At 37.6% G+C, this 144,179-nt stretch overlaps 1 protein-coding gene and 1 long non-coding RNA gene across 3 annotated transcripts; both read left to right on the forward strand.

Moving 5' to 3' along the window:
- Positions 1-7,982: 7,982 nt before the first annotated feature.
- On the forward strand, positions 7,983-31,782 carry LOC139039883 (uncharacterized). 2 transcript variants are annotated; one of them, XR_011493132.1, is made up of 4 exons: positions 7,983-8,058; positions 8,945-9,011; positions 9,528-9,625; positions 31,647-31,779. It is a non-coding gene; the product is annotated as an uncharacterized lncRNA (long non-coding RNA). The 2 variants fall into 2 exon arrangements; XR_011493133.1 differs by lacking the exon at positions 9,528-9,625 and having other exon boundaries at positions 31,647-31,782.
- Positions 31,783-36,774: 4,992 nt separating this feature from the next.
- Positions 36,775-102,575, forward strand: UBE2W (ubiquitin conjugating enzyme E2 W). The gene is made up of 6 exons (XM_070481031.1): positions 36,775-36,869; positions 71,611-71,702; positions 76,776-76,878; positions 86,799-86,954; positions 90,457-90,532; positions 99,030-102,575. The coding sequence occupies exons 1-6, from the start codon at positions 36,855-36,857 to the stop codon at positions 99,041-99,043; spliced, it is 456 nt and encodes a 151-aa protein (XP_070337132.1). The 5' UTR covers positions 36,775-36,854; the 3' UTR covers positions 99,044-102,575.
- The last annotated feature ends 41,604 nt before the right edge of the window (positions 102,576-144,179 follow it).

Here is a 144,179-nt window from a genome sequence, read left to right on the forward strand (position 1 = left end):
CCACTTGCATGGAAGAATACTGAATGGGGATGCAGGAAAGCTGGGGTCTAGATCTTTCTTTGGTTGCTGACCTAGATTCTTGGTGTTCTCCCCTGAAAAATAATAGTAGTCTGTGAATAAACATTTCTCCCAAGAAGATAAACAAATGACCAACAATACCTGATAATCTCAACTCAAGCCATTAGGGAACTGCTAATCAAAACCATAAGATACTTCACACCCATTAAGATAGCAGTAATCAAAAAGATAGACAATAACAAATATTGGACAGGATGTGTAAAAATTGCAACACATAGATTGCTAGTGGGAATATAAAAGGGTGCAGCTGCTGTAGAAAACTGTTTGGCAGTTCTTCAAAAAAGTTAAACAGTTACCATATGGCCCAACATTTACACTCCTGGGTATTTACGCAAAAGTACCCATTGAAAATTTTAAACATCAAAATAACTAACCAAAGGGAAACAAAAGTTATGATTACAGATTACTCTTTAAAAAAAGGAGATAACAGGGGCGGGCCCCGCTGCAGGCAGCCCAGTGTTTCATTGATTTGAATCCTGGGTGCGGACATGGCACTGCTCATCAGGCCACACTGAGGCAGCATCCCCCATGCCACAACTAAAAGGCCCCACAGCAAAGAGTGTACAGCTATGTACTGGGGAGCTTTAGAGAGAAAAAGGAAAAAAATAAAATCTTTAAAAAATTTTTTAAAAAAGATAACATTTTATGAGGTGCAGCTATCCATCTTAAGCAAATTCATAGCCTTTATTATACGTGAAAGAAAGGAAACAAGCTAAGCATTAAATTCAATAAGTTTGAAGAAAATGCCAAGGAAAGTAGGATGAAAGAACAAAAATAGCAGAAACAATTAGAAAATAATTAGTGAATTGGACATTTATAAATATAAGAGCTAGTTCAGAATAATAAACTTGTGGGACGTAGCAATAGAAAATGAGAAAACAAAAACGCACAGATAAAATGAAACAACAAAACAATGCCCAAAGTTTGTTATGAGAAAGGTTATAGCCCAAAAGAGAGACGTTTTTAAATTATAAGAAATTATTTACATCATACCAATAAGTTTTTCAATTGTGATTGAGTGATTTTCTAGGAAAATATAAATTATGAAAATATAAAATTATGAAAATTAAGCCAAAGACAAAATCTGAGTAGACCAATAACTACGGAAGAAAGTGAAGTAGTTGTTGAGATATATCCCAAATATTTCCCAAAGAGGCATAAGGCTAGATTATTTTTATGGTTAAGTGTTTTATTTTTTTCAATCGTCAAGGAACCTGATTTCCACAGTAAAGTATAGGTCTATTCCACAGGCAGAGAGAAGCAACAATCCTAATTAAAATACTGGCAAATCAAATCTAGTAGTTGAAGAATACTATTCTATAATTGAGATTTATTCTAAGAAAGCAAGGATAGTTTAAGGTAAGAAAATTTATTGATATAAATTTACCAAAGGAAAAAGGTAGGATCATCTAAATAGATGTTTACAAATCATTTGGTAAAGTATCATTTTAACTCCTGATTTTAAACTAATACACTAGGAATAGAATATTTCATACATTATTTTAAAACAATATCAAGCCAACCGTTATCACATTTAACAGAAAAACATTTATCCAAGGCATTCTCATTAAAAATGAGGACCAAATGACAAGTGTTGGTAAGGATGTGGAGAAAAGGGAACCCTTGTGCACTGTTGGTAGGAATGTAAATTGGTGCAGCCACTATGGAAAACATTAATCCTCAAAAAATTAATCCAGCAATCCCACTTCAGGGTAGTTATCTGAAGAAAATGAAAACATTAACTAGAAAAGATACATGCACCCCCATGTTTATTGCAGCGTTATTTACAATAGCCAAGATATGGAAATGACCTGTGTCTATCAATGGATGAATGGATAAAAAAATCATGGTATATATATACATATACAATGGAATATTATTCAACGATAAAAAGTAATGAAATCTTACCATTTGTGACAACATGGATGGACCTTGAGGGCGTTATGCTAAGTGGAATAAGTCAGAAGAGAAAGACAAATACCATATGATTTCACTTATATGTAGAATCTAAAAAAAGAAAAACCAAACTCATAGATACAGAGAGCAGATTGGTGATTGCCGGAGGTGAGGGGTGGGGGGTAGGTGAAATAGGTGAAAGTGGTCAAAAGGCATAAACTTCCAGTTAAAGATTAAATAAGCAAGTCAAGGGGACCTTAAATAAGCAAGGTGCAGCGTGATGACTATGTTAATAACACAGTATTGCATGCTTAAAAGTTGCCAAGAGAGTTGATCTTAAAGTTCTCGTCACAAGAAAAAATTTTTTTCTAACTATGTATGGTGATGGATGTTAACTAGACTTATTGTGGTGATCATTTTGCAATATATACAAATATCAAATCATGATGTTGTACACCTGAAACTAATAGAATGTTATATGTCAATATACCTCAATAAAAAAAATGAGGACCAACGGAAGAATCCTTGCTATCAATTAACTATTTGGCATTTCTTGGGAATTTCCAGACAATGTTGTAATTTTTTTAATTCAGGTATAAATATTGAAAAAGAACAGACAAAAATATCTTCAGGCAATGTGGTATCTCACAGAAAAACCCCCAAAAGTATCAACTGAAAAATTCTGAAATCTAGAAGATAGAAGTAGAAAATGTAATGAACATTTGTGGGGAGTTTTTTTCTTTTGTTTCAGCTGCACAGCATAGAGATCCCCATCGTGGATTCGGGGAATACTAATTATCTAAATCTCGGTGAAGGTGGGGCCCCAACATCCTGCTACAGAAGCCAAAAAATAGCTTTCTTCCCTTCCTTCTGACTACTGGGGCATGGGAACATGACCAAGGAGCCCTCTGCATCCTTTTAATAAATGCCTTTTCTTTTCTACATATGCTTTCACTTAAGAACTATGACTCTTACAGAAACTGATATTGAGGATAAGTTGCAGGCAACAAACCGTCAGGGAAATGAGGGAATCTGATTTTGGTTACTTTGTGTAGCTAGGGCCAAAAGTGGTGGCAACTTCATAGTGTTCATAAGTGGGAATCTGAAAGCCAAGAGCTCAGGAGGGTTAAACAGCCATTCAAGTTATTTCTTGCCCATTGAGGGCGGGGTTTTGGATGCTTGCAATGCACCTATCAAAGAACAGGGTGGAGAACATGAAGAATTAACAGTGTGAACTTATAGCCTGAGAAGCGGAACAGTTGCTTTTAATGGTATTGAATAGCTTAAAGAAAGAGGACAACCTCCAATTCCCATTTCATTTTGAGGCACAAAATCCTAGAAAATTTCTAGTATTCTGTTCTTCAACTACAGACAGCTTTCTGATCATTGTAAAATCAAACTTGAAGATTGATCCAATAAATTGCTGAATTAAGACATCAGTTGAGTTGGCAGCTGGTGGTTATATGTCTACCATGTAAAATTTGGAATATTGATTGAGAAGAGTGGGAACCCAAAACATTTAACAGGGATCATTTTAAATGCCTTATGACCCCACTTGACAGCTAAATCAATCTGCTACCATCTTTGGGGTATAAAGAAGCAGGAACTCCCTTATACCTGGAGATACCCTCCCAGGAGAGCTCTTTCTCACCTCACCTGTCGTTGTTTCAGACTAGGAATATAAACAGATCCCTAGGAATTCCCTGGATCCAGCTTCAAAGTTAATGGAAAATTATTGTAACTCCATGAAGACAAGATCACCAGGAAGTCAGATCCCTCAGGAATAAAAGTTTAGGTCACCTCACTGGGTAAAGAACTCCAGCCAGAAGTTTTACTGGCTCAAGACAAAGGAAACATGGTAGTGGAAGAGGGAAATCATAAAAACCTGCTTTGGCCTTATGCCCAGTTGCAGAACGGAAAGCTACAACTTCCCTCTACCTTCATGTTCTTCTCAGCTATGTCCTGTGTGTATCTACATGTGTTACTACAGTCTCCGCCCATCCCCACCCCTACTTTTTCACCATCTCCTTTTTCCCCTACTATTTTACTCAGGCCCTGTGGAGGTTTAACTTTATAATTAGTCCTTGAAGGGCTCACAGGAGAAGAGACCTAGAGAAGAAATGGACATCATGTAGAGATCGTGGATTTGTTTTTTAATTCAATAATTGATGAGACATTGAGTTGTTCCTCTTCAGGGAAGGAATAGCGCTTTTTTCCCTCAGTTTTATTGAGATGTAATTGACATACAGCACTGTGGAAGTTTATTTACCCATTCTACTGTTGACGGACATTTAGGTTATTTCCCGTTTTGAGCTGTTATGAATACTACTGCTATGAACATTTTTGTACATGGTTTTTGGTGCTCATATATATGCATTTTGTGTAAATACCTAGAAGTAGAATTGCAGATTCATAGGAAATACATATGTTTGGCTTTACAAGTTTCTGGTTAATCATTTTCCAAAGTGGTTCTCAATTTACACTTTCACCAGCAGTGTATGAGTGTTCCAGTTACTCTACACCCTTATCAACCAACACTTAGTACTGACATTTTCATTTTAGCCATTCCAGTGGAGGTGCAGTGGTAGTGCGTTTATTTAGATATTCTCTTTTGTGAAATGCCTCTTTCTTCCAGTTTTCTATTGAATTGCCTGTCTCGTATGTATTGACTTATAAGACTTCTTTAGATAGTCTGTGTATGCATCTTTTTTTGCTATATGTATTGAAAATATCTTCTATCAGTCTCTGGTTTGCCTTTCACTCTCTTGATGTTGAGTTTTTGTGAACAAAAGTTCTTAATTTTAATAGAATCCAAATTATTTTTTTACTTTACGGTCAGTGCTCTCTGTGTTAAGAAATCTTCACTTACGCCAAGGTCATGAAGCTGCTGTCTTATGCTTCCTTTCACATTTAGAACTACAATCCATCTAGAATAGATATTTATGTATGATATTAGGTAGAGGACGAGATTTATTTTTTTTCCACATTAATGTCCAATTGAGCGACTATCATTGGCTGAAAAGGCCATTCTTTCCCCCGCTGTACTGCAGAATTGCCTTTGTTGTAAATTAAGCTATTGGGTATGTGTGGGTCTGTTTCTGGACTCTTCCTTCTATTATTATGGACTGGTGAAATGAAACCCCTCCCTGTCATTCCTCCATACTTCTTTCAGAATCATCTTCCTGAAGCAGATGTCATGATGTCACTCCCAATACACACAAAATAAATAGTTTTTGAAGCCAACAACAGTCTGAATCCAACTTATATTTCTAACATGAGATTCCACCAGCAGCTGGCACAAAAACCATCAGCCTCTGGTTCAGTCATGCTGAGTCCCTGGTCCAATTCTGGTTAAATCCTGTATTTTAGAAACCTCATCCCCATTATTGCCTGGCAACTAGAATGAATCTTGCTCCTCTCAGCCTGATGTCTCATGGGTCTGGGATATATTTATGGAGTTACAGCTTGTCTGTTGATATCTGACTCCATGCTGTATTGGTCTGCCACAAGGTCCTGCTTCCAATTCAATTCCCCTACCAATTACGGTGTAGACCTGGACTTCCTGCTCTACTGGGGCCCAAACACCATGCCTGAATATTGCCAAAATGTTCTTCATGACATTAAAAACGTTTCCATGGAAACTCCAATCACTGAGTGAGATCTACTTCAAACACTTATAATAATGATGTGCCTTCATTATTGGCTGCACCTGTGAGCTCTGCCTAGAGATTCCAGTCATGGTGTCTACCTATAAAGCAAACTCCATGGGTATAGATCCCAGTCCCAGGTCATTTGTCCTCTTGGAAGCTATGATGTTGACAGCAGATCACTAGTGTGGGGGCTAGCCCCAGAGCCAGGCCTTTCCTGTAACCACTGTCCCACACTTCCTCTTTTGTCTCCTTCCCACCCACCTGCAGTCCACCACTCACATTCTGTCCTGCGTCATAATCAAAATGGGATGTATTACAACATCTCTCCCATATTCCTACCTTAACAAGCAGCCGTGCCGTTCTAATCTTCACTTAGAAATATTCCAGCTCCCCATCTCCATGAAAAGATGCCCATGCTTTCCCTGCTTTTCCTCCATCTCTACCTCTCGTTCAAGACCCGTCTGAAATCATCCCCTTCCCAATCTCTGTTTGCTTATTTGCTTTTCTTTGTACGTCTACTTCAGCATGTACCACAACCAGCCTTAGACCATAAGTAATTATAATTACTGTCATGCACCACATAGTGACATTTCAGTCAGCGAAGGACCACACATACGACAGTGGTCTCAGAAGATTAGTACCACTTAGCCTAGGTGTGTAGTAGGCTATACCATCTAGGTTTGTGTAAGTACATTCTATAAAATTCTCACAGCAACAAAATTGCCTAACAAAGTTCTCAGAATGTATCTCCATCATTAAGCAACTCATGACTGTATATATATATATATATATATATATATATATATATATATGTACATAATTGTATAATTACATTTGTCTGTTTCCCTTACAGATTGTGAAATACTGAACAACATTTTTATTCCCCACAAATCTTATTGGGCCTTGTGCATAGCAGAGTTATAAATATTTACTGACATTAACTACGTTGAACATGTAGGGGAGGAAGACAATTCCTCTACTCTCTATATCCTTCTGGCTGATCTAAGAATTAAATCAACATGAGATAGAATAATAGGAGAAAATCAAACAAACCTTTATAACGTGTATACATGGGAGAGACCCAGGAAAACTGAGCAACTTGCCAGAATGGCTGAAGCCACCACCTTAAATACCATCTTTAGCTAAAGACAAAGGAGGATGTTGGGGGTAGTGGTTTGGGGCTTCAAAGGGGTGGAAGGCAATTTACAGTGAGATGGAAAAGCAAGTGGGCCAACTACAGACAATGTGACCTGAGAGACACATTTTACATTACACCACAGTTATCTTATGATATTAGCTCCTTCCTGGAACAGGCTTGTATCTTAAATTCTTTTAGGCAGTTAGAGGGGAAGGTCAAAGTTTCTTTCAGAGTCTTTTTGTCCTTAAAAATAATCAAGGCAAAGAGACACATTTTGGGGTGGCCAATTCTGATGCCCCTACAAATTCTAGAGACTGGCTATCCATGAGGCCGTGTGGTGTAGGAGAAAAGACAAGATTAAATACTGACTCTACCATTTATTGACCTGCTTGTGACCTCAGCCGAGTTGTTTAATTTCTCTGGGCCTGTTTCCTCAACAGCAAAGATGGGACTAAATACTTTGCCAGTTTATTATTAAATGACATAATATGTATAGGGGTACCCAGCCCATAGTAGTCTCACAGTAGATTTTTTAATATAGTTTCCTAACTACAAAAAGGAGACTAGAACTAACGCTAGGTGAAATGACATGCACTTCCTAGAAATAAATGATTGGGAAATTCTTATGCTAGAAATCCCATCCTTTTGTACATTCTGATTTAAAATTATCAAATAGTATCACAGGGGGTATTTGCTTTAAGATATTAACCTCTAGTCTTACTGCTATACATGTCAACAGCAACAGTAAATGTATTTCACATGATTTAGCACCTATATGATAGGAAATAATTATTTGAAGAGACCATAAGTAAATAATTTCTACCCGGATATAATTTGATAGGCAAATTTGTCCTAACCACTGAACGTCCTGTGTACTGCTGTGGAAGCTCATCTATTGGCTCACGAACAAGTGAGGTTACTTTATAGCGCTTACACTACGTTGCACACCCACACTGTCAGGACTTAGTTCTAGCTGAGCTGGCTATGCTCTCCACCTACAGGATTCTTTCTCCCTGAGTCTTCACAAAGCTGACTCTTTCTCAAGTTTCAGGTCCCAACCTGAATATCAAAGCTGCCTGCTCTGGCCACCCTATTCAAATGCGCTACCACACCACGCCTAACTCTCTATTATTATTAATACCAGCCTCTTTGTTTCCTTCCTAGCACTTGGCAATGTGTAATTATGTATCTATTTGTCTAATCAGCCTGTCTCCCTCTCTAGACTTGTCAGAATGGTGAAGGCAGAGACGATGTCCATCTGGGTTACTGTTGGATCTCAGAGCATGTGCACACTAGGTGAGCAATGAATATCTAATGGACTAATTAACTAAGCAACGGAAATGAACTGAATGCTCACTACCGCTCTTTTTACCTCAGCAGCTTCTTCATTCAACTTTTAGTTGGTTGAAGGGCTCTGGGAACTAAACTCCATGAGCTTTTGCTTAGATGGTTCTAAAATTTGGGACCACAGTTTTCCTTCCCTGAGGATTTTTTAGATACTGACCCATTGTTTTCTAGCACTAAAATGGAGAATTCTGACGCCAAACTAACTTGCTCTTCTTGATTTTTTTAAGGCACTATCTATAGGAGTTTTACACCTATAGATGTTTTCTTTATGTTTAAATTCCAGTATTTTTATTAGGCTATGTCTCTGTGCTGAGTTATCTTTCCAAAAAATGTCATTGAAATACACTTTTAATTTTTTTCTCCCAATTTTTTATCATAGAAAATTTCAAACTTAGAGAAAAGTTGAGTACAGTGAACACTTGTATACCCTTCACCTAGATTTATCAGCTGTTAGCATTGCCACATTGACTTTATCTCTCTTTGTATATACTACGGATACATATATCTATATTCTTTTATCCGTCAGGATTCTCTAGAGAAACAAAGCCAAGAGGATATATCTATATCTATCTTTCTATCTATCTGTACCTCTATATAGATTCATAATTCTTTACTCTCTGTTTCTCTCGCTCTCTCAATCTGTGTGCGTCTATATATATAGATATATATACATATATATGTATATATATCTATATATACATACAGAGATTTGTTTTAAGAAATTGGCTCATGCAATGTGGGGGCTGGCATGTCTAAAATCCATGGGGCAGGCTGACATGCTGCAAACTCAGGCAGGAGATGATGCTGCAGTATTGACGCAGAATTTCTTCTTCAGGAAAACCTCAGTTTGTGCCCTTAAAGCCTTCAACTGATTGGATGAGGCCCCACCCAGACTGTCAAAGGTAATGTCCTCTATTTAAAGTCAACTGAGGGGGCAGCCGGCATGGTGGCGCAGCGGTTAAGTGCACACTTTCCGCTTTGGCAGCCCAGGGTTCACCAGTTCGGATCCCCGGTGTGGACATGGCACTGCTTGGCAAGCTGTGCTGTGGTAGGCGTCCCACATATAAAGTAGAGGAAGATGGACATGGATGTTAGCTCAGGGCCAGTCTTCCTGAGCAAAAAAAAAAGAGGAGGATTGGCAGCAGATGTTAGCTCAGGGCTAATCTTCCTCACAAAAAAATAAACAAAAAAATAAAGTCAACTGGATTGTAGATGTTCACCACAGGGACAAAAGACTGTCACAGCAACACATAGAGTACTGTTTGATTTAAAAACTGGGTACCAGAGCTTAGCTGAATTGACATATGAAATCAGCTATCAAAATTATCTACATGTTACTCTATACATCTATAGCTCTCTGTTTATAGAGTATATATACATATATGTGTGTGTGCAAGTAAAATTTGTAATTTTGACAGACCATTTGAAAGTTGCAGAAATCCTGACACTTCACCCATAAACATTTCAACATGTTTCTCCTGAGAACTAGGACACTCTCCTACAGAACCACAAGACCGTGAGTACAACAGGGTAACTTAACTTTGATACAATAACATTAAAATTTCCCCAATTGTCCCAATAGCATTTACTGAATATTACCTATTGCCTTAGTTGTTTTGTCTTTTTACTCTTTACTTCTAGAGCAATCCTACACCTTTTTTTTTCCGTCACATTGATGTTTCTGAAGAGCCCTGGCCATTTGTGTTATAGAATGTCTCACAACCTGCCTTTGACTGATGGTTCCTTCATAATTAGATTCAGGTTAAAACTTGAGTCAAAGAATACTGAATAAATAATGCTGCATACTTACCATCAGATCCCCCCAGGAGGCACATATCAGCTTGTCTCATCACTGGTGATGCTGTTTTATCACTTGATTCATGTAGCATCTGCCAGATGTCTCTATTAATAAAGACATGCTTCCTCCTGTAAAATTCCTAAGTAATCTGAGGGTTGATACTTTGTGACTATCCTGATCCTCAACAACATGTCCTCTAATGGTATCAGTGTCCATTGATAATCTTTGTCTGAATCAGTTATGACATTGACCGTTGCGAAATGGTGATTTTTCTCATTCTCTCACTACTTCTTCATTTATTAGCTGCCATTCTTCTGCAAAAGAGAACTTTCTCCTTTCCCCTTTCTTTTGGAGCATCGCTATGACTCATGAATTTTTTTTCTAAATCAGTGTTTTATAATCCATTACCATCACTATTCTTTTTGATAGCCAAAGCATCCCAGTATGGCCAGTGAGAATCCTTCAAGATGGATCCTGGGCATGCACTTTCCGGCTCAATGATAAGTTTTAGGCTAAACTTGAGCTTTCCCTGCCCCAAAAAACCTGGAATCAGCCATTTTTCTAATTAGTCCTTCCTTTTACTTTACCTTTAAGTGGTATTTAGAAACCAAGTCCTGTGCTCATTTCTACCAGACTATCATTGATTCTATGCCCTTTCAGTGGGGAGAGCTAGGAAATGTATGCATGTGTGCATGTGCTTGTATTCTCCCCGCCTTTTCCATATCCAAAGGACAGGATGCTATATAACCTCTTTCACACCTTCCTTTTTTAATTTAATCATTCACAGAGATCTTCCTCATTCTTTTTAGAGCTGCACAATATTCCACTGTGTAGATGCACCATAATTTATTAACCAGTCTCCTATGGATGGGCTCTTGCATTGTTCCAGTAACTTCGTAGTGCAAATAATGCCACCATGAGTAACCTTGTAGAAATTTTGTTTTGTGTAATTGGAAGGATACACCTTTAGTGTGAATTTAGCAGGAATGATGACACAAAGGGCAAATGCATAGTTACTTTTGTTAGACATTGCAAAACTCCCCTCTGGAGAGGTTGTTACCAATTTGCATTCCCAACAACATGTATGGGAAGGCCTATTTCCCCACAGCCTGGCACAAAGAGAATATCATGCACTGTCTTAATTTCTTCCAATCTGAGAGCTGAGAAATGGTATCTCATTGTAGTTTTACTTTGCATTTCTCATATTACGGGTAAAGGTGAATATTTTCTCATATGTTTAAAGGCCCTTTTTCTTTTTTTCTGTGAACTGTCTGTTCAAGTCTTTTGACCATTTGCCAGCCAGAGATTGTCTTTTTTTTCTCTTGGTTTTTAAGAGTTATTTAGATATTAGGCAGATTATCTCTTTATATGCGATACCTATATTGCTATATTTTCTCCCACTCCATCTTTGTCTTTTGACTTCGCTCATGGTGCTTTTTTCCTACTAATTATACGGTTTCACTTTTTACATTTAGATCTCTGATCCGTTTGGAGATTATTATGATATGTGTTGTGAGATATGGATCCAATTTTATGTTTGTTCAAAAGGTTATCTAGTTGTTTCAGTACCGTTTATTAAAAAGTCTATCTGTTCTCTGGTGGTTTGAGAGGCAAAGTTTTTCATATATTAAATTTCCATACATACTTGGTTCTATTTCTGGATTTTCTGTTCTATTATACTGATCAGTCTGTCTCTTCACACACCAGTACCGCACACTTTTAATCAAAGAGATTTTATAGTATCCGGTAGGGCTAATCCACCCTCATTATCTTTTTTCTCTTTACATAGCTATTCCTGCGTGTGTATTTTCCCATATGTGCACTTTAGAATCAACTTATCTACCTCCAGGGGAAAAGATTGTTATTATTTTTATCCAAATCACATTAAATTTATATACTAACTTGGGGAAAACTGATATTCTTTTAAATTAATAAACTTTATTTTTTAGAGAAGTTTTAGGTTCACAGCAAAATTGAGCAGAAAGTACAAAGAGTTCCCATATACCCACTGTTCCCACATATGCACACCTCCCCAACTATTGACATCCCGCACCACAATGGTATATTTATTACAATCAAAGAACCTACAATGACACATGATTATCACACAAAGTCAATAATTTGTATTAGGGTTCATTCTTGGTGTTGTATATTCTATGGGTTGTGATAAGTGTATAACAATAAATACATATCCGTCATTGTAGTATCATACAGAATAGTTCTGGTGCCTTAAGAAATCTTCTATGCTCTGCCTGTTCATCCCTCTCTCCCCGAACCCCTGGGAACCACTGATCTTTCTACTGTCTCCAAAGTTTTGTCTTTTCCAGGGTGTCATATAGTTGGAATCATGCAGTATGTAGCCTTTGCAGATTGGCTTCCTTCACTTAGTAATGTGCATGTAACGTTCCTCTCTATCTTTTCATAGCTCATTTCTTTTTGACACTGAATAATATTCCATTGTCTGGATGTACCACAGTTTATCCATTCACCCGTTGAAGGACATCTTGGTTGCTTCAAGTTTTGGCAATTATGAATAAAGCTGCCATAAACATCCGTGTGCAGGTTTTGATGTGAATATAAGTTCAACGACTCTGGGTAAATACCAAGGAGAGTGAGTGCTGGACTGTATGGTAAGAGGATGTTTAGTTTTGTAAGAAATCTCCAAACTGTCTTCCAAAGCAGCTCTACCATTTTGCATTCCCACCAGCGGTGAATGAGAGCTCCTGTTGCTCCACATTCTCTCCAGCATTTGGTGTTGTCAGTGTTTCAGATTTTAGCTATCTAGCAGGTATGTATTAGTACGTCGTTGTTGTTTTAATTTGCAATTCCCTAATGACATATGATATCAAACATCTTTTCATATGCTTACTTGCCATCTGTATATCTTCTTTGGCGAGATGTCTGTTCGGGTCTTCTGCCTATTTTTCTGTTTTTGTTTTTGTTTTTTTTGTCTTTTTTTAAATACATATATTTTTCATTGAGTGCATAATGGTTTACATCATTGTAAATTTCCGTTGTACATTATTTCTTGTCTGTCACCACATAAGTGCTCCCCTTCACCCTCTGTGCCCATCCCCAAACCCCTTCCCCTCATAACCAGTCAACTGTTCTCTTTGTCCGTGTGTTTGTTTATCTTCCACATATGGGTGAAATCATATGGTGCTTGTCTTTCTTGGTCTGGCTTATTTCACTTAACATAATACCCTCCAGACCCATCCATGTTGTTGCAAATGGGATTACTTTGACTTTTTTTTATGGCTGAGTAGTAGTTCATTGTATATATATATATACTACATCTTCTTTATCCAATCATCGGTCAATGGGCACTTGGATTGCTTCCATGTCTTGGCTATTGTGAATAGTGCTGCAATTAACATAAGGTTACATAGGTCACTTTAGATTGTTGCTTTCAAGTTGTTTGGGTAGATACCCAGTAGTGGGATAGCTGAGTCATATGGTAATTCTATTTTTAGTTTTTTGTGGAATCTCCATACTGTTCCATAGTGGCTGCACCAGTTTGCATTCCCACCAGCAGTGTATGAGGGTTCCCTTTTCTCCACACTCTCTCCAACATTTGTTAGTTTTAGTCTTAGTGATTATAGCCATTTTAATAGGTGTAAGGTGGTAGCATAGTTTAGTTTTGATTCGCATTTCCCTGATGATTAGTGATGTTGAACATCTTTTCATGTGCTTATTGGCCATCTGAATATCTTCTTTGGAAAAATGTCTGCTCATATCCACTGCCCATTTTTTGATCAGGCTGTTTGTTTTTTTGTTGTTCAGTTGTGTGAGTTCCTTATATATCATGGAGATTAACCGTTTGTCAGATATATGATTTGCAAATATTTTCTCCCAGTTGGTGAGTTGTCTTTTTGTTTTGATCCTAGCTTCTTTTGCCTTGCAGAAGCTCTTTAGTCTGAAGAAGTCTCACTTGTTTTTTATTTTGTTTCCCTTGTCTGAGAAGACACAGTATTCAAAAAGATCCTTTTAAGTTCGATGTCAAAGAGTGTACTATCTGTATTATCTTCCAGCAGTTTTATGGTTTCAGGTCTTATCTTCAAGTCTTTGATCCACGTTGAGTTTATTTTTGTGTATGCCATGAGATAATGGTCTACTTTCATTCTTTTGCAAGTGGTTGTCCAGATTTCCCAACACGATTTATTGGAGAGACTATATTTTCTCCATTGTATGTTTTCAGCACCTTTGTCGAAGATTAGCTGTCCATAGATGTGCGGTTTTATTTCTGGGCTTTCAGTTCTGTTCCATTGATCTGTGTGCCTGTTTTTGTACCAGTACCATGCTGTTTTGATCACTATGGCTTTGTAGTACAGCTTGAAGTCAGGGATTGTGATGCCTCCAGCTTGATTCTTTTTTCTCAGGATTTCTTTAATAATTTGGGGTCTTTGGTTGCCCCATATGAGCTTTAGGTCTCTCTCTTCTATTTCCGTGAAGAATGTCATCGGGATTCTGATTGGGATTGCATTGAATCTGCAGATTGCTTTGGGTAGTATGGACATTTTAACTATGTTTATTCTTCCAATCCATGTGCATGGAATCTCTTTCCATGTCTTTATGTCATCATCTATTTCTTTCAATAATGTCTTATAGTTTTAATTGTATAAGTCCTTCACCTCCTTGGTTAAATTTATTCCTAGATATTTTATTCTTTTTATTGTGATTGTAAATGAGGTTGTATTCTTGAGTTCTCTTTCTGTAAGTTCATTATTAGAGTATAGAAATGCAACAGATTTTTGTAAGTTGATTTTGTGCCTTACAACTTTACTGTAGTTGTTGATTATTTCTAACAGTTTCCTAATGGAGTCTTTAGGGTTTTCTAGATATAAGATCATGTTGCCTGCAAACAGCAAGAGTTTCACGTCTTCATTTCCTACTTGGATTCTTTTTATTCCTTTCTCTTGCCTAATTGCTCTGACCAAAACCTCCCATACTATGTTGAATAAGAGTGATTATAGTGGGTACCCTTGTCTTGTTCCTGTTCTCAGCGGATGGCTTTCAGTTTTTCCCCATTGAGTATGATGTTGGCTGTGGGTTGGTCATATATGTATGGTCTTTATTATGTTGAGGTAATTTCCTTCTATCCCCATTTTGTTGAGTTTTTATCATAAATCACTGTTGGATCTTGTTAAATGCTTCTTCTGCATCTATTAGGATGATCATATGGTATTTATTCTTCATTTTGTTAATGTAGTGTATCACATTGATTGATTTGTGGATGTTGAATCACCCTTGTGTCCCTGGTATAAATCCCACTTGATCATGATGATGATCTTTTTGATGTATTGCTGTATTTGGGTTGCCAATATCTTGTTGAAGATTTTTGCATCTATGTTCATCAGTGCTATTGGCCCGTAGTTTTCTTTTTCTGTGTTGTCCTTGTCAGGCTTTCTTATAAGAGTGATGTTGGCCTCGTATAATGTGCTAAGAAGTGTTCTATCGTCCCTAATTTTTTGGAATAGCTTGAGAAGGATAGGTATTAAATCCTCTTTGAAAGTTTGGTAGAATTCTCCAGGGAAGCCATCTGGTCCTGGATTTTTATTTTGGGGGATGGTTTTGATTACTGTTTCAATCTCTTTACTTGTGTTTGGTCTACTCATATTACACATTTCTTCTTGATTCAGCTTTGGGAGGCTGTAAGAGTCTAAGAATTTATCCATTTCTTCTTGATTGTCTATTTTGTTGGCATATAGCTTTTCATAGTATTCTCTTATAATCCTTTGTATTTCTGTGATATCCATTGAAATTTCTCTTCTTTCATTTCTAATTTTATTTATCTGAGCTTTTGCACTTTTTTTCTTTGTAAGTTTGGCTAGAGGTTTGTTGATTTTGTTTATCTTCTCAAAGAAACAGGCCTTTGTTTCGTTGATCCTTTCTATTGCCTTTTTTGTTTCAGTTGCATTTATTTCGGCTCTGATTTTTATATTTCTCTACTTCTGCTGACTTTGGGCTTTGTTTGTTCTTTTTCTAATTCAGTTAGGTGTGGTTTGAGACTGCTTATTTGGGTTTTTTCTTGTTTCTTAAGGTGAGCCTGTACTGCAATGAATTTCCCTCTTAGTACCACTTTTCCTGCATCCCATATGAGTTGGTATGGTATGTTTTCATTTTCATTTGTCTCCAGACATTTTTTTATTTCTCCCGTAATTTCTTCAATGATCCATTGGTTGTTCAACAGCATGTTGCTTAGTCTCCACATCTTTGTCTCTTTCTCAGCTTTTTCTTCTAATTAATTTCTAGCTTCATATCAGTATGATTGGAAAAGATGCTTGTTATTATTTCAATCTTCCTAAATCTATTAAGGCTTTCCTTGTGTCCCAACATATGGTCTATTCTTGAGAACGGTCCATGCATACTTGAGAAGAATGTGTATTCTGCTGTTTTGGATGGAGTGTTCTATACATATCTATTAAGTCCAACTTGTCTAGCTTTCCATTTAATTTCACTGTTTCCTTGTTAACTTTCTGTCTGGATGATCTATCCATTGATGTGAGTGGAGTGTTGAGGTCCCCTACTATTATTGTGTTATTGTTAATATCTCCTTTTAGCTTTTTTAATAGTTGCTTTATGTACTTTGGTGCTCTTGTGTTGGGTGCATAGATATTTATAAATGTTATGTCTTCTTGGTAGAGTGTCCCTTTGATCATTATATATTGCCCCTCTTTGTCCCTCTTTACCTGTCGTATCTTGAAGTCTACTTTGTCTGCTATAAGTATTGCAACACCTGCTTTCTTTTGTTTGCCATTAGCTTGGAGTATCATCTTCCATCCCTTCACTCTGAGCCTGTGTTTGTCCTTGGTCTGAGATGTGTTTCCTTGAGTCAGCATATTGTTGGGTCTTCTTCTTTAACCTATAGCACCCCTCTGTGTCTTTTTATCGGAGCATTCAGTACATTTACATTTAGGGTGATTATTGATATATGAGGACTTAATGCTGCCATTTTATCACTTATTTCCTGATTCTCCTGCATTTCCTTTGTTTCTTGTCTCATGTCTTTCTGCCTACCAATGGGTTATGTATTTTTTTATGCTGAGTTTATTAGTTTTCTCCTTATTCATTATTTCTGTCTCTGTTCTGCTTTTTTGTTTAGTGGTTACCATGAGGTTTGTATGCAAAATCTTGTAGATAAGATAGTCCATTTTCTGATGGCCTCTTATTTCTTTAAACCAAACCAATTCAGGCCCCTTCCTCTTCCTCACCTATGTGGTTTTTGTCATATCTTATTCCATCTTGTGTTGTGAGTTTGTGATTAAAATGACAAGATTATCTTTGTTTTTGATGTTTTCCTTCCCTTTATCTTTAATGTTACACTTGAGTATTTGGTAACCTCTTCTGATGTATTGCTACTATTTTCTGATTTTGCCTGCCTATTTATCTCCATACTCTGGGCTTTGTAATCCCTTTCTTCCATTTTTTTTTTTTTTCAGGTATGAGAGCCTTCTTGGGGATTTCTTGTTGGGGGCGTCTTGTGGCTACAAAGTCCCTTAGCTTTTATTTATCTGGGACAGTTTTTATTTCTCCATCAAATCTGAAGAATATTTTCACTGGATTGGGTATTCTTGGCTGAAAGTTTTTGCCCTTAAAAGATTTGAATATATCATTCCATTCTCTCCTAGCTGTAAGGTGTCTGTTGAGAAATCCACTGAAAGACTGATAGGGGTTCCTTTATAAGTCTTTTTTCTGCCTTGCTGTCCTTAGGATTTTCTCTTTGCCATTGACTTTTGCCAGTTTCACTACTCTATGCCTTGCAGTAGGTCTTTTTACATTGACACATTTAGGAGATCTGATAGCCTCTTTCACTTGTATTTCCATCTCCTTTCCCAGGTTTGGGAAGTTCTCCACTATTATTTCTTTGAGCAAGCTTTCTGCTCCATTCTCCTTCTCTTCTCCCTTTGGAATACCTGTAATTCTTATCTTGTATTTCCTAATTAAGTCAGATATTTCTTGGAGACTTTCTTCTTTTCTTTTTAGTCTTAGTTCTCTCTCCTTCTCTATCTGGAGCACTTCAATATGTCTGTCCTTGATTATGCTGATTTGTTCCTTTATGATGTCTGCTCTAGCATTCAGGGAATCCATATTTTGTTTTATCTTATCCATTGTGTCTTTCATCTCCAATATTTCTGATTGGTTCTTCTTTCTTTTTCTTTCTCCCCAAAGCCCCCCAGTACATAGTTGTATGTTCTAGTTATAGGTCCTTCTAGTTGTGCTATGTGGGATGCTGCCTCAGCATGGCTGGATGAATGGTGCTAGGTCCATGCCCATAATTCAAATTGGCGAAACCCTGGGGATCTGAAGCAGAGCTCACCTCAGCCACAGGACCAGCCCCTGGTTCTTCTTTATAGTTTCAGTATCTTTTGTGAAGTAGCTCCTAAACTTGTTGAATTGTTTCTCTACATTCTCTTTTAATTTGGTGCTATTTTGTAGCTATTTTGAATTCTGTGTCATTTAGATTACATATTTCTGTGTTTTGAGGATTGATTTCTGGGTACTTGTCATTTTCCTTCTGGTCTGGAGATTTAATATAATTTTTAATACTGCTATAGGGCGTGGCTTTGTTCTTCCATGTTGTGATATTATTGATTGCCATTACCACCTATTGCCACTGGGTAGGGGTCAAGCAGTGCATATTTTGAACCCTCTGCCTTCCACCAGAATCCCAGGTGCTAGAGCTGGGTGCTGGGTGGGTGGGGGGAGGAGTGCTTTCTTCTCCTGTGTTCTCTCGGGGACTTCTCAATCTGCCCCTGCTATTTGCTCTCCTGGGGTATTGGTTTGATGAAGTCACCCCTACGATAGCTAGTCACTAGTCACCTCAGAAGAGGGCTTTCCCCTAGGTTGTGAGGGACCTCAGGGATCTATGATTTTCCTGCAAAGGGGCACCCCCGTCTTCCTTCCCTCTTGGAGGCTGCATGCAATCCCTGAATCACAGTCTTTTTGGGAGGGAGTGAAGCTTTCTCTTACCTGGCTCCACCTCCTCTGAGGGGCGTTCCAGCACCTCCACTTTCCAACGTATGGCTGCATGGGTCTCTCAGACGTCATTTGTGTTGTGTGGATGTCCTCTGTTGGAATAGGAATGTCCTTTTCATTGTTTTGTGGAGGGGAGAGTATACTGGGAGAGCTCACTCTGCCATGATCCTGACATCAGTCCAAACTCTTTTCTGCCTATTTTTTAAATGAATATTCATTTTCTCACTGTTGAGTTCTTTGTATATTTTGGATAACAATCTTTATCAGATGTGTCTTTTGAAAACATTTTCTCCAGGTTATGGCTTGTCTTATCACTCTCTTGACATTGTCTTTTGCAGACAGGAGTTTTAAATGTTGATCAAGTCCAGTTTATCAATTATTTCTTTCATGGATCATGCCATTAGTATTGCATCTAACAAGTTATTGCGTAATCAAGGCATCCTAGATTTGTCCTATATTATTTTCTAGGAGCTTTATAGTTTTTGTGTTTTACATTTAGGTTTATGACACATTTTGAGTTAATTTTTGTGAAGGATGTAAGGTCTGTGTCTAGAGTCTTTTTTCCATGTAGATGTCCAGTTCCAGAACCATTTGTTGAAAAGAGTATCTTTGCTCCACTGTATTGCCTTTGCTCCTTTCTCAAAGATTTGTTACCTATATTTATGTGAGTCTACTTCTGGGCTTTCTATTCCATTCCATTGATCTATTTGTCTATTATTTTGCCACTACCTCACTCTCTTTATTACTGTAGCTTTATAGAAGGTTTTTTTTTTGTTTTTTGTTTTTTGTTTTTTGAGTAAGATTAGCCCTGAACCAACATCTGCTGCCAATCCTCCTCTTTTTGCTCAGGAAGATTGGACCTGATCTGACATCTACACCCATCTTCCTCCATTTTTTCTTTTTTTTAATATATGGTATGCCTGCCACAGCATGGTTCGATAAGCAGTGTATAGGACCACCTCCGGGATCTGAACTGGGGAACTCCAGGCCACCAAATTGGAGCACACGAACTTAACAACTGCTCCACTGGGCTAACCCCTAAAAAAAGTCAAGTAGTATCAGTTCACTGATTTTGTTCTCCTTCACTAGTGAATTGGCAATTCTGGGTCTTTTGCCTCTCCATATAAACTTTAGAATCAGTTTGTTGATAACCACAAAATAACTTTCTGGGATTTTGACTGAGATTTCACTGAATCTATAGATCAAGTTGGGAAGAACTGACATCTTGTCAATATTGAGACTTCCTGTTCATAAACATGGACTATCTCTCCATTTGTTTAATATTTCATTGATGTCTTTCATCAGAGTTTTGTAGTTTTCCTCACATAGGTCTTATACATATTTTGTTAGATTTATACCTAAGTATTTCTTTTGGAGGAGGAGATGTTAATGTAAATGGTAATGTTTTTAATTTCAAATTCCACCTGTTTGCTGCTAGTATATAGGTAACTGATTGATTTCTTTATAATAAGCTTGTATCCTGCAACCTTGCTATAGTCACTTATTAGTTCCAGGAGTGTTTTTGTCAATTCTTTTGGATTTTATGACAATCATGCCATCTGTGAACAAAGACAATTTTGTTTATTCCTTCCCAGTCTATATAGCTTTTATTCTTTTTCTTGTCTTATCACATTAGGTAGGACTTCCAGTGTGAGGTTGAAAAGCAATGGCAAGAGCAGATATTCTTTCCTTATTCCTTGTCTTAATGGGAAAGCTTCTAGTTTCTCACCATAAGTATGATGTTAGCTGTAGGTTTTTTATGGATAATTTTTATAAAGTTGAGAAGTTCCCTTCTATTCCTAGTTTGCTGAGAGTTTTTATCATGAATGGGTGCTAGATTTTGTTAAATGCTTTTTCTGTATCTATTGATGTGATCATGTGATTTTTCTTTCTAGTCTGTTGATATGATGGATTACATTAATTAATTTTGATTGTTGAACAGCCTTGCATACCTTGGAAAATTCCCACTTGATCGTGATGTATAACTCTTTTTATACCTTTTTGGACTAATATGTATCTGCTAATATTTTGTTAAGGATTTTTGCATCTATGTTCATGAGAGATATTGGTCTAGAGTTTTCTTGTAATGTCTTTGTCTGGTTTGGATATTAGGGTAATGCTGGCCTCATAGAATGAGTTACGAAGTATTCCCTCTGCTTCTATCTTCTGGAAAAGATTGTAGAGAATGGGTATAATTTCTTCCTTAAATGCTTGGCATAATTCACCAGTAAACCTGTTTGGACCTGGTGCTTTCTGTTTTGGAAGATTATTAATTATTGATTCAATTTCTTTAACAGATGTAGGCCTATTTAGACGTTTATTACTTCTTGTGTGAGTTTTGGCAGATTCTGTCTTTCAAGAAGTTCGTCCACTTCATCTTTGTTACCAAATTTGTGGGCACAGAGTTGTTCATAATATGCCTTTATCATCCTTTTAATATGCAAGGGATTTGCAGTGACATCCCCTATTTTATTTCTGATATTAGTAATTTGTGTCTTCTTTCTTTTCTCCCTAAGTAGCCTGGCTGGAGGCTTATTGATTTAATTGATCTTATTAAAAAACCAGATTTGGTTTTGTTCATTTTGTGTATTGATTTCCTATTTTCAATTTCATTGATTTCTGGGCTAATTTTTATTATTTCTTTTCTTCTATTTACTTCGGATTTAATTTGCTCTTATTTTTCTAGATTCCTAAGGTAGAAGCTTATATCAATTTTAGCAGTTTCTTCTTTTCTAATATGTGCATTCAATGCTATAAGTTTCTCTAAGTACTGCCTTCACTGCATCCCATAAATTTTGGTAAATTGTATTTTCATTTACTTCAAAACATTTGAAAAATTTCTCTTGCAATTTCTTTTTTGGCCCATGCATTATTTAGAACTGCATTGATTAATCTCCAAGTATTTTTGAGATTTTTCAGCTATTTTCTCTTGTTGATTTCTAGTTTAATTCCACTGTGGTCTGAGATCAGACTTTGTATGACTTGTATTCTTTTAAATTTGTTAAGGTGTGTTTTATGGCCCAGAATGTGGTCTCTTTTGGTGAATGTTCCATGTGAACTGAAGAAGAATGTGCAGACTTCTGTCTTTGGATGAGGTAGTCTATAGGTGTTAATTATATCCAGTTGATTGATGGTTCTGTTGAGTTCAACTATGTCCTTACTGATTTTCCATCTGCTGGTTCTGCCATTTCTGATAGAGGAGTATTGAAATCTCCAAATAAAATAGTAGATTCATCCCTTTCTCCTTGCAGTTCTATCACTTTTTGCCTCATGTGTTTTGACACTCTTTTTAGGTGCATACACATTAAGGATTTTTATGTCTTCTTGGAGTACCCCTTCATCATTATGTAATGCCCCTCTTTATCCCTGATAATTTTCCTTGCTCTGAAGTCTGCTCTGTTTGAAACTAATATAGCCACTCTTGCTTTCTTTTAATTAGCATTAACATGATATATCTTTCTCCATCCCTTTCCCTTTAATCCATATATGTCTTTATATTTAAAGTGGGTTTCATATATACAATATGTAGTTCTGTCTTGTTTTTTCATCCACTTTAATAATCTCTGTCTTTTAGTTAGCATAGTTGGACTATTAATATTTAAAGTGACTGTTGATAGAATTGGATTAATGTCTACTATATTTGTTACTGTTTTCTATTTGTTGCTTTTGTTCCTATTTTTGTCTTCCACAACTCTTCTGCCTTTTGTGGTTTTAACTGAGCATTGTATGATTTCATTTTCTCTCCTTTCTTAGCATATCAATTATATATAGTATATATTTTATATTTATATATATATATATACATATATTTTTTTTAGTTTTTTAGTGGTTACCCTAGAGTTTGCAATGTACCTTTATAACTAATTCAAGTCCACTTTCAAACAACACTACACCACTTCATGGGTAGTACAAGTACTTTATAATAATGAAATAATCCTAATTCATCCCTCCTATCTCTTCTACCATTGCTGTCATTCATTTCACTTATACATAAGAATGTTTAAGTATATATTTGCACATACATAATTGAATACATTGTTGCTATTATTTTGAAAAACTATCTTTTAGATCAATTCAGAAAAAGAAAAATGAAAGTTTTAATTTTACCTTCACTTTTTCCTTCTCTGATGCTCTTCCTTTTTTGTGTAGATACAAGTTTCTGATCTATATCATTTTCCTTCTCTCTGAAGAGCTTCTTTTAGTATTTCTTGCCAGGCAGGTCTACTGGCAACACAGTTCCTTAATTTTTGTTTGTCTGAGAAAGTCTTTATTTCTCTTTCTCTTTTGAAGGATAATTTAACAGGGTACAGAATTCTAGGTTGGTGGCTTTTTCCTCTCAGCACTTTAAATATTTTACTCCATGTTCATTTTTCTTGCATGGTTTCTGAGAAGAAGTTATATATAATGCTTTTCTTTGTTCCTCTGTAGGTAAGATGTCCCCCCCCCCACCTTCTTTTAAGATTTTTTTCTTTATCTTTGATTTTCTGCAATTTGAATATGATATGCTTAGGTATAGTTTTCTTTTTAGCACTTATCCTGGTTGGCATTCTCTGAATTTCCTGGATATGTGGTTTGGTGTCTGACATTAATCTGGAGAAATTCTTAGTTATTACTGCTTCGATATGGCTTCTGTTTCTTTCTCTTTGTCTTCTTCTGGTATTCCTATTATATGTTACACTTTTTGTATTTGTTCCATAGTTCTTGGATATTCTGTTCTGTTTTTCTCAGTCTTTTGCTCTGTGCTTTTCAGTTTTGGAAGTAACTTTCTACTGTCATATCCTCAAGCTCAGAGATTCTTTCCTTAGCCAGGTTAAATCTACTAATGAGCCCATCAAAGGGATTCTTCATTTCTGGTGCAGTCTTTTTGATATTTAGCATTTCTTTCTTTCTTTTTTTTTTTTTTTTAAAGACTGGCACCTGAGCTAACAACTATTGCCAAGCTTTTTTTTTTCCTGGTTTTTCTCCCCAAATCCCCCCAGTACATAGCTGTGGATCCTTCTAGTTGTGGCATGTGGGATGCTGCCTCAGCATGGCCTGATGAGCAGTGCCATGTCCATGCCCAGGATCCAAACTGGTGAAACCCTGCACCACCGAAGCAGAGCTCGCAAACTTAACCACTTGGCCACAGGGCTGGCCCCCAGCATTTCTTCTTGATTCTTAAAATTTTTATCTCTCTGCTTACATTATTTATCTGTTCTTGCATGTTGTATACTTTTTCCATTAAAGCTCTTAGCATTTAATCACAGTTTTAAAAAGTTCCTGCTCCAGTAATCCCAACATTCCTGCCATATCTGACTCTGTTTCTGACACCTGTTAAATCTCTTTAAACTATTGCCCTCCCAGCACAGGAATGTGTTCACCAGCCCAGAAATTCTCAGAGCCCTGTCCTCTGGGGGTTTTTATGGAGATATCATCATACAAGCATGATCAATTGTTAACCCAATCTCCAGCCCCTCTCACCTCCATGGAGGTTTTGAGGGTTGGGCTGAAAGTTCCAGGTTTCTAATTAAGGTTTGATTTTTGGTGATCAACTCCCATTTTGAAGCTATCTAGTCACCTGCCAAGATCTGCTATATCATAACAAATGATGCTCCTATCACCTAGGAAACTACAAGGGATCCAGGAGCTCTGTGTCAGGAGCCAGGTACAAAGACCAAATATTAGAACAAAAGACTCTCCTATTACTATCATTCTGGAAATTACAAGGATTTTAGGAGCTCCATTTGGTTTTCTTGAAGTGCAATTTACATAGAAAAAGTAGAAACAGGTTAATCTTTTCCCTGTTTCTCCAATGAGTTGGTGACCTAGCAAACTCCAAACGTGACCAATGAGGGTTTTTTAGTATCACTATGAATTTATGATTATATATGATTGTGTGTATGTGTGTTTCTAGGTAGATAGGTATAGATATATATGTACATATGTGCATGTATGCATATGTATGTGTGTAGGTAGATATATATAGACATCTATTTACATATACACACAGACACATACATATATATTTCCATGTATATAATTATGTGCTTCAGTTTATCGTAGTCCTTACTTGTTTTGTTCCTCAAACATTTATCTTTGTCCAGAAGAGCCGCTTCAAAGTTGGCTTCTCCAATAATTTTAAACTCTTTGTTCTTTTATATTTCATTTGATAAAGTCAATTAAGCAAAAGGTGCCAGCAACAGGATGAAATTTAATATTTACCTCAGTGATTCTCTAAGTTTCGCCTTAAGTAATACTCAGTGTGCACTTGAATCCCAAGAAGGCTGAAAAACATTGTTTTAAATAACTTACCAAACAGTAAAATTCATGATCTAGGAAGATGTACCATGTTTATCCTGTGGTTTCATATACTCTATGTCATATCTTAGGATTTTATTTCCCCAAGTCCTATGATATTATGATTTAAGAAGCTATTAGGAGCCTTCCTCAACATCGAACCAAATATATGTGACCCACACAGCCTTCCCTCTTGAAACTCCTAACATTTTCAAATATCTCCCTACTGACTCCCTTTAGCCTATGAAAACGCTCAAATCTCTGAAAACAAACAAGAAACAAAACTTCTCCCTACTCTTTTCCTTGCATTTATCTCGAGTACAGTCTTATCTCCATCTTTCTTTCCTCAACTAAGTCTCTTGATGTCTTTAATGTCTCTACTTACCAGTTCACTCCACAATTCATTCCAACAAAAGGTAATCTGATGAAGATCACTGAGGTACTCCACATTGCCAGTTCAGTTTGTTTGTTTACAAATCCTCTTGGATGAATTTACATTACTGCTTACTTAATCCCTCCGCAAGACTCTTTTTTTCTTTCCTTTGGTGAGGAAGATTTGCCCTGGGGAACATCTGTTGCCAATCTTCCTCTTTTTGTTTGAGGAAGGTTGTGGCTGAGCCAACATCTGTGCCAATCTTCCTCTATTTTATGTGGGATGCTGCCACAGCGTGGCTTGATGAGCGGTGCTAGGTCTGCACCCAGGATCCAAACCCACAAACCCTGGGCCACTGAAGCAGAGCATGTGAATTTAACCACTATGTCACTGGGCCAGCCTCTTTCCTCAAGACTCTTTTAGCTTCTTTTCCTCAAGACTCTTTTAGGCCACTCTCCTACTCTTACATGCTAGTGTTTCCCTAGCCTCTAACCTCAGTATCATGTCCTTCTCTCTCCTAAATTCTCTCTTGGGGTGATCCCTTTATTTACATGGTTTCAAATGTAAGCATTCTTTTGAATGAGCTGGACTCCATGTGGTGCTGTCTCCCACTGTCTGTTCAAACCTGTTCCATGGGCTTTCCTTGCTCTGGCTGAAACTCAGGAAGATGCCAGAACTTCTCCAGTCTCTCAGTCACAAGAAAAGTCTCTTATCAGTCATTAAAATTTTCAGGCCATCTAAGGTTATATCATAATCCAAAATGTCACTTAAATGAAAGCTTCTGCATACTCTCTCCCATCTTAAGGTCTGTGATGTAAAATTGTCTGCTGAATATAGTCCTTTAGATGTAGTAGTGGACTTTTGTACTTTTTGTCTCTCTGGCATCTCTCATCTTACCTCCCCTCATTCTAGTATAAGAAGCTTCTAAAAGACAAGGATGCACACTGTCACCACTCTTACTTGACATAGTACTGGAGGTTTGGCCAGAGCAATTAGGCAAGAGAAAGGAATAAAAGGAATCCAAATAGGGAGTGAAGAAGTGAAACTCTCACTGTTTGTAGATGACATGATCTTATATATAGAAAACCCTAAAGAATCCATTGGAAAGCTGTTAGAAATAATCAACAGCTACAGTAAAGTTGCAGGGCACAAAATCAACTTACAAAAATCTGTTGCCTTTCTATACTTTAATAACGAACTTACAGAAAGAGAACTCAAGAATACAACTCTATTTACAATCTCAACAAAAAGAATAAAATATCTAGGAATAAATTTAACCAAGGAGGTGAAGGGCTTATACAATTAAAACTATAAGACCTTATTAAAAGAAATAGATGATGACATAAAGACATGGAAAGAGATTCCATGCACATGGATTGGAAGAATAAACATAGTTAAAATGTCCATACTACCCAAAGCAATCTGCAGATTCAATGCAATCCCAATCAGAATCCCGATGACATTCTTCATGGAAATAGAACAAGGAATTCTAAAATTCATATGGGGCAACCAAAGACCCCTAATTATTAAAGAAATCCTGAGAAAAAAGAACCAAGCTGGAGGTATCACAATCCCTGACTTCAAGCTGTACTACAAAGCCATAGTGATCAAAACAGCATGGTACTGGTACAAAAACAGGCACACAGATCAATGGAACAGAACTGAAAGCCCAGAAATAAAACCGCACATCTATGGACAGCTAATCTTTGACAAAGGTGCCAAGAACATGCAATGGAGAAAACATAGTCTCTTCAATAAATAGTGTTGGGAAATCTGGACAACCACTTCCAAAAGAATGAAAGTAGGGGTCTGGCCTGGTGGCGCAGTGGTTAAGTGCGCACATTCTGCTTCGGTGTCCCAGGGTTTGCCGGTTCAGATCCCGGGTGCAGACGTGGCACCGCTTGTCAAGCCATGCTGTGGTAGGCATCCCAGGTATAAAGTAGAGGAAGATGGGCATGGATGTTAGCTCAGGGCCAGTCTTCCTCAGCAAAAAGAGGAGGATTGGCAGCAGATGTTAGTTCAGGGCTAATCTTCCTCAAAAAAAAAAAAAAAAAGAATCAAAGTAGACCATTATCTCACGCCATACACAAAAATAAACTCAAAATGGATCAGATGTGAAGATAAGACCTGAAAGCATAAAACTGCTGGAAGAAAATATAGGTAGTAGTACACTCTTTGACATTGAATTTAAAAGGATCTTTTTGAATACCATGTCTTCTCAGACATGGGAAATGAAAAAATAAACAAGTGGGACTTTATCAGACTAAAGAGCTTCTGAAGACAAAAGAAACTAGGATCAAAACAAAAAGACAACTCACCAACTGGGAGAAAATATTTGCAAATCATATATCTGACAAACGGTTAATCTCCATGATATATAAGGAACTCACACAACTGAACAACCAAAAAACAAATAGCCCGATCAAAAAATGGCCAGAGGATATGAGCAGACATTTTTCCAAAGAAGATATACAGATAGCCAATAAGCACATGAAAAGATGCTCAACATCACTAAGCATCGGGGAAATGCAAATCAAAACTACACTAAGATACCACCTTACACCTATTAAAACGGCTATAATCACTAAGACTGAAAATACCAAATATTGGAGAGGGTGTGGAGACAAGGGAACCCTCACACACTGCTGGTGGGAATGCAAACTGGTGCAGCCACTACGGAAAACAGTATGGAGATTCCTCAGAAAGCTAAAAATAGAATTACCATATGACTCAGCTATCCCACTACTGAGTATCTACCCAAACAATTTGAAATCAACAATCCAAAGTGACATATGCACCCCTATGTTCATTGCAGCACTAACCACAGTAGCCAAGACATGGAAGCAATCCAAGTGCCCACTGACTGATGACTGGATAAAGAAGATGTGGTATATGCATACAATGAAATACTACTCAGCCATAAAAAAGACAAAATAATCCCATTTGCAACAACGTGGATGGACCTGGAGGGTATTATGCTAAGCGAAATAAGCAAGACTGAGCAAGACAAACACTATATGATTTCACTCATGTGGAATATAAACAAACACATGGACAAAGAGAACAGTTGAGTGGTTACCAGTGGAAGGGGGGTAAGAGGTGGGCACTGGGGGTGAAGGGGAGCACTTATGTGGTGACAGACAAGAAATAATGTACAACAGAAATTTCACAATGATGTAAACTATTACGAAGTCAATTAAAAAAAAAAAGTCAAGTGATTTGGGGAAATCTAAACCCAGCCTAAAAGCACCTACATGTAGGACACGTGCAAAGCAAAAAAAAGTAAAAAGGAAAAGAATGCTGGTGGCCTCTAGAAGTTGGAAAAGGCAGGGAAACGGATTCTTTTAGAGCTCCAGAGGGAGTGCAGCCCTGAGACACCTTGATTTGGGCCCAGAAAACCTGTTGTGGACTCTCACTTCCAGAATTGTAAGAGAATAAATGTGTGTTGTTGTTGTTTTTAAAAAAAGGAACTTCTTTCTTATAGGAGGTCTCATTCATGAGATTTTGGTGGGGCTGACCCCACTCCCACCCATGCCACAAAAGTCAGACAGGCCTGTCCATCAGAGTACCTCACCTCTTTCATCACGGATTGGATGAGAGATGGAGCTGATTGGAGCTGAGCCAATCCCAACCCCTCCCACATCTTTCCTACTATAACTCTTCACTGGGGTTACTGAGCTGGGAGGATGGATGTGAGTCTGGAGACTAGACGCCATCTTGTTCACCACAGAGACTGGCAGAAAAAGAGCCCTGCACATCAGTTGAGCCTCTGCTCCCAGGATTTCCTAGTGAATTCATTTGAGATAGATCTCACAACTTTCACTTGAGAAACGCATGACAGATGTCCTTACAGGAAACTTAAAATCCTCAAACATGTCCAAAATGGAACTATTTTTTCTTCCCCTTCTACTTTCATTCCTTCTATCTCTACCAACTCCTGTATTTTAAAATCAGAAACCTGGCACACAACCCTACATACAACAGTTCTCAGTCCTGTCTGTTCCCTTTCCTAAATATCTCTAGAGTCCTTCCTTTCCTTTCTCTACAAGCCCTAGTCCAAGCCCTCATGTCAGACCCTTACAATAGCCTCCTTTTCTGATTTTTCCTTTTCCGATCTTACCTGATCAAATCTGTTCAGCCACCTGGGCTGTCAGTCCAACACACAAATCCGGCTTCACCATCGCTCACTGGAAAATACCTCAAATTTGCCAAATGGTTTCTAAGATAAAGTCCAACCTCCTTGTCAGTCAACAAAGCCTTCCATGACCAAGTCTTGCCTGCCTCTTGTCTCCCACCTCTTTCCATCAATTTCTACTGCGCAATACCAAGCTTTATCATCTCCTGTAGATCCCAATTACACGGCTCCTGCTCCCTCTGTCTAGCATGCCTCTCTTCTGCCCTTTTTCTTGTCTGCTCAGGCCTTAGCTCTTCCAGGAAGCCATCTTCGGCTCCTAGGCGAGGCCAAGTGCCCCTCACGTATGATCCCATCACAGCCAGTAAGTTGCTTTTTCCATATTCTATCAAAGTCCTTTCTTTCATCTGTTTTCCTGATTGTAAACGATGAGAGTACAGGGACTGTATCTCACTTATTATTATTATTATTTTTTTTTGACGAAGATTAACCCTGAGCTAACTACTGCCAGTCCTCCTCTTTTTGCTGAAGAAGACTGGCCCTGAGCTAACATCCATGCCCATCTTCCTCTACTTTCTATGTGGGACGCCTACCACAGCATGGCGTGCCAAGCGGCACCATGTCCGTACCCAGGATCGGAACCCGCGAACACTGGGCTACTGAGAAGTGGAACGTGACAACTTAACTGCTGCACCACCGGGCCGGCCCCCTCGCTCATTTTTATATCCCCAGTGCCTGGCATTCAATACGTGCTTTCTGGACAAAATTGCCACATATTTTTTTATTTTGTCAAACTGTCCGAAAATTCACCAATTAGACATATTTGGGGGTATCCGACATTCTTGGTAAAATGTAAAATTCACCTTGCCTTTTAAGTTTCATAGTTTAAAATGAATCCATTTGATCAGTTACTTTTATTTTAAAACCTCACTGATATGAGTCATTAAGAGAGTGGATTTGGAAAGACAATACTGTGTACCAGTTAAAGAATTCAATCTATAGAGTCATAGAATTCCCAAGGTAGAATTCTGACTCTGCAATTCATAAGCTGAGTGACTTTTGCGAATAACCCAGCCTCTCTAAGCCTGTTTCCTTACCCATATTGGGAATTGTTTTACCTACCTCATAGTGCTGTTTTAAAGTTTAAATAATACAGGAAATACAAGTGCCTCTCATAGTGTCTACATGGCCCACATAAATATTCAATCCAAGGTAGCTGTTATCATTATTGTCTTTAATTAGGGCAGGTCTGGGAGGATGCCACATGTGGGGAGGGACGCTGGGTGGGGTGGGGAGAGGCAACATCCCAACCTTGAACATTTGTCTTTGGCAAGCTCAGTTCAGAGCAGAGTGTCTGCCCAGATTCTTCTATGTTCACAAGCAGTATGGAATTTGGGGATCTTGGCATGAGTATTTCTCTGTCACTGTCACAGACCCCACGTCTTATCTCTAGTCAACGTCTCACCTGCCCACTGGAGAGAGAACATGGAGTAATGCAGAAGAAAAAGTAGGTATCACCTCTCATCCGTGTGGTGCTGTGCAGGTCATTAGGGCTCCTTCACATTCACGGTCTCATCTAGACTCCACCACAAACCATGTGTTGGCATTTTTATCCCAGTTTTACAGATGAGGAAACTAAGGTTCATCGAAGTTTAAATGACTAACTCCAGGTCACAGAACTAAGAAATAGCTGAATTAGGATTTAAATTAGGCCTTTTGATTCCAAGTCTAGTGCCTTTTCCGACTCATATTTAGTGGAGATCAGACCAAAAGGGCCACTGAAAAAAAAGGAAAAGCTAAGCAGGAGGTAAGGTCATAGGATGAGAAAGAACTATCTGGTAGGGACAAAATCACTAGGGCTGCCATCCATCCTAAGCAGCAGAGAAAGGATAAATATGTGTTTGGGCAATGAAGGCCTTAGGAGCAGGTGCTAGGGGGGCAATGTGAATAATGATGACATAATAATGGAATTTTTTTGACAGGAAAAAGAATTTATCTGGAAAGCTTTGAAGAAATCATTGACTCTTCATTTTACAGACGAAGAAATCCAGACCCAGGGAGACGCCTGACCAGCCTTAGGTCTCATACCATTAATGGGAGAGCCAGGTCCTAGGGCCAGCCAGGACTACTGGTATGGCTGGCTGTGTTAAAATATTGAAATGCTTTTCTCTTTTCTTAACAGCTATATTAGGGTATAATTTACATTCCATAAACCTCACCCATTGTAAGTATACAGTTCAGTAATTTTGAGTAAATTTATACCGATCGGCAACCACCCCCACAATCCAGTGTTAGAACACTCCCATCACTCCCAAAAGAAAACACTTCTATGGTGGTGAGTACATAGCCACTGCCCTCAAATTCCCCAAAGAATTTCCCTTCTTCCTATAGCCTCTGAATCCCCCCAGATCTTCCCCTGATCTAATTACAGATACTTGGCCCACTGAGCAGGGAGCGTCCAGCACCCTGCCCCAGCACTGAGCAGATTCTGTTCCGCATGGTTGGTACCTGTGCCACATCTATCATTAAATAAGTTTAGTGTCATCCCTGGGAAGGATCAAGGCAAGTGCAGCTCAACTCTTCTGGTTCCCAATCCGGATCCCGGGTGTGGACTTACGTACTGCTTGACCAGCCATGCTTTGGCAGTGGTCCCACATAAAACAGAGGAAGATGGACACGGATGTCAGCTCAGGGCCAGTCTTCCTCAGCAAAAAGAGGAGGATTGGTGGCAGATGTTAGCTCAGGGCTAATTTTCCTCAAAAAAAAAAAAAAAGTGAACAAAAAGAAAACAGTGCTATGAAATTATGTCTACATAAAAGATAGACAGGTTTTGAAAGGGCAAGAGGTTGAGCTGGTATCCATTTTCACCTCTTCAGTAAAGGTGTTCCTATCTTGAGGTTTACACACCTCTGCCAATGGTTGAACTTCTGAGGGTCAGGTAGCTCCATGACATACAAAATTCATAAGTATGTACATTTTTCTGTGGAGTGGGTCCATGATATTCATTTGACTTTTAAAGGAGTCTATGGCCAAAAAAATAAAAGGATAACTTTTTAAGAACATGTTTGGTAAGAGATCTGCTGGAGAAGTAGGCAAGGAATGTGGTCAAGGATTACAGACCTGAGTAAAAGAATTCTCACTAGAGAGGGGCAGGGAAAGGGGAGAAAGTGAAGGCAAAGTTCTGATTCACAATTTTATTTACAGACCAGATATGTATGTCATGTCACTATTTTATTTTTTTTTTTTTGAGGAAGGTTAGCCCTGAGCTAACTACTGCCAATCCTCCTCTTTTTGCTGAGGAAGACTGGCCCTGAGCTAACATTCATGCCCATCTTCCTCTACTTTATACATGGGATCCCTCCACAGCATGGCTTTTGCCAAGGGATGCCATGTCCGCACCCGGGATCCGAACCGGCAGACCCCGGGCCACCCAGAAGCAGAACGTGTGAACTTAACCACTGCGCCACCGGGCTGGCCCCTCATGTCACTATTTTTGACATGTAGAATAAGTCACCCAGAATACATCACACATATAAACCATTAGTTATTTTGTTCAATTCCTTTGTTCTTTATTAGGAGATCCACATAAAATGACTAGTTTGGGTTCAAAATTATTTTAAAAAATACACTTTTGCTTTGTAGAGATGCTTTTTTTTAAAAGTATCACTTTAAATTGTGAATTTGGAGTTTTTGCCACTTTGTGAAATCCCATCTATAGTTCAGTTGGATTACATTAGCATTTTTAAATTGCTAACTAAAGCCCCCTAGTATTTCTACATAAATTACAACGAAGCCAAGTCCATTCTTTATCATATTTATAAAAGTGATTTTTTTTATCTTAGACTTTTTAACATGGTATTCTAGACAAACCATTTAAAATTTTGATTCTCTCTAATGTGTGCATGGAATTTGAAATCTGGAAGAAAACTTGAAGATGATGCAGTATGACATGCTCATTTTATTGATAAAGAAATAAACCCAGGGGCCGACCCCGTGGCCGAGTGGTTAAGTTCTCGCACTCCGCTTCGGTGGCCCAGGGTTCGGATCCTGGGTACAGACATGGCATTGCTCATTAGGCCATGCTGAGGCGGCATCCCATATGCCACAACTAGAAGGACCCATGACTAAAATATACAACTATGTAGTGGGGGGATTTGGGGAGAAAAAAAGCAGGGAAAAAAGAAAAAAAGAAAGAAACTCAGAGAGATGAAGAGCCTTGACCAAGCTCGCTAATGACAGAGCCAGGACAAGAGACAAGCCTTGGATTCCTAGCTTCGTGCCTTCTCTAACATCCCGTCAACAAGCTGTTGGTGGCAGAACTGCCTCCATTTCTCTGGTGAGACCAGCCAGTAGGAGACTAAGAACAAACCACTCTGCAGAGACACAGACTCAAGCAAGGACTTGCCAGCTCTGCCTCTTCATCACCAACAAGCATATTCTCATAGGACCGCTCCTGACTCCCCAGTCTAGTGAGACATTAGAACTCAAGCATTCACAAATCACGGCACACTGTCAATGTTGCAGCATCTGCCCAGTGATCCCTTTGCAGGTCCTTCAAGTTACTAGACTATTTGGGTTCCCATATTTCCTCCCCTTTTCTGCTAGAAAGTCCAGCTGCTTTTAGTCCTTTCTGGACAGGTTACCTTTACCTCGGAGGGGAAGACCTCAGGTACATCTATAGCTTGTGTACGTTCTGTTTCTTTCTCTCTTCCAGGAGGTGGAGTTGGGGTAGTTTGTGAGGTAAGGGAGAATCACCTCCTTGAACTTGATGGTCATTTCTAATTGCTGTGGAAATTAAAAAATGAATGTCATTATCAAACCTGAAAAAAATAATAATAATTCCTTTATAGCATCTAATATCCATTTTATGTTTAAATTTCTCCAGTTGTCTCAAAAATCTTTTTTACAGGTGGTTTTTTTCCATCAGGATCCAATGTTAACACACTGCATTTGTTTGATATCTCTCTTAAATATCTTTTATTGCAAATGACGCTCTTAAGAAGATTCTTCAAGGGTATGGGAAACTTTATTATTGCTAAACTGTTTTTGCAAAGTGATTTACCAATTTCTCTCCTATAATTCATGAGGGCTCCACATCCTTTCCCACTTTTGGCATTGTCACTCACTTTATTTTTTGCCTGAGTGTGAACCCCACCCTGTAAAGAAATGAGATGCGAGCCTAGTCATCAAATATTGTGTATAATCAAGTGTTTTAGATATAAAAATTACATGTTCCCTAGAGATAATTATATGCCCCACCCCATCTGAAAGTCATTGTTTTAGCTGTGAGTACATCAGGATCTATCTATTATATTTTAATGAAAGAATGAAGAAGGTAGTGAGGTAATTATGTACTATTTAATATTTCCCAGGAAGGATATGACTGGTACTGACTTTTCCCTCCTACAAAGATCCTTTTCAAGACATACAAAACCCAAGGGACCAGATGTTGACTTTACAGTGAGGCGTGTCAGGATTCCTGTAACCCCCTTTCTTCCTTATTAGTATCTGTCATGGCAGGTTGTCAGCTCTGATGATGTCATAATGCTTTGTTTGTGGGGTCATCTGATGTCACTTATACCTTACGAAGAATCAGCTTTTAAGCAAAGTGAACCTTGGATGGTAAAACCTGATCTCCTGGAGTAATTTTCTGAGATCACAGGGATAAAGGACTCCAGAAGAAAACATATCTAGAAAAGCTTTCCTCTTTCATTGCGATATATGGGTTTTACTCACTGTTGAAATTTTGACAACACAACTGGGCTGGCACCTGGTCATGCTTCTGGATGATTCCTAGTTGCCAAGAGCATCCAAACAGTCCCAAGGATGCAGTCATTTTGCAGAACAAAGGGAAAACCAGCCCATTTCTGGGACTAGGGTGGAAGTCTGACAGGAAACAGTTTTTTTTCCTTTTCAGACACATTTTACATTAGGGAATTTCCCAGAGAACATAATGATCTAAAGAGTGGGAAGGATGATATCCTACCTTGCTCTTATAGTCAAATCTTAATTTATAGAAGTTTTTTAAAACGTCAGGCTAATAAAATGACAGATTTTAAGCTTTCATTCTGGTAAAGTAAAAGCCTTCTTCTCAATGTATCAGCCACTTTAATTTTTTACTAGAACATGAGGTGCAAGCCTTGGCTTCCATTTTCCCCTTATAAACCAATGACATCTTCAGTTCTGGAATAGCTTTGAAAGACGTGGCTTCTGATAAATGTTGGCAGAACTGGTGCATTCCCGGAATAAATCCTGTATGCTCAGCTTTCCCTACTCAAACACATCCCTAGGTCGAATGACCACAAAACTCCCCACCACGAAACGGGCTGAAGGGAAGTCTAGATGCAACAGAAAGTATACGTGTATTTTACAACGTGACGCTGGTACATTAAAAAAAATTTCATTATCTAGGAAGAAATCTCTAATCAAATGTCAATGCCATAACGACCATAACTATCACTGATACACGTTAAGTTTGAAACTGAGAAACTGGGCTAAAGGGGCGGAAATCGCCCACAAACAAAAGAAAAACTTCAAAATTTTCTCTTCCCTTTCAGGCAAGTTGCAGCTCTTCGAATCCACTCCTGCCTGTATAAATATCAAAGTGCTGTTCTGCTCTCAATTCTCACCTCGTTGTATACGGAAATCTGTGTTTCTTTTCCCCAAATTAGGAATATGAGAAATCTTCCAGGTCCGTAAAACCTGAAAGCAGCCCCGCGGGAAGTTTTATCTGATCCCAAGGGTGTAAAAGTGGGCACGGTGGGGTGCAAACGACACCAAAGGAAAAATCTGTACACCATCCACCTGCGGGTGGAAAAACAAAACGAAACAGAGAAGACGCCACGGGTCCAGACATCATCAGGATCTCGGAGCACAGACAGAAAAAAGAACCCACAACCGCGTCCAGGTCAGAACTGGAGCGGTCTTCCCTAAGCGATCGGAGCAGCGGTCGGCCTAGCCGCCGACGCCGTACGGCTGTGACCCGGGTACCGACAGCGCCATTGACCGCGCCCCCGCCCGCCCCTCCCCGGGGGCGCCCGGCACGCCAGCCAATCCCCTCGCGCCATCCCCTTCCCATCGCAGGCCCCGCCCCCGCGCCCGGGCTGCTGGGCCCCCGCGGCGTGACGCGAGCACGGCGGCTCCGCCCCCTGCGTCTCTGGCCTCGCCGGCCTTGGGGGGATGGTTCCATCATGGCGTCAATGCAGGTGAGAGGAGTTTGCAGCATCTGGGCGGGCGAGGGAGCCGTCGAGAGGATGCGAGTGTTTCGTCGGGGGCTGTGCCTGGGACCCTGGGGCACCCGGGCGGGTTCGGGAACGGCCCCGGTGGCCCGTCCTTCCTCAGCCTCAGGGCTTTGGGCAGGGGTGAGAGGCGGCAAGAAGAAGGGGGGGGCGGGTGTCTGTCGCGGTCGGTCGAAGCGGACACCAGCCGGCCGGGAAGTTGGGGGAGAAAGAAGGCTAGGGGGAGGAAAGGGCCGAGCGTGGCGTTGGCTCGGTAGCAGTGGGCTCGGAATCACTTTCCGTTCACACGGACGGCCGCAGCCTAACCGCCCGCCCCAGGGATGCCTTTTCCTCCGCGGTCCCCGGCCGGGCGGAAACAGCTGCTCTCGCCGTTGTCGCCGGGGCAGGGGCGGCCCCGAGAGGGGCTGAGTGTGGGGATCTGGAAAGGCGTTCCCCGAGAAGGTGGCTGGCTGCCCAGGCGCTTCGCGGCCTCCGCTCAGGCCTCCCACGCCCGGCCTCCCTGAACGCTCGGCTCCTCGGCTCTCCTCCCTTTGGCTCTTAATCCTTTGCCCCGTGGGTACCGTTCTGTATCAGCCTCCGCACCCTTAACGAACGTTCGTCCAGCAGCACCCTTTCTCCCTGTCCCTAAAGCCGCCCTTAGTCCATCAACATCATTTGCCGCCTAATAGGCAGTGTCCCCGAGAGCCAAGTCGCCAGTCCCCGTAGACCTCCCGGGATAGCGTGCCCTCAAATTTTTTTCCTACTGTGCCCCACCCTTGCGGTCGCAATAAGGCTACAGCCCTTTGCCCTTCTTCCCCAGATATTTAGTGGAACCTTAATTTGGTAGGAGACCTCTGTTAAGCCGTGTTATATCTACCTGACTTGGCAGTGCATGGTTTTCTGGCTTTGCAACTTGATGTACTCCTTTTTTCCAAATCCAAGGAGTTTGGTTTTTTCAGGCAAAGATGGCAACCACAATTGCAGTTTTGTAGAGGTTGACTCTGCATTGTCTATGGCTTGCATTTAATTTACAGATAAAGATTAGCTCCGTCAAACCATATAGGAAGAGAAGAAAGAACTGTCGTTTGGAGTGTCAACTGAGCGCTTTTTAGAGTTTTAACAACATCTTTAGAAAGAGACCATGTTTTTCTTAGAAGGATTTTGTGCTTTTGTTTCTAGAAGAATAAGCAAATCTCCCTATGCTCCCTCCCGTTTTTTTTTTTTTTCCTTTCCCAGGCGAGAACAGTGTTCTTTGATCTCTTTTTTGCATCTTCTTCCTCTTTTGTGCACGTTTGCTTCACGTTTACTTCTGTGCTTTTGTGTTATCCTCTTTCAATCTGTTTTTCATACAGTGTTCTTTTTAACATTTGCTTCTCCCTCTGGACTTTCCTACAGAATAGAAAAATTGTATTTAACATTCCTAGTTGAAAAGATGTCATGAAACGGTGCAGAGAGAAAAACAATTTCAGGAAACGTTATACTTTACACTAGTCTCCCCAGAGACGTTGGAGGAGTTTCGTCATTTGAGGCCAAAAAAGGAACTGTAGAACACTAGTTGAACAGTAGATGGGCTATATGACCAATTCAAGATTATTCGTGTTAAGATTAAAACTATTTAAGACTAACAATTAAGATTAAAATCCCCTACACTTGTGATGATATCTCACAAAAGAATTGTAGGGATAACAACCTGGTTACATTTAGACTTCAAGTGTCTGGAAAAGGCAGATTTCAATTTTTAAGAGAAAAAACTGAGTTGGTACAGAAGTTAATGTTGATAATCTTGAATTTTACATGGCAACTTAAGCAATGGAAAAAAAATACTTGCTAGTGCAATTCTGCATTTTTCTCACTGTCTTATCACGCTTTATTCCTTTGTCTTAGGATTTGAAGAATAGAAAACTGATGTTTCCTATTTTAATTAAAATAAAACTAAATCTTTCCTTTTAGTTATATTTTTAAAGTAACAGATACAGATTTTCTAGTAGTATCTTGAAAAATATTTGCATATAGATAAATCAAGCTTTTTGAAACACAGCACTGCTTTCTGTGCGGTTATTCTCTGGTGAACAGCATTTTTTCCTCACCATCTTAGTAACGAAGTTTAACTCTTTTCAGAACTAAATTACACATAAAACTGCAACCAGATTATGAAATTTGTTCATTCACTCATCAGTTATTTTGGGGGGCCTCCTATGTATCAGGTACTCATCTAGGTGCTGGGCATACAGCAGTGATCAAGAGCACCAAGATTTCTGCCCTTGTGGATATAATAGTGCAGTTCGGGGAGACAGATAAGAGCAAAATATTTGTTAGTTGTGCGTTATATTAAAAGGTGATAGTGATATGGGGTAAAAGCGTGGAAAGAGGTTAAGAAATGGATATTTTTGGGATTTCAGTTAGAGAGCTTAGGAAGAAGTACGCCATACATCACTGTCACTCAGACCATGTCCTTACCTAGAAAGTTTTCAGATTTCTTTATCTTACCCACACCAGGATATTACTGCTGAAGAGGTTACTTAAACTGTAAGGAGAACTGTATTTTAAAAACATGCATATTATCCAAATGTAACGTAGGATTTGATTACTTAAATTGATAAAATGAAATAAATTAGTCTTCAGGATCAGTAACATCAAGTAAGGGTAGACTGAATGTCTCGTTGCAGAGGATTGTAAAGTTGAGGTGGTAATTTTTTAGTGTACTCTATCAGTGCCTTCCAACCTCTTTTCAAGTTGTGGCACACAGAAAATAGTTTTTGAATTGCACACTAAGGTGGGTAAGGTTGTTGGAGGCTGGAAGCACCTGGCCAGGCAGCTGCAGGTGAAACATTGGGAATGGAGATGAGTGTTCTGGTACTCCTGTAATGCTGGAGAAGATCTGCTCTATAATAGTGCTAGAGTCGTTCTTCAATATACAGTTCAAGATTGTGGTCTTCAGGCTTATGTGAGCCCTCTGAGATGTTCTTTCTCATTTTTTTTCTTCCTACTGTTTCTTCCTAGAACAAAGTCACAAATCACCCAGTAAGATTATGGTTAGATTATGTTTTAAGAAACTGTTCTTAGAGAATGGTGGGCTCATGGCAGTACTTAAAATTGGCAGGAGTTAGAGTAAATAAATAGATCTACATTTAGTTTTGATAATTCTAGAAATCTTTAAATAGTAAATGGAAAGTAGCAAATTTCTAGATTTGGCATTTTAGGGATTTTGTTGATTTGGTACAAACTTCCTATCTCCAAACTACAAAAGCATTATTAAAGTGAATTTTTGTCTGATCCTAAACATTTCTTACAAGTGTAGCAGTATTGGGATATTCTATTTTCAGCTAGACCGTACAGTTGTATTTTCTGAGTCTCATTTCTTTTTTCATTTTGTACTTAATCTTTTTTTTGCCCCTATTGGTTCATTTCTTATTATGAAATAGTTAACTAATTTGGCCTCCTGGGATATATTTTCTGATTTCAGAATTTAGCTATTTCATTCAAACTTCTCTTATGTTGGAAGCTTTTACATATACCCTGTATACTTTTCTAATTTGACCATCGAGACTTATTTATTAATTTTAGATATGCACTCACCTTACATTGTGTGTTAAGATCTTAGAAAGTCAGTGCATAATAGTTGATATTTGTCAACTCTAAAAACAGTAATGAAATGGAGAGAAATGGTCAAGTGAATTCTTACAGATTTTCTGCATTTTGTTCCTCTGTCTTACATAATTGGGTCTTATACTATTGACTGTTGATTTGGCTAGATGGAAGGAGCTTGAGATTTAGTAACAGGAGATGGATTATGAATGTGTGTTTATTGTCAGATGATTTAGAAACAGTAAATTATTTCCGATTATTCACAGCTCTGCATTGCTCTTTGCTCAAGCAATTGGCTGTAGTGATTGAGAGAGATGGAGTATGGGCTCATACAGACATTTCTATTATTGTAGTCACGTTGCCTTGACAGTTAGATTCCATAGGACTGTCGATGTCATCATGAAGGGTTACAGTGTAATCAAAAGTTAGAAAATTGGCCGTCGTTGTCTTGGATCCTGAGATTTACTAAGCAGTGGGAGCTTGGGGAGAATAGCTAGAATTACAGTATCTGGGAAAGTTGGCTGCATACTCTGGTTAGAAATAGGGCGGTGAGGGAGCTGTTGGAGCAGGCAGCATGGGAAAAGGGGACAGCATAGAAGAGTATTGTGGGTGTTCTGTGTGAATGATAAAGCTAAGTAGATAGTAGACGACATGTGAACAAAAGTGTAAAGCTAGGGTAATCCATCTTCTTAACTCCCAAAGCAGTCATTGCGGTACTTTTATTTTTGCTGTTACTCCATTACTGCTTTATGATACGCCTTCTATTTTTGTCCTGACTTTGTTTGGGTCTTTTATTTAACTTTTCAGGTGTCTTCAACTCCCTTGAACCATAGATTTCCATGAGAATAGGAAAAAGTCTTTCTCTCTATCCCTTAAATGTGCACAGAGTGACTACAGTAAGTGTTTGTCCATCACTTGACACTTCAGAATGGCCCTCCTAAATAACAAATTCTGCATTCGGTTAATTCTATTTTACAGAAATCCTTTAAGCAATTTTATAGTAGTAATGTTGAGTACCTATAAAAGGATAATTAAAAGTTCATATTTATATTATATATGCATTTCCCTAAAAGTTGGCTTATTTTCCTTATATGTTTGCCGTAACTGTAATGTTTTTCAAAGTATTTTCAAATCCTTTTCTCTGGATTCTTATTCCAACCTTGTAAAATGGAAAATCAGGTAATCCTATTTCATTCTAATAGTGACAGGGAGAGTGACTTTTGATAAGCAGTCACTCATTTGGAAAGTGACTTAGCCAAAATTACATAGCAGCTGAGTAGGGAAGCTGCAATTAGAAACCACGCTCTGAAATCTCATGCTGTGAAGTTGTAGGTAATGAACATATTAACAAGTTTGGCATTGTAGAGAAGTCATTGGGATAATTATTTAACTTTCCTGCCACAAAGTAAGCATTTACTAAAATATTAGAGCTTCTACAGCTAAGAAAATGAGAGGATAATATTCCTTATACTTTATAATATAAAAATACTTTATGCATCGAATTTTAGAAAGAAATTCTTTATGCACATACTTGAGCACTGAGTAAAATTAGAATCGCAAATCTTTACTGTTCAAAGATAATCTTTATTATCAAGGAAAGTTTTAAAAGTAGGGATGATCTGGCACCTTTCTGAAAATATCTTTCTGCATAATATTTACCTAAGTTGAGCATTTGTTAGATGAATTTTATTGCATCTTTATATCATTGCAGTCTGCTTCATTATTTTTATCTGCAAAATACTTATTTGTGTTTGTCAGGTGTTTTAAAATTTTCCTCATTAGATAGCCTTTATTTGTGAATGCAGTTTTTGGATCACCAACAAATGGAGCATGCCTTTGAGTTATTTTATTCTGAGAAAAACTCTGATCTCGTTTAGTTATTTTTGTAAAACTTCATTAGAAAAACACAGGATCTGGAATCAAAAAATTGTGTTCGGATTCTGTTTCACTACTTAATGGTTATCTTGCACAAAAATTGGTGTGTAGTGGTGAAGACAAGCAGATTAACAGGTAAATGTATCAAACTGCCTTTTGATTTCTCTTCCTCAGACCTGTTCTTTCTGTAGTATTCCCCGTGTTGGTACGTGGCAACTTCATTCTTTAATTTGTTCAACCAGAAACCGTGGTTTCATCCTACTACATAGTCAAACCACCAGCAAATTCTATCCAGCTCTACCTTCAGAATGTCTCCAGGATCCAGCTGTTTGGCTTCTCTCTGAAGTGTTCCCTGATGTAAATCATCCTTATCGCTCATCTGGATTGTATCAGCTGCTTCATAGCTGCTTCCTGTTCCCTTACTGTCTTTTCTCAACCCCTTATTTAGATTCTTTTAGAACAAAAGTCAAATGTCACTTCACTCACATCCCTACTGTGGCTCCCCTGTTTCACTCGGAATATAATCCAAAATCCCTGTTAATGTCCGAGAAGGTCTTCTGTCCTGTATTTCACTTAACACCCTGCCTCAGTACTCACTTCTCTACAGCCTTACTGGCCTCCTTGCTATTTCTGCCTCAGAGTCTTTGCCCTTGTTATTTCCTCTGCTTGGAGTGCTCTTTTCCACGTATCTGGATAGCTCACTTCCTTTTTTTCCTCACATCTTTGTTCAAAGATAGTTTCCTTAGAGAAGCCTTCTTGCTGCCCAATATAAAATAGCTCTCCCACCCTGTAATTCCCCTGCCCTGCTAAATTCTTCATAGCCCTGACATATTAATTAATTTGCTATTTCTCTTGGCCGTAACCCACTGCGTGGCATGTAGGAGGTCCTCACTAAGTGTCAGAGGAATAAATGAACACAGCTTTTGGATTCACATAAACTAGGTTTGAATTCTAGCTTTGCCACTTGATAGCTGTGTAGCTTTTTTCCCCAACATAAAATAGGGATAAATAATTGTATGGGGTGAAATTGCTATTTACTTCATGTTGTGGATCTTTGGAGTTGTTTGTGAGTTATATCTTACAGTGTGACTTTCCTCTTATTTTAAACTACTGCTATCACTTTAAAAAAAATTTGACTCCTGGTCCTGTGTTGGCTATCATTGGGAAAAAGTAGATTTCCTTTATGATCGTCATATGAAGTCTCTCCTTGTATTTCCATAGCACAGGAAGGAGGGAGGAAGTATGGTTTCTAATTAGTGTGTATCTTTGCCAATCCTCTTCAAAATTTTAGAATTAGCCAAGTAGAACTTTGAGACTTCAACATCAGTTTTAAATGGCACATTCAATTTTTTTCTTTTTTTAGTTGAAATATAATCACATACCATAAGACTTCCTCACTGGGTTTTTTTTGTTGGGTTTTTTTTTTTTTTTTTGAGAAAGATTAGCCCTGAGCTAACATCTCTGCCTATCTTCCTGTATTTTGTATGTGGGACACCAGCCACAGCATGCTTGATACATGGTGCATAGGTTTGTGCCTTGGATCCATACTGGTGAACCCTGGGCTGCCGAAGCAGAGCCTGTCAACTTAACCACTACACCAGCAGGCCAGCCCCTCAATAGTTTTTAATGTGACCATCATCACTATCTAATTCCAGAATATTTCATTATCCCCAAAACAAACCCCATTCCCCTACCCTTGGAAATCACTAATCTGTTTTCTGTTTCTATAGATTTGCCTGTTCTAGGTATTTCATGTGAATGGAATCATTCGGTATGTGGCGTTTTGTGACTGGCTTTTTCACTTAGCATAATGTTTTGAGGTTCATCTATGTTGTAGTTTGTATCAGTACTTCATTTTTATGGCTAATAGTCTGTTTTATGATTATATGACAGTTTATCAATTGATTGACATTTGGATTTTTTCCTGTTTTCATTCATCAGTTAATTGACTACTTGTATTGTTTCTGCTTTTTGAAGAATGCTGCTTTGAACATTCATGAACGTGTTTTTGTGTAGACAAGTTTTAGTTTGTCTTAGGTATATACCTAGGAGTGGAACTGCTGGGTTGTTTGGTAACTCTATGTTTAACTTTCTAAGGAACTGCCAGACTTTTCTATGGCAGCTGCATCATTTTGCATTCCCACCAGCAGTGTGCAAAGGTTCCAGTTTCTACACATTCTGGCCAATATTTGTTGTCCACTTTTTTTATTATAGCTACCTTAGAGGGTGTGGAGTGATATCTTGTTGTAGGGGGTTTTTTTTTTGGCGAGGAAGATTGGCCCTGAGCTAACATCTGTTACTAATCTTCCTCTTTTTTGCTTGAGGAAGATGGTCCCTGAGCTAACATCCATCTTTCCCTACTTTGTATAGGGGATGCTGCCACAGCATGGCTGACTGAGCGGTGTATAGGTCCACACTCAGGATCCAAACCTGTGAACCCCAGGCCACTGAAGCAGAGTTTGTGTACTTAACCACTGCACTACCAGGCCGGCCCCCTCATTGTGGTTTTGATTTGCATTTCTCTAATGACTAATGTATTGAGCATCTTTTCTTGTGCTTATTGGTACATTTCTTGGAGGAATGTCTATATGAATGCTTTGCCCATTAAAAAAATTGGTTTTTTTATTGTTGAGCTGTAAGAGTTCTTTATGTATTCTGAATGCAAACCGCTTATCTTGATTTGCAAATATTTTCTCCTATTCCGTGAGTTGTGTTTGCACATTCTTGATGATGTCCTTTGAAACACAAAAATTTTTAATTGTGAAGTCCAATTTATCCATCTTTTTCTTTTGTCATTTGTCTTTTGGTGTCATAGGTAAGAAGTCATTGCCTAATACAAGGTCATAAAGATTTACACTTTATTACACCTATGTTTTCTTCTGAGAGTGTTATAATTTTAGCTCTTTCATTTAGGTCTTTGATTCATTTTGAGTTAATTTTTGTATATGGCGTGAGGCGTATTTTTGAAGTTGTATCTGCCCAATCTGAGGGTCCATCAGGTTTTCCTGCTGGATTCAAGTTATTTCTCTAGGTGAGTGGAGCTGTTAGCTGTTTTTCAGATGAGAATTTAAAATGCAGCCCCACAACTAAAAAATGTGAGTGTAATCCTAATAAACTACCGAGAATATGTATATATTCATGTGTTCGCTTTTATTGTAATTAAAATAGGCATACCAATTTTAAATTTTAGAATTACTGAGGCTTTGAGCCATAGGGCATTTTAGAAGTCATCTAGTCTAACCCTCATACTTTTTCTTTAAAGCATTGCTGCATTTTGTGGTTAGAGGTGGTTGGTAAAATGTAATTTGTTTACTTTTGTACTGCTTGGAAGGAAGATATATTGAGCAAATTGAGTATATAGATTTTTTTTCTAGTATATAGGTTTGGTATGAGGAAAACTGTTACATTCTTAGGAAAACCAATTTAAGGATTCTAGTGGAAGAAAATTACGTAGTCTATGCGTATTGTTGCCATCTTTGCTTTTTATGTTGCCAGTGGAAACCTCATAGAATTCATTTCTTTATAACAATTAGTTTGAGCTACCTTGAGGATATTTCTACAGTCCATCCTCATTATTCATGAATTCTGTATGTGTGAACCCACCTACTTGGTAAAATTTATTTGTAACCCTGAAATCAATACTCCTGATGCTTTTGTGGTGATTTGCGCACATGTGCAGAAAGGCTAAATATTTGAGTTGCTGCATGTGCATGTTCACAGCTGAGGTCAAACAAGGCAACTCTCTGCTTTGTTTCAGCTGTCATACAGTAAACAAGTGTACCTTTTTGGGTCTATTTAGTGCCTTTTTTTTTTTGCATTTTTCTGCTTTTGGTGATTTCACTGTTTAAAATTGTGTCCAAGCAGTAGTACTAAAGTGCTGTCTAGTGTTCCTAATTGTAAGGAGACTGTGATGTGCATTACACAGAAAATATGTGCATTAGATAACCTTTGTTAAGGTGTCAGCAGTTGGCCTTGAATGCAGTGTTAATGAATCAACAGTATATATTAAGGAATCTTTAAACAGAAACACACAAAAACCAAGGTTATTATTGATTGGTTGAATATACCAGAGGATTGCAGGAACCTAACCCTGTATTTCCCCTAGGAACAGTGGTTCAGTATTTGCTAGCTAAGTATTTGCTGTGGCTTTATAGAACATAACTACTGTGGATAACAAGAATTGACTTGGGCCGGCCCTGTGGCCGAGTGGTTAAGTTCTCACGGTCTGCTTCCGCTCCCCAGGGTTTTGTGGGTTTGGATCCTGGGCGTGGACTTAGCGCTGCTCTTCAAGGCCATGCTGAGGTGGCATCCCACATAGCACAACTAGAGGACCTGCAACTAGAATATGCAACTCTGAATTGGGGGGCTTTGGGGAGAAGAAGAAGAAAAAAGAATTGTGTCTTGGTTTAAATTTTGGTCCACTTTTGGTTTGATTTGAGACCAGGTTAAAACTGATAAAATGTAATGTTGTTGCTACATCCTGGTTCCTTGTTTGCCTTTTTCTATTTTCTACTGTAGGTCAAAACTTCACCCTTTTTTTTTTTTTTTTTGAGGAAGATTAGCCCTGAGCTAACTACTGCCAGTCCTCCTCTTTTTTGCTGATGAAGCCTGGCCCTGAGCTAACATCCGTGCCCATCTTCCTCTACTTTTTTATATGTGGGACGCCTACTACAGCATAGCCTGCCAAGCGGTGTCGTGTCTGCACCTGGGATTCGAACCAGTGAACCCCAAGCCCCCAAGAAGCGGAATGTGCAAACTTAACGGATGTGCCACCGGGCTGGCCCCTCCCCGGTTTTTTTCTTGAGTTACCCCACAGTTCACGTTAGTAGTTTTCAACATTGGCATTATATTGAAATCACCTGGTAAGCTTTAAAAAAGAAAACAACTATCCCCAGAGATTGATTTAATTAGCCTGGCATGCATCCTGGGTATTGGAATTTTTCTTAGCTCTTCAGTAATTCTAATATGCAGCCTAAGTAGAGAACTCATCTTCACTGCAGTGGGAGAATTTATGTTTGCATATTATGTAAATTGAGTAAGACACAATACATCTCCTTGGACCATATTTAGAGTTCAAGAAATGGTAGACATTTGAAAGTTAATACCTCTGGAGAGAGCTTTAAGAACCAAATTTGAGACTGTGGAAATGTTTATATATGTTCTTGGTTGTCTACATAATCACAGTTCTATCAGAGAACATCCATTTCCTGTACATATCAAAGCAAGTGCTGAATGCTGACTACCTGATCAGTTTTAGTGAAATCTCTCGTTTGGTGGCTATTTTAGTCAAAGAAACAAAAGTGTCTGCCGTGAGAGTTCTTTGTAGAGGAGGATTATTGAACAAAGTGCTTTAAGATGTGGCTGCTGCATGGTCCCCTAGGCTCAGTTAGGAACTGAGTGAGTCTTCTGTTCCACTTGTGTACCTAGACAAACAAACACGTTTTATGCCATGAATCTTTGTAGGTGAATACAAATGATTACAATCTCAATTTTTTTTATTGCTTTAAATAATCTTAGGAGCCCTGTATTAAAATATGAATAGTCCTTGGAATGTTAGTCTTTTGGCCCTTCATTAGGGCCATTATTGTTTCTGACCTTTGTATCTCCCATTCTAAAGCCTATACTGAACTTTTTACCAGTCCATTAAAATCTCAGAGTCAGGTTTATGATTCTAGGTCCTGCGTCTATCTCCTGTGTTCTTAGGTTGAAGTGGATGCTATTGCAAATTTGTAGATTCTGTCAGTATTCTTTACCTAGGAATACTTAACAACTCTTTTAAATCGCTTTTTATATTGGACTTCCACTTTTAATTTTGGGTAGTTTTGACAGGTCCTCGTGTTTTCATTGTTCCTGGGATTTTTTTTTTTTTAACTTATCTGGCAGGTTATTTAGTTAGCCCTTCGTCTCTTTGTACTGTCTTTCTGAATTCGAATTTTACTCAAAATACACTTTAGTTCTCTACAGCTCTATACCTGACATCATGAATCCACCAAACTTAGCCTCAGTCCTCACAGCTCTGCACACTTTTTCTTATCTTGTGTGCCCTCATAGCGTGTTTTACCTCTTGCGTGGAATTTTTCACTTCTGCCTTGTGCTTACTATAAAGGTACGTGGTCTGTATTAGATTTTTAGCTCACTGAGGGCAGTCTGCTACTGGTGGTAAGCACTCAGATGTTTTCTGAGTGAATAAATAGAACAGAGACTCAAGTAAATACTTTTCTCAAAACAAGTCAGAAGTGGTATGAAAACATTGCTTTCTTTCCCTGTCTCTGATACCTTTGATGTCTTTCGCTTCAGCTTCTGCCGTGGTCCAATTAAAAAAAAATAAAGAATGGAGTTGAATAGGAAAAAGTATGTGTAGTATTTTAAAATGAGTGTAAATTTCCTGTTAATTAGGTGGATGTCTTTCAACTAGACTAATTTGGTTGGTAATTCTTTCACTTTGGAGATAATGCTTCAGTGAAAGTCTGATGTTTTTTCCTGATGGTAGGTATTTTCTTAAGTTTCCAATCCACAGCCTTTACCTTGACAGCAAATAATCCGAGGTCTTGCTTCATTGATACTAAAGAAAGTGATTGCTTTACCCCTAAACCCAAACATGTTGTGTTTCAGGATACTTCTCATTCCTGAAATTGTATTCCTTTCCCAAATGCTTTATTCTTAGGGTGTCTCTGGGTGTGGTTTGAGTGTTGATATGTCTGTGTGTGCTTGTAGGAGGAGGCAGTATGAGGTGGTATGGAGTGGGGGTGTTTTGGTACAGGGAGTTTGTGATTGGTTCTTTCAGATGTTGCAGAGCGTCTGTTGATGTCTATGAAAGGCAGACTGGGCTTCTGATAGGCCTTTTTACCCTAAAACGTAGTGACAGAGCTTTACTGCAGATTCTTCCAACTTAACTATATGGAAGAAATTGGTCAGTTTAGAATACTACCAAAAACAAAAAACCACCACCACACACACACACAAACCCCATAAGCATAAAGAAATCTTTGTAAGCCTGTAGCTTTTTTCAGAAGTTTGTGATGACAATGACAGAAGTACCAAAGAAAGCTAAGACAGTTAGTTAGGTAATGGCTCAGAAAGGATTATCCGTTATCCTAAGCAGCAAAAGTAGTGTGAATAGGTATTGCTTCTCCCTCTGTTTTCAGCACCTCTTCTACAGTTCACTACTTTTTTGTATCTGCTTCTGAATGAAACCAGATTTTTCTATTTAAAATATGTTAGTTTTTTATTATTTTAGATCCTCATAAACTGACGAAAGTTAAGATACTAAATTTTTTTTTTAAAGATTTTATTTTTTTCCTTTTTCCCCCCAAAGCCCCCTGGTACATAGTTGTATATTCTTAGTTGTGGGTCCTTCTAGTTGTGGCATGTGGGACGCCACCTCAGCATGGTTTGATGAGCAGTGCCATGTCCGCGCCCAGGATTCGAACTGACGAAGCACTGGGCCGGCTGCAGCAGACCGTGCGAACTTAACCAGTTGGCCATGGGGCCAGCCTCCAAGATACTAACTTTTTAAAAATTCAGCAGCTCTAGTTTTTGTAATTAAAAAAATTGTGAAAGGTAAATTGATAAATTTCTTAAACAGGCAACATAGGATGCCAGAATTGCTTTTATAGGTTAATCATTTATGCTTTTAACATTTCTTAATTCCTGTTAGAATGAAACTTGGTATAAATACATTTTACATTCTAAGTTGTGGGGTGTTTTTTTTTTTTTTTTTTTTGCTGAGGAAGATTAGCCCTGTGCTAATACCTGTGGCAGTCTTCCTCCACTTTATATGTGGGTTGCCGCCACAGCATGGTGACTAGTGATGTAGGTCCATGCCCAGGATCTGAACCTATGAGCCTGGTCCACTGACGTGGAGCACTCCAAACTTAACCACTACGCCACAGGCCCAGCCCCTAAGTTTATTTTTTAAATAGACTGGGTTTTGTGTTATTTTCTGTAAAAATCAAGTTGTTGGTTTTTTTAAAAAAATTAATGGCCTTGTATATCCAGAAATTTTATATATTAATGTTAAAGATGTTGTTGACTTCTGAGTGCATGGAGTGAAAGAAGCATGCTAAAGGTATTCCTGAGACTCTCAAAATCACACTATGGCTATTCTTTGACAACTGAAGCCCAAATATGTGTAAATTTGTTAGCAAAGTTGTTTTTAAGACAACTTCGAGATTTGAACTTGATCTTTATTAAAATAGTAGTCTTTATACTGTTGTAGCCTTTTATAACACATTGTTTTTTTTTAGAAGACATATGTTGAAACTATCCTGAAGAAAATCTGTTTTTATTTTGGTCAGTTCTTTATATATGAAATACTTGGCTATCCACCTTATGCACCAGGTCATAAGCATTTTGCCATATTCTTTATGTTAAAAAATCTTCCTGTAAGTATTAAATGTGATCCCTTTTTTCTTACTTGCTAAAATTAATGGATTTAACTAGTATTATAAAAATTTATACCTGCTATTGTCAAGAGAAAGTATTGATGGAGTAAATCCTTAAAATCATGGGATAGCATACTGAGGAAGAAAACAAACAGTTATGTACCTTCAGTATAATAACAAAGTTGCCCAAACTGTGTTTTCATTAAATGGTTATTTGGGTTTGACAAAGTAACTAACCTGGAATCTTAAGGTTAGTAGTTCATTTTATGATTTTATTCCTGCTGATGGAAATCTTCTTTGTAAACAGTGCTTAGGAATGCATATGGGTATATTTTGTGTATGTTTTAAGTGAATAAGGGGAGCAAGAGGAGGGAGGAAAGTTGTACTGAGTAGCTTTTCCTCTCAATATTTTTAATTAGAAATAGAAATTTCTTTGCTTTAGATGAGATATAAGATAATGATAAAATGAGTTAGGGACCTAGTTGGTTTCATAATTGTAATTTGTTTGTTTGATTAGCTAAAAAAGTGTGTGCTAAAAAAGTCTGTACTAAAACCAGCTTTATACATGCATACCTTGTTTTATTGCGCTTTGCAGATACCACATTTTTACAAATTGAAGGTTTGCAACTCTGCATCGAGCAGGTCCCTTGGTGCCATTTTTCCAACACCATTTGCTCACTCCTGTCTTTGTGTCACATTTTGTTAATTCTCAAAATATTTCAAAGTTTTTCGTTTGTTATATTTGTTATGGTGATCTGTGATCAGTGGTCTTTGATCTTACTATTGTAGTTGTTTTGGGGGTGTCATGGACCATGCCCATGTAAGATGGCTAACTTAATTGATAAATGTTGTGTGGGTTCTTTTTTGTTTTTTTAAAAATTTTTATTTATTTATTTATTTTTTGAGGAAGATTACCCCTGAGCTAACTGCTGCCTAATCCTCCTCTTTTTGCTGAGGAAGACTGGCCCTGGGCTAAATCTGTGCCCATCTTCCTCTACTTTATATGTGGGACGCCTACCACAGCATGGCATGCCAAGCAGTGCCATGTCGCACCTGGGATCTGAACCGGCGAACCCCGGGCCACTGAAGGGGAGCGTGCACACTTAACCACTGTGCCACCTGGCTGTCCCGTTGTGTGTGTTCTGACTGTTCCACCGAGAGGTTGTTCCCCTGTCTCTCTCCCTCTCCTCGGGCCTCCCTATTCTCTGAAATACAACAATATTGAAATTAGGCCAATTAATAACCCTACAGTGACCTCTAAGTGTTCAGGTGAAAGGAAGAGTTGCACATCTCTCACTTTAAATCAAAAGCTAGAAATGATTAAGCTTAGTGAGGAAGGCATGTGGAAAGCCGAGATAGGCCAAAAGCTAGTCCTCTTGTGCCAAACAGCCAAATTATGAATTCAAAGGAAAAGTTCCTGAAGGAAATTAAAAGCGCTACTCCAGTGAATACATGAATGATAAGAAAGCAAAACAGCCTTAAAGCTGATATGGAGAAAGTTTTAGTGGTCTGGATAGAGGATCAGATCAGCCACAACATTCTCTTAAGTCAAAGCCTAATCCAGAGCAAGGCCCTACCTCTCTTCAATTCTGTGAAGGCTGAGAGAGGTGAGGAAGCTGCAAAAGAAAAGTGTGAATCCAGCAGAGGTTGATTCATGAGTTTTAAGAAGCCGTCTCCACAACATAAAAGTGCAAGGTGAAGCAGTAGGTGCTGATGGAGAAGCTGCAGCTGGTTATGCAGAAGATCTAGCTGAGATTGTTAATGAAGGTGCTACACTAAACAACAGATTTTCAGTGTAGATGGAACAGCCTTCTATTGGAAGAAGATGCAACCTAGGACTTTCATAGCTAGAGAGGAGCAGTCAGTGCCTGGCTTCAAAGCGTCAAAGGGCAGGCTGACTCTCTTGTTAGGGGCTAATGCAGCTGGTGACTTTAAGTTGAAGCCAATGCTCATTTACCATTCTGGAAATCCTAGGGCCCTTAAGAATGATGCTCAATCTATTCTGCCTGTGGTCTATAAATGGAACAGCAAAGTCTGAATGACAGCACAGCTGTTTACAGCATGGTTTACTGAATATTTTAAGCCCACTGTTGAGACCTACTGCTCAGAAAAAAAAAAAATCGTTTCAAAATATGACTGCTCGTTGACCATGCATTGGGTGTCAGTGTGGCCACCCAAGAGCTCTGATGGAGATGCACGATGAGAGTAATGTTTCATGCCTGCTCACTCATCCATTCTGCAGGCCTAGATCAAAGAATGATGTTGACTTTCAGGTCTTATTGTTTAGGAAATAACATTTCCAGAGGCTGTAGCTGCCTTAGATAGTGATTGCTCTGATAGATCTGTGCAAAGTCAATGGAAAACCTGGAAGGATTTACCATTCTAGATGCCATTGAGAACGTTCGTGATTCATGGGAAAAGGTCCAAATATCAACTTTAACAGGAGTTTGGAAGAAGTTGATTCCAGCATTCGTAGATGACTTTGAGGGGTTCAAGACTTCACTGGAGGAAGTAACAGCAGATGTGGTAGAAATAGCAAGAGAACTAGAAGTAGAAGTGGAGCCTGAAGATGTGAATGCAGCCTAAATGGCTGCAGTCTCATGGTAGAACTTTAATGAGTGAGCAAAGAATGGTTTCTTGAGATTGCATCTACTCCTAGTGAAGATGCTGTGAAAGTTGTTGAAATGACAACACAGGATTTAGAATATTACATAAACTTAGTTGATAAAGCAGTGGCAGGTTTGAGAGGCTTGACTCCAATTTTGAAAGAAGTTCTGTGGGTAAAATGCTGTCAGACAGCATCACGTGCTACAGAGAAATCGTTCCTGAAAGGAAGAGTCAATCTATGCAGCAGGCTTCGTTGTTTATTTTAGAAGTTGTCACAACCACCCCAGCCTTCAGCAGCCACCACCTTGATCAGTCAGCAGCCATCAACATCAAGGCAAGACCCTCCACCAGTAAAAAAAATTATGACTCACTGAAGGCTTAGATGATGGTGAGCATTTTTTAGCAATAAAGTATTTTTTAATTTAGGTGTGTATGTTGTTTTATAGGCATAATGCTATTACACACTTAATAGACTACAGTGTAGTGTAAACAGAACTTTTATATACACTGGGAAACTAAAATATTCATGTGACTCGCTTTATTGTGATATTCGCTTTATTGCAGTGGCCTGGAACGGAACCCACAATATCTCAGGTATGCATGTATTTAGTTTTTGGCATATGTTTTAAACCATTACATGTATGTAGGGATATGAATATATATAAATAACACTAGTCACATTGGATGAAGATATTATAATATCATGTAAGATTTATAAGATACACAAGTGCTTAAAACTATAATGAGAATATATATATACATCACTTGTAAAACTACAGAAAAGTAATTATAGGTATATATGATTTAATTAGACTGAACAATATGTGGAGGAAGCTGCGTATGTCTTTAACTTGTGAAAACAAGTACAATAACTTGCGTTCTGAAACTTTTGAACACAAAGGAACTTTAGAGATCATTTGATCTAACCCCCTTTTTTTTCCTAATGAAAAACCTTGGCCCAGAGGTTAGGTAACTCGCCTAAGTTTATGATACTTAAGGTGGGCCTGCAACTCATGAAATGCCCTCCCTAATTTAAGTAATTATAATACTTTCAGATAATTCTACTTGACAGAATAGAAATGTTCTCCAATAAATTATCTATTGTATCAATTTTATCTATCCAAGATGCGTTCCATTCCAAAACTAGATTTTATGTTCTCTGGAAAATGTTGCACTCAGAATAGTAAAAATTGCAGGAAGAATGCAGTACACCTTTAAAATATATGTATTTGTTTAAAGAATGTTCTAACATTAATACTCAGTGAGTTACAAAGCACCCAATGTGTGTTTCCTTGGGACTTAATCTACAAGAAGGAAAGATCTATCCAAGTAAGATCCATCTAGTTTTATGGCTTAAAAAGAATCTTATAAAATCTTCTTAAGTTATAAAACTTAAAAGATAAAAGCCCTGGAAGCTGCCTTTTGGTATAGAGAGTTGAGCATAAGTATTTGTTCTAACCGTATGTCATGATCTAACTAGCCATGTTCCTGTTTCCACTTTTTTACCATTATAAGCTACTTTTTTTTTTTTTTAAGATTTTATATTTCCTTTTTCTTCCCAAAGCCCCCCGGTGCATAGTCGTGTATTTTTAGTTGTGGGTCCTTCTAGTTGTGGCATGTGGGATGCCGCCTCAACATGGCTTGATGAGCGGTGCCATGTCTGCGCCCAGGATCCGAACTGCTGAAACCCTGGGCCTCCGAAGCGGAGTGCCAGAGTTAACCACTCCGCCACGGAGCCGGCCCCTATAAACTACATGTTTACCGCTTCCCTCACCCCCCCAGCTTTACGTTATACTTTAGGATAAGTTTTCAAGAAAGGTGTTACTAACTCATAGAATCAGTATTTTCTAGCCCTCCAAATACTTGATGGCAGTGAATTTAAAGGAGAAGGAGCTCACGAAAAATGGTGGAAAACTGCTTTAGGGGTGCCTACAAAAAGAGGGGCCATCAAGTAAAACATGCGAAGCGTAACAGAAATAGGAAGAGAGGCAAGTTTGGTATAACAGAATCAAAGGGGAAGAGCTCTTTACAGGAAAGATTAAGTGATGTTAGTGAAATAAGACCCCCAGTGGATTAATAAGCAAATGGCGTTGAACCCCGCGAGGCTTGCAGGGATTGAAGCTTAAGTGAATGTGTTAGAGGGAAAGTAGAGGCAGTGGACAGTGAAAGGAAAGAAAGGAAAAGACAGAGATAGAAGATAAACAAGGACTGTTTTGTATGTTTATTTTAAAGCTTGGAGAGACCCAATTGATGACTGAAGGGAAGGGGTTATGGAATGGGAAAGAGTGAAGCTAGTGGAAACCAAATTATTAATTATGAGACTAAGATCCTGGATGAATTGATAAGGCTTGAGGTCCAGAGAGAGATGGGAGGATTTTGAGAAAGGGAGAGAATCTTCTTTGTTTGGGACGTAAGTGAAGGACCAGAGATCAACCATAGGGATGGTGTGATATTGTTTTTTCTTTAAGTTATTGGCTTAATGGGGAAACAAGTTGACGATTTGCACTCTTTGCATATTTAGCATTTTTGCTTAGAAAGGAGCTTCTGATTAATAAATTTTGAAGAACATGGACAAATTTTATATATTTCAGCTGAGAGAAAACCTGAAGTTTGTTAATTAAAAATATTCCCCCAAAGCTCATGAAGCTGATAACATATTTTCATTTGCTTTCTAATAAAGTTGGTTAGAGTAAACTCATAATTTTAAAATAGTCATCTTTTATTTCTTTTTATTTCCTACCTTATTTTTTTCTTTGTTGTCATCTACGAATTTTAATACTACCTTAATGTGTTTATTTGGATCTTTAAACTTTTAAAAATATTCTTCTATCTGCTGGCTCATTTCATTCTGTCCTATTAATAACACTCTGAGGTAGGTATTTAATTGTGCAGAGGTTAAAATACAGATTATTATTTATTCAGACTTGCATATACTATATAATCCTGGGAAGCAGGTATTGAGTTGTCCAACTAAATATATCCCATACAGCACCTAATTTATACTCTAAAGGTTTGTGTTTTGCTTACATTTTGAACAAATAAGTGGCAAATTCTGTTAACCCAAATTCTGATTCCTGTCTTTTTGTGATAGATCTGCAGTTTGATTTGTAGATCAAACCAAACTTTCCACTCTTTGAGGACAGTATTATAAGTCATTTAGCATCTTTATTATTTAGTTATTTATTTTTTAACTTTTTATTGAGATTATGATCGTTTACAACCTTGTGAAATTTCAGTTGTACATTATTGTTTGTCCTGTTGTAGGTGCACCACTTCACCCGTTGTGCCCACCCCCCACCCCCCTTTCCCCTGGTAAGCACTAATCTGTTCTCTTTGTCTACATATTTAGCGTATTTATTTAAGGCTTGCTGTGTGCCAAACCCTGGCTCTAGTCTACCTTTTCCACTACACAGCATATTTTATGCTTGATGACATTTTACTTGCCAGAGTAGCTTTTTGTTAATACTTATCAAAGTCTCTGGATGTAGCCCAGCCTAGCCAAATCTGGAGGGTAAGAAATTTTGAATTGTGCCTTTACAAGAAAAGAAAACACATTTAAATATTCTTGCAAAGTCAAAAAAGTTTAACCTAAATGAGACATCAACTCTGTCAGGCTTAATGCTGATTACTGCTTTTCATCTACAGCATGAAATGTAGTGATCAGGGGGAGAAAGTAGGCTCAGTACTGTATTTTATTTCATTCGGAGTCAAGGTTTCTGGGTAATTTAAATATTTTATTTTGAGTGTTAATTTCCAAAGATCAGACAGATAACTTCTGAAGTAGCTTGAGAAGTTGAGATTTGATTCTAGGGTTGTAATCTCATTGCCTCCTGGAGCCAAGCTGGTTAAAAGCACGCATGATGCAAACATTGGGTTCACAGTTGAGAGCATACCCAGCTGAAGCAGCAGCCAGGCTTCAGCTCTGGTTGATTCTGTTGTTTTCATCTATCAATCTGAATGTTCACAAGAAGCTTGAACTCCACAGGTCCAAAACAGAATTTAATCTCAGCTGCCTGCAACCCCACATAGAGAGACCGTTTTAACTCTACCTGTTCCTCTTCTGAGTTTCTTTTAGATTCATAGCACCACCATCCATCCAAACTAACATCCTGGAGTCAGCCTCATTTTTCTCTTTCTCCCTCCCCACATCCAATTACCACTAAATCCGATCCATTCTGTATCCTAATTAAGTCTTTTGATTCCTCTGGTTGTTGACTAGTAATGTCTCAACTCTTTATCTTTCTAGTAGTTTTCAGTCTAGCTTCTGGCCTTCATTCTGTCTTAATTTCTCCGGTACATCTGCCACACTGTCATCAGAGTTATCTTTTTTATGAAAAAAAGAAATTTTATGCATGTTCATTGTTGAAATGTTAGAAAATTATAGATTAGTAAAAAGAAAAATCACTACCCCAGAAGTTAAATGAATGGTGAGATTAAAGGGTTATTTTAATTTTTAAATATTTTGGTTTGTATCTTTTTTTCCCTCTATATACATAACGTTTACCCTTGAAAAGACAGTTCCCTTGTAAAGTCAGTCCCTAATCCTAAACTCTGGATCCCATCTCCTCACAGGTGTTGTACATGTCAAGTATCACCTTCTTCCTCTTTCCTTGATTCTTCCCATCAGCATTTACATAGTCTTAAATTTCCCGTTAGCAGACACCTCCTTCTGCTGCTTCTGCCCACTGCCACCCTATTGTCTCCCTGCTTTCACAGCCGTTTGAGAAGGTCCTAAAAAAAGATTGTGAAATATATCATACAAAAGAATTTAAACGTCATAGGTGAATATTTTAAAGAATATTAATAAAATAACATTAATAAAATACTCATCTAGCTTCAGAAATAAAAGTTACCATTACTTTTGAAACCTCCTGTATGCCTCTTCCTTGTTCCTTATTACTTCCTTCCCAAAGTAAATTGCTCTCCTGGATTTTATGTACCATCCCTATTTTTCTTCATAGATTTAAACAATGTGTCACCTTTTTTTAAATGTTAAATAAATGGAATCATACTGTAAGTGTTCTTTTCTGACTTCTTTTTTTTAGCATTTTAAGATGAATCTATCCTAATGGATGTAGCAGTACATTTTTAAGGCTAAGTAGTATGCCATGTGACAAAGTTTATCGTAATTTATTTTACTCCTAAATTATTGTGAACAGTGCTGCTTTAAATATTCACATCTTTGCTGGTGCACAAGTGTATGGTTTTCTCTAGGTGTAGATGTAGGAGTGCACTTGCTGCGTGGTACTTCGTCTTTGTTCACTTTTACCAGCTTCTGTTCTTCCTGTGATACAGGAGTTCCAGGGACACCACATGCTCCCTGATGCTTTGTATTGTCTGACTTAATAATTTTTGCGAAAGGTATCTCATTACAGTTCTATTTTATATTTCCTCCATTATTATAAAGAGGTTGAATATCATTTTATTTGTTGATGGGCCATTTGTGTTTCTTTTAGGAAATGCCTCTTGGCTGTTTTTCAATTTGGTTGTCCTTTATTGATTTATAGAAGTTCTTTTGTATGGCTAAATTCTTTTCCCAGTTTAAGATTTGTTTTTTTCACTTTCACGGTGTCTTGAGAATCCCAAAGAGAATTTGTCAGTCTTTTCCTTTTTGGTTTGTAGTTTTTGTGTTTTGCTTAAGAAATCCTTTTCTACTCTGAGCTCATGAAACTTTTCTCTCTAAAATTTTGTTCTAAAATGCTATCTTCTAAGAGTCTTAATAGTTTAGCATTTCACATTTAAGTCTTTAATCCTTATGGGTTGAGGGATCCACTTTCATTTTTTTTTTTAATGCGTAATCCATTTGTCTTAGCCCTGTTTACTAAGACACATTTCCTATTTGGTCATCAGTCAAGTTTCCAAGCAGGTGTCGATCTGCGTCTGATCTCTCTTTTCTGTCTTGTTGGTCTGTGTGTGTCCATACTTTATGAAATCTTGATACCTGCCAGGGCTAGTCCTGCCACCTTGCAAATTTAGATGTCTTTTCTTAAGCCAGACTTTAAAGGAAATTTGCAAAAATGTAAAATAATGCCACTCATCTTATAATTTTGTATTGGAAATATAGTTATTTTCATAAAATATTTGTATGTTAAGCATTAAGTTAATTTTTATTTTTATTTATTTTTATTTTTTTATTAAGTTTATTTTTATTTTGAAATGAATTAACCAATTTTAAAATTTCACAGTTTTAATTTCTAATGTGGTAAAATCAATATATCTTTGTTTGCCCCATATGAGCGATAGCTCTTTTGAGTACTCAAAAATTTATAAATATAAAAGAGTCCTAAGATCAGAAAGTTTTAAGACCCATTGCTATAAACATTTAAAACTATATTTTTTTGTTAAGTACACTTCTAGCTATATTCCCTAAGTTTTGATAGGTAATATTTTTGTGATAATTCATTTCTGAATATGTTCTAGTTTCCACTATGATTTCTTCTTTGATCGAGTTGTTTTAAAATTTTCAAATGTGGGTGTTTTTCATAGTTCTTTTTGCTGTTGTTTTCTGACTTACTGTGTTGTGGTCAGAGAATGTGATTTGTATCACACAGTTCTTTGAAATTTGTTGTGGTAGACTTTTTTGGCTTCACATCAGTCACTTTATATAAATGTTTTAGAAGTGCTTAAAAAATTTTTTTCTCTAATCACTAGTGGCAGTTTTTTAAATGCTCTGTTGATCAATGAACAGGTAGGAAAGTAGTAAGTACTCGAGACATTTTCAAGCCAAGAGAGATGTAATGCGAGTAATTGGTTACAAGGGTGTGGTTAGGATTAGAAGAGCAAGAGAGGAGAGGGTTTGAGAGGAACAGAGGGAGGTTGTTACCCCAAGTTCTGAGAGTTGCTCCTACCTATGGCTGGGACCAGAGAGCCTGCTTGCTGCTGAGCTGCTCGAGGCACTCTGACTTACTGGTACAACCACCCTCCTGCAACTGAGTGGGAACCCAGGAGCTCAACTTGGGCTGATTTTTCTGGAATCTACAGCTACTTGTTCTGGACTACAAAAGGAGACACCTTCAGTTAGAGGCATTATCAGAACCACAGGGAAAAAGGCTGGAGGAAGAATGGCATTTTTCTACTTGTTTTTTTCTGGTACCTCCTATTGCGGAGCCAAGGACAGGGGAGTCTGGCAAAAGTAATTTGCAGGCTGTCTGCTTGATTTGTCCGTTACTTTGAGAGATGTTAATGAAGTTTCCTACTATGAAGGTAGATTTAATTTTCCTTTGCTTATCTATTTTTGAGGCTAAGTTGGTTATATACAAGTTTTATGCTTTTGGTGAATTGAACCTTTTATCACTATGTAGTTTTCCTCTATCTCTGTTAGTATTTTTGGCCTTAAAATTGGTTTTACTTGATATTAGTGTAACTGTGTCAGCTTTCTTTTGGCCTGGTATCTTTTTCTGTCCTTTGAATCTTCCTGTGCCCTTATGTTTGAGTTATGTTTTCAAAAATCTCATATTGCTATCTGTTTTCACCCTCCATTGAACTTTCTTTACTATTTAACTAAAGAACTTAACCTAGGTTTTTTTTATGAGTAACTAATGTAATGAAACTTATTGCCTTTATTTCATGTGATTTTCATTTGTCCTGCTTTTTTTCTGTGTTTTTTCCTTCCCTTATTAGGGATTAATGTCTTCTTCCTTTTTGTCATTCCGTTTTTCCTACCTCTACTTGTTTGAAGTTATACACTCCTGTTCTTTTAAGGGTTACCCTAGCGATTTTTTGCATTTCTTTTACTGTTGTTGTTCTAGTTTTTATTCCAAACTTTTTGTTAATGAATATTTCAAAAATATTCAGAAATATGCAGAAAAGTAGAAAAGATAGTACATCTCTATCCTTTGTATAGATTCAACAAACATTTTCCATGTTTATCTTTCATTTATTTTTTATTGTTTAATAATAAATTGTTTTTGTTAACAGCTTTATTGAGAAATCACATGCCATGATCATTTATTTAAAGCATAAAATCTTTTATGGCTTATAATATAATATAATATAATTAATGGCTTTTAATATATTCACAGAATAGGGCCTGGCCCTGTGGCTGAATGGTTAAGTTCATGAACTCTGCTTCTGCAACCCAGGGTTTAGCAGGTTCAGATCCTGGGCATGGACATGGCACTGCTCGTCAGGCCATGCTGAGACGGCGTCTCACATGCCACAACTAGAAGGACCCACAACTAAAAATATATACAACTATGTACTGGGGGGCTTTGGAAAGAAGAAGGAAAAATAAAATCTTAAAAAAAAAAATATATATATATATATATATATATATACACACGTGTGTATATTCTCAGAATAGAGCAACTGTCACCACAATCAATTTTAGAACAGTTTAACAAATTTTTTGTTTTTTCTCTTTGAGGAAGATTAGCCCTGAGCTAACTACTTCCGATCATCATCTTTTTGCTGAGGAAGACTGGCCCTGAGCTACCATCCATGCCCATCTTCCTCTACTTCATACGCAGGACACCTACCACCGCATGGCTTTTGCCAAGCGGTGCCGTGTCTGCACCTGGGATCTGAACTGGCAAACCCCGGGCCGCTGAGAAGCGGAACGTGCACACTTAAATGCTACGCCACCGGGCCAGCCCCCAATTTTTTAATTGAAGTATAACATATAGAAAAATGCACAAATCTAAATGTGAAGTTCACATATTCACAAAGTGAGTGAATGCACACTTGTAACTACCACACAGAGAAATAGGTAGTTGCACCCCAGGAGCCGCTCTTATGCCCACTCCTAATCGCTACTTCCTCTTCTTCCTCCTCGAAGGTAACCATTGTCTTGACTTCTGATACCATAGATTATTTTTGTCTATTTGTGGGCTTATATAAATGAAATTCTATGGTGTGTATTTTTTTTTTTTTTGGTCTGGCTTCATTTGCTCAGTATTAGTTTATGAGATCCATGTTCTGTGTAGAACTAGTTCATTTTTATTACACTGTATGAATATACCACAAATTATTTACCCATATTACTGTTGGTAGACATTTGAGTTGTTTCTAGTTTGAGCCTATCATGAACAATGCTGCTGTAAACGTTCTTGTACATGTGTTTTGTTGAATATATATATATGTTGGGTACATACCGTGGGATTCAATTGATGGGTCAGGGTATGTTTACATTCAGGCTTAGAAAAAAGCACCAAATGGGTTGCCAATTTACGCTTCATTGGCAGTCATATGAGAGTTCCAGTTCCTGCACATACTTGCCAACTTGGTCTTATCAGTTGTTTTTAATGTTAGTCATTATGGTGGATATATGTTACTATCATAATATGGCTTTAATTTGCATTTCTCTGATGAACATGAGGTTGAGCCCTTTTCCTTATATTTTTTGGTCATTAGGATGCTTTCTGTGAATCATGTGTTCTAGTCTCCTGCCAGTTTTTCTGTTCGGTTGTTTGTCTTTTTCTTATTGACCTGTAGGCATTATGATGACTAATGTAACATGCATAATTATAAAAATCTGAAGCTTATCAGTATGTTTCCATTCTTCTCAAGAAGTATAATGACCGTAGAATGCTTTAAGTCCCATCACCTGCCGCCCACTTTGTGTGTTGTTTGCTGTGTATCTTGGTTCTATTCTGTTTTAATCTTACAGATTAGGCATTTGGGGTTCATATCCTTTATAGCAAATCCAAAATCTAGAAAAAGCTTTGGAAACCGAAACTGTTTTTGTATGTTGACCACAATTTTTCTGGTGGCAAAACCTTACCTGAATGGACATGGGATTGCATGTATATTTTTTAAATCCCGTATACTGTCAGTATTCACTTATTTCGGTGCTAAATACTGATTTGTTTGATGAAGTGCTGCTTTATAACATTATTATTATTTTTATAAGATCTAAAAATTCTTAATTTTGAAACATGTCTGGCCCCAAGAGTTTTGTCATAAGGAATTGTGGGGCCTGTATTGTTTTATACAGTGTTCAGCTTTACTTACATATTTACATATTTTGCTCACCATTCCTTCTTGCATCTTAGACCTGTCATTTGGAATCATTTTCTGGAAGGAAGTCAAAATTTATTGTTTAGTTGGTTACTGTTGGTGATAAACTCTGTTTTATCTGAAAATATCTTCATTTCACACATGTTCCTGACGTTCAGTTTTTGCTAGATAAAAGAGTTAAAATTTTCAGTTTTCACTTGTATCAAAGATATAATTCCACTGTTTTCTAAATTCTAGTGTTATCTGTCTTCCTTTGTTGCTGTTAAAATGATAGCCATCAGTCAGATTTCCATATCTTTGTAGGTACTCTCTCTTTTCTCCTTGGTTTTAGAATTAGTTCTTTTTTGATTGGTGTGCTGAATTTTCACAGTGATGTATTTGAGTTTGGAATTCTTTTTATTTATGCTTTTTGGAATTCATTGGGCTTCTTGGACCTGAGGATTGTTGTCTTCACAATTGTGGGAAATTCTCAGGCATTATGTCTTTAAATGTTGCCTCCCATTCTGTTTTGTGTTCTTTTTATCTCACATTGTTCTCTTTCTCTGTTACATCCTGAATAAATTCTTCAGATCATCTTCCTAGGTACTAATTCTTGCTTCACCTTTGTTTAATCTGCTATTTAATCTATCCATTGAGTTTTTTAAAAAGTTTTATTTAGATATAGTTGGCATTCCATAAAATTTACCCATTTAAAGTGTATAATCAGTGATTTTTAGTATGTTCACCCAGTTGTGCAACCATCCTCCTAATCTGTTATTAGAGTATTTTTGTCATCCCTGAAAGAAGGCTTGTACCCATAAGCACTCACTCTCCATCTCTTCGCTCCCTATCTGCCATCCCCCAGCTGACACCAGTTTACTTTCTGTATCTGTAGATTTGCCTGCCCTGGACATTTCATATAAATAGTATCATCCTATACCTGGACTTCTGTGACTGACTTCTTTTGCTTAATATTTTTGAGGTTCATCTGTGTTGCAAGAGATATCAGTACTTCATTATTTATTTATTTAAAAAAATTTCTTTTTAAAGATTTTATTTTTCCTTTTTCTCCCAAAGCCCCCCAGTACATAGTTATGTATTTTCAGTTGTGGGTCCTTCTAGTTGTGGCATGTAGGATGCTGCCTCAGCATGGCTTGATGAGCAGTGCCATGTCTGCGCCCAGGATTTGAACTGGCAAAACCCTGGGCCACCACAGCAGAGCACACGAACTTAACCACTCGGCCACGGGGCCAGCCCCTCATTATTTTTTATGGCCAAATAATATTCCATTGCAGGGATGCAACATATTTTGTGACCCATTCATCAATTAATGGGACATTTAGGTTGCTTCTACTTTTTGGCTATTGTGTATAAAGCTGCTATGAACATTTGTGTACATGTTTTTATGAGGACATGTTTTTATCATCTGTTGAACCCTTAACTCTATTTTTTAAGTAGACGAGAAATACGCTTGTATGTTCTTGTCATAAAAGTAATAATATAAAAGTATATAGTTCAAGTAAGGATGTCCTCTTTCTCCTTTGTTTGAACTGCTATGAGGGAACTACTGTAAAATAGTTGGGTGTGCTTCCTTCTGGTCTCTTGTATGCATTTATATAAAGTTTGTATAAATAAATCTCTTGCTTTTGTTTTAATGTAAAGGGACTGTATGTATTTTTGAGGCTTGTTTTTTCTTTGTTTCAGTATGTCTTGGGGTTCTTTTGTTAATACCCATGGATTCACAGCATTCTTAATGGTTGCATAGTCTTATTTCTGTATGCCATAATTTGTATAATTTAGCTATTGATAGACATATATTGTTTCTGGATTTTGTTCTTACAAACAATGAAGCAGTCAACATTCTTAGTAATTTTTTTAAAAAAACATTTACTGAGGCAAAAAACGTTATGTTCCAGGCACAATTTTGAATGCTAGGAATACAAAGATAAATAGACCATAATCTCTGCCTTAGAGTTGCTCACAGTTATATAAATGCTACAAGAACATAAAGTAAATTATTTGGGGATCTGGTGCTTTTCCAGCTAGGGAAGATAGATTTTTATTGCACCAGCTATTGCGTACTATTGCCTTCTGAATAATTTCTCATTTGGGCCTTATTAATTTTTGATATATCTATAGATTTCTGAAAAGCAGAATGGTTGCCTCAAAGGATAGAACTTGAATTCCTCCAGGATTTCTTTTCGCTTCTGCAACTTACCTGGGGCATGAGTTCCTGGACCACTTTTGATTAAATTCTTGCCTAAGGTTCTCAGGTAGCAGGAATTCGGACTGCAAACCTGTATGGGTGTCTGCTTGAGGTTATGACATTTCATGGTGTAACTTTTTTCTTCCTCTACCCATTGCAAAGTTCAAAACAACAAATTTCATTGTTATCTTCTTCTGCGCCCTTTATCTTGTTCACCCTTACACTGAGGAGTCGTAATTCTGTGTAGGTCTTCTGTTGTTTTATGTAGGTTTTCTGTCTCACTCTTTGGTCTTTGGATTTGGTAGAAATCCCCAAGGCAAAATCCAACTCTGATCCTTTTATTTCAGAGCTTCTGCATTCACTTTGTTTTCCTTTCTGTAGAATTATTATCTACTCTGCTGTTGGGCTGGAAATGAGATTCTGTTTAGTCTTTGAAACACATTTTTCCTTTGGCTTTCAGTACACCATGGTCCTGGTTTTTCTCCTCTGTGACCACTCTCTCCTTTGGGTACTACTGTGCCCTGAAAGCGTGTAGAAATTATTACGTATTTGTCTCTCTTTTTTAGGCTGTGGGCTTCTTTTTCGGTGAGGGAGATTCGCCCTGAGCTGACATCCACTGCCAATCTTCCTCTTTTTTTTTAACTTTCTACCTTTAGTTGGTTGTAAGGTGAAACTGGAGAAAACATTGTTGGCCATTTTATGTACAGTTGCATTAACAGCCATTCTCATATAGCTCTACATTTTTAATGTTTTTTCCTCTCATTTATATTTCTCCCTACCCTAAAGAAGGATTTCTGTCCTTTAGAATAGTTTCTCAAAGTGTCGAATTGAGATAAAACTTTATAAGATGTGAGGCCTAACTCCCCATCCCTTTAACTTACTCCATTTTCATCACCTTTTAATGTACCATATACTTATTTGTTCTGTTGTTTATTGACCATTTCTTCCCCCATTAGAATTTAAGCTTTACTGGGCCAGGAATCCTGTCAAGTTTGTCCATTCATGTGTTGCCATTATTACTATCTAAGAGGAATGTATTCTGTCCTCGTTTTGATTTACAAACATAAGATTATCATTAAAATTTTTTGTGCCTTGGTTTCAACATATGTTAGTGTAAGATAATACTTACAGAAACACATTAGTTTAGAATCTGAACTGGTTTAGATATGAATGAGCTTTTTAGGGTGCTATTGAGAATACTTAGGTTTTTTTACTAGGAGCATTTCATTTGATGTGGTAGTCTTCAACTTAAGCAGTAATATTCGCTATAAAACAACCAACCATAGTAGTACTTTTTTTGTATCATCATCCCCAGCTGTCTGAAAAAGCAAAAACTCTTGAACTAATATATAAACATGGACCTTGATGAAAATGATGAGGAGCTAAAGAGGCAGAGATTGCATCATTGGGATGAAGCTCCATGATTGAGCACTGTGCTATACTGAGTGGTCTGTGGACCTGTTACTGGGCTGTGCTTTTCATTTTATGAGAACTTGGAGAAATTGTTCCTAATTTCTCCACCTAGTTTCAGTGAGGTGGTATAGTTTAAGAGCACATGAAACAATAAATGTTAGCCAATATTAATGCCAGCACTGAAGATGAGTTGGAATTTGTTACACCAAAATAATGTGGTGTATTCACCAAAACAAATAAGCCCTTTTGCTGGATAATGCCAGGTAGGGTTGGGGAGGAGGAAACAGGAAATAAAGGAGAAACGAAGAGAAAAAGAGGATGTCAGTGGCTAGAGATTAAATGTTATGACAAGTTATTGACAAAAAAGCAGATGACAGTAAAAAACAAATGAAAAATGAGGTCATCAAGCTATCAGAACTGTTTACTTAAGGGTAGGTGGGCTTATAGACCTCACTGTTACCTGAGGCTTTCCCAATCAAGTAATCATTATTAATAGGTTAAATTATGTTTAATACACATAATGGCAGAGATCTGCATTAGAATTTGAAGTTTTACCACATTTATTTTTACGTTTTTGGTCTTTAAAAGTGTTAGTCTTTATCCATTATATTTCATTTCCTGATCATGCCAGGGAGGCATGTGGCATATTCAAACTTGATTTAAACATTATGAGTCTGTTTGGACAGGTACTGATATTTTGAATTGGGAGAAAGGAACAGGACTGATTAGAATTAGTGAATACAGGTTTTAAGTGACTATCTTTTAAACTGCTTTTACTCTTTTGTATATAAACTGTGGCTAGAGCCTTCCAAGAGCTTTACGTCTCATAAGGCTAAGAGTAATAATATATGTCTGTTTTTTACTACGTTGGCCTTTTTGTGTGCCCACACTTCACCTTTGGTGTGAAGCAGCTACTGTAGTGATTCTTGGAGAGACTGTAGTGCAGAGAGGATGTATTAAGCTCCTGAGCACCCTTGTCACATTACTAAATTCTCTCCTGGACTCCTGTAGTAAGCCCCAGTCATAGGGGAGAGAAAATCGCGAAACTAATCCCTTACATGCATTGAGGTAGAAAAACGTTTAGGAACTGAACTGGTGTCACTCTTAAGTTCAGGGTCACAGATCATAGGCTGTTGAGTGATCTAGAGTAGAGATTCTCAACCATGGTATTATGACATATTGGAGTGTCATTTAGTTTTGTATTATGTCCCAATACCTTGTCATAGTTAATTGCAAAATTTGTCAGTGGTTGTCTTACCAAAAAAGAAAGTAATAAATTAGAATGGATTCATATCAGTTTGATTCATTTGTTTTCATGAGGAGGGAGCTGGCTGAACTACACACACAAAGCCAAGCCAGTTCTGAAGGTGTTTAATCCTTTCTTATGGTATTTAGGATCTTTCCTATCAGGATCAGGATTCTGATGAGGATCTTCCTTTCTGAGCAGTGAACCCACTTGGGTCTCTTAAGAAGAGCTCAAATTCCTTTAAGTTTTCCAGACTTGAGCCAACACAAGATGAGGGCTAGGTAGAGTTTTCAGGTTTACTCTAGATTTGAGATGCTTCAAAATATTCAGATTCTGGGCCTGGCCATTTTTGATGGATAAGGGGAGAAAAAGAAATTCCTTTGCTAGTAACCTTTTGGCCTGGGAAAACTGATGTCTGTGTACTGCTTTGCAAATTCTGAGAATAAAGTGCATATTTAAAGTTTGGCTGAGATCATGTGTTTTGGGGTACGTGCTAAATATTGAGATAAGAATCATTTTAGGCATATTGTTTACTCAAATTTAATTTTTATTTTTCAAATAGTTTTGGTACTTAAGACTTAGGAAAATTAAACTTTTATTAATACCATGTTTCATAGGTTTTTTTTTTTCCCTGAGGAAGAATTAGCCCTGAGCTAACATCTGTTCAATTTTCCTCGTATTTTGTATGTGGGATGCTGCCACAGCATGGCTTGATGAGCACTGTATAGGTCCACACCCAGGATCGCTGAAGCAGAGCACACTAAATTTAACAACCACACCATGGGGCCAGCCCCTCATAGATTTTTTTTATTTTTTTGGTGAGAAAGATTGGCCCTGAGCTAACATCTGTTGCCAGTCTTTCTCTTTTTGCTTGAGAAAGATTGTTGCTGAACTAACATCTGTGCCAGTTTTCCTCTATTTTGTACATGGGATGCCACCACAGCATGGCTTGATGAGCAACGTGTAGGTTCGCACCCAGGATCCAAACCCGCAAACCCTGGGCCACTGAAGCAGAGCGCGTTAACTTGCCATTCTGCTTACCACTTACCACTTCTTACCACTGGGCCGGCTTCTCTCATAGATTTTTTTAATGCACATTTTTTTTCATATTTTAACATGTCTGAAATCAGGATATTGTCTTATTGATGTTGTGTCATTGTTTAATTGGAAGCAGTTTTCCCTTCCTAGTGTTACATAAGGTAATGGTGCATTTTATGATTGATGGTGTGTCTTAGATTCAGAGAACTATAGTACATTTGTAAAGTATGTAATTAGTTTTTCCATACCTCACCAATTTAGGGGTGGACAAGGGTGATATTTGTCTGTGAACCATTGGAACTCTAATTTCTTAGCCCCCTTCCCTCCCAGTGGTTGTAGGTAGTTCTTCTGTAGTTATACCAGTTACCTGCTGCAGCTATTTTCCATTTTCAGTTATCTCAGTCTGTACCTGCCATTTTTACCGCTGTCTGGGAAAACAGGCCACTGTTGCCATAATGGCCTTATAAGCTGGTGGTGTTATTGCTTTTGCTGGTGTTCTATTCTAATACTAGTGTTTCTCATATACTTTTGTAACACTTTGTCTCTTACCATGAGGGACTCTGAATTGGGCTGTTCACAATATGGTGAGTCATTCTAGAGAGAATGACCAAGATGTAAACCATAGTCTTTTCCAACCTAATCTTGGAGTTTGGCTACCACAGCTGCCTTCCTTTGTGGACGTGTAAGAAGTAGTATCACGGTGGGGAAAACATTTCTTTTTCCATAGCACCCTTCACCATTATGTTCAGGAGACCTAGGGATAATTATACCAATAAAACTCTTCTTAGTTCTCCTTTATATCTTTTTGTTTCATTTGGTAGCTGTGCACATTGACCCTCCTTTATATCCTTGATTCGGTAACAAGGGCTGTCTTCCCTCTCTTAGAAAAGTTCTCAAGATCTGGAGGATTGCTACAACAGTGTTTCCCTTCCAAGATGCTCTACTCTCAGAGGGTTCTGTTACTTTTGGAAACCTCTTTATGTTACTTTCTTCCCTTGGAGAATCATTGTGCAACTTAGTATATCAGAAGTCTCTGAGAATCCTACGTTGAAGAAATCCATTTTTCCTTGTTGAACCGAGTGTTTTTTAAAGTTTACTTGATCACAGAAGTAGAATAAATTAAAAATTCTCTTCTGGCATAGAAATTTATCACAAATATATTCTTTCTTAATTCAGAATGTCATTTAGACAGCTTTATTTCTATATTTTGGATAGTTAAAATTTTCTCTAATTTTCAATTTGTAATTGTTTTGTATTTTGGAAGGTAGTTGAGGTCAGAAATTGCAAGTAGTTGATACATCTTATTTTCATTGTTACTAACAATTATGATATTGCAAGATCTGCGGAAAGGTTTTCATTCTTGGCAATTTAAAAGAACCATTAAAGTTCTGTTACAGTGATTCTCAGCAAAGAAGGGAGGAGTTTTCTGATCTAGTTTTCTATTCTGTTGGATGATGTTAAGCTTTCTAAAGGTGTCATGAATTGAAAAGATCTAGAAACATTGCTAGATTGATAGTAATATTTCACTCTCCAGAAAAAGCAGACACTAGCCCGTAAGCAGAGAATTTTTGAGTTCTAAATAGACATTCATGCTTCTCTACTTTAATCAAAGAAAAGATGCTCATTAAGAATCTTTATAATGTTGTATGCAATTCTAGTAACATTGGTTATTTGGTTTTTAAAGCCGTAAATTATGGGCTGCTGTGGTTTTTGTTTTGCTTTGTTGTATACTGAAAAAGAATGTCCACTGATGATAACAAGGGAAGAGTTGAACAATAAAAGCTGTGTAAACAAGAATGCAAAATGCATAGCCATTTTGGGGCATTTAGTGTGTGGAAAAATAACTTCACATATCTTGGGCACCAGTATGTTATATTCTGGTGTTGAAAGATTAAATTATGTGCAGATGATCCTATTTAAGAAAACAGAAATATGGACTTTAAATTGTAAACTAAAATTATTTAAAAGTTTTTCACAAGGTTTTTTTGCATGAAAGGTTACTGGTGTAATTCCTCTGGCTAGCTTGTCTGTATGAAATGACATTCTTTAAGGATTTTGGAGAACAATGCTTTTTATAATTGAAAAGCAGTAAAGGAAGCACTGCCAAAACTTTTCAGCACTTATAACCGAGACTGAGACTGTATAACCTCAGTGGAGTAGCTGTGAAGTTTTGTAGGTAGCTGGCTACACTTCATAACCACTTTACAGCATTAGTCTTTACAAATATATTTAGAAATATTTTGATAATAGATTGGAAGTTATAGTACAAGCAATTCAGAATTTGAGAATTAGGCATATAAAATATAGAAATGTAAGGGGATTGTAAAGGAAAAGTTATGAGCATTTAAAGGAAATTTAATCAAGGATTTCAGACTATAAATAGAAGGATATTATGTTTTAAAAAATAGGTATAAATTATTATTGATAATTCTTTTTTAGAAACGACTGCAGAAAGAACTGTTGGCTTTGCAAAATGACCCACCTCCTGGGATGACTTTAAATGAAAAGAGTGTTCAAAATTCAATTACACAGTAAGTATTTAATTTTTAAAGTATTTATTTTTTTTATTATCAGTGTAATATATGAATATATACTTATTTTTAAAAATACGGAATTATTTTCATATTTCATCCCATTCTCTTCCACCAAGAGGTAAATACAGTAAACAGATCTTATTCTATGCATTTATATAGTCAATTATGTTTTAGATAATATCATACATATTGTATATAATGTATAATTTGTAAACCTTTTCTTTTCTTTTTTTCCCTGAGGGAGCTCCACTCTGAGCTAACATCTGTGCCAGTCTTCCTCCATCCTCTATTTTTGGTGTGTGGGTCACCACCACAGCATGGCTTCTGTACCTGGTAACCAAACCCAGGCAGCCAAAGCAGAACACACTGAACTTAGCCACTAGGCCAGCCCATTTTTTTTTTTAAACCATATATTTGGTTAGTACTGTTTTTAAAAGTTTTCCTGCTGTGGCAGTGTTTAAAAACTGTGGTCTGACTTTGTTTATGAAATGATCTTCATCTTTAATAGAGCAGTTTGGTATGAGGTTGTTCATCAGATTTTTCAAGAACACATTGAAGGCTTTGAAGAGAATCACAGTCAAGAGGTATCCACATCCCCATCCCCTGAACATATTAATTGCCTCCTGTACAGAAGGGTAGCTAAATGAATGTCACACTCTCAGCAGTGTCATTTAATAGATAAGAAATTTTTCCATGAAGATGAAAAAGTGAAGGATGAAGGAGGACACTCCTGTAGGAGTCTTCTCTCTAATTCAGCTCCTTCCTAAAGAGTGGAGCAGAAGTCTCTTCCCAGATATGATACCAAGAAGAGTAGAGAGATATGGGTCCCCTCTCTTAAAAACGAGCATTTGAACTAGTTTGAAATGTTTTCAGGAGTATCATCCTAAGATCTCATGACCCAGTATATGGCTTATCCTTAAAACTCCTTTGATTTAATATTTCTGTTAGACAAGGGTAAATGTTCGAAAATGGGAAAATTTTAAATAATTTAAAAAAAATCTCCAAAAACAAAAGGAATAGAGCCAACAAGACAAAAGTTTATAGACCAACTCACAGGACAGATAGGACGATTCAAATATTTAGCGATATTCTAGGTCCAGAGAGCAAAAGTGACCAAAATTCACACAACAGTGGACATACCCCTTTAGAAGAAACAATTTTGGTTATCTTTGACTTTAACTTTGACATTTGAATTCGTATGTAAGACAGGAGTCAAGCTTTAAGACCAGGAGTATAAAGAATGAGTCTTGACATTTGGATGGGTATATTCATACTTGAAAATGTAGTGCAGAGCTCCGGCTCTATAACAATCTCTTTAAAACATTGCTGGCTTCTCAATTGAGCATTTTTAGGCTCACTGCACAATGGAGCAGAAGGTACAGAGATTTCCAGAATACCCTCTTCTTCAATGCCTGCATAGCCTACCCCATTATCAACATCCCCCACCAGAGTGGTACATTTGTTGGCAATCGATGAACCTATGTTGACACATCATAATCACTCAAAATCATACTTTACATTACAATTTACTCTTGGTGTTGTATATTCTGTTGATTTGGACAAATATATAATGACATGCATCATCATTATGATATCATGCAGAGTATTTCCACTGCCCTTTAAATCCTCTCTGTTCTACCATTTAACCACCCCTGTCCCCGACCCCTGATCTTTTTACTGTCTCCATAGTTTTCCCTTTCTAGAATGTCATATAATTGGACTTATACAATATGTAGCTTTTTCAGATTGGCATCTTGCACTTAGTAATATGCCCTTAAGGTTCTTCCCTGTATTTTTGTAGCCTTCAGTTGATTTTTCATTTATATCAAACAAAATCTGAAAATGGAGCACACATTTAGAGTGTATGGCATTTGTTCTGTATAATTAAACAAGTGACTTTTCTGTTCTATATAATTAAATAGATTATACTCCATTTTCATCTTTTTTCCTCTCTTCCTTTGTTAACCTTCCTCAGAATATCCTGTTAACAGCTAGCCCTATAGTTCTCAAGCAAAATAGTAATAATCAATTGCTTCCTCTTTCAGCCTTTACTTTCTGGGGCTGAGGAGGGACCACACAACATAATAATTTATAAAAAAGGAATGTTTTGCATTTTTACAAATAGAAACATTTATATAGATTGTCAAGTAGTTATACCACAAATTTATAACTGTGAAAACAACAGTATCTTTATTGGAGAATAAAGCTGTCATTTAGAGATGTTTGTCAAGCAAGAATTTTTCTTTTAAAATAATTTATTGAAAATGAACCATGAAAGCTTTATCATCTTTGGACCATCTTCCAGGATATTAAAAGAGTCCTATAAAAGTCAGATCTTAAAATAATTGTTTGGGGCCAGCCCCATGGTTTAGTGGTTATGTTCAGCATGCTCCACTTGAGCAGCCCAGGTTTGGTTCCTGGGTATGGACCTACACCACTTGTCGGCAGCAATGTGGCAGAGACCTACATACAAAAAATAGAAGAAGATTGGCAAGATGTTAGCTCAGGGCAAATCTTCCTCAGCAAGGACAACAACAAAAAATAATCCTTTAAATGGGATTGTATTGGATGTAGATATGGATAAGGAAGATGATCAAAGCACGTTAACCTTTCTGGAAGACAGTTGAGTAGCATGTATTACAGCCTTAAAAAATCTGAGTATCATATCCTTTGATCTAAGAAAGAAACCCCTATGGTAGCCTAAGGAAGGAACAGGGATATAGAAAGACTGACTTAGAACTAACTCTGCTCATTTCAACATTACTGTTTCTAGGGAAAATTTGGAAGTAGTGTAAATGCCAATAAAAAGGAAATGGTTTCTCAAAGTAGTACAATGACATGGCATAGAGTTATATAAGTCTATAATCAGCATGTAAGGCAAAAATTTTGTATAGTCATAATTACCTTTGAAAGTCCCTTAGAGAGGCCTTATTGGTTTGTATCCTGTCTTAATATATCCAACAAAGCTAGTTTTTCCTTCAGAGGGGAATACATGGCTGTTTCTTTGATTAGGAGCCATGAATGTTTAAAAAATACCTTTTTAAACATAAGAATCATAGAGCAATAGCTACTCACAGAAGGTTACGAACTGAGACTTTTCCCATCTCATCCTTACTCTGGGGCATGTGCTCATGCTTGGAATCATAAACACTGATGATTTGAATTTATGTAATTTAAGTGTACACACAATGCAACTCCACTGCACTTAGATTCCATCAATATAGAAACTTCAAAATGTCTAGAATGAAATGTACTCAAAAAACTTTCACAGTGATCATCTTTGGGTGAGTTTTGTTTTATTTATACTTTTCTAAATTTTCTGTAGTGAACACATTTTTAATTAGGAAAAAGTTATTTAAAATTATCCTGCACAATGTTGAAAACTATGCCGCCTTTGACCTATCTCACCCAGATATTGGAAGGATTACTGAGATATTTGCTTAGCTCTTATTTAAAAGCTGTACTTGGATAGGTCACATGTAAATTTGTGGTACATTGTGTGTCCTAAAAGTCACCTTCCAAACAGAATGAAAGGGCACCAGGAAATCCTCTCATTTTTCCTTGGATTATCACCCTGCATAGTGCATGTCGGGGCGGGGGGAAGATGAAAGGGGATTTTGATGGCTAGGAACGACCTGGTTTGTGAAGAAAATAATTTTTTTTAATGCAGCTTTTGCATAGTATTTAATTTACCATGTCCTGGCTCTGATGTCAGGAATGTGCTAGGCTTTTTGTATGGGTAATGTCATTTATTTTTCCAACAACACTTTGAGGTGAATAAGTGTTTTTTAAATTTTAACAGGTTATTTTTTAAAATATCTGTTTCATAGTTGAAGTAGTTAAATTGGGAGAGGTAAAACAGCTTACTCATGACCACACAGCTAGTTAAGGGGCAGACCTATCCAATTTCACTGTAAAATATTGCCTCTTGGGTCTGTGGTCATATCTTTTATTACCATGTACGGTATTCAGCATACATTCTGAAAATGAATAGCCATGCTCTTAAGGCTCTGTATGTGTTAGCTGATTGCTTTCAGAGAGTAGTACATTTATTATTTTACATACTCCTAAGTCCATAGTGTATGGGGTGATGAATAGAACCCCAACACTGTCTTCTCAATCTTACTTCCTTTTGTTTCCCTGTATTTAAAATAATAAGTTTTTGTACCTGAGAAGTATAAGATTGAAGGAATTGGCCAGATGTACAATAATTAGAAGTGGCAGAGCTATAATTAGGAGCTCATTCTTGTGACTTTTTTGGTCCACTTTAGCTTCTAAATGCTGCCTCACCATCTTTACCATCATAATCCTTATTCCTCTGCCCTCTGCCTTTTGTATAGAAAAAAAGAGGTAGTTCACAGAATAAAACTGTAAACAGATTCATATTCATAATTGTTATGTATGGAAACACTAAGCTTGCATAGATGCCATAGAAATCTGTTCTGGGTTTTATGAAACATAACAAGAGACAAAGGAAAGGCCGTATAGAGCCTTGAATGGCCATCAGAGTAAGTGGACTGATGTCAACTTAGTTTCCTTTTTTCTGTTTAGTCTTCTCTAGAATACTGATGAGAAAATTGCTCTCGCTGCTACAATTCTCTGTAGTCATTGCTGATACCTACTTCTCCCGTTGCTTCTGAAATACTTGATGTCAGAAAGGCAGTTGATTAGTTTGATGTTATCTATAAAATCGTTTTAGTCATTGTAGAAGTAGTCTTTTGAAAAATTAAGGTAGCATAGATTGAGTAGGAAGAGTGCAGGCTTTGGTGTTAGCAACCTGAGCTGAGTTTTTATTTAGTTTATGTTTTTCAGACCTGGGTTACAGTTTGGCTCTGTCTTTTGCTAGTTGTCTGACCTTGATCTAATTATTTAACTTTTGAGGGTCAGAGAGGGCACTAGGGCTAGGGGTATTCATACCTATTCTTAGACTTGTTGGGAGGATGAAGAGTGCTGTCACAGGTGAACAGCTCCTATCTCAGTGTCAGGCAAAGAGGAATTACTCAGTGTTCCCTTTTTCCTTCTCATCCAGTCCCTTTTATCTGAAGTTTTTAATGTTGTTTTCTATTCTAGGTGGATTGTAGACATGGAAGGTGCACCGGGTACCTTATATGAAGGGGAAAAATTTCAGCTTCTATTTAAGTTTAGTAGTCGATATCCTTTTGACTCTCCTCAGGTAACTGCCTTGCTTTTAAAAATTATATTTTTAGATTATAGCAAAATGCTAAATTAGTGATTTTTAACTGTTAAAAACTTATAAAAGAAGTGCATCATAATTATGTGAATAGATCTGTTCCTCCATCTTATTTGTAATATAATCAAAATCTTACGAACATTTTACTTCACTGAGATTAGGGCTTTGCTGCTTTCGTACTTCTAACAACTTAAGACTGTTTCTTATCCATGGATGTTAGTAGGAAAAGGGATGGGAATCTAATCCCGGCCCATGGCTTGTGGGAGAACTTAGCAAGAGGCCCTTATTTCTAGATAAGATGATAGAATACCATTGTAAAGAGGCCAGTGCTTTGCTGAAAGGAGCACTTCTTTGCTTTTGCATTGACGTGCTGTCTTTGCAGCCTTTTGGTACCATACTGCAAGGGCAGAACATATTACAAGATATTAAGTATCTAGACATTAGCCCAGAATCGGATCATTATAGGTTGAGGCACAGTCAGTTCAGTTAATGGCTTAGTACTTGGACAAGGGATCATGGTGATAGAGGCACATTTTTGAGAGCTGTTCAACTGTGGTGAATGATTAATCATTGGAGCTTAGAGAAAGGGAGACTCTAGGATGACTTCCAGATTTCTGGCTTGGTAAGATTGGTAAATGAGTTACTAGTGGCAAAATGCTAAGATGTAACGCCAGCTCTATTTAGTATTGCTAGTTAACGAGGTGTTCTAGATGATGAAATTTCCCAAATATCTGAAATTCAACTTTTTAGGTGCTAAAATATGCTATTTTTGAGGGAAATTATATTTCATTCCCACTTTAAATAGAATATACCAAACATAGCTTAATCTTCTCTTGGCCATGTGAGAATAGGGGTGAAAGTTAATTATTGTTTTGTGCTATAGATAAAGAGAGAATTGTTTTAAAGCATAGAGTTAAATGGAAACTGACTCCTTGAGTTCTAAAGTTTTCATGTGAGCAGAAAATTAAGACTTTAGAGGCTCATTTTTATCATTTTCATGAAAATAAAGTGAAGAGATATATGTTGTCATGACCTCTATAATAAGCACATGTAGACTATAATCAAAAACCAAAGCAGGGGCCGGCCCCGTGGCCAAGTGGTTAAGTTCGCGTGCTCCACTTCAGCAGCCCAGGTTTCACCGGTTCGGAGCCTGGGTGGGGACACGGCACCGCTCATCAAGCTGTGCTGAGGTAGCATCCCACACACCACAACTGGAAGGACCCACAACTAAAAACAATATATACATCTACGTACCCAGGGACTTTGGGGAGAAAAAGGAAAAATAAAATCTTTAAAAAAAAAAAACCACCAAAGCAAAAGACTTCCTTCTCTCCAGAAAATGATCTCCACTTTCTGTTATTGCCCTTTTGGCTTATCGACATCATTTCTGAATGCTAATGCTCAAAGACAGTGGGGTCTCAGGTATCCCCTTGCCACCTTCAACCTATTCCTCTACCCCACTTCAGTTAAGTTTGTTGAAGGTCTGTCAAGGAAGAATATGACTAGTCAACTCCGAAGCTTGTGACTAGGGGGGTATTAGAGAAGGCTTACTCTGAGAGCTCACAAGTTTTTCATCAGAGGAAAATAATATCTCTGAACATGAAACTTAAGTCAAAAGTGTTCTCTAAATTCTCTCCTTAGTATTTACTTCTGAATCAACTATCAAACTTAAGCATCATTTGAATTTCATCTTTGATATTTTTGTAGGTTAGAGCTTTTGTAATAAATTCTCTCTATCATCTTATCTTAAATTCTTTATATTCTCCTTCCCTGGTTTTATTTCTGTCTGCTCTTCTGATTTTGGTGTTCTCCAGGTTCTTATTCAGCACTCCCTTACTCTTCTCACTCTTTTTCTCTAATGTCTTCAGCCATCTTAAACAGCTAACTCCCAGATCTACAGCTCTGTGTACAGCTTCTTCTTTCTGAGGTTTAATGTCACCCCTTGTTGGACATCTCTACTTGAATACCTCCAGATATCTCAAATTTAACACATCTACACTCAATCGTTTCCAATAACAAAATAAGGAAAAAAGGTTTTTATCTTGGGTTACTGTCTACCTATCTGCCTGTGTTAAAATTCTTCCCTTTCCCTTGCTGTTAAATGCAGTTTTTCAAATCTTTTCACATGCTTAAGTCAGTCCGCTCTTGTCTTACTGTCAGTGCTGTAGTGCAAGTTTTATCTTTCGTTTGGACTATTACAAAATAGCCTCTGGTTCTTTCCACTCTTAGCCATCCTTTCACAGTGCCTTTAGGTTTCTCTGAAGAACCTACGGTCACCACCATCTTCGCCCTCCTCAGGTTCTTTGTTTCCTGTGGAGTCAAGTCTAAAAACTCTTTAGTTTAGCACTCAAGTCCTTTTTTGGTCAAATCCAGACTTAACCATTTCAGCCACACATTACCACTATGCATTCTACTATAAAGTAATATTTATATTAGACTTGATAATATAATTTCCCTTCTAATTGTGTCTTGTAACAGCGCTTAATGAAGTGGTTAGGGAAGATGGATTCATCCTCATTTTATAATTGAAGAAATTGAAGCTTATAGAAGTAAAATCTTATTTGTGGTTAATATGAAGCTAGTAGTAGCTAGTAGAACAGTGAAGACTCAACCTAAGTTACTTCTCTCCCATACTGCCAATTAGACGTGAGTACCAACATGGGGGAAATGGCTATCCATTCAGTAATGTTATCTTTGAAAGTGAAAGATTATATGTAGAATGATACTTTTGAAAGCTCTAGGGCAGTGATTGCCAATCTTTTGGAATATGAGGATTCCTTTCTTAACATCAATTAATTTTTTAGTCCCTTCCATATTAGAGAAGTAGTATATTCTAATATCCATGATTGAGAAGATGACAGAGCTTCTCTGAATCTAGTAGTACTTTAAAACTATTTTTTAAAATTTTGTTAATCACATCATCTGTGATTATGGATAGATTATCATCACACCCAGAATAATTATAATGGATCCACCATCAGTGCTTGATGTGCATGTAGATTTCAAGATATTTCCAATAACTGAAACTTTCCAGAGGTCCATTGCTCTGGGGAAATGTTTGGAACCACGCTAGGGCAGTAAAATTCCGCATTCACCAAAGGTTGTATTTGATGAGACCCAGCAGCATTGGCACTTGTTAGATAATTAATCTTTTATTTTTCTATGCAATAAGCAGTACTAAATTTACCACTACTTAACAAGAGTAGAATTTGGGGGGAATATCCCTAGGATAGACCAATCTCATTATGAAATTATTACTTTTGTATCTGTAAGATCTGTAAGACCACACATAAACTTTATAGCTCGCTGTGGTTTTTTCCCCTACTAGTTATGATTCATTTCTCACGTGTCTCACTGTACAGTGAAAAAGCTATCTAATAGATTGTGTTTAGCCCAGTCATTTGCTGTAAAAGAAAAAAATCGCAAAAAAAAAAGTTTTTTCCATTAATGTGGGAGCAGAGATGAGGTACCTTTTCATCACTGTTTTCTGCTAATGTGCACTTACCATCAGCCATACAGAAAATAAAATATCTTTATTTATATATTCTATTTTCCTATGCTAGGATACAGGTAAATGGTTGGTTAATTTAATGTGTATTGAGCATGAATTGTGTGTGAAACACTGTCCTGTGTACTTTTAGAGATGGGGGAGAGTACAGAAATTAAAAAGGCGTTGGGCCTGCCTTTAAAGAGCTTATAATCTGTTTAGTATTTGGATAGGTAGACATTTATTTATTCTGTAATATTTATTGAGCACATATCATAGGACAGACACTGTCCTAAGTGTTGACGATTCAGTGGTAAACAAAATGACAAAAAAATAAATAAATAAAACCCTGCGTTTGTGGAGTTTGTATTCTTATAGAAAGAGACAGACAATAAATAATAAATAAAATACATGTAGAATGAAAGATAGTGGGAAAAAATAGAAAAGGGGAATGACAGTGTTGTAGCATTGGGTAGAATGATCAGGAAAGATTTCACTGAGGTGACAGTGAAACAGAGATCTGAAAGAGGTGAGGTCAGTGAGTCAGCCATGTGAAAAAGATGAGAGAAAGAGCAGGTGAAGACAAAAATGCAAAGACCCTGAATATGGACCTACGTGGTGGGTCCCTGGAGTGGTACATAAGCAAGAGGAGGAGTGTCAAGCTTAGGGCAGAGACAGAATTTGGTCTGGAGGGGCCAGTACAAGATTGTGCAGGACATTTGAAGCCCATTGTAAGAATTTTAACTTTTACTGTGGATGATATTGGAAGTCTTTTAAGATTTTGAGCAGAGGAACACCGTGATTCTACATAAAATTGAAAGGAAAAATCTGACTGTTGTGTGGCAGATTGACTGCTGGGGGCACAGGAGCGCAGGGAGGCCAGATAAGCTCCTGCAGTGATCCGGTGAGAGGTGACGGGGACTTGCCCCGGAAGGGCAGCATGGAGGCTGTGGAAGGTGGCCGTACTTTGCACCTATTTTAAAGGTTGAGCCAACAGGATTTGCTGATGGATTGATGTGGAATGTGAATGAAGGAAAGGAGTCAAGGAAGACTCCACAATTTTTGGCCTATGCAACTGGAAGGACAATAAATTGAAGTATGAATTGTATCCCTTGGCTTGTAAAAGACAAAACAGCGACCGATTTAGAATAGAATGAGGGGGCAAAGAAAAACTTGTTTGCACTGGGACTTAAAGAACAAGGAGAGTTTCTGTCAGAAGTGCAGTAAAGCGTGAAAGGATGCGGCCTCCTCTGAGACTTACAAGCATGTGCTGTTGTAGTTTTACGTTAGCTACATGGAGAGCTACAGCAGGAGATGAAAATGGAATGATATTTTGGGACCTATGAAAGAGGGTCTTGCAATGTGAAGGAGTTAGAAATTTATCTTGAAGGAACTGGGAGGTATGGTTAGTCTCCATCGAAACTATGAAGTCCTCCCGCTTAGCATCCTTAGTGTTTTGCTGCTTTTCCTTTTTACTTCCTCACATTAGCAGTTCTTCTCTTCCTTCAAATATCCACTGTCTTACAGCCCCTTCCTCTGTTGAAACATCCCCATTGAATGAAACACATCTATATTATCTTGTAAATGTGCCAGTTATACTATTTTTTAAAGCTTTTCAACTCTAATTTTTGTTGAAGAAATTTTAGGCATTTTAGAAATAAGAGGGGAAGTGTTTTTTTAGGGGGAAGTGGACAATGTCTGTTTAGTCCTGAAACCATATTAATGCTAAGAGCAGTGCTGAAAATATACTTACCTTGATTATGAAGCTTTAGAAATGCTGGGGCAAAAGAGTAATTACTTTCCCCTCACCCTTTTTCCCTTCCTATTTATGCCCCTTTGACACAGACCGTTTTATTCTGTTGCTCTAAATTAAATTCCCTAATTACAGAACCTGTTTTCGTCCTTCTTGTTCTTGGTCTGAGTCTCCGTGCTCTTTCATGTGATGGTGGCTAAGCTTCCAGAGTCTTAAATAATAATTTTTATTGGCTTAAGTTGTCTGTCAGCTAGGGACCTGACAAGGAGAATGTGAATGTGAACCTTGTTCATTGAAGCCTTGAGGGTAAAGCAGAGGGAAGACGAAGGAGAAGACTGGTAGGCCGGAAGTTCGTGGGGGATGAGGGAGAGAATGCTTACCGTCCAAGGGAACTCAAGTTTAGTTTCATTGTATCTGGGAATTTGGTCTCTGCAATACATGTGAAGCTACATGGTAGTGGTAATTATGGAAGACCAGGAAAACTATTAACATTGATGCTGCTGATACATATTTGATGACTAAAAAGAGAGTTGAATTGAAAACTTTGCTAAAATTCCAATCCCCAGTTACTTTTGTCAAATATTTACTGTTTATTCTAGACTACCTATATCATATATCATTCATAATTAGATATATGATATAGTTTATTACAATAAACTCTCTGTTTATATGTTTAGTTTTTATAATTGCCCATTAAGTATTGTCATCTACTTGTAATTTTAATCACAGAAAACATTTCCTCATATTGTCCCTGGAGAAACCTGCTAGACGGTTTTTATAATTATTTCCTGTCTTGTTCTGCTCATTCTGTATATATTGTGTTTTGACCTAGCTTGACACCATATTAGGTGTCTGACTTTTCTAAATTACTTCCAGAGCACTAGTTTGAACACAGTAGTATGCCTTCCTTGTGGTAAGATTGCAATATTGTGAGGTCATTCATTATTGAGCTTGATGTTTAGAAATCCTTATGTTATGAGTACTGTGAATTTCGTATTGGAAACAGTTACCTAATCTCCATCCTTTATTTTGTCACTATTGGTGGCTTTCAGTTTGAATTTTAATAGTTTTATGAAAGACACTACATTTAGTACCCAGAAGTTACCTGGAGGTTGACTTGCTTAAAATTTTATGCTGAATGCGGGATATGCATACTTAAAAAAATCTTGAGCATAATTCTCTTCTAGATCTCACCTGCTCTTTAAAGTGAACCACACGGATAGGGAGATGTTTGGAAATTTAGAGACATCCGAGGACTCCTCTAATGCAGACTGAGTACTTCAGACGTGATTCACATGCATTAGACCTAAGATCTTTTTCTAAAATTGTGACTTTTCCCCCATCAAATAGCTTGTTCTTGAAAATCTGTAATTCCATTTTACTCAGTTTGGTTTATGCATTGGGGAATGTGTGCAATCTCCAGTTGCTAACTGTTTAATCTATATGACTAGTTTGAATCTGAATAAATAATTTTAAAAATAAATTAGCAGAGTTCGTATTCATTCTCTTTGGTTTCAAATTCATTATGTTCAGTTGTCTTTGTCACATCTGTTTTAGATAGTTTTATCAGCTACTTGGAACTTAAGAAAAGGTTTTTGAACTCTGGAAACAGCTTAATCATCTCAGAAGTTTTCAGAACCTACTTGGCTACATTAAAACAACTGAAATATGTGTTTTCTCCTTTGGCTTGTATTGTGTCTTAAATAAGGAGGGTGGTTAAGAGCATGATCTTGAAGAAATGTGGGCTTGGTTACACTCCCCATCACATGCAGAGAACCAGAAAAGCAAGGTTTACGTCAAAACTGTGTGTGGAAACTGCTTCCTAGCCTTTTACAGGAATAAACTGTTGAAAAAGTTTTTTTCTTTTACTTCAGGAGTTCATTTCTGGCATGTAAACTCAGTCTTCCCGTGTTTAGGTAAACTTCTAAAATTCTGTATTTGGCAAGTTAGGTCCTAGGGCTTACCTATAATGTGTGCAACTAATTAATTCCCCTGTTTTTGGTTGCTAAGAGTTTCCGGCTGGCTGGATTTGCCCTGTGTGCAACATGTTAGAAAGCTCCAGCTTTCTTTTTTTTCTTAGGGTTATTATTGACATCTGATTTATTTTTATTTCAGTCGCCTCAGACTCCAAAGCTATTTCTGTCATCTTGCTGTCTGGCTCCCTTCTCTGCTTACACAGTGTCTCCTGCTTCTGCTGTCGCTGTCATCTACTGCTACTCATCCCTTTTCTTTCTCTTCGCTCCTAATTTCCTCTTGGTTCGTGCATACTTTTTGGCTCTCAGGCCAAGTGATTTAGTTTATAATCGTTTCTCTCCAAGAAGAATACTGCTTTCCTTTTTGGGTTTAACTGTCTGTGCACTTCTTCCTTGATGGTTGCTGATAACGTTGATTCATTTTTGCCAAAGAAGATAACTTGGCATGCCGTTCTTCATTTTGGGACACTTTTCAAAGCACTGTTCTACATGACTTCTTAAAAAAGAGACCTTTAAAAAATAGTTGTGTTCAGGGAATAAGCTCTCAGGTATTGCTTGTGTTCTTAATGAATTATCCTACTGGTCAAATAGCATTTTGTGGCAAAATGAATACCCCAAAGCAGATGCATATTCTGGGAGATCTATGAACTCCCACTCGAAACATCTACAGAACATTGTGGGAATATCAAATGAACAGGATATAATAAACTATCATTCATATTTATAAAAAATAAAATTTATAAAAAAATAAATAAAATAAAATTATTTAAAAAATTGAATTTAAAAAGTTAAAAAATTGTGGATAGATTCAATGTGGAACTGGAAGACCATTTAAGCAGTCATTTTCTTTTGCAGAGCAGCACTTTTTTAGCAAAAAAGTGATGATAAGGCACTAGCACTGATAAAAATGATCGAGATAAGTGGTATGCTTTGAACACAGCGGTGCCAGAATCTTTCAGGGAGTTTTCTGCAGTTGGGCAGGGCACGTAATTTGATATCTCTTACTTTGATACTACTTTTATTTTTCAGGTTTATTTTAGCCCTTTTTAGTGGGAATGGACGGTAGATAGCTAGAATTCAAAGAAAAAAATATATGCAAGTGTGTAAAGTCATTCCTTTGAGAAAAAAATCCTTTTATTGTCTTACGCTAGCTTCAGCCAACAAAATGAGTCCCATATGTTAGTAGTATATTTGAAATATTAGAGGACTCCTACTTGTATGAAAGAATGCTTTGTTAAAATGTATATGTCTGTAAAATTGTAGTAAAATCAGATTTGTAGCTAGATATTTAAAAATAAAGCACAAACCTCGCTTAGGGTAATTTCCCATAGCATCTCATATAAACTATGACATACCTTACTCTGGCCACTCTTGTTTCATTGGCTCTCTTTTCTGCTCTATAAAGGAAAAAAAGAGTATGTCTAGAGCAATACATATTTCATCCGTTTCCGTCATAACTTAAAGTAGCGTTTCTTTGTACTAAGATTCTGCTATATTCAAGTGTGAGACAGTTTGCAGGGCTGAGAGAGATACCGTAAGTCTGGTTTAGGAACTATTGGTTTATATATGATGAGCTTTGTAAAATACCATCATACCTACTGAATTAGAGTCTGTGAAAGTGGGGCCCTTGAATTTGCATTTTAAATTAGCCAGATCTTCAGGTGATTTTTTTTAAGACCAGGTCAGGAATTAGGAATTACTACTAAACAACAGAATGGAAAATGCTGCATCTTACTGCAATATAAAATTCACTTCAAGATTGGTGGATTAATTTTTATATCAAAATAAATAATTTATTGTGAAGTAGCATTTATATAAACATTCTTAAATATAAGACTTCTACTTTCCTTGACCTACTTTGGGCTGTGTTTATAGATTCCTCAGGATATATGACTTTACCCTCCTGCCTATTCAGATGCTTAGGGTGATATGTTTAAGAAACACTACTATTGAGATATTTGTTCAGTTAATTAGGGCAGAGGAAGAAAATAATAGATTTATTACCTCTTCAAAGCAGTGCTGAGGCAAGTGGAGAAAGGAAAAGCTGTTAGAATTGGGTAACAGAAAAAGCAGAGAAAAACAGCAAGTAATTGGGAGACTTATTCAACCTTTGTTTTTTTGTCTAGGCACATAATTATTTGCCGATTAATGAGTAGTAATTTTCACCCATCATAATGGACATGTGAGTTTAGAGGAGGTGGAATATATAGCAGTCGTTTCCTTTTGCATACAGGACCCTAGGTGACTGCATTGTTATAGGTGGAGGGGGTGTTTCTACCACCTGCAACTCATACTGTCTCAACATTGAATACTTTCATCTGGAATTTTAGTGTGTTTGATTTCTGTATGCAGAGAGCAATGAGTAGAATTTGAAAAACCATTCTTATAAATATAGTTGTCTTTTACTAGTCTAAAAATACATGGTAATTTAAAATTTTTTTATAGGAGTTTGTGAAAAATACCTGAAATATAAAATAGATAATCTGGTTTTTTCCCTACTACATGGTCATTCATACAGTGAAACCAGTACTTACTGAGTTGATGAGAATAAATAATAAGCAGTTGTTTTTCTTGTTCCCGGCACTGATTTTGTTTGTTTTTAATTTGGTTTTTAACATTATGTGGAGAATATTTTATTTTTTGGTGATACAGAATATTTGAGTGTTAATGGAATTTTATTCTTTCTTAGGTCATGTTTACTGGTGAAAATATTCCTGTTCATCCTCATGTTTATAGCAATGGTCATATCTGTTTATCCATTCTAACAGAAGACTGGTCCCCAGCGCTCTCAGTCCAATCAGTCTGTCTTAGCATTATTAGCATGCTTTCCAGCTGCAAAGAAAAGGTAGGACTTCTCAGAATTATACCAGGTAATATGTCTTCTTTTAGTTTAGGTAGAGAAACTATTTTAATATATAATTTATTTGAAGGAAGGACTTAATGCTTTTTATTATAAAGTTATGGGCAATGTCATGTTTAGTAATAGATTGGAAGATTATTTTTATAATCTTTTGTTCCAAATATTGTCAGACATTGTATTATATTTCTTAACAGAAAGTTTCTGCACATATTCTTAAATAATCTGAGTTTTATTTCCATAAGCATGCACAAGGCAAAAGTGTACAAGAAATTCTTGTTTCTGTATTACACAATGGAAAGCCCCAGGAAGAAGCATCATAGCTCCCTTCTCCCCTCTGCTGGCCCCCGCCCTATGAGCCTCTTTTAGGGAACTTCCCCAGACCAGAGCTCTCCTGTTACAATGGTTAGGTTGAAGGAAGAAGACTAGATTACCGGTAGAATTTTCAGGACTTTTCCTCTTACTCTTCTTTACTAATCCATAGATTCTGTGTCTGATGGAGAGAGGAAAAAGACCAGAAAGAAAAATCATATGAGTTAAATTTGGGATAGCCCTTTAAAGTCTCTAAATCCTCTGTGCATTTCTGGCCCTCTTGTCATTTCTACGTGAGGGTTAGAGTAGGACAACATTCATGTACTTCTACGTTTTAAAGCCTGTCTTCGTGAGGTTTTCCTTTTGTATTCTGTTTAAAGGAGAAGCCAATTTACTTTAGAGATGAGGGAGCTGTGGAGTTATTTATTTATTTTAGCAGGATTTTTTCTGTGTCCTCCAAATTGAACTGTGATTTGTATTAAATTAGTATTTAAAGAACTTGTAAGATAGTACTTAATTTTTAAATGGTCAGTTTTCTGGTCTCTGAAACGCTCCAAGCCATTGTTTACAAAGTGAGTTTCTTGGAATGTTAGTTCTAGGAGAGGTTTCTTGGTGTTAGGTTTAAAAAAAAGGACTTTTTTGTCCAAATAAGCATGGGAAATAATGGGTTAAATTGTATTTTTTTAATTGTAACATTAGGAGCTCTTAATAATCTGATTTTATATATCATATAAGAAAGAAAAAACTTCTGGCAGTTAAACTATGAGACACCATTAGTTAAAAGAGAAGTATCTCCTTAATTAAAAGAGAAGTATCTCCACTCAGGAATATTAAAATGTGCATCTTAAAATAGACGAAACAGGGTATGTGTTATCTAATGTTAGTTTCCTCTTTGCTATTGGCTTTTCTAAGCTGCGTTTTAAGGCTACACTTGAGCTTGTGTTAACCCCAAGGGCTTAGGAAGCCAGTCTGGCTCAGTTACTGCTTCCATATTTTCTCCTTTCTCCCACCTCCGACCCCCAACACACATGCACATTTTAAACTTTTAGGTGTAGAGCAGAGCAGTTTGCAGTTACAAGTCCCTGTCAATGTTTAATGTCTATAGAAAGGTGAGGCGGTAACCATAGGATTTAGTAAGAAAGTTGAGATGAATAGCAGTGTTGTCTGCACACAGCTCTTGCCTGTGCCTTATGATTATTAGCTTTTGTTTATATTTAAATGTAATGATTTACTGTTAAAAAATTAGAAAATGACTATATTCTCTACCTGTGTCGTCCTTTTCTAACCACCACTATTCCCTCACTTTTTAGGTGTCTGCTACTAGTGTTTCCTGCATACTTAGTATAAGACTAATCGTTGCATTTAATTTATTGATGAACTATATTATGTAATATAAACTCCACCAAGATGGTAATCTCGAAGTCAGAATCTTGACTTCACACAGTAGCATTAGTTCTGTGAAATAAGATAAACTTCAGTGGGCATTTATTAGATACCTACTATGTGCTGTTTTTACGGTGTTAAAATACTAGGTTACAGAGATGAAGAGAATTTGCTTTGGCATTGAGAGAATCTAGCTCCAAATAAGCTTTAAAAAGTCTTTTAAATACTCACCAAAAGCTCTTCTGTTAAAACAGGTGAATTTTATTCTGTGGTGGACATGGTTCTATGAGTTTCACTTTAATAGTCGACTCTCTTTGAATACAATTTTTAATTTTTACTCTAGGCATTTGGTGACTTTGATTTAGTCATAATTCTTTCGTTCCAGTTTCCTTTTTCACAGTCAAGAATGGTTTCCTAAGCTGAAGGCATGTAAATTCATTATATCAGTAGATTTCAGTGGATTAAGGATAGTTTCTGATAGATTAAAGAGAGAGGCCCTTCAGTGATCTACCCTTTACTCTCAGTTTCCTGTATAGACAGGCCAAACTTTCCAGCTTGTATTCCATTCCTAAAACAATGTTGGTAATCCATCTTTTTGTGTAGTTAACTTTATTTTTCTAAAAACCACATCTTGATCATTTACCAGTTTGGTTATATTCTTGACTTAAGCAAATAGAATGAGTGATTTTTTTCTCCCTTAAATATTTTTTTTTTTTTGAAGATTGAGTTCTAATGAATATACAGATAAAATAAGTTTATGAAATTATTTGCTACAGTAGTAGCAATTTATTCCAAATGAACACTGGTTATGACTTTGCAGGACAAACAATAGCACATCATCTATTCTTTGAAGGAGTCAAGCATCTAATTTCATACTATTAATTTTTCAGGAATTTTCTCAAACTGTGTCAACAGCGTAATCTTGAGACAGTTATTTAACTTCTTATGCTCTACTCTTCCTTTTTGTTAAATTGCTCTTAATATTAACTCATAAGGGTATTATGAGGCTCAAGTAAGATCATTGTACGTTGCTTTTTGGCTGGACCTATCATGTTATCTACAAACCTGCTCTCAGTGGCTTTAGTACAAATTTGACATGTTTTCAAGTCTTTGTAGAGTCACATATTTCTTGTGTCTGATCAATATCCAACAGTTTTCAGGAAAATTCTCTTCTATAATCTATCTTCAGTGTTACTGGCATCACTGTTTCTGATGTAGCTCCCTTGCAGAGCTGCCATGTTTCTAATATTGTGTGAATCGGCATATGTATAGCAGAAATGCCAATATGTCTTTCCTCCTTTTTTCCTCTTATATATTGTTTGGAAACTGAATCCTTTAGTCTGTCCTTGATGGTACTATCTTACAGGAAAAAAAAATTGCCTGTGGAAGTTTATATGTTGCTATAGTCTCTCAGACGAACCTAATTAGCTAGACTTTTCTGTTTTAATTAACTCACAAAAGTAATTAATAAATTACTTCCAGGGAGATAAGATAAATGAAACCAAAATTCTTTACAACCTAATGCTGCCGCATTTCGTTGATAGTCGTTCTCAAGTAATCCCGCTGTAACCTAACCCAAATCAAACATGCGCACCCTTATTTTTTTCTTGAACAATTTCAGTGTTGAGAGTCTACATTTCCTGTTATATATTATTCTTTCAGTTATGCCGCCAGTGTTTATATTGTTTTTTATACATTCTGTAATAGTTTCACTAAGGCTTTTATGAAAACTGTCTCACCCTTATGTTTTTCTGTTTTACAACTTCTTATCTATTTAAACTCTTTTTGGTTTCAGAGACGACCACCAGATAATTCTTTTTATGTTCGAACATGTAACAAGAATCCAAAGAAAACAAAATGGTGGTATCATGGTAAGCAGTTTTACCTTAGAATAATAACTGTTTAGCATTTTGGTTTGAAAGATTATATATCTGTTTGCTTGGGAAAAAGAAGGAAATATATAATTGACATATTTTTGTAATGTAGAGAAGCTTCTTTAAAATATTTTAACATATTTTATGGATAAATTATACTAGATTTTGAATGGGGCACATAAAATTAGCCATCATGCAAGTGAAATCTACAATTGCATTAACATTCTGAAACTCTACTATTTTATTACAAAAAAAGAAGTCCTTAATAATCTTCAGATCAAATTGGGAAACCTGCTGTTTGAAATAGAAGTTTTGATGCCTTGTGTGCTCGTTTAGTTCTGGTGACTGTTCTTGGTGGGGAAGAGGGATGGAATCACACTGTGAGAGACGACCCAGCAAATTAAAGAGAGCTCTTCCTGCTCTAATAGCTAGTCCTCAAAACACTTGAGGTTCTGCTGGTTATAGCTTTATGAATACAGTACTCTCAGGAAGTTTACATTTCTGTTCTTGTTGGGAGGGTGACGGCAGCTTTATAACTGAAAGCTGCTAGCATCTTTTCTCAACTGACCTTACTGCTTCCCCAAAGGGGTATTTGAAATTAAGAACAAAAATTTTATATTCCTCAACGTACTTTTTGAAACAAGTGAATAAAAACCACCCTCTAATTTTTTTTTTTATACATGAGAGCATTTCCTTTTTTAAATGTTATCCTAATAACAAAGTAGAACTCACAAAACTAAATAGTAGGAATAGGGCCTTTCCCCCTTAAACCTTTGTATCCAATGTGAAACCTTCTGTTACCTCAGTTAATTTGAGTCAATTAAAAACCTTTTTAATTATAAGAGTTCTCTGAGTGTTGAGATAAAAGATGGCTAGAGTCAATACAATAGCATTAAAACAGCAGTTCCAGGTTAGAAAACACAGTGAAAGAAGAATGCCATTCCTGAGGGCCACAGAATAGGAATATTTGGGATAAAGTTAATGAGAAATAGAGATGACCTAGAAGAGATGACACATCTTTTAAGAGCTGTGAAAAAATAGAGATACTTTGATGAGAAACCAGTATTATTACAAAAATGTATATTCTTTACAAATTATAGGTTTAATGTAATTCAGTAAAAATCCAGTGTTATGGTGGAGTGAGTGCTTTGAAAGGTTTGGAAAGAAATAACAGGTGAGAAGAGCAGTTTGAATTTTGAACTACAGGATAATGAAGGAGAATCAGTCTGCCAGACACCAAAACATTAATGCAAGAGTAGACATTGAAATAGAATTACTCTTTTCTAGGCCTTTTTTGTATATAAGATTTAAATGTGTTAAGTAAGGTGTCACAAATCGGTGAAATGGAGCAAAATTATTTAGTAAGTATTCCTGTTAGAAAATTAGTAATTATTTTGGGAAAGAAAAATTTACATTTTTATTTCATATATAAAATATTTCCTGTCTATTGAATTAAATATATTTTTAAAAAATACAATAATACAAAAAGTATTTTTTAAAAAGTTGAGTATCAACGGAAGAATTTCTGAAATTAAGAGGAATCACAAAGAAGTTAAACAGTTAATTATAGGAAAATTTAAACCTTTTATAAAAGCACTGAAAAACCTCAAAGCACAGTCAATATAAATTAAAATAAAATTGTGAAAAACATAGCTTATTAAAAGTAAAGATCATTTATGAAAGTTATTTAAGAATAAGCACAGTTCATTAAAAGCATAGGCAAAAAAGTTTAACACAGTAAAATAATTACAAATTTAGCATTTTGAAACTATTACTGAATTGGCAGGGTTTTGTAAAGTGAGTGCAATGCTGGAGGAGAGTAAAGGGTAGAATAAAACAGTTTATTTCCATACCTGCTGGTAGTATAGCAAGTTGTAATCCTTTAAGGAAGCAGTTCAGCAATACTTAACAAGCTTAAAGTTCAAGACCAAACTTTTTGTCTCAGTTACTAAGCTGCTAAGAATCCATCCTAAGAAAATCATCTTTAATACAAGAGATGTTTTATGCGAGAAATATTCAGTGGATCGTATTTATAATACACGTTCTTTCCTTATCCTCCACGTTGTTGCCCCTGCATGTACTATGTGCCTGGAATGAATCCTTCCACCACACACACCCCTCTCGGGAACTCTCACTAAAGCCTTGTTGATCATTCCCTCCTTTAAGGAATCCAATAAACTTTACGACTGTGGTTTAGAGTCCTGGTTTTGTTTTAGTTTTAAGATTTCCCGAGATAATTCTGATATAGCTGGTCACTTGAGAGCTTCTGTTTCGGGGATTCTTGGAGATAAAAAGACAGGTTTCTAAATAAGATGCATTAATAATCAGGCTTCAGGAATTGTTTATGAGCACTTAAGTTCCCATAGAACTTTTGGCAAGAGCCTACTTTAATGAAATGGCCCTTTACTTCAGTTTACATTGCTGACTTCTCAGTCTTTTACATCCTCTTGCCTTTTAGGTCCAGATACTAAGCTGCCTCTTCCCTCTGTGCCTTTACAAAGAGCCTTTAAAAAAAAACAAAACAAAAATTCCTTGAGTGTCAACAGACCCCTTTATCTTAGCGTTCCCAAATTCATCAAAAATTCAGATTAGTCCAATCAAGAATATTGACAAACACAGCTAAATGAAACACTTTTTTAAAGTGTCAAAGTTCTTAGGAAAGTAGTCATTGTATTTCACACTCAGCCTCACTCATAATAGAAAAATTCCCCCATTGTCTTTCCCACAGTGTTTTTAACCACTTTAAGGTTTTTTTTAATAAAACTTGAGAAGAAATTGTCTTTGAGTGATGAATTTAAAAAATCCATACGTGGGGCGGGGCCAGCCCGGGGGCACAGCGGTTAAGTGCGCACCTTCCACTTCGTCAGCCTGGGGTTCGCCAGTTCAGATCCCGGGTAGGGACATGGCACTGAGTGGCAAGCCATGCTGTGGTAGGCGTCCCACATATAAAGTGGAGGAGGATGGGCACTGATGTTAGCTCAGGGCCAGTCTTCCTCAGAAAAAAGGGGAGGACTGGCAACAGATGTTAGCTCAGGGCTAATCTTTCTTGGAAAAAAAAAAATCCATACATATGTTTTGAAGGTAGAGTCCTCTCTCCCACTCTGTCTCCCCCCAGTGTGAGATGGTATATTCCTGTTTCTCTCTTCCTTACTCTCTGGTAGGGAAGTTTGAAAAGGACAGCCATCTTTCACGCCCTCTAATGATGCCTTCTACTGTTGAAAGCACTCATGAGAAGTCTTTATCTATCTTGCTTTTGAATAAGAAATAGGGAAGAGTCACATAGTGAAACTAGAAATCTAAAAATTCTTTAAAATAAAATACACTTCATAGAAGTTATTTTTCATAGAGTTATAGTTTTTATCTGTTACTGAGAAATCCATACTTTCATAACTGAAGTAGAAAAGTCTTTTAGTAGTTTGCAGATGGATCATCTCCAGGTTAACCAAGAAGTACCAAGAAAAGAGGCTTTTCAAACAAAATTAACCTCTTAGATAATGTAAAATAGTCCAGGGTTTGTGTAGGAATTCATTTTCTCAATAAACAGATTAAAAGTATCCCCAACCCCCCCAAATACAAATTAGCCTTTTTTAAAAGGCACTGGATTCTAATTCAACTAAATCGTGACTATCCTAGTCCAGTTTCTTGTCTCAGATACAGATACATTTTTTCATTTACAGATAATTCTGTTTAAAACATCCTCAGTTCATTGACGTACAGTGTCCGTTTTATCTCAGTACTTTTTCTGCTCCTGCTTGAACCCTGCAAACTTGAATCGTTCCCCTCCTGCGTTCTTCCTTAGATCAACAGTGCTGCTCCACGAGTGAGTCTCCTACGAAATCAAGGAAGGGTAATGTTAGTTCTGCTTTGAGGTGGTAGAGCACCTGCTCTGTCGTAAATGGGAGTGGATACGGAGGATCGATCTTCCTTCAACATTTCCTTCACCTTTAAAAAGCCAAAGCATTTCAGCTGTGTAGCGTATATCTTCTTCTCCTGTATACATTTCAGAATAACAGTTATAGGCTATGTGAAAAATAGCCCACCTTGGCATTGTAGTTGAATTTGGAAAATCTTATTGAAAAGAGAATCATACTCATAAAACAGAACACATTAGCTTTGTTTTAGAGCTTTCAAGATGTCCGCTTATGTTTTTTGCTTTGCTGCTTTAGTTCCAAAAGATCTTCATTGATCATGTTCTCCTTAAAACACCAGGTTACCCTGAAATATGTACTCTTGTTATTTCTTAGCATCGTCTAATTCTGGAAGGATTATAAGGTCAGGCCAGTGTCCTGATGAGACCTGCAAACCTAAACAAAAAGATCAGAGACGGAACAAAGACTTCCTTGGAGTTGGATGAGCTCACTGAAACACTTCAGTTTTTAGAAACCAAGCAGAATTGTAGGCCTCAGGAATCGAGCTCCGCAGTCATCCTGTGTAGTGCTAACCAGCATGCTTGGGTCACCGTGGGTCAGAGTTTATCAAAGAGGCAAGAGAGGTTTTGGTTTAGATTAGTGATATCTGTGTACTTCAGAGGGGCCTTCCTGGGTGCAGGATGGAGGCACTATTAATGAAAAACAACAAATCTGAAATTCGCTTCCTGGTTTTAGAAGTGGACGACTCAGCTGACACACCAAAATTCAGCTGCCACATACCAGTATTGGATTCTTTAAAAAAAGCCTCTCAGCTTAAATTTAGGATCTTCCACCTTATTAGCACACCTTGAAAATCAGGCCAGTCACTGTTCCCGTACTGTGGTCTTTGTATACATCCTATTTTCTATTGCATTTGAGGTTGTGTAGCACACAGTAACTTATTATAGTGTAAAAATTCATTGATATGTGAATACCTGTTCCTTATTGTTACTTACTTGAAGTTGACTAAGGTGATTATCTGCATGGGACTGCAAATAATCTCTTTGTTACCAATTAAGGCAAGGGTCCATATGGTTTGAAAAATCAATTGAACAGAGAGAATAGGGTTAAAAAAATAAATAGACCTAACCAAAAATAGGTATTTAAATAGACAACTCATCTCAGATACAAAGGGGCTGAGGAATTTACCTATGATTCAGGGCTAGAATTTTCTGTAGAAAACAGATCTGTATCTGGTTCAGTATATGAATGAATGAATCGGCCTCAAAGTTCTGTATCATAAAACAGAAAATTCTTTTTGAGAAAGATAAAAAGTATGTTTTTATGTGATCATAAAAATATTTCAATGAGATAGCCAACTGGAATCCATTAATACAGTCTGTTTCATGGGATCAATATTAAACATATACAACTTTGTTTCATAAATGATTGCTTTCCACAGATGGAAGTACAGATCTGTGGTTCCAGAAGCATTTTCCTTAAGGTGATAGAGTATAGCTGAAGACTGCTATTGACTATTGGCTCCAGAAAATTAGGCTTATAGGAAGTAAATTGGCATAATGTTTATTTTTATTTATTTATTTATTTTTATTTACTTTTTGAGGAAGATTAGCCCTGAGCTAACTACTGCCAATCCTCCTCTTTTCGCTGAGGAAGACTGGCCCTGAGCTAACGTCCATGCCCATCTTCCTCTACTTTCTATGTGGGATGCCTACCACAGCATGGCTTTTTGCCAAGTGGTGTCATGTCCGCACCCGGGATCCGAACCGACGAACCCCGGGCGGCAGAAGTGGAACATGTGCACTTCACCGCTGCACCACTGGGCCGGCCCCCTGGCATAATGTTTAGATGTTATGTCCGGTAAACTAGTGAGTGTGTAGTTTGGGGAGGAGTAGAGGAATATCTTTTTTACAAAGCTATAGACTACATTCTGGTTCCATTCAGCTGGAACATTTCCTGTAGAATTATAAGGGGATAGGAACATAAAATTCCTCAGACTAATATTAACAAACTCCTTTTCTCCCTTCCTTTTAGCTGGCCATAGATTTACCTGTGTTAGTTGTGAACCTTTTTATTTGTGCTACCTTTTAGGGTTACAAAACCACTTTCTAAATTCCTGAGTCCAAGCTTTTAGTCAGTTTTAAAGTATTTGCCCAGTATTTCCTGCTAGATAATAATTCTGTTGTCTACTGTGAAATCTTTGTTGAATCAGTTCATCAAAAGAAAACTTTAATTCCCTAGCTGTTGAGAGAGAAACCTAACTGTAAAGGTTTTTGTCTTTCTTGGAGGCGGCGTCCCACTTCGTATCTACTGAAGCACTGTGGTCCTCTTCTTCCAGTCTTCTGTCCCTGGGAATATCCAGGGGAGGTGGTTTCCAATATAATGTGATGGTTCTTAGACTCTGGGGAGAACTAAATGACCTCCTTCTAATATAGTTCTCTCATTCACGTTTCCCAGAAGCCCAGTGAAGGTAGCCATGGTAGGTGTCGCCTCTTTGGAACTGGTAATTTGTATATTATATTTGAGGGTATAATTTTAGTAGGGGCTTCTGCAGTTCCAGAAAAAACATAAATGGTTAATGTGAGATTTTTTTATCAGGCCATCATCTTGCCACAAATACTTTAGACAAGAGATTAAATATATTACGTTCTTTCACCACCTTTTATAGATGTTTATTTGTCTTGATCCAAGATGGGTTTACTCTAATTTTTTTTCATAAGCTAGTCCTAGTATCCAATAATCCTTTTCATCTAGTTATGAAACTGTTCCTTCTGCTAACAAATGAGTTTTTTTGTTTCTTAGTGATGGGCTTTTTATTTAGAGGAAAAAGAGGCCATGGCTTTGGCTCCCACCTAGCTCCATGCTTAAATATTTGCTCATAGACTCTGGATTACATATAGCCATCATGGATTTGTAATGTTCAAGTCCCCTGTGGTCCAGCTATCAGAGACAATTGAACTCTGTCTTCAGAACTCATTTAGTAAGTTTGTTTCTACAAAGATAAGAGCATTCAAGGCAGGTAGTGTCTTATTAGTCCTAAATTTATGCTAACATCTGACCCAAGATGGGGATTGGGATAGGGAGAATAGCTTCATACGGATCTCCTCTACTCACATTGGTGGGTGGTAACACATTCTACAGCAGCCTTCTGTACTGAAAAACTTCCAGAATGAACAACCTGATAAAGATAGATTTATGGTACCACCTATCAAAGATGGTATGTCTTTGGAGATAAAAGCTGGTGGTTAACTAGGTAACATTATGTTCCAGTTGAATTTTATCTGTCACTTTTCTTACTGTATGCATTGTCTTGTGGTATGATACTCAGGTTTATCCCCAGTAGTTGACATTGTAGGTAGAGTTTAGTGCCACCTCTTAGCTTAGAGATTTAAGTGTGATCAGTTTCAGTATTAATTTTAAGAACTCTAGTATTATAAAATACTCCGCTGGAGAAGTGATGTTTTAAGCAAACTCTTCATGTTTTTGTCTTCTGCATCCGTGACAAATATATCCTCTTTATTCCAAGTTCCACAGTAATTTAAGAAACAGATACTTTGATGTGACATTTAGAGGCTATAAACTCTCCACTTGTTTTTTCTTTAAGATATTCTTATTTATTTATTTAGAGGATTGTCATGATTTAGATATGATTTATTTTAAAAATCTAGTCTATTTCATCCTTTAGATTACCCTTAAGGTGTAAGATTGTGTAATAGTCCATTAGTTTGCTCAGCATAGAAGTCATATTTACCGTTTTTTAACTCTCATTGAGTCTTTATGAATGGGAGTTTTGTAAGCAGTATGTCAATCCTAACAAGGGATGGTTTGTAAAATATTTTGGCCAATTTTTCAGAATTTTCTCCTTCAGAGCTTTTACAACTCTTGGGTAGTTACCACTAGTCTAGCTTCTTTCTAAAGCTTCTTTCTGGAGAAGAACCAGTCCTCAAAATAAATCCTTCAGTTATGTTTTGTGAAATAAATTTTGTAAAATAAGTCAAGAGCACAGTTATGTGTGTTAGATAATTATAATATGTTGAGGCTACCAGAAGTCGTTATTAAATAATTCTATAGGATTTTTTTTAATGACCTCCTTTGCACACGTATCTATCCTTGCTGAAAAACCTATTTCCTATAGAGAAATTAATAACTAACTTGATTGATTGATTTGGAGATTGTACTTCATTTGCGAAGTTATTTTCTTCATAAACTAAAGACATGACTTGTATTGTTCTGTGTTAAATAGCATGACAGTGTTGGTCAAGAGTTTGCTTCCTCTCTGGTTACAATTTTAAATTGTTGCCCATAAAAGAATTCTCTTAAGACGGATAAATCCTGAATATGTGCTAACGTATATTAATTTATTTTAAATAGAACTAACATACTAATACATCATTTTAAGATTTGTAACTACCATTTCCCTGGAAGAATGGAACTTGAGAGTTTTGTGTCACTGTATAATTGAATGCAAATTGGACTTTTTATTTGCAGGGATTGGGGGAGGCAAGTCAGACATATACACCATGTTCTTCTTGCTACTTGAAATTATTTTTATGTTAGACTAACTTGCAGATTTTACTTATGCATGCTTGACTTTTTTAATTATCTTTTTTCTCCTTTTCTTAAAGATGATACTTGTTGATGCCACTGTTATCATCCTCCTAGCAGAAGATAGTCCTACTGAGAAAATGAGCACTTTGATCATTCAGTCTTTGAACTTTAACCTTTGACTGGAAGTGACCTATAGGCAATGAAGACTACTTCCTTTTACTGCATTTTTACTCGTGTGCATTCTGGGCGCATGTTGATCGCTGGTTCAGTCCAGGCAACTGACATGCTATTATTAGTCATACAGTATTAATGCAGGTGTCAGGAAATGTCAAATATAATTCCATTTTTTATTTTTATTTTTTTAAGCTTTTGGAAAAGCTCCAGGTCCTCATGTATTGTGCAATAACAATGACTTCCTTGGCGGTTTTGGAACGTTCATTGCCGGCAATGGACGTTGTAACAGGAAAAATTTTCATTAACTCCTGCCACCCAGTGATTAATGCATGATAGGGCCTATGAAATGAACTCATCGGTTATAGTGGGATTATAAATAAAGTGAGGGATCCAACATTACTTTGAAAGTCACCCCAACCATTTATATTTGGATTCTATGCACTGTGAGCCTAAGGTTAACAGCATGAATTAACATGCATCTTTAAAGGACTGTAGTGAAAGATCATTGCATATTTATTGAATTGTTTATATCTGCTGTCAAATTGTTTTGACATGGAAGGTTTTCAAGTAACATTGGCAGAGAGGTACAATATGTTATCCCTATGGTGAAAATAAATTCATTTATTGTATATAGTTCCTCAGTCTCTGAAGTAAAGGTCTGAATAATATAGGGTATGAATGATTTAATCAAGGCTTTATTTTGGAAGTAAGAAAAATGGCAGTGGTGATTAAGCTGCTCCAGTCCATAATTTGGGTTTATTTGTACATTAACGATTTTTCCAAGTAGATTACACTCTGTTACTTCCTGCTAGCCATCAGCATGAGCCCTACTGCCTAAACACTATTTTGTTTATTTATGTTTGGAAAATCCATAAACATTTTTGTTTGCAATTTTGTTTCTTTTGTTTGAATGTTACAATACTTTAATTGAAAAACTTCTGTCAAGTTTTTTCTTGTAAATTTTCTTTACTTGTAAGTATCATCTTGTCCTTCAATCCTGTACCCTAAAATAAGAAATACATTTTTGACAGAGGCTTAATGTTTTAACAAAAGAGTGTGGACATTTTTATTTTAAAATTTAGGCAGAAGTACACTGTGGAATGGAATGTTGGCTTGCCTGTCTCACACAAGCGTACAGTTTTACCTGGAGGGTTTGTTTCGTTTTGTTTTCTTGTTTAAAAGGCTTTGCTTACAGCTAGATAAAATTTTTCTATAGGAACAAAACTGTTGAAAGGTCCAGTTCTCAGTACCATGTAGTTAATGATACTGCAACTAGGTTCTCTTTTTAAAAAGCAATTAATGTATTTTATAAATTACCTTTTCACATATGCAAAATCTGTTTCTACTACAATGTTATTTTTACTAATGCCTATTGTTGCACTCTTTTTGACATATCCTGCAGTGAATATATGAATCAATTTGGGCTTAAAAATAAAAGCCAATTGACTGAAAAGTTTGAAATATGTACCCCAGCAAAACTATCCAATCAATAATTGGCAAATAATATTTTAAAAATTGTTTTTATCTCTGTATAGATGACATTTTGTAGCTTTGTACATGTTGTTAATTAAGGGCATATCATTTTACACTCTAAAAAGTATAATTGTTGAACTCAGGGGTGGGTAGACTTCAAAAATATGTCTGCTGCAGAAATAACTTGAAAAAAAAAAATTTAAACTATGGCCAGCCACCAAATTGTGGACACTGTTTATACTGCTAGTTAGCAACTACCACTTTTTAAAATTAAAACATTTTTGTTCTATCTTGACTAGATATACGTAAGTTCTCTCAATATTCTTTATCAGTCTTACTATTTGGCCTATTTAACCAACACAGAAAATGTTTTATGAAATGCTTTGAATTACTCTTAGTTTTTAACTGCTTTTTAATATGAAAATTGCAGCTGTAAATTATGTGTTTTTCATATTTCACATAACTGCTCTAAACTACTGATTGACTTGATCATTTTATGAGGTGAGGGTGGGGAATCTCTCCATACTGCTGGTCCTCTTACTAAAATCCTTTTATAAAGAATTGACCTGTGACATTTATTCACCAAAGGAATTAATATACCAGGTCAAAGATTAACAATGCTATACTGTAGATTAATAGTTCATATATAGCCTCAATTGAGTTTTTTAATACGAATAACAGTATTTTAACATACCTCTCTCTCTGCATAGAGATCCCATAAAATAAATTAAAATGAAGCGGAGGAAAGTAAAGGAAAACCAAATAATTTCAGTACATTTTATGATTTAATGAGAGGAAAATAAGATGAAATATCCTAAAATATAGAAAGACCATTCAAAATTTGCAATCAGATAACACCTTATTCATTACTCCCCAGAACTTAGAAATCTTTGAAAACTCCTTTGCACTTAGATTTAATAAGTTAGTTTTAAAAGTAAGTTACATTATTCAAAGATGTAAGACGTTTACCTGAGTCATTGCTCTAGAGAGAGCAATTAACGGCTTTGTAATAATAAAAAGAATATTTCTCTGTAATGTGTTGTTGAATGACAACCAAAATACCAAGAAAATGTACATAGGAACATGCTCCTTCCCTCTCCCCTACGGCCCCTCCGTGGGCACTACCTGCTGCCTCGGCACAGAGTTACACTTCACATGTAGAGAACGTGCACTCTCTTCTCTCTTATTTATTTATTTATTTATTGTAAGGCCATTCTGTGTTGCCAAATTATGTTAAGACAGTGATACATTCAGTTCCTTAATTTGCATGCTTAGATCATGAAGTTGGTGCCCTTTCAAAAGAAACTTACTCCATCAAGTAGGTATTAATGTCATAGATTTTAAAGAGAGAAATGGTTTTCAGTTTTTTAAAATAAATTTTTAAAAATAAATTTTATGGCTGTTCTCCTAAGGAATTTAGTATTCACCTCTAAAGGACTGACTTGTAATGTGTAAATTCCTCCTTTTAGCTAGCAGGGAAATAAGGCTTTTTTAATCCCCAGAAGAAATGAGAAAAATAGCTTTTATAAGACAATTCATCTGGAGAAAGATCTTGATCCGTATTGTTTTGACTAGGTATATAAATATTTGGTATAAAGTAACTAGAATAGTTTATTACTTTTTCCCTTCTGAAATTTTAAATATATGCAAATATATATATCATTAGATTCCTGTGGTGGATAATAGTTTCTTCAGATTCTAAAACAGGTATCTAGTGACTGCTCAGTTGTTCCCAGATTGCATCAAAGATGAATTGACAAATAATGGAAATGAATAGTGATTTGAAAATGGTATGTAACCACACATTACTTGTTTCTGATAATCAAGTCTTATTTTTTAAAAAGCTGTTGTTTTTTGAGAATTGAGGTATTTAAAACTTGTTAATGCTTCTTCCTAAAAATAGAAAAGAAGAGGAGGTACTGTGTGTTCAAATTTTTTTTTAAATAAAGAATTCAGTGTCACTAGTTCTAAGCCTTTATGGTTCCTGCTGCTTATATTTCTCGATCTCAATTTTATTTAGTTTTTTGTACGTATTTTAGCTGAATACTTAAGATTTACAATTGTGTATCTAAGTTGGTTTTCAAAAAGAACTGAGTTTAAACCATATGTTTCTCTTTTGAGGATTCCTTGTTATCAAAATCAGCTACTGTACCATTCTGTGTTTGCACTAATACCTTTGGCGTGATTAAGATCTGTGAAGAAGGTGTCCTTTAACCTGCGCCAACTGGCCCTCATCCACTTTGCAGTCATTTTTTTGTTTTGTTTTGTTTTTAAAGATTTATTTTTTTATTTTTTCCTTCTTCTCCCCAAAGCCCTCCAGTACATAGTTGTATATTTTAGTTGTGAGTCCTTCCAGCTGTGGCATGTGGGATGCCACCTCAGCACAGCCTGACGAGCGGTGCTAGGTCCACAGCCGGGATCCAAACCAGTGAAACCCTGGGCCGCTGAAGCAGAGCACGCAATTTAACCACTCGGCCACAGGGCCGGCCCCATTTTTTTGGTTTTTTGGTTTTTATCCCTCTGTATTTTCCTTCCTGTCTCCTCACAGATGTCCAGTGTCTTAGTCTTCAGTAGTTTCCCTTTCTGACTGCTAAGTTTTTCTTCCTTCCTTCTTTCCATCTTCCTTTTCTTGAGGTTAGGGAATCTAGAGAAGGGAGATTATTAAAATTACATCAGAAATTTTTTAAATAAAAAGACTCCTTCTTACAAATAAAATAACATAGAATTTCTGATATCTAATCTCAGTTCAGTAGATTGCTAAATTTGTTGGCTAATTGACTACTTGATGAATGAGCTGTTAACTTTACTTTAGTTCTTAAATAGTAATATTGAGGGAATTTTGTTCACTTTTCAGATGATGACTCTCCCTCCCAAAGCCTAATTATTGCCTAAATGAATTAAATTACTTCCTTTGGTAACAAGTATTTTTTCATTTAAGTTTCGAAGCCATTTTGAGATTCGAAACTGTTTTTTAAGAATAATTTATGGAAGACTTTTGCTTTCTCAGCATAAATTATGCATTAATTTAAAGACAGGCTTATATATACATCATTGTTAGAGACCCATGGAAGCTAAACATGTACTTCATACTTAGTTCTCTGTCCTTCAAGTTGAAGTTCTGGTTCTGACTATGGTCCTGAGGTGTTTACTGTGATTTTAATTTTCATGTTAGTATTGGGACTTATATTTGGGAATAAATCTCCAGAATGATACGTAAATATCTTCTTTCATGAAAAATTTTTTGTTGATAAAAAATATAATATCTGAAGCCATTTTGAGTATGTGAAAGGAATGCTGAATAGAAGCCGGGATATCTTAAGCAAGTTGAATGCAGTTGACTGGGAAAAGGAGAAACACTTCTTCTGTTTCTTGGTACATACACTGTCAGGGTTTTGAGAAAAGTTTGTTCCTACCATAGTGCTAAGCTGTTTTCTCAAAGGCAAAAGCGTGATTTCAAAACTTACTGGACTTTCGCTTGTTAGGTGTGACATCACTTGTCAGATTTTCTGGCACATAGAAAGATTGACTACTCTTGCCTGTCTGATTTTAAAGTGGGAAACAAGACTAGTAAGGAATTTGGTAGATCGTATCAGATACCATGAAAATGCAAGTCTCTTCATAGTTAACCACAGATTGTTTACACATATGCAAATTGATTGTCAGGCTTGAGGTAAAATAATTATTTGAATAGACTATTAATTATCTAGTAGCCAATAATTAAGTGCATGTTTAAGTCGAAATGGATTTATTGTTTTTAGTTGGTCCATTTTTCTCTCAATATTTAGAAATGAAAATTGTGTTTTATTAATAGGAATGGAAGCTTGTGCTTGAGAATTTGAATAGGGTGGATGTATATATTTTATAAATTCAAGTTGTAAAATATGTAAAGCTACTGCTTTTTTAAATAGAATATAAATGTTAAGACAGATAAATCTATTATATATTTTTAAATACATGTATAAAATTTGTTAGTTGAATATAAATCACATTGTGTGTTTATGGAATTCAGTAACTTTTAATAAAGCAGTTGTCATTGATTTTTTCCTGTAGACTCGAATACTAAATTGGACAGATATTAAGCCTCTTTGTAGTTTATAACAATGTAAAAAGTTACATAGTAGTTCCTCTTTACAAAAGACTGTCATCTTTAAAGAGTTCCGGAAACAGTACCGTGTCCATTTTCAAAGTGAATGCAACAGATCTTCACTAAAGCTGTCTGCTTATTTGTTTAACAGATCATCTTTACTTGGTAGGGCAGCCTGATGTAGTATAGTGGTTCTTCATGCTTTAATTAAATAAGTCCTGGTTAAACACTGGGCATTTTCAGAAAAGATGGAAATTGAGACCCAGGCAACTTGCTTAGAGTTACATGAGTCTGGTGTTGCTGAACTTCAAGTTGTACCATACTAAGGACATAGAGTAAAGAATAAGGACATCCCGATGCTGTCCTGAGTGTACAGACAGATCAACTAACTCTCTTGAGTGAGTGACTCCTGAAGCTATGAGAAGAGAGAAGGAAATGAGAAGAAGAAGGAAGGGGCCGTCACATCTCAGTTATTCCTAACAAGAAGAAATTCAGTATGCTCTGCTGGTACTCTAAGTTTTCTTTTCACAGGGGTTCTGCTTGCTCCACGAGCACCTTACTCGTGGCATTGTGGCAGCCACACTACCATATAAAACTATCTTATCTCAACAAGGTGTTTCTGCAGTCCTAAACAACTAGATTAGTAGCTGGTTAGGTAAATGCAAGATCCATCTTCCTTTGTACTTTGATGACACTCTCTCTCTTCATTGTAATTCTTAACATAATTTCTACCTCTCATAGAAGGTGTGACTTTTCTCCACCTGTTTAAGCTACTGTGGATAAGTGATTCTGTGGAAGTCCTCCCTGTAGTCCTTAGTACTTTTCACACTAGTATAACACACAGCAAAATTAAACATGAACCAATTTGAAGGGTCAAATGACAACGGCTAAGGATTTTCTGTGCTTGGATGATATGATCCAAGACCTCAGTGGTTCTTTGTCTTGTTGGGAACCGCTGTCAATAAATCTTAAATTGCTTATGAGATTTCTTTTACATGTTTGCTTAAGGCAAAATTTGTGAGAAAACTTTGTGCCCTTTACAGTTCAGTGGAGTATACAAATATTTTAATAAGGAAAGTTGAAATAAGAAACTGAAGGAGAAAATATCTTCTCATATATGTGGTTGGCCTTCAAAGGACCTAATGTGGGGAGATATGTGTCATCAGACGAGAACCTAATATGGATGGCTGTGTCCTGCAAAAAAGGTGTCCAATTTAATGTTAGAAACTTTTTATAATCTCCACTCTCATCCCTCCCCCCGCAAAAAGCATGTTTCTCTTACCATTCCTGTCATAATTAATTGCATTCCTATCCAACCTAGTTATCCAAAGGAAGAATCTAACACTATTTACTAGTCCTCTGACATTTGCCATCAAGTGCTCTTGAACCTATCTTTAAAACATCTCTGAAATGTCTCCCTTCTCTCCATTACAGCCTTTCATTGCCTGGTCCTGGTTTTCCCAGGCTACTCGTCAGCTGTTCACACACCTCGTTCTATAAGTAGTAGCAAAACAAGACTACCTGTACTTTGCTAATGTTCTTCCCTGTTCCTAGAATGTTCATCATCTACTTTTCTACCTGAAAAGTCCAGTTCAAATGTAGTTATAAAGTTACCTTTGTCCTCCTTGACTCCCCACTCCCTACCAGTCTTCTATCTTGGACTCCTTAACAATAGGGACAGTGTCTCTGTTGTGTTTGTGTCCCAGCACATAGCACATAATACCTATCATATAAGCTTTTAATAAATGTTTGTTGAATTAACTTGATTGTACTTGTATTTTTGTAAACCTAGCTTTTTAAAAAAAACTTGTTCAGGCTCTGGCAGTTTTGAAACATGCATCTAAACTACCATCTGTGTGAAACGTTAAAGTACAACACCTTACCCTTCTTGTCCCAGCGAGTGAAAAAATTACGAAGTAAATCATTAACCATTCCTCATTGGTTTTGCTTGCTTTTATTTAAAAAAAAAAAAACAAACGGGCGTTTCTCATATCCTTGCCTTATCTCTGAGGTAAATTGCTTCTCTTGAATGTAGTCAACAAATTAAGAGTATAATTGTTTTAAACTAAATGCATCTGAGGAACCTGAAGATCATAAAGGTACGCCAAACAATCAGTAAGATTAAAAAAGGACATTAAGCATTACTTAGTACCTCTCCTGTGTCAAAGATGGCAGATAAGAGAAAGCATCTATCTTCAAAGTACCTATGTAATAGATAAGAAATAGGAAAATGATACAATATTAAAAGTGGTAAACCCAAAGAGGTGTAGATAAGTGGCAGTTTCTGATAGTCACAGAAACGAGTTTGCAAAAAGTACTATCATGACTTGAAAGTTAGAAACTTTGTAGGTGGGTTCTAGGCGGTAGAAAGGTCACAAGTCCAGAAGGCCTACGACAGGACTGTATGAAAGTCAGCCTGGAGGATGATGTGGCCGGTTGGGGGAGTGAGCCAGTAGGGGAGCAGAAGCCAAAGGCCAAATGATGTAGGGTCTTGTGAGTCAGGCGAAAATTGAAATTGGTCCTAGAGTTTCCAGTAAGCAGAGAAGAGCCTAGCACTCAAAATTCCTTTTGTCCTCAGGGCATTGATCAACTGGGAGGAAATTATGCAACTAAGCCACTGTGTGGGCAATATCACAGGGAAGGTTGCCCAGAAACAAAGCTGAGGATATGCTGAAAACAAGGAACCTGAGCCACTGCGCCAACATCCCATCCATCTAAACTAAGTTAAAGCCAGAACCCAGTAGAGCTCCATCCCCAGAGTAAGGGTCACCAAGGAAGCAGCCCTGGTTCCGATTTATGCCCTGGAGTGGTTTGGGGAATGTTAAGCTTTGGACTTCGATTAAGGTGAGGTCCCTGATTGGTAGTGTCCTCAGGAGGTGACCACAAGCAGATGAAAGTCCTCTCTGGAGGAAGCTATTCTCTTTCTAGGTCCCAAATTATCCCTATACATGATTTATTTCAATACAGGGACCAGTACACAAAGGTTATCACATTCTAAAAAAAAAAAAGAAAAGGCACCATGATAAAGAGCCAGCTGAAACAACAGAATTAGAAAGCATTGGAGGTATGGGGTGGGGAGTTACACGATATGTAGTTTACTGGTCTGCGTGCCACTCTGTTGGGAGCTTCTGAAGAACAAGGACCTGTCTCATTCATCTTTATACTCATTCAAATATTGAATACCTGCCGGGTCTCAAGGAGGTTATATCTGGCAGGTAAGACAAATGGGTAATTGAAATAGTGTGACACTTGGTGTGATGGGGTAATCACAGAGTGAGCATCAAGGTAGGAACAATCAAAGGTGTCTAAGGAAGTCCAGGAAAATTCTAGGGGAAGTGATAAGGGTTTCCAACAGTGGGAGAGCAAAGATTAGGGCACACAGCAAGTGCAAAAGCCCAGGATGAGAGAGAACATGTGTGTTTGGAACATGGAATTTGGATGAGGGAGTGGTAAAAATAAGTCAAGAAATTAAACTAGAGCTAGAAGAGAAAAGACCAGGTTACAGAGTTTTGATTTTATCTCATGGGCAATAGAGACTAATGGAATCAGATTTGCACTTAAGAAAAGTTACCTAGGCTGTAGTCTGGAGAGAGTGTTGAAGGGTCGCAAAACTGGAGGGGGGGAAACAAAAAACAAGAGGCTTTATCGGTAATCCAGACAAAGGATGATAATGACTTGAATTTATTGTAAAGTATTGGCATAAAGATAGACATGTACATCAATGGAATAGAAGAGAGTCTATAAAAAGGGACTGGATTTTCACAACAGATGCCAAGGCATTTCTAGGGGCAAAGAATCTATTCAACAAATGGTACTAGAGCGTTTGAAAAGCATCCTGCAAAATAGAAATACTGCCTCGTGTCATATACAAAAATCAACCCAAAATGAATCTTAGACCCACAACACCAACCAGAACGAGTTTTGGCGAGGATGTGAAGCAACGGGAACTTTCCCACACTGCTGATAGCCAGGTAGAATGGCATAACCACTTTGGAAAATAGTTGGGCAGCTTCTTGAAAAGTTAAACATGTACCTGCTATACAAATGAACCACTTCCCTCCTAGAGATTTACCCAAGAGAAAAGAAAGCATATGTCCACCAGAGATTTGTACACAAACATTTGTATCAAGTTTGTAAAATTCCCAAACTAGAAACATCCTAAATGTCCATCAATAGTGAATGGGTAGCCAAACTTTGCTATATCCATGCGATGGAATACTACTCAGCAATAAAAAAGGAACAAACTACTGATACTTCTAACAACATTGGTAAATTTCTTTTCTGCTGAATGAAATTATCCAGACAAAAAAAGAATACATACTATATGGTTTTATTTACATAAAATTCTAGAAAACACAAACTTAGTTATGTGACAAAAGTCAGCTGTTTGCCTGAGGATATGGGGTTGTGGGAAGGGGCATGAACAAACTTTTGGAGTTAATGGATGTGTTCTTAATGATCTTGGTTTCACAGATGTATATGTATTTTAAAATTCATTAAATTGCACACTGTAAATATTTGTAATTTATTGAATATTGTACCTCAATTAAACAGAATTAGGAGGCTTTCACTAATAAAGACAAAGGTTGTTGATGGCCTGAAATGAAGTATGAGAAAGTGGACAAATTCAATTATAATCAACTTGCCCAAAATCCCAGCTTAAAGGTGATGGAACTGGAATTTAAACCTGAGTCTGACTGACTCCAAGATCCCAGCTCTAAGTCAATATGCTTATGCTTAGAATGACCTCCATATTTTTCGCTTGGACAACTGAGTGGAGAGTGATGACTTTCACCAAAGCGTGAGGAGGAGAGCAAATTTGGGAAAGATATGTTTGTGTTCCCCCATAGCACTAAGTATGGTAGCTTGTAGTCACATGCCACATAACCATGTTTCCATCAACAACAGACTGCATATATGACGGTGATGCTGAAAGATTAGTACCGAATCACCTAGGTGTGTAGTAGGCTATACCATCTAGGCTTATGTAAGTACACTCTGATGTTCACACAATGACAAAGTCGCCAATGACGCAGTTCTCAGAACATATCCTAGTGGTTAAGCAACACGTGACTGTCTAGTCAGTGAGTGGAGATGTGAATTGAAGTTTCTAGGTGGCAATGGTAGTGAAATATTTAGTGTGATGTAATTTTACTCAGTTCATCAGCTTATTGCCTGTTGACTAGCTGGAAAGGAATTTAAAAATATTTTCTATTTAAAAGTATTTAAATATAAAAATATTAAATATTTCTATTTAAAAATGTTTTCTAGTCCAATAACCTAACCAATGAGTTAAGTATTTCTCAATGCCTTTAAGTGATCACCCATAATCACCTTCACTGATGAGAATTAACCTAACTCAGAGAGAAAATTATTGCACTTTTGAATAAATATTAGGACAACAAATATGTTCTTCCAAATAAATGTGCCTCCGTGATATCGGTTATGGCTTGAATTGTGTCCACCAAAAGGATATGTTGAAGTCCTAACTCCCAGTACCTCAGGATGTGACCCTAGTGGGAGACAGAGTCTTAGAAGATGCAATTAGTTAAGGTGAGGTCGTGCTGGAGTAGAGTGGACCTTAATTCAATATGAGTGATGGCCTTCTAAGAATTGGAGAAGACGCAGAGACACAGACACATGGGGGCAGAACACCATGTAACGATGGAGCGATGCATCTACAAGCCAAGGAGCACCAAGGATTGCTGGGAACCACCAGAACCTGGACGAGGCAAGAGAGGATTCCTCCCTGGGGCCTTTGGAGGGAGCGCAGTCCTGCTGACGCCTGATCTTCGGCTTCTAGCTCCAGAACTGCGAGAGAAGAAATAGCCGTTATTTTAAGCCATCCAGTTTGTGATACTTTGTTACGGGTGCCGTAGGAATCATACACATTATCCATCTTTTTTTCTAGTTCTGCCTTCTGGAGACACATAGAATAAGTCCTAGTCCTTTCTCCAGATATTTCCAGATTTTTTGAGAACATGTTTCTTTCAGGAAAACATCTCTCTCACCGGTTTTTCACGTGATAACGTTTTCAAATCCTTTCGTCATTCTTTTGTAGGGTCAAGCTTGTCAAAGATGCTTTAAAAAAGCCACACTTGTCTGAAGCAGCCCCAGCCAGTAACTGAGCATGGTGGGAGCCTGCCGTTTCTGCCCCATGTGGGGCTGCTCTAATAGGCGATCCTTGCTCTCCATCTTCCCATTAGGTGAGTGAGACTTTGTCAGATCTGCATCTCAGTCTCACGCTGTCTCTGCCCAAATCTGCTTTCACCCCTCTTTCCCTTCACAGGTTTCCAGTCTGCATCCTGGTTTGGTTTCCCCAGCCAGATCCTCCTCTTTATCTTTCACAAACATTACACACATCCTTCCCCCAACAAACCTATTGCCCTCCTAACTCCAGTGTCTGCTTCCTCGATGACCCAAATCAACAGTTGGCACTGGGTGTGGTCAAGAAGAAGATGATGAGCCAGCCCTGATGGCCTAGTGGTTAAAGTTCAGCATTCTCACCACTTCAGCTGCCCCAGTTCCCTTCCCGGTCATGGAACCACACCACCCGTCTGTCAGTTGCCATGCTGTGGCTCATATAGAAGAACTAGAAGGGCTTACAAAAACTAGGATATACAACCATGCACTGGGGGGCGGTGGGGGGGGGGGTGTGCTTTGGGGAGGAAAAAAAAAAAGAGGAAGATTGGCAACAGACGTTAGCTCAGGGCGAATCTTCCCTTGAAAGAAATAAGTAAATAAGAAAGTGATAAGATGGGGTTTTGAGATCCAATCACTCAGTGTCTCCGTGACAGTGAAGACCCTGTGCCAGGTGGCATGTGGGGTATGGATAGGTCCTTCCACAGGTGTTACGTGGCCCAGTTACTAAAACTTTCATGAGTGGTGATTTGGAAGAATGCTCCATTGGAGACTACCTTGGCCAGTAAGTACTGTCATTCAAGCCTTTGAAAAATATGGGGGACAATGAATACAAGGACAATGGAGTTGGCTGTATTAGTTAATAAGCTGTATTGACCTCTGTCTTAGTCTGCTTGGGCTGCCGTAACAAAATCCTGGGGACTGAGTGGCTAAAACAACAAATTTATTTCTCACAGTTTTGGAATCTGTGAAGTCCAAGATCAAGGTGCTGGCAAGGTAGATTTCATTCTGAGGCCTCCTCTCGTGGCTTGCAAGCAACTGACCTCTTCTCTGTGTGCTCACAGAGTGACAGAGAGATCGCTTCCTCTTCTTACAAGGCACTAAATACTTCATGAGGGGCCCACTCTCATGACCTCATCTAAACCGAATTATCTCCTAAAGGTCCCAGCTCCAGATGCTGAGGGTTGGGGTTACAACATATGAATTGGGGGGGGAAGGGGGAAACAATTCAGTGCATACCATCCCCTACAGAGGGGTAATGCAAAGTTTGGGCAGTTAACAAGCAAATGAAAACTGAGACTGAATGCCAGAGTGCCTCTTTGGTAACTGACAAAGATGGTCTTCTCTCCGGCAGTGGAATAGCAGGAAAAGCCTAAGATGAAAGTCAGAATTTAAAAGAGACCAGCTTCAAAGACATTTGAACAATTGTCTGAAGCAGTTCTGTTATACAGCCAAGGTCAGGGCCCCAACTGGGAAAACTTGAGACCCTGACACATGGGAGGGAGACATCTGGGTGGATGACTCCAAAGATTGTGGCTCCCTTGACTCCTTTGAAGTTTTAGAGCCTGTAGAGATGGCCCAACCCTCCCTATTAACAACTAGCATATCCTCCACTGTGAAAGGATCCATCAGGGAGCCTCCTCAGGACCTGCCCCCACCTCTTCTCCTAGCTGCCAGGCCCATAGTGCGCAGAGCCTAATAATGGAGGAAAATAAGCATACTTTTTTTAATTTGATTTTCTCTAGCATTATTGAGATATAATTGACATAGAACATCGTATAAATTCAAGGTGTAAAATGCGATGATTTGATACACGTGTACTGTGAAATGATTATCGCAATAGGGTTAGTTAACACCTCCATCACGTCGCATAATTAACATTTCTTTTCCGTGGTGAGAACATTTAAGATCTACTCTCTTAGCAACTTTCAAGTATATAACACAGTAGTATTAACTGTAATCACCATGCTGTACATTAGATCCCAGAACTTACTCATCTTATAGGGGGAAGTTTCTACCCTTTGACCAACATCTCCCCATTTCCCCACCCCTCCCCAGGCCCTGGTAACTATCATTGTTTCAACAAGTTCAGCTTTTTTAGATACAAGTGATACCACACAGTGTTTGTCTTTCCCTGTCTGACCTATTTCACTTAGCATGAAATAATGGACATGGCAGGATTTCCTTCTTTGTTATGGCTGAATAATATTCCATTTTATATATATCAGAATTTCTTTATCCATTTATCTATAGATGGACCTTACATTGTTTCCATATCTCGGCGATTGTGAATGATGCTTCAGTGAACATGGGAGTGCAGACATCTCTTTGAGATCCTGTTTTCCCTTCTTTTGCATATATTCCCAGAAATGGGATTGCCAGAACATATGGTACTTCTATTTTTAATTCTTTGAGGAAACTCCATTCTGTTTTCCATGGTGGCTGTACCTATTTTATATTCCCACCAACAGTGCACAAGGGTTCCCTTTTCTCCACATCTTCGCCAACACTTACCTCTTGTCTTTTGATAACAGCCGTTCGTACAATGCAGGGTGATATCTCGTTGTCTTTGCTTTGCAATTCCCTAATGATTAGTGATGTCGAGCATCATTTCATGTACCTGTTGGCCATTTGTACGTCTTCTTTGGGAAAATGTCTGTTCAGTTCCTCACTCCTAAGTATTTTATTGTTTTTGATGCTGTTGTGAATGGGATTGTTTTCTTTGTTTCTTTTCCAGATATTTTGTTGTTAGTGTATAGAAACGCAACTGATTTCTGTATGTTGACTTTGTATCCTGTAACTTTCTTGAGTTCATCGATTAGTTCTAACAGTTTTTTGGTGGAGTCTTTAGGACTTTCTATATATATGGCCATATCGTCGGCAAAAAAAAGATAATTTTACTTCTTCCTTTCCAATTTGGGTGCCCTTTATTCCTTTTTTCCTACCTGATTGCTCTAGTTAGGACTTCCAGTACTATATTGAGTAGGAGCGGGGAGAGTGGGCACCCTCGTCTTGTTCCTGATCTTAGAGAAAAAGCTTTCAACCTTTAACCTTGCACCATTGAGTATGATGTTAATTGCGGGTTTGTTGTATATGGCCTTTATTATGTTGAGGTACGTTCCTTCCATACCCAGTTTATTGATGTTTTTTAATCGTGAAAATTGTTATATATTGTCAAGTGCTTTTTCTGCATCGAGATGATCATATGATTTTTATCTGTCATCCTATTAATACAGTGTATCACATTTATTAATTTGCATATGTTGAAACATCCTTGCATCCCAGGGATGAATCCTACTTGAGCATGGTGTATGATCCTTTTAATGTGATGTTGAATTGGGTTTGCTAATATTTTGTTGAGAATTTTTACATCTATGTTCATCTAGAACATTGGCCTGTAGTTTTTTTCTTGCAGTGTCCTTTTCTGGCTTTAGTATCAGGGTAATGCCAGCCTCATAAAATGTGTTTGGGAGTGTTCCCTCCTCTTCAATTTTTTCATAGAGTTCGAGATTTGACATTAATTCTTTTTTAAATGTTTAGTAGAATTCACCAGGGAATCCATCCGGTCCTGGGATTTTATTCCTTGGGAGATTTTTGATTACTGACTCAATCTCCTTATTATTGGTCTGTTCAGATTTTCTATTTCTTCATAATTCAGTCTTGGTAGGTTGCATGTTTCTAGGAATTTATACATTTTTCTTGTTTTTCCAATTTCTTAGTGTATAATTGTTCATAGTAGTTTCTTATGATCCTTTGTATTTCTGTGATGTCAGTTGTAATATTTCATCTTTCTGATTTTATTTATTTGTCTTCTCTCTTTTTTCTTAGTCTCGCTAAAGGTTTGTCAATTTTGTTTGTCTTTTCAAAAAACAGCTCATAATTTCATTGATCTTTTCGATTTTCTTCTGGTCTCTACTTTGTTTATTTCTGCTGTGATCTTTGTTATTTCCTTCTTTTTGCTAACTTTGGCCTTAGTTTGTTCTTCTAGTCCCTTGAAATGTAAAATTAGACTGTTTGAGGTCTTTCTTTTTTCTTAATGTAGGCATTTATCACTATAAACTTCCCTCTTAGAATTGCTTTTACTGTATCCCATAAGGTTTGGTATGCGGTGTTTCCTTTTTCGTTTGTTTAAAGATATTTTTATTTCTCTTTTGATTTCTTCTTTGATCCATTGGTTGTTCAGGAGTGTGTTTGTTTAATTTCCACATATTTGGGAATTTTTCAGTTTTCCTCCTATTATTAATTTCTAGTTTTATACCATTGTGGTGTTATTTCATTATTCTTAAATTTGCTAAGACTTATTTTGTGACCTATCATAGTATCTACCCTGGAGAATGGTTATTGTACACTTGAGAAGAGTGCGTATTCTGCTGCTGTTGGATAGAACGTTCTGGATATGTCTGTTAGGTTCGTTTGGTTTAAAGTATGGTTCAAATCCAACGTTTCCTTATTGATTTTCTGTCTGGATGATCTATCCATCGTTGAAAGTAGGGTATTGAAGTTTCCTACTATTCTTGAATATCTATTTGTCTCTTCAGATACGTTACTATTTGGTTAATATATTTAGGTGTTCTGATGTTGGGTGCATATTTATTTACAATTATTATGTCAAATTCACTCCTTTATCATTATATAATAACCTTCTTTGTCTGTTGTTACAGTTTTTGACTTAAAGTCTGTTTTTGTCTGATATCAGTGTAGCTAACCCTGATCTCTTCTGGTTTCCATCTGCATAGAATATCTTCTGTCCCTTTACTTTGAGCCTATGTGTGTCCTTAAAGCTGAAGTTAGCCTCTTAAAGCTGAAATGAGTAGCATATAGTTAGGTCTTTTTTAAAGTTCTTCCAGTCACTCTGTCTTTTGATTGGAGAATCTAATCCATATACATTTATAGAAATTATTGATAGATAAGGACTTACTAATGCCATCTTATTAATTGCTTTCTGGTTGTCTAAAGTTCCCTTGTTCCTTTTTTCCTCTCTTCTGCCTTCATTTGTGAATTGATGCTTTTCTGTAGTGCTATGCTGTGATTCCCTTCTCTTTATCCTGTGTGTATCTACTGTAGGTTTTTGCTTTGTGGTTACCATAAGTCTTACACAAAATATCTGATAGATATAACAGTCTATTTTGTAAAAATTATTTTATTGAGGTCATATTGGTTTATAATATTGAGTAATTTCAGGTGTACATTATTATATATCAGTTTCTGTATAAACTGCATCTTGCTCACCCCCAATAGTCTAGTTTTTATCCATCACCATACATATGGGCCCCTTTACCCCCTACTCCCTCCCCTCTGGTAACTGCTAATCTGTTCTCCTTATCCATGTGTTTGTTTATTTTCCACATATGAGTGAAATCATACAATGTTTGTCTTTCTCTGGCTTATTTCACTTAACATAATACCCTCAGGGTCCAGCCATGTTGTTGCAAATGGGACGATTTTGTCTTTTTTTATGGCTGAGTAGTATTCCATTGTGTGTATATATGTATTTGTTGTTTGAAAAGATATTACTAAGACCGATGTCAAAAAGTATACTGCCTAAATTTTCTTCTAGGAGTTTTATGGTTTCATGTCTTACATTCAAGTCTAATCCATTTTGAGTTAATTTTTGTGAATGGTGTAACATAATGGTCTACTTTCATTCTTTTACATTTGGCTGTTCAGTTTTCCCAACACCGTGAGAGACTTTCCTTTCTACATTGTATGTTCTTAGCTCCTTTGTCAAAGATTAGCTGTCCGTAGATGTGTGGTGTTATTTCTGGGCTTTCAATTCTGTTCTATTGGTCTGTGTGCCTGTTTTTGTGCCAGTAACATACTGTTTTGATTACTATAGCTTTGTAGTATATTTTGAAGTCAGGGATTGTGATGCCTCCAGCTTTGTTCTTTTTTCTCAGGATTGCTTTGCCTCTTTGGGGTCTTTTGTTGTTCCACATGAATTCTAGGATTCTTTGTTCTATTTCTGTGAAGAATGTCATTGGGATTCTGATTGGGATTGCATTGAATTTGTTGATTGTTTTAGGTAATGTGCACATTTTAACTATGTTTATTCTTCCAGTCCATGTGCATGGAATATCTTTCCATTTCTTTATGTCTTCTTCGATTTCTTTCAATAATGTCTTACAGTTTTCAGAGTATAGGCCTTTTACCTCCTTGGTTAAAATTTATTCCTGGATGTTTTATTCTTTTTGTTGCAATTGTAAGTGGGATTGTATTCTTGACTTCTCTTCCTGCTAGTATAACAGTCTATTTTATGCTGATAACACCTTAACTTTGATTGCATACAAGTAGTTTACCCTTCTACTCCCCTCTTTTTTTTTGTTTTTGATGTCACAATTTACCTCTTTTTATATTGTGTATTCATTAGCAAATTATTGTAGCTATAGTTATTTTTAATACTCTTGTCTTAACCTTTATCCTAAAGTTAAGTGGTTAACAAACTACATATCACAGTATTAGAGTATTGGGAATTTGACTATATATTTACCTTTACCAGTGTGTTGTATATTTTTATATGTTCTTATGTTACTAATTAGTGTCCTTTCATTTCAGCTTGAAGAACTCATTTAAGCAATTTTTGTAAGGCAGTTCTAGTGGTGATGAACTCCCTCAGCTTTTGTTTGTCTGGTCACATTTTTATCTCTCCTTTGTTTCTGAAGGATAACTTTGCCAAACAGAATATTCTTAGTTGGCAGTTTTTTTCCGTTCAGCACTTTGAATATATTATTCCACTCTCTGCTGGCCTATAAGGTTTCTGCTGAGAAATCCACTTATAGCCTTATGGGTGTTCTCTTGTTACTCATAAGCTTCTTTTCTCTTGCCACTTTTTAAGATTCTCTCTGTCTTTTATTTTTGACATTAGCATTATAATGTATCTTGAAGATCTCTTCAAGTTGAGTATGTTTGGTGACCTATGAGCTACGTGAATTTGGATACCTAAATCTCTCCCCAGATTTGGGGAGTCCTTTGCCCTTATTTCTTTAAATAAGCTTTCTGCCCCATTCTTCCTCTCTTCTCCTTCTGGCACTTCAATCATTTGTAAATTGTTTCTTTTGGTTGTATCCCATAGATCATGTAGGCTTTCCTCACTCTTTTTAATTCTTTTTCCTTTGTTCTCTTCTGATGAAGTTCCTGTCTTCTAACAGATTCTTTCTTCTGCTCGATCCATTCTGAGGTTGAGTCTCTCTATTGCCTTTTTTTCTTTTTTTAATTCATTGCATTCTTCAGCTCCAGAATTTCTGTGTGGTTCTTTTTTTATGATTTCTCTATCTGTCAAACTTCCTATTTTATTCACATATTGTTTTCTTGATTTCATTGAATTGTCTTTCTGTATTTTCTTATAGCTCATTGAGCTTCTTTGAAATGGCTATTTTGAATTCTTTCTCTAATAAATCACAGATTTCCATGTCTTTGGGATCAGTTACCAGAAGATTGTTGTGATCATTTGGTGGTATCATGTTTCTTTGATTTTTCATGTTCCTTGAAGTTTTATATTGCTGTCTTCACATCTGAAGTAGCAGTCACCTCCTCCTTAGTAACTGTCTATGGGAGAGAAATATCTTCCATCAGCCCTCCTAAGGATTCTGAGGCTTTCTCAGATCTTCTATGGATATGCCTGCTCCATGCTTCTTGCTCCCAATTATGGCAGAATTCTTAAGCCTATATGCCTTCTCTTAATCATGCCAAGTGCTGGCAAACTCTTTTGTTTTCCATAATTTGGAGCTAAAGCTCTAGTTTGTGGTCTCTCCCTGGCCTGCAAATTTGGGCCAGCTTTCTGCTCAAGCTCACTGGTCTTCTTCCAAAGTTTGATCTTGCCACCAGTTGGGAGCATGCACAGGGTGCGGGCCACTGGGCATGAGGTAGGGGTGCAAGTGGAGGGCTGGGGGTACCCATGGGTGATTTGGGGGGATCCATGGTCAAGCTGTCCCTAGCAGCTCATAGGTGGGCTTCTTGATGGAGTCCATAACCCAGTTAGTAGGATCCACATCCCTTTAATGCCCTCTGAGAGTCCTATCTGCCACTCTCCCAGTCTCTTCTCTCCCCCTAGTCATGTAGCTCTTGAGTCAATGCTCTGGATAGAATAAGAGACAGAGTGAGAGAGAAATGGTCTTCTTTGGAGCATCCTGCCCAGCGTAGGAAGACATCACTCATATGCTCTCACTTTCCCCTGCAGAAGGAATCTCTGACTGAGAAGACATCTCTTCATCCTGAGCTTGTGGGTGGGGTAATGTGGGTAAACTCAAACTCTTCCTTTTTCCCTCTCCAATGCATCCAAAATCATACTTTTTTGCCCCATTGGTGTACCAGAACTTCTCTGCTGGAAACCTGGACTTCCACAAAGGCTCTGTCATTCATGGATGATTGTCTAAGACAGTGTTCTCCAGGGACTCCTGGACTGTGGCTGAAAGGGGCTGGGGCCAGTTCACAGGACACTGCAGGGTCCCAGATGGGACTGAATGCCCATTACACAAAGCACAGGTGGGCAAGACCCCTCCCAGGTCCCTTTGCATACGGTGCTGGATCCCACAGCTCCCACAAAGTTATTTTTGTCTGTGGATGGATGCCAAATTGTTGTTGTTGGGGGGGCGGGCATGAATGAGGGACATCTATTCAGCTTTGTTGCTGATGTCACTCCCCTGGAAAAGAACTATACTCCCAAAGCAGCCACAAAAATTATCTAACATGTGTCCGTGGAGCTGGGTGAGTATCCGTGGGACTGGGTTTTGTAGGTGCTTGAACAAGTGGGCTGGAGCATGAGACCAGATAAGGGAGAGTTTACGGCCTTTAGAATATTCTCCTGGGCTATGGGATTTAACATGCTAGCAAGCACCCCAGACTATGATGCAAACTCCCTACTGAGGTGGATCCCAGAAATCTGGAGAAAAAGCTGCCCACACTAAACTAAACTGAAATGTCTGAATTGCTATAGTATATGGTGGAGGAGGAGAATAAAATGCTCGAAGAAGTGGGCATGCTGGAGTGGATATTATGTGAGGTCAGAAGACTCCCAGAGGATTCTATACCACTGTATGTGCCCAGAGGACAGCTGATCACCAAGGCCCTCGTCTATAAAGTGCTGGCTAGATGGGCACGAGAATCATTGAGAAGTTTAGTGGCAGCTTTCCTCTGCAGGCCAGGCTGCCTATAGGAGATGCTGTCCCAAAACTTGCATAATTTTTAGGAACGGGGGTGATGGGCCCCAAAGCAACCATAAAGGTGGTGGTACGTAACTGCTAGAAGCCAGGAGTTTTAATTATTGCAATAACTGACTAGCTCAGATTTGCAGCTGAGGGGCCTTGAATTGCAGAGATTCTGGAGAGGTTTAGAACAGAGTCCCAAAGGGGCAAAATAGAAGCAACCAAGGATAGAAGCAATGAGGATACTGCTCAGTGCATATAATTAAAAGAAAGCAAGAATAGGCCTAATGTACAGCATGATGACTATAGTTAATAATAATGTATTGTATACTTGAAATTGCTGAGAGTAGATCTCAAATATTCTCCCCCCACAAACAGTAACTATGGGAAGTGATGGGTATGTTAATTAGTTTGGTTTTGTTAATCATTTCACAATGTACACATAAATCAAAACATCATGTAGTATGTACAATTTTTATTTGTCAAGAAGAAATAAACAAAGCAACAATGGTTGAACAGGAGGTCAAGAGTGATCAGCTCAATAAAATTACATGATCTTGCCGTGTTTCCAGACAAGAAACAGTATTTAGATCAGGGAATGTTGACTGTAGAGGTGGTCCGGTCCCCAGGAGGAAGAAGCCTGCAACTCAATGGCAAGTATATACTATAATGATTCCACCAGTTCTTCCCCAAAGGCCCATGCAATTACTTATTCAGATGATTATAGAGTGAGGAAAGGGGAATATACACATATTTCTAGGGCTGTTGAACACAGGAGGCCTGAAATGTTATCATGGCTCCCCTATTAGAGGGGTAACAAATGGGGGACCCAGCAAAAAATAGAGTCCTTGGCAACTTCCAGTTTACAGTGAATCCACTGAGTCTGTGGCCTCACTCTGTGGTTATTCCCCCATACCTGGGTGTATAACTGGGATTGACATATTTGCCAGTTGAAGAAAACTTTACAATGATTCTTCCTGGGGAGTCAAAGCCATCATATTAGGTAAGGCCAAGCGGAAGCCTCTGATAAGGTCCCCCACCACTTTCCCAAAATAGTACATTTTTTAAAAAATCAAAAACTTCTATACCTAGCCGAGATGAAACGACAAAGATCGATTTAAAGAAATAACAGACCTGAAAGAACTAAAAAACCAGAAGAAATATATGAAACAACAATTTCCAAAACATTGGCTATCAGGCAAGGAAGGAGAGTGGTCCCAGAAAGAAGGGCAATAAATGTGGTGAACCCTACAATCGTCACAGCTTCCTGCCTGGATGGGGACTCCAAGCAGCTGTGCAGGAGGGCAAACAGGTGGAGCCCGACTGTCTTCCTGAGGTGAGGAGACAAAGCTGAAGTCAAGGGAGACCCGGGGTGACTAGAGTTCTCAGGTCCAAATACTATAGAGCAGACAGCGCTGTGGAGAGAGCTCTGTATCACAGATGGCAGCCAGCCAGTCTTCAGCACGTGAGGAAACTTCCTGAGTCTGGGGAAAGAACCACAGGAAGGAGCAATACACAGAGATCTCGAAAAGCTGGGAAGAGTTTGTGTTCGCACAAGCCAGAGTAGAAAACCTTGTAATTCGTGGGGCATAGCATGGAATGTTCAGAAAAGCATTGCCTCGGTGGTGAGGAAACGTTAATCCTAGAATAAATACTGCTCTGCACCCACTTCAAAAAGCTTAAAAGGCAAATCTCAAAGGGATCAAACTCTTTGGAAGTAATTTAATTGCATTACAGAACAAAGCTCTAGAATATTTATAGAAATGTATTATATATATTTCTCCAGCACCGAACAATCCAATTGGTGGAAAAAAGACTACATTGGGATGCTTTTGTCCTTGGAGAGAGTTATGGGTCGAATTGTGTCCCCTCCAAATTCATATGTTTTAGTCCTAACCCCAGTACCTCCGAATGTGACGTGATTTGGAGATAGGATCTTTACAGAGGTAATCAAGTTAAAATGAAGTCATTAGGGTGGGCTCTAATCCAATATGACCAATGTCCTTATAAAAAGGGGACATTTGGACACAGAGATACACAAAGAAGGAAGATGATGTGAAGATACAGGGAAAATGTCATGTGAACATAAAGACAGCTATCTACAAGCCAAGGAGAGAGGCCTGGAGCAGCTCCTTTCCTCACAGCCCTCAGAAGGAACCAGCCCTGCTGACACACTGATTTCAGACTTTGAGTTTCTAGAAGTGTGAGATAATTTTTTTTTAAGATTGGCTCCCGAACTAACACCTGTTGCCAATCTTCTTTTTTTCTTCCTCTTCGTCTTCTTCTTCTCCTCAAAGCCCCCCAGTACATAGTTGTATATTCTAGTTGTAGGTCCTTTTGGTTGTGCTATGTGGGACGCTGCCTCAGTGTGGCCTGATGAGCAGTGCCACGTCCATGCCCAGGATCCAAACCCATGAAACCCTGGGCTGCTGCAGAAGAGTGCAAACTTACCCACTTGGCCATGGGCTGGCCCCTACTGCTGCCATTTTCTAAAGTAAATTAACTTACTCATCAGTGATGAAAGACATATCACAGCCACTAAGTGCAAAATTAGACTTTATGTCTAAAGATATTAAATGTTTTGAAGGTCTCAATGCACGGACTTTTGCAGTGTTAAACCAGTGTCATCCTGATGCGCATTTTAAAGAATGAGGACTCAAATGTTACAGTCGAACTTGATTCCGTGGCCTTGAGTAGCAAATTTTTGTTGTTTAAACCACCCAGTTTGTGGTACCTTTTTTTCACAGCGCAAGCAAACTAATGCAAAGGACAAGTAATTTATTCTCACCAGAATAATACTTATTCTGGGTATCGGTTTACCTTTTCTGCTGGCAGAGTCTATCACCCAACATTACTATGTAGGGTCTTATGGAGCGCCTGCTCCACAGGCGGGGATGCCACACAACATAGTGTCTGACCGGGAGACCTACTTCACAGCAAAGCAGGTGTGGGAGTGGGCCCGTGACCCCGGGATCAACTGGCCACGTCATGTATGCACCATCCAGAAGTAATTGACTTGAGAGTGCATTGGAACGGCCTACTGGAGAACAGCTGATGTGTCTGTTTCAAGGCAATAGTCTGCAGAGATGGATGCCATCTCGAGGATGCTGTATATGCGCTTCAGTCAGAGACCTCCATATGGGGCTTTGTCTCTAATAGGAAGAATACATGGGTCCTGGAACCATGACCCACAACCCAAGGGGTTGCATCCTGGTCAGGTGACATAGCATGAGTCCCATTGTACTCCAAGTTATAGCTACTGTCTTAGCACTTTGGATTCCTTGTGTCCAGGAATAGGCTGGCAAGAAGGCCATCTTGGCAGGGATAACTTACTCTGAGAGCCATGTCAGGCATCGCAAATAGACTCAAGGCAATCTCTTATGGATTTAGACTAGAAGAATATAATCTAATTTTGCTTGAGCATATTTTTTTCCCCAAGAAGTAATATTAAATTTCTTTAGTGGTAATTTCTAGATCGGAATGTAGTTTCTATAGCAGAAGAGAATATTTGGAGAACATTGCCTTCTGTAGTACAGAGGAAGAATTGAGTGTCAATACATACAACTGCCCAGGAACAAAAATAACAATATCCCTGGAAATTTGACTTAAGTCATGGAAATTTCCTTGACTTTGAGCTTGAAATAGAAAGTATCCCTTTTTACTTATTTATCCCCAGTTGCTTGCATATTGCCTGCTATAAATCAATACAGTAAATGTTTATTAAATGAATGATCAAAGTAACAAAAAGCCTGAACTTAAGTTCAAACAGAATTTCCCATTGTTCTTAATTTGATGTTCCTGAAATTGCAGCTTTAGCTCAAACTTTTACATGGCCAAAATGTTTCCTCTGTTCACAAAGCTGAAGAGAGACTTTCATGAGCTCATACATGCCTTACGGTGCCAGAAAGTAAAGAAATAATGTTTTATATCTCTGTCTCTTTGAGGAAAAAGTATGACTTTATTCCATATAACATTGCTGAGAGTTAAATCAATTCAACTCCATCTCCTTCCAGTAAGATTGGGAATGGGGCCAGAATTCATACTTTAGGGGAATAAAGTGCCCCCAGATGATTCTGAGGCTGATCCAGGTTTGAGGATGACTGTTTTCACTCACTTCCAAGGTTCTTAGGTTACAAGCAATGTTATTTCTCATTCAAACACCCATCCAGGGGGACGAAAGACAAAGTAATTTTCAGCTGTAACTCAGCATCAGACGTGTAAATACTTGTCGGGGAGAATACAGCAAGGGAACAATAGCAAAATGTACAAATTTCCACTTATTCTCTTGCAGAGAGAGGGGAAATAATTTAAGCCACTAACTAAAAATTAAGAGAAAATATGATTCCTATTCAGAACAAATATGGAATTTTAGTTGAGAGAATTGTTATGAGATCAGTGACAAATCTCCCCAGTCATCAAAGAGAAATGTCAGATTAGAGCATTTTTAATGGTCGTAAACACCCTTCCCGTTTCTCTGCATTTCCAGCTGGACCTGGGCCTTGTATCACGGCTATTTTTTTTTTTTTTTGGAGGAAGATTAGCCCTGAACTAACATCTGCTGCCAATCCTCCTCTTTTGCTGAGGAAGACTGGCCCTGAGCTAACATCCACGCCCATCTTCCTCTACGTTATATGTGGAACGCCTACCACAGCGTGGCTTGCCAAGCGGTGCCATGTCTGCACCCGGGATCCAAACCAGCTAACCCTGGGCTACTGAAGCAGAACATGTGCACTTAACTGCTGCGCCACCAGGCTGGCCCCAACCTCTGCCCACTTTTTGATTGGGTTATTTTTTTATAGTTCAGTTGTGTGAGCTCTTTATACATTATGGAGATTAATCCCTTATCAGATATATGATTTGCAAGTATTTTCTCCCAGTTGGTGGGTTATTTTCTCACTTTGATCTTGGTTTCCTTTGCCTTCCATAAGCTCTTTAGTGTGATGAAGTCCCACTTGTTTATTTTTTCTTTTGTTTCCCTTGTCTGGGTGGACATCGTGTTTGTAAAGATCCTTTTAAGGCTGATGTCAAAGAGTGTACTGCCTATATTTTCTTCTAGAAGTATTATGGTTTCCGGTCTTACTTTCAACTCTTTGATCCATTTTGAGTCTACTTTTGTGTGTGGAGAAAGGTAATGGATCTACTTTCATTCTTTTGCATGTGACTGTCCACTTTTCCCAGCACCATTTATTGAAGAGGCTTTCCTTTCTCCATTGTATGTTCTTGGCTCCTTTGTCAAAGATTAGCTGTTCGTATATGTGTGGTTTTATTTCTGGGCTTTCAATTCTGTTCCATTGACCTGTGTGTCTGTTTTTGTAGCAGTACCGTGCTGTTTGGATTACTATAGCTTTGCAACATGTTTTGAAGTCAGGGATTGTGATGCCTCCAGCTTTGTTCTTGTTTCTCAGGATTGCTTTATCTATTCAGGGTCTTTTGTTGCCCCATATGAATTTTAAGATTATTTGTTCTAGTTCTGTGAAGGATATCATTGGGATTCTGATTGAGATTGCATTCAATCAATCCATAGATTGCTTTAGGTAGTATGGCGATTTTAACTATGTTTATTCTTCCAATTGATGAGCGTGGAATATCTTTCCATTTCTTTGTGTCATTATCAATTTCTTTCACTAATGTCCTATAGTTTTCCTTGTATAGGTCTTTTACCTCTGTGGTTAAATTTATTCCTAGATATGTTGTTCTTTTTGTTTCTATTGTAAACGGGGTTGTATTTTTGAGTTCTTGTTCTGTTAGTTCGTTATCAGAGTATAGAAATGCCGCTGATTTTTGTATATTGACTTTGTATGCTGTAACTTTGCTGTAGTTGTTGATTATTTCTAATAGTTTTCCAATGGAATCTTTAGGATTTTCTATATATAAAATCATGTTGTCTGCAAAGAGTGAGAGTTTCTCTTCTTCAGTGACTGTTTGGATTCCTTTTCTTTCTTTTTCCTGCCTAATTGTTCTGGCCAAAACCTCTAGTACTATGTTGAATAAGAGAAGTGATAGTGGGAGCCCTTGTCTTGTTCCTGTCTCAGCAGGGTGGCTTTCAGTTTTTCCCCATTGAGTATGATGTTGGCAGTGGGTTTGTCATATATGACCTTTATCACGTTGAGGTATTTTCCTTCTATACCCATTTTACTGAGAGTTTTTTTCATGAACTGATTTGGGATCTTGTCAAATGCTTTCTCTGCATCTATTGAGATGATCATGTGGTTTTTGTTCTTCATGTTGTTAATGTGGGTATCACATTGATTGACTTGCAGATATTGAACCATCCCTGTGTCCCTGGTATAAATCCCACTTGATCGTGCTGTATGATCTTTTTAATGTATTGCTGTATTTGGTTTGCCAATATTTTGTTGAGAATTTTTGCATCTATATTCATCAGCGATATTAGACTGGAATTTTCCTTCTTTGTGTTCTTCTTGTCTGGTTTTGGGATCAGGGTGATGTTGGTGTCATAGAATGTGTTGGGGATACTGCCATCTTCTTCAATTTTTTGGAATAGTTTGAGAGGAATAGGTAATAAATCTTCTTTGAATGTTTAGTAGAATTCTCCTGAGAAGCCATCTGGTCCTGGACTTTTATTTTGGGGGAAATTTTTGATTACTGTTCCACTCTCTTCACTTGTGGTTGGCCTATTCAGATTCTCTATTTCTTCTTGATTCAGTTTTGGGAGGTTACAGGAGTCTAAGAATTTATCCATTTCTTCTTGATTGTTCAGTTTATTGGCGTATGGTTTTTCATAATATTCTCTTATAATCTTTTGTATTTCTGTGGTATCCGTTGTAATTTCTCCTCTTTCACTTCTAATTGTATTTATTTGAGCCGTCTCTCTTTTTTCCTTAGTGAGTCTGGCTAATGGTTTGTTAATTTTGTTTGTCTTCTCAAAGAACCAGCTCCTTGTTTCACTGATCCTTTTTACAGTCTTTTTTGTTTCAATTTCATTTATTTCTGCTCTAATTTTTATTATTTCCCTCCTTCTGCTGAGTTTGGGCTTTCTTTGTTCTTTTTCTAATTCTGTTAGGTGTAATTTAAGACTTATTTGAACTTTTTCTTGTTTGTTAACGTGGGCCTGTATTGCTATAAATTTCCCTCTTAGGACTGCTTTCGCTGCATTGCATAAGAGTTGGTATGGTGTGCTTTCATTCTCATTTGTCTCCAAATATTTTTTGATTTCTCCCTTTATTTCTACAATGACCCATTTGTTGTTCAGAAGCATGTTATTTAGTCTCCATGTTTTTGTTCCTTTTCCAGCTTTTGTCTTGTAGTTGGTTTCTAGCTTCATGCCATTATGGTTGGAAAAGAGCAGATATCATTTCAATCTTCTTAAGTTTATTGAGGTTTGCCTTGTTTCCCAATATATGGTCTATCCTTGAGAATGTTCCACGTGTGCTTGAGAAGAGTGCACATTCTGCTGTTTTTGATGGAGTGCTCTATATATGTCTATTAAGTTCATCTGGTCTAGTTTTTTGTTTAACTCCACTATCTCCTTGTTGAATTTTTGTCTGGATGATCTATCCATTGATGTAAGCAGGGTGTTGAGGTCCCCTACTATACTGTGTTGTCATTGATATCTCCTTTTAGGTTTGTTAATAGTTGCTTTATGTACTTTGGTGCTCCTGTGTTGAGTGGATACATGTTTATAAGTGTTATGTCTTCTTGGTGGAGTGTCCCTTTTATCATTATATACTGCCCTTCTATGTCTCTCTTTACCAGTCTTATCTTGAAGTCTACTTTGTCTGATATAAGTATGGCAACACCTGCTTTCTTTTGTTTGCCGTTAGCTTGGAGTATTATCTTCCATCCCTTCACTCTGAGCCTATGTTTGTCTCTAGAATTGAGATGTTTTTCCTGGAGGCAGCATATTGTAGGGTCTTGTTCTTTAATCCATCCTGCCATTCAGTGTCTTTTGATTGGAGAATTCAATCCATTTACATTTAGAGCGATTATTGATATCTGGGGGCTTAATACTGCCACCTTATCGCACGTTTTCTGGTTCTTCTGCATTTCCTTTGTTTGTTTTCATGTGTATTTCAGACTACCAAATTCATTAGGTAGTTTTCTCTGTTGGTTTTCTTCTTTCTCTCCTTGTTTATCGTAAATGTCTCTGTTATAATTATTTGTTTAGTGTTTACCCTTTGGTTCATATAAGAAATCTTGTAGCTGAGATAGTCCATTTTCTGATAGCCTCTTATTTCCTTAGACTATACTGATTCCATCCCTTTCCTCTCCCCCTTCTAAGTTATTTTTGTTGTACCTTTTTCCAACTTGTGTTGTGAGTTTGTGGTTAAAGAGATGAGATCATTTTTGTTTTGGTGTTTTCCTTTTCTTTATCCTTGATGTTAGAGTTAAGTGTTTACAAATCTTATCTGATAGAGAGCTGCCATTTCCTGATTATTGCCTACCTATTCATCTCCTTGCTCAGGGCTTTGTGTCCCCTTTCCTATTTTTTTTTTTCAGGTATGAGGGCCTTCTTGAGGCGTTCTTGTAGAGGGGGTCTTGTGGCAATGAACTCCCTTAGCTTTTGTTTATCTGGAAAGCTTTTATTTCTCCATCATATCTGAAGGGGATTTTTGCTGGATAGAGTATTCTTGGCTGGAAGTTTTTGTCTTTCAGGATTTTGAATATATCATTCCACTCTCTCCTAGCCTGTAAGGTTTCTGCTGAGAAATCTGCTGAAAGCCTGATAGGGGTTCCTTTGTAAGTTATGTTCTTCTGTCTTGCTGCCCTTACTATATTTTATTTGTCCCTGACTTTTACCAGCTTCATTACTGTATGCCTTGGAGTGGGTCTTTTTACATTGACAAAGCTAGGAGATCTGAAGGCCTCTTTCACATGGATTTCCAGCTCCCTCCTCAGGTTTTGGAAGTTCTCAGCCATTATTTCTTTGAATAAGCTTTCTTCTCCATTCTCCTTCTCTTCCCCCTCTTGAATACCTATAATCCTTATGTTGCATTTCCTGATTGAGTCAGATATTTCTCTGAGAGCTTCTTCATTTCTTTCTAGTCTTAGTTCTTTCTTTTCCTCCCTCTGAAGCATTTCTATAGTATTGTCTTCTAACTAGCTGATTCTCTCCTCCATATTGTCAGCTCTCTTCTTTAGGGAATCCAGATTTTTCTTTATTTCATCCATTGTGGTTTTCATCTCTAACAATTCTGATTGGGTCTTCTTTATGGTTTCAATCTCCTTTGTGAAGAAGCTTCTGAATTTGTTAATTTGTCTTTCCATGTTATCTTGTAACTTGTTGAGCTCTTATGATAGCTGTTTTGAAATGTTTGTCATTTAGGTTATGGATTTCTTGTTCCTTCAGGGTTGGCTTCTGGCTACTAGTCACTTTCCTTCTGGTCTGGAGCTTTAATATACCTCATACTGCTTGACGGGGTCGATTTTTGCTTCCTCATGTTGTTCTTATTAGGTCACAGCTGCCACATACCACCACAGGATGGGGGTCAGCCACTGTGTATTCTGGTCCCAGCACAAGCCTGGGTGACTGATCAATGGCAGATCTGGAGCACCAGGCAGGGGGAGGGGTAGACTTCTTCCCCAGTGCTTCCCCCAGCCCCTGCTTGTCTCTCTGAACAGAGCTCTGGGTGATTGCAGGACTGTGCACTTTCCCCTTCTTTGCCACTGCTGCCACACTTTCCATGCCATGCTCTGGATGATTCTTGGGCTGGAGTACTGGGCAGGGTCTGGGTGCCTCTCTTGGCTGTGCCCTTTCCCCTCTGTGGCTGCTACTCTCTCCGCACTGAACTCCAGATGACTCTGGGGCTGTGCACTTTTCCTGCCACCACCACCAAGCTCTCTGTTCCTTGCTCCAGGCAAACCTGGGGCTGCAGTGCCTGCACCCTTTCCCTAATGCCACTACCCTGCTCACCACACTAAGCTCTGGATGATTCTGGGGCTGGAGTATGGGCAGGGATGTGGTGCCCCTGTCACCTGCACCCTTCCCACTGCTGTGGCCCGACTCTCCACAGAGCTCCTGCGGATCAGCTTCCATTTCCTCCAGAGGATCCGGCCCCACCACCACCTTCAGGCACATGGCTGCATAGGTCTCCCATCTTTTGTGATGTATATATGTCCTCTGTTGGTGTATGAATGTCCTTTTGGTTGTAACTTAGAGGGGAGAGTCCAAGGGAAGAGCTCACTCTGCCATGATGCTGACATCACTCACCTAGAGTATATATTTTTTGAGGACTATTTTATTCTTTGTATCAACCTGTGTTTTACAAGAAATTACATAAATGACAGAATCTGTGCTACAATTAGTAAACTAGAAATAACTTTCAAAATACTACTTATGATCATTGATATTATTTAAATTATGCATCATTATCTTCACTTAGCAAAGTTTTGTTTAAACTACAAGAAGAAATTAATTCTGAACATATTAAGAAAGTCACAAAAATGGCAGCTCACTGCAATGAACACCTGGTGATAATCAGAAGACATTTCTAATCATTTGATTTTCGGATGTACTCGACTGTAAAAAAGATAAAAAAGATAACTCTGGAAATTATAAACTTTTTATATTGGCATCAATATTTAGGAGATTTTATTAATAAATAAAATGATTTATAAGCATAAAATAAATGATTTAGTGTATTAGCTAGATTTGTATTAATTTTAAAAATGAAGGTAACAGACCAGTTAGAAAAATCATAAATCCAAAGTCTTAAAAATAATTTTTTTCATAATTTTTAATAAAGTTGGTAAACTGCTCCGTGTACAGGAGAGTAAGGTGCAAATAATTACAAGGATAATAAAAACCACCCATAATTCCTCTTCTCAGAGATAACTTCAGAGCTTAATATGTAGACACACATTTATGTATTATGACTATACACAGAAATTTAGTATTGGATTGAAATCAAACATAAAAAGCAGTGTGATTCAACATCGTACGTCATTAGGAAATTGCACATTAAAACAAAGAGATATCACTATGCACTTGCTAGAATTAGCTAAAATCCAAAAGACTGACAACACCAAATGCTGGCAAGGATTTGGAGCAATAGGCACTCTCATTCACTGCTGATGGTAATGCAAAATGGTACAGACACTTTGGAAGACAGTTTGGCAGTTTCCTACAAAACTAACAATGTCTTAACCATACAATCCAGCAATCACTCTCCTTGGTATTTGCCCAAATAAGTTAAGAACTTATGTCCACACAAAGACATGTACTTGAACGTTTAGAGTAGCTTTATTCACAACTGCCAAAACTTGGAAGCAACCAAGATATCCTTCAGTAAGTGAGTGGATAAACAAACTGTAGTACGTTTATCCAGACAATGGAATATTATTCAGTGTTAAAAATAAATGAGCTACCAAGGCACAAAAAGACATGGAGGAAACTAGCTGCATATTGCTAAGTGAAAGATGCCAATCTGAGAAGGCTACGTACTGCATAATTTCAACTATATGACATTCCAGAAAAGTCAAAACTGTGGAGATCATAAAAAGATCAGTGGTTGCCTGAGGTTGGTGTGTGGAGGGATGAATAGATGGAACATTGATGATTTTTAGGGCAGTGAAAATATTCTGTATGATATCATAATGATGGATACATGTCATTATACATTTTCCCAAATCCATAGAATGTACCCCACCAAGAGTGAACCCTAAGGTAAACTATGGATTTTATTTTTTCCTTTCAGTTTTATTGAGATATAATTGACATATAGCAGTGTATAACTTCAAGGTGTAAAGCATAATGTCTCGACTTACATATATTGCAAAAAGATCACCATAGTAAGTTTAGTTAACATTCACCACCTCACATAGATACAAAAGAAAAAAGAAAAAAAATTTTTTCCTTGAAATGAAAACTTTTTAGGCTCTACTCTCTCAAAAACTTTCAAATATACCATATAGCAGTGCTAACGATAGTCATCATGGTGCACATCACATCCCTAGTACTTATTCATGTTATAACTGGAGGTTCATAAATTTTGACCACCTCCATCCAATTCCTCTAAGCCCTATCCCATACTATGGATTTTAAATAATGATAATGTATCAATGTTGGTGTGTCAATAATATCAAATGTACCAAACTAATGCAGGATGTTAATAATGGGAGAAAATGGGAGGGGGGAGGAGGGCGCATATGGGAATGCTCTGTAATTTCTCCTGAATTTTTCTACAAACCTAAAAGTGCTCTTAAAAAAAAGAAAGGCTAATAATTTTTTCTTTAAAAAAAACGCTATTAACTCTAAAACCCCTCAGAGTGACCAGAGGTGAAAAATTCTCCCCAGACAAAAGTAGAGAATGAGAGGCTCTGGGGTCAGGCTGCCTGGGTTTGGATCTTGGTCCTCTCAGTTCACAGCTATATGTGACTTTAGCCAAGTTACTTAACCTCTGCACCTTGGTTTTTGTGTTTCCAAATATTAAAAAAGGACAGTAACTACTTACTTCTTATAGCCCTTTACAAGATGTAATTGACAGGCTGGCCCCGTGGCCGGGTGGTTAAGTTTGTGTGATCTGCTTCAGCAGCCCAGGGTTTCACTGGTTCAGATCCTAGGTGCAGACCTAGCACAGCTCATCAGGCCATGCTGAGGTGGTGTCCCACATGCCACAACTAGAAGGACCTACAAGTAAAATATGCAACTATGTACTGGGGGAGCTTTGGGGAGAAGAAGGGAAAAAAAAGATTTAAAAAAGTGACATAATTGAGCTAACACAGTGAAGCACTCATAGTAAATTATCTATAGATGTCAGCCATTTTTAATTAAACCTGCTCCCCCCAAAATCAAGATGAACTAAAAATTTCTCATTCAATTTTATGGGTTTCTTTTTTAAGTTTTAGTAGTGTATTCATTTCCTGTGGCTGCTATAACAAATTACCACAAATTTGGTGGCTTAAAACAACAGAAATTTATTCTCTCACAATTCTTCAGGCCAGAAGTACCAAATCAAGGTGTTGGGAAGTCTGTTCTCCATCTGGAGGCTCTAGGGAAGAATGCATCCTTGCCTCTTCCACCTTGTAGTGATCCCAGGTCTGCCTTGACTGCAGAATATCTTCTCTGTGTCTCTGTCCCCAAACTTCCTATACTTGTGTCTGCATTTAGGGCTCACCCTGATAATCTAGGACAAGCTCCTCCTTTCAAGATCCTTAAAACATGAGATAATATTCACCATTTACCATAGAAGGTAATATTCATAGGTTCCAGGGATTAGGACCTGGACATATATTTTTAGCAGCACCATCAGTCCACTACACATAGCATTTTAGGATTAAATAGCTTTCTGCAAAGGAGTGACATCAGCATCATGGCAGAGTGTGTTGTTCCCTTTGACTCTACCCTCTAAATTGCTACCAAGCAGACATCCATTGACCAACAGAGGATTCCCTCCACAGCACAACAAGACACCTAAGAGATCCAGGTAGCTATGCATCTGGAGGTGGGTGGACTGGACCCCCAGGAAGCAGTGGAATTGGGGGAGCAGCCCCCTCCTCCTCCCTGGCAGCAGCAATACAGGGCATGGATCCTCACACAGCAGCCCTTGTGACTGTGAGTGGAGGTGAGGGCAGCCTGGCCCAGTGCATGCAAACACCTGAGGAGTGGTACTGACAGTAGCTGGTGGTGGCCCTGCCCCATGATGATTGGTGAAGCAGCAGCAGTGGCAAGGGCCAACCCAGACAACTGGGAGCAGATGAGGTGGGAGCACCCAGGTCCCACTGGCACAACCCCTGACACCAACTACACCAGCAGCAGGGGCTGCATACAAGTCCCTGCATCCCCAAGCCCCTGCCAGTGACAGCAACACTCATGAACCCAGCACTCCTGGCAGCAGTGCAACACACACCACAGACAACTTGGGAACAGCAGTGCAGGTGGTGCAGAAGGCAACAGCATCCAAGGCCATAGAGAGCCAGTGGAAGTACACAAGACCCAGGTGACCGGAATGAAAGTAACCAAAGCTGTGCCCAAATAAGAAAAGGTGATTACAACCCCAAATGTGCTGCAGAGGATCGATTTATCAAACACCATGAAGAACTACAGTAAGATGGTAGAACAAAAGGGAAATGACAACTCTCCAGAAACCAAACCTGAAGAAATTGAAGATTACAATCTAACACAGAATTCAAAATAGCTTTCATAAAGAAACTTAGCAAGTTACAAGAAAACTCAGAAATACAGTTCAATGAGCTCAGGAACAAATTTAATAAAGGAATGCTTAACCAAAGAGATTGAAGCTCTAAAGAAACCAAACAGAAATTCTGGATATGAAGAACACAATTAATGAGATTAAAAAAATAATGTAGAAAGCATTAAAAGTAGAGTAGACCTTATGGAAGGAAGAATTAGTGAGCTCAGAGATAGAAACATAGAAATGATTCAGAGGGAGGAGGAGAGAGGACTAATATTTTTTAAAAATGAAGAAATTCTTTGAGAAATATCCAACTTAATTAGTAAAAGTAACATAAGGATTATGGGTATCCCAGAGGGAGAGGAGAGGGAGAAAGGAGTAAAGGGATTATTTAAAGAAATAATAGCTGAGAATGTCCCAAATCTGGGAAGGAATTGGACATGCAAGTAGAGGAAGCCAATAGAAATCCTAATTACATAAATGCAAAAAGGCCTTCTCCAAGCATATAATAGTAAAACGGTCAAAAGTCATTGACAAAGAAAAAATATTAAGAGCAGTAAGAGAGAAGAAAATAACCTACAAAGCAACCCCTATAAGGGTTTCAGCAGATTTCTCAGCAGAAACCTTATAGGCTAGGAGAGAGTGGAATAATATATTCAAAATACTGAAAGACAAAAACTATCATCCAAGAGTACTCTATCCAGTGAAATTATCTTTTGGATCTGACAGAGAAATAAAAACTTTCCCAGACAAACAAAAGCTGAGGTAGTTCATTGCCACTCTATATGACTTACAAGAACTGATGAAGGGAGCCTTCCTACCTGAAACAAAAAGGCAAAAGTTTACAAAGCTTTGAGCAAGGAGATAAATAGACAACAATCAGAAAATTGCAGCTTTAGATCAGAATAGGTTAGCAAACAGTTAATTACAAAATAAAGGAGAAAGGAAAAGAAAATATCCAAAACAACTGTGAACACTTCAATTTAGTCACTAACTCACAAGACAAAAAAGAATAATTTGTGAAAACAAAAACAGAAAGAGAAGAGGAATGGGATGGAACCTGCATAGGCTAATGGAGATAAGAGGCTATCAGAAAATGGACCACCTTATCTATGAGATCTTTTTCAAAAACCTCATGGTAACCACAAAATAAAAAATCAGAGGAGAGTCACAAATCATAAGTAAAGAGAACACTGAGAAAACCATCACAGAGAACCACCAACTGAAATGGCAGAGAGAAATACAAGTGAAAATAAACAATAGAAATACAGAACAACTGGAAAATAAAAGATAAAATGGCAATATTAAGCCTTCATATATCAATAATCCCTCTAAATGTAAATGATTGAATTTCCCAATCAAAAGACACAGAGAGGCTGGATGGATTAAAAAGACCTAAGAATATGTTGCCTTCAAGTAACACATCTCAGCTCTAAAGAAAAAGGTAGGCTCAGAGTGAAGGGATGGAAGAGGATATTCCAAGTAAATGGCATGCAAGAAAAAGTTGGTGTTGCCATACTTCTATCAGACAAAGGAGACTTCTAGATTAAAATGGCAATGAGAGACAAAGATGGGTATTATATAATGATAAAAGGGACAGTCCACCAAGAAGACATAACACTTATTAATATATATGCACCTAATACAGGGGCACCGAATTATTTAAAGCAACTATTAACATACCTAAAAGGAGAAATTGACAGCAACACAATAAGAGTAGGGGACCTTAACACCCCACTATGTCACTGGATAGATCATCCACGTCAACAAGGAAACAGTGGCCTTAAATGAAATACTACACCAGATGGACTTAATAGAGATATATATAGAGAAAATTCCATCCAAAAGGAGCAGAAAACAAGTTCTTCTAAAGTGCACATGGAACACTCTCAAAGATAGACCATATGTTGGGAAACAAAGTAAGCCTCAATAAACTTAAGCAGATTGAAATCATGTGAAGCATCTTTTCTGACCACAATGCTATGAAACTAGAATTCAACTCTAAATAAAAAGCTAGAAAAGCCACAAATACGTGGAAACTAAACAACATGCTACTGAACAACTATTGGATCAATGAAGAATTCAAAAGAGAAATCAAAAAATACCTAGAGACAAATGAAAATGAAAACACAACATACCAAAACTTATGGGATGCAGCAAAAGTGATACTGAGAGGAAAATATATAGTAATACAGGCTATCCTCAACAAACAAGAAAAATATCAAATAAACAAGCTTACCTGTACCTAAGAGAACTAGAAAAAGAAGAACAAAGGCCAAAGTCAAAGTAGAAGGAAGGAAAGAATAAAAATCAGAGCAGAAATAAATGAAACAGAGACTGAAAAAACAATAGAAAGGATCAATGAAACTAAGAGCTGGTTCTTTGAGAAGATAAAACTAAATTGACAGACACTTAGCTGGAGTAAGAAAAAAAGAGAGAAGACTCAAAGAAATAAAATTAGAAAGGAAAGAAAAGAAACTACAGTGGACACCACAGAAACACAAAGGATTATAAGGGAATATTATGAAAAGCTGTACACCAACAAACTGGATAACAGAAGAAATGGATAAAATCTTAAAATCTAACAACCTCTTAAAACTGAATCAAGAAGAACTAGAGAATCTGACTAGACCAATCACAATTAAAGAGATTGAAATGGTAATCAATAACTTCCCAAAAAACAAAATTCCAGGACTAGATGGCTTCCCCAGTGAATTCTACCAAACATTCTAAGAAGACTTAATACCTATCCTTCTCAAACTCTTCCAAAATATTGAAGAGGAGAGGAAGCTTCTTAACTCATTCTACAAGGCCAATATTGCCTTGGTATCAAAACCAGACTAGGATAACACACACACAAAAAAATTACAGGCTAATATCACTGATGAACATAAATGTAAAAATCCTCAACAAAATGTTAGCAAACTGAATATCAATACATTAAAAGGATTGTAAACCATGATCAAGTGGGGTTTATTCCAGGGATGCAGGGATGGTTCAACATCTGCAAATCAATTAATGTAATACACTCCATTAACAAAATGAAGAATAAAAATCATATCGTCATCTCAATAGATGCAGAGAAAACATTTGACAAGAGGCAACATCCATTTATGATAAAAACTATCAATAAAATGGGTATAGAAGGAAAGTACCTCTACATAACAAAGCCATATATGACAAACCCACAGCCAACATCAACCTCAACAGTGAAAAACTGAAAGGCATTCCTCTGAGAACAGGAACAAGACAAGGATGCCCACTTTCACCACTCTTGTTTAACATAGTACTCGAAGTTTTAGCCAGCACAATTAGGCAATAAAAAGAGCTAAAAGGGATCCAAACTGGAAAGGAAGAAGTGAAACTCTCATTATTTGCAGATGACATGATTCTGTACATAGAAAACCCTGAACAAGCCACCAAAAAACTGTTAGAAATAATCCACAAATATAGTAAAGTTGCAGGATACAAAATGAACATATAAAAATCAGTTGCATTTCTACATACTAATAACAAACTAGGAGAAACAGAAATCAAGAATATAATCCCTTGGGGCTGGCCCCATGGCCAAGTGGTTAAGTGCGTGTGCTCTGCTGCAGGTGGCCCAGTGTTTCGTTGGTTCGAATCCTGGGCACAGACATGGCACTGCTCATCAAACCACGCTGAGGCAGCATCCCACATGCCACAACTAGAAGGACCCACAATAAAGAATATACAACTATGTACTGCGGGGCTTTGGGGAGAAAAAGGAAAAAAATAAAATCTTAAAAAAAAAGAATATAATCCCATTTACAATTGCAACAAAAAGAATAAAATACCTAGGAATAAATTTAACCAAGGAGGTGAAAGACCTATACACCGAAAACTATAAGGCGTTATTGAAAGAAATCAAGGAAGATAAAGAAATGTAAAGATATCCCATACTCATGGTTTGGAAGAATAAACATAGTTAAAATCTCCATATTACCTAAAGCAATCTACAGATTCAGTGCAATCCCAATCAGAATCCCGATGACATTCTTCTTGGAAATAGAACTAACCACCCTAAAATATGTATGGAACAACAAAAGATCCCAAATAGCCAAAGCAATCCAGAGGAAAATGGATGAAGTTAGAGGTATCATAATCCCTGAATTCAAACTATATCACAAAACTATAGTAATCAAAACAGCCTGGTACTGGCATAAAAATAGACACACAGATCAATGGAACAGAACTGAGAGCCCACAAATAAAACCGCACTCGGTGGACAGCTAATCTTTGACAAAGGAGCCAAGAACATACAATGGAGGAAGGAAAGTCTCTTCAATAAGTGGTGTTGCAAAAACTGGGCAGCCACATACAAAAGAATGAAAGTAGACCATTATCTTACAACATACTCCAAAAGTAACTCCAAATGGATTAAAGACTTGAATGTAGGACCTAAACCATAAAACCCGTAGAAGAAAACATAAGCAGTGCACTCGTTGACATTGGTCTTAGCAGTATCTTTTTGAATACCATGTCTACACAGGCAAAGGAAACAAAAGAAAAAAAAAACAAATGGGACTACATCAAACCAAAAAGCTTCTGCACAACAAAGGAAACCATCAACAAAACCAAAAGAAAACCCACCAACTGGGAGAAAATATTTGTATATCACACATCTGACAAGGGATTAATTTCCAAAATATAGAAAGAATTCACATAACAACAAAAAAATGAACAATTTGATCAAAAAAATGGGCAGAGTAAATGAAGAGATGTTTTTCCAAGAAGATAAACAGATGGCCAGCAGGCCCATGAAAAGATGTTCAACATTACTAATCATTAGGGAAATTCAAATCAAAACTGCAATGAGATATTACCTCATGCCTATCAGAATGGCTATAAGTAACAAGACAAGAAATAACAGATGTTGGAAGGATGTGGAGAAAATGCAGCCACTACAGAAAACAATATGGAGGTTTCTCAAAAAATTAAAAATAGAAATACCGTATGATCCAGCTAGTCTACTACCAGGTATTTATACAAAGAACATGAAATCAACAATTCAAAGAGATTCACGCATCCCTATGTTCATGTCAGACACATTATTCACAATAGGCAAAATGTGGAAGCAACCCAAGTGCCCCTCAATGGATGAATGGATAAAGAAGATGTGGTATATACATACAATGGAATGCTACTCAGCCTTAAAAAGAACAAAACCATGCCATCTGTGACAATATGGATGGATCTTAAGGGTATTATGGTAAGCTAAATAAGTCAGACGGAGGAAGACAAATACCATATGGTTTCACTCATATGGGGAAGATAAACAAACACATAGATAAGGAGAACAGGTTAGTGGTTACCGAAGGAGAAGGGAGTGAGGAGAGAGTGAAAGGGATGAAGGGGTGCATATGGTGATGGATAAAAACTAGACTATTGGTGGTAAACATGATGCAGTCTATACGGAAACTGAAATATAATAATGTACACCAGAAATTTACATAATGTTGTAAGCCAATATGAATAAAGTAAAAAATTCATACAAATTGAAAAGGAGGAAATAAAACGTACAAAAAATAAAAAGGGGAGGGGGGTCCTGAAGCTTAAGCTTCATTAAGTTAATGGAAGATATAAGCTGAATAACGGGAGCAGAAGCTGGCCTGCAGGGAGTAAAGGAGTGTCTTATGGATAGGTGGTAGAGTGCTTATAGGAGCCTGAGAGTGCAGCCTCCAAGAGGGAAGGAAGTGGGGAGGGGATGTTCATTTGCAGGAATGTCAAAGAACAAGGGTCCTTGCAACCTAGGGGAAGCCCCTACTGAGCTGAAAGCTAAGACAGTGGTGACTTCATCAAGCCAACACCCCAGGAGGGCAGATAGCGAGAGAAGAGCAAGTAACCTGCAAGAGCATGCAGAAGAAAGCGCCCCTCCCCCTCCACCCACCCAGTGCCATTAGTGCCAGCTCCAGCGACTGGGATCCTGGCAGATAGCAGAGGCTCAGCATATGCGGCCCTTGACACCCACCCAGTGGTGACAGGGGGTAACTATGACCAAATAATACCACAATGGGCAGAAACAGAGCCACACCCTCTAGCAGTATCAAAAGTTATATTAAATCCCCAGAGCAGAAGGAAAATGACAAGTACCCAGAAATCAGTCCTGAGGACACAGAAATATGTAATCTAAATGACAGAGAATTCAAAATAGCCTTCATCATAAAACTCAACGAGTTAAAAGAGAATATGGAGAAACAATTCAACAAGTTCAGGAGCTACTTCACAAAAGAGATTGAGACTATAAAGGAGAATCAATCAGAAATATTGGAGATGAAAGACACAATGGATGAAATAAAACAAAATATGGATTCCCTGAACACTTGAGTGGACATAATAGAGGAGTGAATCAGCATAATTGAGGATAGACATGTTGAAATGCTCCATATAGAGGAGGAGAGAGAACTAAGACTAAAAACAAATGAAGAAAGTCTCTGAGAAATGTCCAACTCAATTAGGAAATGCAATACAAGAATTATAGGTATTCAAGAGGGAGAAGAAAAGGAGAATGGAGCAGAAAGCTTGTTCAAAGAAATAATAACAGAGAACTTCCAAAACCTGTGGAAAGAGGTGGAAATCCTGTGGAAGAGACTTCCAGATCTCCTAAATATGTCAATGTAAAAAGACCTACTGCAAGGCATATAGTAGTGAAACTGGCAAAAGTGAATGACAAAGAAAAAATACTAAGGGCAGAAAGGCAGAAGAAAATAAGCTACAAAGGAACCCCCATCAGGCTTTCAGTGGATTTCTCTGCAGAAACTTTACAGGCTAGGAGAGACTGGAATGACATATTCAAATCTTTGAAGGACAAAAACTTTCAGCCAAGAATACCCTATCCAGCAAAAACACCCTTCAGGTATGATGGAGAAATAAAGACTTTCCAGATTAAAAAAGCTAAAGGAGTTCGTAGCCATGAGGCCCACCCCTACAAAAAGCCTCAAGAATGCCCTCATACCTGAAAAAAAAAAAGGAAGAAAGGGTTACAAAACACAGAGTAAGGAGATAAATGGGTAGACAAAATGAGAAAATTGTAGCTATACATCAGAACAGGTTAGCAAATACTCAAGTATAACATTAAAGATAAAGGGAAAACAAAAACAAAGATAATCTTGTCATTTTAACCACAAACTCACAACACAAGATGGCACAAGACGTGGCAAAAACAACATAAGATGGGAAGAGGAAAGAGACAATCAGTTTAGTCTAAGGAAATAAGAGGCCATTGGAAAATGGGCTATCTTATCTACGAGATTTTGCATACAAACCTCATGGTAACCACTAAACAAAAAAGCAGAACAGAGACGTAAAGAATAAATAAGGAGAAAACATAAACCTAACATAATGTCAGCTTTATCCACACAGCTCAAACTTGGGGCTGTGGGGAGGGGAGGGGACCCTGCCTGTCTCCTGCAGGGGAGCTCTGAATGGGGAAGATGGCAGAAACACCCAGAGCCAACTCATTCCATAGGGGCCTGTTGGCACCTTTCTTCTCAGAGCCTCCAGGCTTTTGGTCCTTCCCCCTACCCTACTCTCCCTCCAGTTGGAGCAGCTGAAAACTCCTTTGGCCTCTCTGATCCTCCCTCACTCCCACCAACTGGGGTATCCATTTTGACTTCTGGATCTGATACTGCAGCATGGCAGGCTTCAAGTCAGCGTCTAAGTATCTCCAAAGTGAATGAGCCACATTTGTATCAATTCAGTGAGAAAACAGCACATATTTCCTTCCTTCGTATTTCAAATCTCAGTCCCTAACCACATACAACCTTCACGCAGGTTGCTGTGTCAATTCTCCTCCTGTCCCCTTCCCCTGCCTGGCCTGGCTACACATGTCCTGGGACATGCAGTGCAGCATGCCACCTTATGGTCACTCCTGGGCTCTGCAGCCTCCCCAAGTGTTGCCACCCCAGGGTAATGGGGTCTCCTTTGTAGACTCTGTCAGGGAGAAAAGAACAACATAGAAGGGGTCACAGCACAAAGAAAGACAACATCACCACTCTTATTCAACATAGTACTGGAGGCTTTGGCCAGAGCAATTAGGCAAGAGAAAGGAATAAAAGGAATCGAAATAGGGAGTGAAGAAGTGAAACTCTTGCTATTTGCAGACAACACAATCTCATATCTAGAAAAGCCTAAAGAATCCATTGGAAAACTATTAGAAATAATTAACAACTACAGTAAAGTTGCAGGATACAAAATCAACTTACAAAAATCAGTTGCATTCCTGTACGCTAATAACGAACTTACAGAAAGAGAACTCAAGAATACAACCTCATTTACAATCACAATAAAAAGAATAAAATATCTAGGAATAAATTTAACCAAGGAGGTCAAGGACTTATACAATGAAAACTATAAGACATTATTGAAAGAAATAGATGAAGACATAAAGAAATGGAAAGAGATTCCATCCACATGGATTGGAAGAATAAACATAGTTAAAATGGCCATACTACCCAAAGAAATCTGCAGATTCAGTGCAATCTCAATCAGAATCCCAATGACATTCTTCACAGAAATAGAACAAAGAATCCTAAAATTCATATGGGGCAACCAAAGACCCGGAATTACTAAGGCAATCCTGAGAAAAAAGAACCAAGCTAGAGGCATCACAACTCCTGACTTCAAAATGTACTACAAAGCCATAGTGATCAAAATAGCATGGTACTGGTACAGTATGGAGATTCTTCAAAGAACTAAAAATAGAAGTACCATATGAGCCAGCTATCCCACTACTGGGTATCTACCAAAACAACTTTAAATCAACAATCCAAAGTAACATATGTACCCCCTGTGTTCATTGCAGCACTATTCACAATAGCCAAGACATGGAAGCAACCCAAGTGCCCATCGACTGATAACTGGATAAAGAAGATGTGATGTATGTATATACAATGGAATACTACTCAGCCATAAAAGAAAGACAAAATCATCCCATTTGCAACAAGATGGATGGACCTGGAGGGAATTATGCTAAGTTAAGTAAGCCAGACTGAGAAAGACAAGCACCATATGATTTCACTCATATGTGGAATATAAACAAACACATGGCCTAAGAAAACAGTTCAGTTTTTACCAGGGGCCAGAAGTGAGGGGTGGGCACAGGGGTGAAGGGGAGAAATTATGTGCTGACGGACAGTAAATAATGTACAACTGAAACTTCACAATGATGTAAACTATTATGAATTCAATTTAAAAATGCATAAATAAATTTAAAAAAAAACAAGACCCAGCAATATGCTACCTCCAGGAAACACATCTCAGTGTAAAGACAAACATAGCCTCAGAATAAAAGGATGGAAGATGAAACTCCAAGCAAATGGCAAGCAGAAGAAAGCAGGTCTTGCCATACTTATATCAGACAAAGAAGACTTCAAGATAAAAAAGATAACAAGAGACAAAAATGGACATTATATAAGGATAAGGGGAACATTCCATCAAGAAGACATAACACATTAATGTATACACACCTAACACAGGAGCACCAAAGTATGTAAAGCAACTATAAACAAACCTAGAGAGAGAAATTGACAGCAACACAATAGATAAATATAGAGCATTCCCTCCAAAAACAGCAGAATACACTTTCTTCTCAAGCGTGCATGGAACATTCTCAAAGATAGACCTTATGCTGGGAAACAAGGCAAGCCTCAATAAATTTAGAAGATTGAAATGGTATCAAGTATCTCTTCTGACCACAATGCTATAAAACTAGAGATCAACTCCACAAAAAAAGCTGGGAATGTCACAAATATACAGAGATTAAACAATGTGCTGCTAAACAACCATTGGATCAATGAAGAAATCAAAGGAGAAATAAAAAAATACCTGGGGACAAATGACAATGAAAGCACAATGTACCAAAACCTATGGGATATAGCAAAAGTGGTACTAAGTGGGAAATTTATAGCAATGCAGGCCTACCTCAAGAAACAAGAAAAATATCAAACAAGCTTACACTATACCTAAAAGAACTATAAAAAGAAGAACAAACAAAACCCAAAGTCAGTAGAAGGAGGGCAATAATAAAAATCAAAGCAGAAATAAACAAAATAAGAGACTAAGAAAACAATAAAAATTATCAATGAAACTAAGAGCTGATTCACA

Source organism: Equus asinus, chromosome 12, assembly GCF_041296235.1.
Source record: "Equus asinus isolate D_3611 breed Donkey chromosome 12, EquAss-T2T_v2, whole genome shotgun sequence".
NCBI lineage: Eukaryota > Metazoa > Chordata > Mammalia > Perissodactyla > Equidae > Equus > Equus asinus.

Excerpts from the sequence above, each read along its gene's own strand:
- UBE2W (XM_070481031.1), top strand. Across the intron at positions 76,879-86,798 it reads ATCCTTTTGACTCTCCTCAG|GTCATGTTTACTGGTGAAAA; the intron begins GTAACTGCCTTG and ends ATTCTTTCTTAG. Across the intron at positions 86,955-90,456 it reads TTTCCAGCTGCAAAGAAAAG|AGACGACCACCAGATAATTC; the intron begins GTAGGACTTCTC and ends TTTTGGTTTCAG.